Source organism: Gorilla gorilla, chromosome 20 (assembly GCF_029281585.2).
Source record: "Gorilla gorilla gorilla isolate KB3781 chromosome 20, NHGRI_mGorGor1-v2.1_pri, whole genome shotgun sequence".
Classification (NCBI taxonomy): domain Eukaryota; kingdom Metazoa; phylum Chordata; class Mammalia; order Primates; family Hominidae; genus Gorilla; species Gorilla gorilla.
This window is the reverse complement of record NC_073244.2, coordinates 55,059,072-55,160,824: the sequence shown is the minus strand read 5'-3', so window position 1 is coordinate 55,160,824 and position 101,753 is coordinate 55,059,072. Positions and strand designations below refer to the sequence as shown.

General features: G+C 51.6%; 7 protein-coding genes and 1 long non-coding RNA gene across 18 annotated transcripts; 4 read left to right on the top strand and 4 right to left on the bottom strand.

Moving 5' to 3' along the window:
• Window positions 1–3,978: 3,978 nt before the first annotated feature.
• CADM4 (cell adhesion molecule 4) lies at window positions 3,979–21,564 on the top strand. Of its 2 annotated transcripts, XM_031004608.3 has the most exons (9): window positions 3,985–4,133; window positions 16,077–16,223; window positions 16,549–16,701; window positions 16,949–17,083; window positions 17,579–17,743; window positions 17,866–17,956; window positions 18,666–18,838; window positions 19,688–19,816; window positions 20,489–21,564. In XM_031004608.3, the coding sequence occupies exons 1-9, from the start codon at window positions 4,070–4,072 to the stop codon at window positions 20,596–20,598; spliced, it is 1,167 nt and encodes a 388-aa protein (XP_030860468.1). In that variant the 5' UTR covers window positions 3,985–4,069; the 3' UTR covers window positions 20,599–21,564. The 2 variants fall into 2 exon arrangements, with proteins under 2 accessions (XP_055225581.1, XP_030860468.1); XM_055369606.2 differs by lacking the exons at window positions 19,688–19,816; window positions 20,489–21,564 and adding an exon at window positions 19,024–19,121 and having other exon boundaries at window positions 3,979–4,133.
• LOC129528555 (uncharacterized) lies at window positions 9,315–15,217 on the bottom strand. Its single transcript, XR_008673826.2, has 4 exons — window positions 14,879–15,217; window positions 12,298–12,379; window positions 11,469–11,580; window positions 9,315–9,823 (listed from the first exon to the last, which is right to left on the bottom strand). It is a non-coding gene; the product is annotated as an uncharacterized lncRNA (long non-coding RNA).
• Window positions 21,565–29,566: 8,002 nt separating the features above from the next.
• ZNF428 (zinc finger protein 428) lies at window positions 29,567–36,402 on the top strand. Its single transcript, XM_004060877.5, has 2 exons — window positions 29,567–29,699; window positions 35,743–36,402. Exons 1-2 carry the CDS (start codon window positions 29,624–29,626, stop codon window positions 36,240–36,242), a joined length of 576 nt encoding a protein of 191 aa, XP_004060925.1. The 5' UTR covers window positions 29,567–29,623; the 3' UTR covers window positions 36,243–36,402.
• Window positions 29,659–31,887, bottom strand: SRRM5 (serine/arginine repetitive matrix 5). Its single transcript, XM_019016180.3, has one exon. The coding sequence runs from the start codon at window positions 31,669–31,671 to the stop codon at window positions 29,659–29,661; it is 2,013 nt and encodes a 670-aa protein (XP_018871725.1). The 5' UTR covers window positions 31,672–31,887.
• Window positions 36,403–42,660: 6,258 nt separating the features above from the next.
• ZNF576 (zinc finger protein 576) lies at window positions 42,661–47,531 on the bottom strand. 5 transcript variants are annotated; one of them, XM_004060879.4, is made up of 3 exons: window positions 47,265–47,531; window positions 46,656–46,755; window positions 42,661–45,018 (listed from the first exon to the last, which is right to left on the bottom strand). In XM_004060879.4, the coding sequence occupies exons 2-3, from the start codon at window positions 46,738–46,740 to the stop codon at window positions 44,591–44,593; spliced, it is 513 nt and encodes a 170-aa protein (XP_004060927.1). In that variant the 5' UTR covers window positions 46,741–46,755; window positions 47,265–47,531; the 3' UTR covers window positions 42,661–44,590. The 5 variants fall into 5 exon arrangements, with proteins under 5 accessions (XP_004060927.1, XP_018871723.1, XP_018871724.1 ...); XM_019016178.4 differs by having other exon boundaries at window positions 46,656–46,752; window positions 47,107–47,494; XM_019016179.3 differs by having other exon boundaries at window positions 46,656–46,752; window positions 47,265–47,494.
• A 40-nt stretch (window positions 47,532–47,571) lies between these two features.
• IRGQ (immunity related GTPase Q) lies at window positions 47,572–58,039 on the top strand. Of its 2 annotated transcripts, none has more exons than XM_031004152.3 (3): window positions 47,572–47,848; window positions 48,510–49,041; window positions 50,492–58,039. In XM_031004152.3, exons 2-3 carry the CDS (start codon window positions 48,512–48,514, stop codon window positions 51,831–51,833), a joined length of 1,872 nt encoding a protein of 623 aa, XP_030860012.1. In that variant the 5' UTR covers window positions 47,572–47,848; window positions 48,510–48,511; the 3' UTR covers window positions 51,834–58,039. The 2 variants fall into 2 exon arrangements, with proteins under 2 accessions (XP_030860012.1, XP_030860010.1); XM_031004150.3 differs by having other exon boundaries at window positions 47,573–47,868.
• Window positions 58,040–61,885: 3,846 nt separating this feature from the next.
• PINLYP (phospholipase A2 inhibitor and LY6/PLAUR domain containing) lies at window positions 61,886–68,277 on the bottom strand. 3 transcript variants are annotated; one of them, XM_004060875.4, is made up of 6 exons: window positions 67,049–68,277; window positions 66,707–66,853; window positions 65,274–65,390; window positions 62,621–62,773; window positions 62,282–62,422; window positions 61,886–62,117 (listed from the first exon to the last, which is right to left on the bottom strand). In XM_004060875.4, the coding sequence occupies exons 2-6, from the start codon at window positions 66,846–66,848 to the stop codon at window positions 61,984–61,986; spliced, it is 687 nt and encodes a 228-aa protein (XP_004060923.1). In that variant the 5' UTR covers window positions 66,849–66,853; window positions 67,049–68,277; the 3' UTR covers window positions 61,886–61,983. The 3 variants fall into 3 exon arrangements, with proteins under 3 accessions (XP_004060923.1, XP_055225582.1, XP_004060924.1); XM_055369607.2 differs by lacking the exon at window positions 67,049–68,277 and having other exon boundaries at window positions 66,707–67,010; XM_004060876.4 differs by lacking the exons at window positions 65,274–65,390; window positions 66,707–66,853; window positions 67,049–68,277 and adding an exon at window positions 63,399–63,447.
• XRCC1 (X-ray repair cross complementing 1) lies at window positions 63,530–99,752 on the top strand. Of its 3 annotated transcripts, XM_004060873.4 has the most exons (17): window positions 68,415–68,555; window positions 68,962–69,054; window positions 82,961–83,071; window positions 89,156–89,314; window positions 90,266–90,340; window positions 90,437–90,548; window positions 90,858–90,967; window positions 91,041–91,152; window positions 91,563–91,821; window positions 92,155–92,271; window positions 96,087–96,180; window positions 96,340–96,472; window positions 96,961–97,015; window positions 97,110–97,249; window positions 98,830–98,920; window positions 99,378–99,453; window positions 99,564–99,752. In XM_004060873.4, the coding sequence occupies exons 1-17, from the start codon at window positions 68,505–68,507 to the stop codon at window positions 99,675–99,677; spliced, it is 1,902 nt and encodes a 633-aa protein (XP_004060921.1). In that variant the 5' UTR covers window positions 68,415–68,504; the 3' UTR covers window positions 99,678–99,752. The 3 variants fall into 3 exon arrangements, with proteins under 3 accessions (XP_055225579.1, XP_004060921.1, XP_063557481.1); XM_055369604.2 differs by lacking the exons at window positions 68,415–68,555; window positions 68,962–69,054 and adding an exon at window positions 63,530–63,621; XM_063701411.1 differs by lacking the exon at window positions 82,961–83,071 and having other exon boundaries at window positions 68,423–68,555.
• Window positions 99,753–101,753: the final 2,001 nt, after the last annotated feature.

The window sequence follows — 101,753 nt, the reverse complement described above, 5'->3', positions numbered from 1 at the left end:
TACAGTGAGCTGAGATCATGCCACTGCACTCCAGCCTGGGTGACAGAGCGAGACTCAGTCTCGAGCAAACAAACAAACAAACAAAAAAGTGAATTACATTTGCAAAGATTTTATTTCCAAATAAGGTCACATGTACAGATACCAGGGGCTAGAACTTCAACATATATTTTAGTTGGAGGACACTATTCAAAACCCACCAACACCAACCACCAGCCTTAGATATATGGCCCTTGATGCCCCTCCCCTCCATCTCCAGCTGTTCCAGCTAGTTCATTTTTGGCTCCAGTTCATCATGAAGCAGATACACACCAATCCTGCTCCAATTCCTGACTCACAGAATCACAAAATTAAAAGGTTGTTGTTTCACACCACTACGTTCTGGGGTATTTTGTTATTCAGCGATGGTTAAATGGAACAGTAATTTTTGTTTGTTTTTAGCTAACTTTCCCCATTATAATTGCCAGGGAGGGTAAGGCCGTTTATTTACTTGATAATTTATTCCTAGTGCCTGGAATATGGCAGGTGATGAAGAAAGAAAGGAGAGAAGCGACTGGGTGCAATGGCTCTTGCCTGTAATCCCAGCACTTTGGGAGGCCAAGGCAGGAGAACTGCTTGAGCCCAGGAGTTCAGGACCAGCCTGTGCAACATAGTGAGAGACCCTGTCTCTACATTAAAAAAAAAAAAAAAAAAAAAAAGAAAGAAAGAAAAGAAAAAAGGGAAGGAAGGAAAGACTGCATCTTCTATGGCAACTTACAACAAAAATTGGGCCAGAAGTATATCTCCTGTGATGCCCTACAGCAGAGATGAGGCTAAAACGACATTTTCTGAGATGCTCTGTATTATAATTGAGGATAATTTCACCTTTCCCATAATTCCCTACAACATATTGAGGCTAGGACTGCATTGCCTATGAAACTCTATGGCAGAGATTGAAGGTTAGGATTATATATCCCATGATGCCCTACAGTGGGGATCAGAGGATAGAAATACTTATTCCATGATGCCCTCCAGCAGATATTGAGGCTAGGGACAAATTTCTCACGTCCTATACCATAGCTTGTGATCAGGACCTCATTGTTAACGGCTCTGAAGTTTTTGTTCAGGAATCTTTGCTTGCAAGAAATAAAATCTGTTTGTGCTGACTTAAGCAAAAATGGTGTTATTGAAAGTTTAGAAACCAGGCAAGAGCTAGGTCTCCGAGTCTCACCAGGGACAGGCAACAATTGAAAAGCTGTGTGAAATAAAGGTTGTCTCTCTCTTGCAGAATCTTAATCACCCCAAATATGAATCTGGCCCCAGGGGTATCTGCCAGCCATCTTGCTACAGGAGGGGAGCCATGCATCCTTAGGACAGAGATTGACAGACCTCGCCAAAGCCAGCCATAGAAGGACTTTTTGTTATGTGTGAACCAGTTCTCTTTCTCTCAAACCAGTTGGGTTGCACTTGCTGTCACTTGCACTAAATCCCTAATGGACAGGGTACCCTGAAGTAGGATGGGGACAGGACCACTATTCTATTTATTATTATTATTATTATTATTTAGACTGAGTCTCTCTCTGTCACCCAGGCTGGAGTGCAGTGGCATGATCTTAGCTCACTGCAACCTCTGCCTCCCAAGTTCAGGGGATTCTCATGCCTCAGCCTTCCGACTAGCTGGGATTACAGGCACATGCCACCACGCCTTGCTAATTTTTTTTTTTTTTTTTTTGGTAAAGATGGGGTTTCACCATGTTGGCCAGTTGGCCAGGCTGGTCTCAAACTCCTGACCTCAAGTGATCAGCCCACCTTGGCATCCCAAAGTGCTGGGATTACAAGTGTGAGCCAACGCGCCCGTCAGGACCACTACTCTCATGATGTCTTCACATGGAATGGTGGGACTTAAGGATGACAGGTGAGAACCAAACCAACATCTCCCAAGGTTCCCCTTCAGCTGGAGCAGGAGACATCTGTCAGAGCACAGAGTGAGCGGGCCTATTGGCTCCTGCGGGAAAAGGCAACTACTAGTTACCCCTTGGACCAGTATTCCAAAGGCAAATCAAACATTCCTCTCCCATCTAGCAAAAGTCACAGAATGTGAGCCCTGGAAAGAGGATTAGAGACTATCTCTTCCCAAGTCTACAGAAGCTGGGAAGCTGAGGACTGAAAAAGAAGGAAGTTGCTCAGGGCTATGGATCTGGGGACACAGGGGCAGTTAGAAGCTTGGGCTCTCAGGACAGAGAGGATTGCTGGAGCCATCGTCCTGGGGACACAGAAGTTGATAGGAGCTTGGACCCTGAGGACAGAGAGGATGCTGGGAGCCATGGTCCTGCTTCACAGGGGTTGATGGGAGCTTGGACCTGAAGGACAGAGAGGATGCTGGGAGCCGTGGTCCTAAGGACACAGGAGTTGATGGGAGCTTGGACCCTGAGGACAGAGAAGACACTGGGAGCCATGGTCCTGGGACACAAGGGTTGATGGTAGCTTTGGTTTTGAGGTCAGAAAGGATACTGGGAGCTGGGTACTGAGGACAGAAAGGGTGTGTGAAGCTGAAGTCCCTTGTGGGACTGGATGTAAAATTTTTTAGTAGGAATAAAAAGTAAGGATTTTCAGCCAGGCATGGTGGCTCACGCCTGTAATCCAGCACTTTGGGAGGCCAGACAGATGGATCACCTGAGGTAAGGAGTTCAAGACCAGCCTGGCCAGCATGGCAAAACTCCGTCTCTACTAAAAATATAAAAATTAGCCAGGCATGGTGGCGGGCGCCTGTAATCTCAGCTACTCGGGAGGCTGAGGCAGGAGAATCGCTGGAACCTGGGAGGCAGAGGTTGCAGTGAGTCGAGATCGTGCCACTGCACTCCAGCCTGGGCAACAGAGCGAGACTCCGTCTGGGCGGGGGGGACGGGGGGAAGGAAAGATGTTCATAATTGGCACTTCTGGACCTCAGTTTGCCTGACAAATGGGCATGAGAGAGGTCGAGGCCTTCTTTCCATGGTTTCTCACTCTTTCTGGGTCCCATAGGTAATGATCCCGCATCAGGTCTACAGGGTGTCACAGAAGTGGGCTCAGGGAAACCCACTCCCAGGAGGGAGAAAGGACCTAAGTCTGGAGGGGTGAGTCAGCCTCAAAGATGGGGAGAGAGGAAGGGCAGAGGCAAATACATGCAGAGAGAGGGAGAGAGGCTGGGGCAGGGAGACAGCAGGGAGGAGAGGGGACGCCAGGGCTTGGAAGGTGTTCACAGGAGTCTCTCCCTCCTGGGACCCAGGATTCAGGCTTCCTTCCAGTTAGTTCACTTTCAGGGGGCCCCTCCCGGAGAATGACGCGGAAACACGGGGTTTTCAGGTCAGGACAGGAGAGAGGGAGGGAGGGAACTGACCCCACCCCACTCCTGAGCCCCAGCCTCGCCCTGCCCTGGGAGATCCTTGACCTGCCTCGACCTCCGGACCCTCCGGACCTCCAGCTGCAGCCTCCCCTGTCCCGGTGGCTCAGCTCACAGCCTCTCGCTAGACTCCAGACACCCACCTGCCCGCAGCACGCCTCTCACACTCACCTTTCCCACGTCGCACTCCCTCCCTTACGCTCCCCCGTCACGCTGGCCACGCTCTCCCTTCGCACACACCGCACCCCACGACGCCCACGCCCCCACCCTCGCACAGCCTCCAGCAACACCCTGCCACCCTCCCCTCCGCGCAGCGCAAGCACCCTGCATGCCAGCAACTCCGCACCCTCGCGCGCAGCACCTGGGCCCGCACGCAGCACCCTCACCCAACACCCTCCATTTCCCGCGCTCACCGAGATCCCCCACCTGCTCCCACGACGCTGTCGCCCTCCCGCGCACCCCTTCCCGCCCTCCTCACCCCTCTCCTCTCCGGCTTTCGCACCCCGCACCGTTCCCCCACCGTGCCGTCCCCCCCATTGTCTCCGGGCCTCTCCTCCGTCTCCCCCTCCCCTCCCCGGCCCCGGCCCCGCCCCAGCCTCGGCGCCCCGCCCCCGGGCGGGCAGGGGGCGGGGCGCGGGGGGCGGGGCGGGCGGCGCGGGCGGTGCAGGTGCCGGGCCGGGAGCGAGCGGCGGCGGCGGCGGCGGCGGCACCACCATGGGCCGGGCCCGGCGCTTCCAGTGGCCGCTGCTGCTGCTGTGGGCGGCCGCGGCGGGGCCAGGTAGGGTCGGGGGCCGGGGTCGGCCGGCCGGGCTGGGGCGGGGGGCGCGCTGTGGTGACAGCCCGGCAGCCTCGGGGCCGCAGAGGCCGAACAATGCGCGCGGGGCCGGGCCGGGCCCCCTCCCCGGGACAAAGCGCAGCGCGGGCCGGGAGCCGGGAGCGACGAGCGGGGGAGGGGGCGCGGGCCCCGGCCGCCGTGCCGCAGCCCCCCCACCCGCGCAGGCTGGATCCCGGCGGGGACAAAGGGTCCGAGACCCCCCTACACACACAAGTCCGCCCTCCCCAGGCCGGTCCCGCTGTCCTTCTGTCCAGTCTCTGCGTCCCTCTGTCCGCCCGTCTCTGAACCCCCCCGTCTGGATCCTCGTCCCCCTACCCTTGTCCTCTATCCCTCAGTCTCGAAGTCCTGTCCCTCCTTCTGTCTGTCTCCCTCTCTCCTTGCCTCGGTGTTCCTCATCTATTCTGTCTTTGTCCCCTACCTCTGTCCCCTGGTCTCTGTCCCCTTTTCCTGGGTCACTCTGTCCCCTCCATCATCCTGTCTATTCTCTTTCCCCCGGATTTCTGCCCTCCCTCTCTGCCCTTTCTGCCCCTATTCTTGGTCCCTGTCTCTGTCTCGCTGTCACCCTTGTTTTTCTGTCCCTTTTTCTCTGTCCCCTATCTGCCCCATCCCCTTGTCTCTGTCCCCTGTCTTTCTGTCACTCGTTTCTCTAACCCTTTCTGTCACCTGTCTCTTTCCCCCTTCTCTGTCCCACTGTCTCCATCCCTGTCTTTCTGCTGTGCCTCCTCTCTCTACCCTTACAGCCTCCATCCCGGGATCTCCCATTCCCATCCTACCTTCCTCCCTCTCTCTATCCCTCTGTGCCCCTGGAGAGGAATTCAGTCAGGCAGGGCATTCTAAAGAGCCCTGGAGGGGAACATCTGTGTGCATGTGTGTGGGGAAGTGAGAATGGGGGACCTTGGCGTGTAGGCACACACGTGGATTCAGCGAATGCCTCTCCAAACCCTCCTCACCCATTCACACACCCAGGCTTGACTCACAGAGAAGCCCCTGTCCAGGACATCCAGGGAGCCATCCACATACCCTCATCACACACTGTGAGAAGCTGGAGACCCCCAAGGTCGGGTGACCCTGAGACTGGGGACAAGGTCAGGAAATGTCACCCACACACACTCTCACACTGTGTAAGTCTTGAACCTGCCACAGGTCACCCCTCCCTGGTGGATAAGGCCACTTTTGGAAGGAACAGAGGATTGGAAGGTGGCTAGGCAGAAGCAGGAGGGCTGGGTGTTCTGCAGAGATTGGTGAGAGGAGTTGTAACCAGGTGGCATGGGGCTGGCGGCCTGGGCTTAAATCTTGGCTCTTGCCATTTGCCATCACAGCCAATGGTAAACACCTCCCTCTCTCCAGGCTTCTGTTTCTCTTTCTGTAAAGTGAGGATGTTGAACTCAGTGACATGAAAGGGAACGCCAGCTCAGACCGTGAAGGGGTTTCTGGCAAGTTGAGTGCGGTTACATGTTCCCCACTCCAGGGTTTGAGGCAGAGCCATCCTCACCTCAGCCAGGGTGAGGGACAAAGCTGTCCTCTCACTGTCTTTCTTTCTTTCTTCTCTAGTCTTCTGTGACTGCTTTAGAATTTGCATCATTACCTCCTTTCTTTACAACAGACACGCCACAATTTCCCAGATGAGAACTTTGGTACCTCAGTGACATTTCTATCAATTTTAATTTATCTTTATTTTTTAGGCTAAACACCAGGCTCATAGAATCCTGGAACTAATGAATCCAGTAAATAAAGAACCTGATGGTACTTTAGAATGCTGACATCTACAGGATTCTAGAATCCAGAAGGCTTTAGAATCTTGACACCTTTAAAGTTCTAGAACCGTGATGGTGTTAGCATGCTAGCATCTTGACGTCTTAAAAATCGTGAAATCTTGATGTCTTGGAGTTCCTGAATCTTGACATCTATGACATTTAGAATCCTGACAGCTTAGAATCATCAGACTTTGAATTCTCAGGATCAGAATATAGCTTAAGGTGACCACCTGCCCCGTGCAAAAGCCTTTCTCTGGTGCTTCTGGGAGTTAGGTCTACAGCCCTGTCCCTCGTTTGATTTCCAAGTCACTGCTTCCTGGCACCCTAATCCTCTCTGTAAACTTTCTCTAAAGTAAATAGTATGTGGCTTTTACAAGTAGAAACTGAGCTTGGTGTCATGGGAAGAGCTCTCAGCTGGGAGCTAAGGAACTTGGGTCCAAGCCTTACCCAGGACCCTTTAGTATAATTTTGCATCAGTCCTTGTCCCTCTCTGGGCCTTACTTTCCCCTTCTGTAAAGCATGGGGTAGGAGGCTGTAGCATGTGGTCTTGGAGGGTCCTTCCTGCTCTCCTTTCCATTAGATATTTCTCAGTGGCCTTGACTACCACATTTTACGGGGTATCTGTTGTTCCCACATTTCTCTCTTAGTCACTCCTTCCTCTCTCACCTTGCCCAGCCAGCAGGAATCGGGGGAGATGGGGTGCATTTGCGCCATTTTAAAAACATGTTCTCTCTCTCTTGGTTCATTCATCTTCTGAGCATAGCAGAAGAAGATGATGAGATTTATGCCCAAAGAAGAAGGATCCAGGGTGGGCAGAGGAGAAGAAGCGAGAGGGAGGGATGGGTTGCCTGCCCAGGGATGCACCCAGGCAGAAATGGGGACCCGCAGCCAGAAACTGGGTAGAACAGAAAGGAGGAGAGGAAACAGATATCCAATACAAAGAAAGAATAGAGAGGCTGTTAGGAGTTGAGGGGTCTTGTGGAGGGGGCAGTTGTTGGTCCCTAAATAATGTTTCCTTCCCAGGGTGACTCACTTTTTCCTGCTAAAATTCTGACCAGCCACTCTTGAGAATAGGGGGACCCTCCCTCCATTGTGAGTCACCCCAAGGAACAGGTTTTGGAAGTTTCTATCACTGACCCCCCACCCACCCACCCACCCATGAGCCAGGCGCCTGTGTCCCCAGAGCCTGGGGGTGGGGGTCAGGTTCTGCAGTGGATTCCAAGACCTTAGACACAGCAGGGCTGGGGCCTAAGGCTGGGTTAATGTCGTGTGAGCCTGGCCTGTCCCCATCTTGGAGAACACAAAGGCAGCTTTCTCTCTCTGGGAGGGGTGGGGGGTGGCCTGGAGACAGTCAGACCCGCCAGCATCCAGTGGCCTGTGGCATCAGAACGGAAGCACCCACTGGTTTCCGCCTGTGCAGACCCCAGGCCCATAGGGAGCAGGCACACAGGCTCCTCGGTGGGCACCCAGTGGGGCAAGGGGCAGGTGCTGAGCCTGGGCTCTTCTGGGAAGAGGGGGTGAATAGAGGGCACTGGGGGTGGAGGTTCGGACAGAGGGAGCTCAGTGCAGGCCTGCACCCTTCCCGGAGCAGGAATTCCTCTCGTACCCCACACCCAGGGAGGACCTCTGGGGGACTCCCCACTCCCTGGCTGGGCCTGAGGCCTGGAATCCAGGGAGTCCCGAATATCCCAGGAATGTGGGGGCCACAGCGGGGACTTTGTGTGTGAGGTTGCTGACTCACCCCTACGCCCCCACCTGATGCCTAGGTCCCCAGATGGGAGGGGACAGAGGATTGAGGAAAGGCAGGACTGTGCTTCTAGGGGTTGAGGACTGGGGAGTTAGAGTCAAAAGTTTTCAGGAGAGGAGGGGCTGGATCTGATGGAGGAGGGGCTGGGGGCCTGGACTCCTGGGTCTGATGGAGGAGGGTCTGGGGGCCTGGACTAATGGGTCTGAAGGAGGAGGGAGCTAGGGTCTTAGACTCCTGGGTCTCAAGGAGGAGGAGGCTGAGGTCTTAGGCTCCTGGGTCCAGGGAGGAGGGGGCTGGGGTCTTAGACTCCTGAGTCTGAGGGAGGAGGGGGCCGGGGTCTTAGACTCCTGAGTCTGAGGGAGGAGGGGGCCGGGGTCTTAGACTCCTGAGTCTGAGGGAGGAGGGGGCTGGGGTCTTAGACTCCTGAGTCTGAGGGAGGAGGGGCCTGGGGTCTTAGACTCCTGAGTTTGAGGGAGGAGGAGGCTGGGGTCTTAGACTCCTGAGTTTGAGGGAGGAGGAGGCTGGGGTCTTAGACTCCTGTTTCTCAGGGAGGAGGGGGCTGGGGTCTTAGACTCCTGGGTTTAAGAGAGGAGAGGGCCAAGGGCTGCAACTCCTGTGTCCGGAAGGAAAACGGGGCTGGGAGTCCACACTCCTAGGTCTTGAGGGAGGAAGGGATGAGGATACAGACTCCTGGGTCCTGAGAGAGGAAGGGGCTGGAGGCGGGGATTCCACTCCAGGTTTCTGAGGGAGGAGGGGCTGAGACCCTGATGCCTAGGTCCTGCGAATACAGGCGCCTTCACAAGGCTGAGCTGGGGAAGAATTGACGCTTTGTGCGAGGATGTTCGGACTCCGCCATTGATGGGGGGCTGAGGGGGGTTCAGTCAGGACGCAGGGATGTACCACCTCCCTAAGGGAGGAAGGGGGAAGGAGGCAGGATGCCAGGAGCCCCCTGGGGAGCGGATACAGAGTGGGTGGTGGTGACCTTCCCGGAACTATGACCTTGAGACTCCCTTGGGTATTCGCTGACTCAGGACCCAGGAAGCGCTCCCCCCACCCTGCTTAGTCTCCCTGGAAACATCCACCAGCTGTGTACTCTGGACCCCTGGCTCCTGGGTCCTGAAGGAGGAGGGGGCTGGAGGCCCAGACTCCTGTGTCTGAGCTAGGAGAGGGCTGGGGGCTCTGACTCCTAGGTTTGAAGGAAGGGGCTGCTGACAGCCCAGACTCCTGGGTCCTGATCGAGAAGGGGGCTAGGGGTCTGGATTTCGGGAACCTGAGAGAGGAGGTGGTTGGGGGCTGAATTCCTGGGTCTAAGGGGGAAAGAAGCCGGGGTTCCAGACTCCTGGAACCTGATGGAGGAGGGGCTGGGAGCCTAGACTCCTGGGTCCTGGGAGAGGAGGTAGTTGGGGGCTGGATTCCTGGGTCTTACGCATTACCTGCTCCGCCACTCTTTCCCAAACCCTCCCTGTCCCTTTTTCCAAGCACCATCCCCATGACGACTCCTGGCTGTCAACGCAGTTTAAAGGGCCAGTGCCTCAGTCCCCAAAGCTCAGCCCCTCTCTGACCAGAAAGTCCCGCCCCCACCACCGCAACCCCCCAAACAAAAGCTGCTGAGACATTAATATTCCAGGCACAGACACTGTTGGTTACTGACTCCTCAGGAGGGGGAGGGAGTAAAACAAAAGACCCCCACCCTCACCCCATGTGCACCCTCAAGCAGAGAGCAGGGGATAAATTTGGTGGGGGCAGATCCAGAGGAACCTGATGGCTCCCAGGAGATGGTGAGTTTTGCCACTGACTTGCCTGGGACACGCTAAGCCTCATTCTCCACATCTGTAAAATGGGGGGCTAGCACTGAACCAGTCTTGAGGTCCAGGATCTGTGGATAGGCTTCGAGATGTTTTTAAAAGCACCAGAATGTGTATGCCAGTTTTCACATGCATGGGCATGTTTCCGGAGGTTGCACTAAAACAGCCTTGCAGAGAGGGCTCCCTGAGCTTCAGGCGCGGGGCTCATCCTTATGAGGCAGGCACTGGCATCATTCCCATTTTATAGATGGGGCAACTGAAGCTCCGAAAGGTAAGGTCACTTGCCCACAGGTCACACAGATGGCAAGTGGTTGAGCTGGGATCAACCTAGGTGTTTAAGATGAAAATAATGATGTCACAAAGTTGTCGGCCTGAAATGAGATTCTGTCTGGGCCAGCTGCAATGGCTCATGCCTATAATCCCAGCACTTTGGGAGGCCAAGGCAGGGGGATTGCTTGAGCCTAGGAGTTCAAGACCAACCTGGGCAAGATATTGAGACCCCCATCTCTAAAAAAAAAAAAAATTTTTTTTTTTTTAATTAGCTGGGCATGGCTACGCACCTCTGTAGTCTTAGCTATTTGGTAGCCTGAGGTGGGAGGATCGCTTGAGCCCACATGTTCAGGGTTGCAGTGAGCCATGATTGCACCACTGCACTCTAGCCTGGGTGACAGAGCGAGACCTTATCTCAAAAAAAGAAGAAAGAAAGAAAGAGAAAGAAAGAAAGAGAAAGAAAGAGAGAGAGAAAGAAAAAGAAAGAAAAAAGAGAGAAGAAAGATGAACAGATATCCCATCTGACACACGTAATTCATGTAGCAAGTTCCCCAGACACTTATGAGGTGCCAAGCACTCTTCTGGGTACTAGGGGTGCAGCAGTAAACCCATTGGATTATATCCCTGCCTTCCTAGAGTATACATTCCAGTCATGGGTGACAAACAGACAGTAAACAAATAAGCAAATTAATCTGATAATTCCAGTGAAATCTTCATAGAAGAAATAAAGCAATGGTGAGGAAATAGCAAGTGTTCTGGGCCAGGCACAGTGGCTCACGCCTGTAATCCCAGCACTTTGGGAAGCCGAGGCAGGAGGATCCTTTGACCCCAGGAGTTGGAGACCAGCCTGGGCAACATGGAGAATCTGTGTCTCCACAAAAAGCACAAAAATTAGCCAGGTGTGGTGGGAGGAGCCTATAATCTCAGCTACTTAGGAGGCTGAGTTGGGAGGATGGCTTGAGCCCAGGAGTTCGAGGCTGCAGTGAGCCATGATTGCACCACTGCACTCCAGCCTGGGTGACAGAGCAATACCCTGTCTCTTTTTTTTTTTTTTTTTGAGACAGAGTCTCTCTCTGTCACCCAGGTTGGAGTGCAGTGGCTCGATCTCGGCTCACTGCAACCTCTGCCTCCCGGGTTCAGGCAATTCTGCCTCAGCCTCCTGAGTAGCCAGGGCTACCACTGCCTAGCTAATTTTTGTATTTTTTTAGTAGAGGCGGGGTTTCGCCATGTTGGCCAGGCTGGTCTTGAACTCCTGACCTGAGGTGATCTCCGCCTTGGCCTCTCAAAAGTGCTGTTATTACAGGCGTGAGCCACCGCACTGGGCTGACTTTGTCTCTTAAAAGAAAAGAAAGTGTTCTAAAGGTGAAAGGATGAGCGGTGAGGAAAGGCCTCTCTGAGAAGGTACTGATATGATTTGAGACCCAAATGGGAACAGGAGTCAGCCCTGGGAAGATGGGGGTTGGGAGGTGGGGAGAAGAACATTCCAGGCAGAAGGAAGAAAAGGGAAAAGGCCCTGTGGTGGGAGCGAGCTCAGCAAGTTTGAGGGACAGCAAGGCTAGCGAGCCCAGAGTGAAGTAAGGTCAGCAAGGGGCCAGGCCATATAGCACCTTGAAGTCCCCAGGAAGGGGTCTCTATTTTATTCTACATGTTACGGGCAGCCCTCGGAGAGTTTTAAGCAGAAAGGTGAATTGATCTGATTTACCTCTTTGAAAAATCGATCCGGCCACTGGGTGGAGAATGGCCCTGGAGGAGGCAGACAGGGATACAGACAGACCCACGAGTAGGCTTTTGCAGAGTCCAGGTGAGGGATGATGCTGGATGAGAGTGAGGGTAGGAGAGGCAGACAAAGGTGATGAGATCTGGAATATGTCTTGGAGGTAGAATGGACAGATATTGCTGATGGAATGGATATTGGGGATGAGGGAAAGGGAGAGAACTTGAATGATTTCTAGGTTTTTGACCTGAGCAACCAGGTGGATGGTGGTGACATTTATTGAGATTGAGAAAATTTGGGGAGGAAAATATCTGGGGCAAGGATTGGACATGTTAAGCTTGATATTCCAGGAAGTGCTAGATAAACCTCAAATAGTGGCTGAAATACCCAAAGTGCTATAGTTTCAGCTACTCATGAAGCTGAGGCTGGAGGACTGCTTGAGCCTAAGAGTTTGAGTCCAGCCTAGGCAACATAGTGAGACCTCATCTCTAAAATAAATTAAAAAAATAAAAAAGCGTTACACTCAAACATAAAAGAAGTCCAGAAGTAGGAGTTCAGGGCTGTTAATAGCAGCTCCACATCTTCACCAGAGACTCAGGCACCTTCCAGCTCTTGGTTCCGCCATCCCCACTGCTCTTGTCCTCATGGTTCAATATGGCTGCCTAAATTCCACGCATCACACTGCTAGTTCCAGGTGGCACAAAGGTGACTCAGTAGAAAAAGGGTTTGTCCACCTGTTTCAGGAAGTCCTCCCAAAATTGTCACGCAACATTTTGGCTTATATCCAACTGGACAAAATTTTATCAGATGGCTTTACCTTGCTGCAAGGAGACTGAGGAATGCCTTTTTCTGCTGGACATAGTGCAACCATAAAATACAACCAGTGTTCTTTTCTTTTACTGAGGAGAAAGGGAAAAATGGATGTCAGAATAGGAAGCCAGAAGTCTCTGTCTCCATCCCCCAGAAGTAATCTTTCCTACCCCTCAACTTCCAAATTAGGTTACCTACCCTCTTACAGAAAACATAACACTTTCTTTTCTTTCCTTTTTTTTTTTTTTTCTTTTTTGAAACGGAGTCTTGCTCTGTCACCCAGGCTGGACTGCAGTGGCGCGATCTCGGCTCACTGCAACCTCCGCCTCCCAGGTTCAAGCGATTCTTATGCCTCAGCCTCCTGAGTAGCTGGAATTACAAGCACCCACCACCACGCCTGGCTAATTTTTGTATTTTTAGTACAGACGGGGTTTCACCATGTTGGTCAGGCTGGTCTTGAACTCCTGACCTTGTGATCCGCCCACCTCGGCCTCCCAAAGTGCTGGGATTACAGGTGTGAGCCACCGTGCCCAGCCACATAACACTTTTGATTACAGTGATTGGTTTCTACCTTCCCATAAATCTTAAAGGGCAGGGACCCCATCTAACTCATCTCTGACTACTCAGCCCCTGAAAACCTACGTGATGCTCAGGAAATACTCCTGAATGAATGCAACCCAGCCCTGAATGTAAAAGACATGGATAGTTATCCAGCACTTAAAGACAAATAGCCAGATCTAATCATGGCATATTCCTGCTTCAAAACCTTCACTGGCCCTTAGGATGAAAGCCAATCTCCTAGGTTGGCATTCGACGCCCATCACAAGCGGATCTCACAACCCCCTGCCAATGATGGACACTTAATCCAGACAGCCAGGAGTGGATATACAGATTCAGGATACAGAATCAGAGATTTGGACGAAGATTTTGGCGCTGCCACTCTTGGCTGTGAACTTGGGCAAGTCATTTCATCTCTGTGGGCCAATTTTCTCACCTATAAAATGGGAATGGGAGCAGGACACGATAGCTCAAGCCTGTAATCCCAGCACTTTGGGAGGCCGAGGCGGGTGGATCACGAGGTCAGGAGTTCCAGACCAGCCTGGCCAAGATGGTGAGACCCCATCTTTACTAAAAACACAAAAATTAGCCAAGTGCAGTGGCAGGTGCCTATAATCCCAGCTACTTGGGAGGCTGAGGCAGGAGAATTGCTTGAACCCAGGAGGTGGAGGTTGCAGTGAGCCGAGATCGTACCACTGCACTCTAGCCTGGGCGACAGAGCAAGACAATGTCTCAAAAAAAAAAAGAAAAGAAAAATGGAAATGGGGGAAAATGGGGATAATAATAGCGCAAGCCGGGCAAAATGGGGATAATAATAGCACAGGCCGGGCACAGTGGCTCATGCCTGTAATCCCAGCACTTTGGGAGGCCGAAGCAGGCAGTTCACTTGAGCTCACAAGTTCAAGACCAGCCTGGGCAACACGGCGAAACTCCGTCTCTAAAAAAATACAAAAGTTAGCCAGGTGTGATGTTGTGCACCTGTAGTTCCAGCAACTGGGGAGGCTGAGGTGGGATCACTCGAGCCTGGGAGGCAGACATTGCAGTGAGCTGAGATCGTGCCACTGCACTCCAGCCTGACCTTGTCTCAAATTAAAAATAATAATAATAATTGGCCGGGCGCGGTGGCTCGCACCTGTAATCCCTGGACTTTGGGAGGCTGAGGCAGGCGGATCACTTGAGGCCAGGAGTTCGAGACCAGCCAGGCCAATATGGCTAAACTCTGTCTCTACTAAAAATAAAAATTAGCCCGGCATGGTGGTGCATGCCTGTAATTCCAGCTACTTGGGAGGCTGAGGCTGAAGAATCGCTTGAACTTGGGAGGTGGAGGTTTCAATGAGCTGAGATCACACCACTGCACTCCAGCCTGGGCAACAGAGCAAGACTCTGTCTCAAAATAATAATAATAATGATAATAATCATGTCTACCTTACACAGGGATTGTGAGGATTAAAGGTAAGTTATATGGGTAATGCCCTTAGCACAGGGACTAACACTGCAAGTACCTAATAATTGGTAGCTATGGGGGTTATTGTTATTTTGAAGACAACAGATGATGATATTGATGCTGATGATTAGTCTTGGCTTTCAGCTTTCCTAAATGCTTTTCTCTGATGGTGCTAGATTCCCCACCTTGTTTTTCTGATGGATTAATCCGGGTAGGTTAAAGGCTGTAACAGACACCCCTGAAATCTCAATGGCTTAACAAAAAGGTGTATTTCTTGCTCATATCACATTCCTATACAGGCGGGTCATGGGGGACAGTCAGTTAGAGACCCAGGTTCCTTCTGGCTTGTGATTCTGCCCTCCTCTAGGCTCCTTGGAGTCCTCTCTGTGTGAAGGATTATGAGGGAGATGGGTCAGGCTGCAAGAGGTGTTTCTCTTCCACCTACATCCCATTGGCCAGAATTGGTCACATGGCCCCACCTAACTATAAAGGATGCTGGGAAGTATAGCCTAATTATGTATTGTATCAGTTAACTTTAGCAGTAGAACAGATCACTCACAACTTAGGAGCTTAAAACAACCACCACCTTATTTGTTCATGATTCTGGGGTTCAGCAGTTTGGGCTGTATCAGATGGGCAGATCTTTTATTGGTCTCAGCTGGGGTCACTTGTGTGGCTGCTGTCATCTGGTGGGGCAGCTGGGGCTGGATGATCCAGGATGGCCTCACTCACACAGCTGGCGGTTGGTGCTGGCTGCCGGCTGGGCTTGTCTTTCACCATGATTGTTCATCTGCAAAGACACTAGTCTGGGTATCTTCATGCAACAGTCTTAGGGCAGGAGTGGAAGCTATAAGGCCTCTTCAGGCCTAGGCTCAATATCACTTCTAGCAAATTCTATTGGTCAAAGCAACTCTCAAGGCTTACCCAGACTAGTAGGGGACAAAGTGCCTTCTCAATGGGAGGAATGGCAAAAATCAACTTGCAAAGGGCATGTCCAGGGACAGGAGAATATTACGGCTATCTTTGCAAATGGGCTACAACATGTGCCCAGGTGTGAAAGATGAGGCTTGGTGAACACACAGCAGTCTCCCACACCTTGTGAACTCCTGCTTACTCTTTTTTTTCTTTCTTTTTTTTTTGAGACAGAGTCTCGCTCTGTCGCCCAGGCTGGAGTGCAGTGGCTCCATCTCGGCTCACTGCAACTTCCAACTCCCGGGTTCAAGCGATGCCCCTGCCTCAGCCTCCTGAGTAGCTGGGACTACAGGTGCGCACCACCACACCCAGCTAATTTTTTTTTTTTTTTTTGTATTTTTAGTAGTGACAGGGTTTCACCATGTTGGCCAGGATGGTCTCTATCTCTTGACCTTGCGATCCGCCCACCTCGGCCTCTCAAAGTGCTGGGATTACAGGCATGAGCCACCGCGCTCAGCCTCCTGCTTACTCTTTAAGATCCAGATCCAATGGAGCTTTCTTGCAGAGCCCTCTCTGGCTACCCATTTCTCTAGGCAGTTCTATAATAGTCTCCCCTTGCTCTGGGCTCCTAGTTTGCCCTGTGCTGCCCTCATTAGAGCATATTCTACTAAATCTTGACTGCAGCTCTTTTAGAGTAGGGAGCAGATTTCCTCCCTGTCCTGGACTCTAGCCTGCAGGAAATGTTCAGTGCAATGGAATGAATGAGGGGAAAGAGAGGGATTGGAGGTTTGGATGGGGAAGAGGGAGAAAGAAAAAATTGAATTGCAGCTCTCAGTAAGTCTTCTATCCTGTCTCTTTGTCTAATCGTCCAGGGGCAGGACAGGAAGTACAGACAGAGAACGTGACAGTGGCTGAGGGTGGGGTGGCTGAGATCACCTGCCGTCTGCACCAGTATGATGGGTCCATAGTTGTCATCCAGAACCCAGCCCGGCAGACCCTCTTCTTCAATGGCACCCGTGGTGAGTGCTGGGGACCAGACTCCTGAGTCTTAAAGGAAGAGAGGGCTGGGGCCCAGAATCCCATGTCCTGAAAGAGGACACACCTAAGAGTTTGGTCTCCTGGGTCTCGGAGAAGAAAGGGCTGGGGTCCTGGACTGCTGGTCCTGCAGGCAGGAGGACTTGAATAATGCTGGGTCCTCAAGGGAGTAAATAGTTGGACACCTCAGACTCATAGATATGGCTGGAGAAAAGAGGCAGAGGGCTGGACTCTAAGCTCCTGTCGGATGGGTGGGACTTGTGAGGCCAGGACTCCCGAAATTCACACCTTCCCCCTCACTCTCTCTAGCCTTGAAGGATGAGCGTTTCCAGCTTGAGGAGTTCTCCCCACGCCGGGTGCGGATCCGGCTCTCAGATGCCCGCCTGGAGGACGAGGGGGGCTATTTCTGCCAGCTCTACACAGAAGACACCCACCACCAGATTGCCACGCTCACGGTACTAGGTAACGCCCTCCCCCTTGTCGGACGCATCCTCTCCTCCTTTCTTCTCTGCTTCTCTCTTCTCCTGAGACTTTCAGACCATGGCTATTTTTAACATCCTGGATGGGCATCTGGCTCCTGACCTCTCCCCTTTGACCCCTGCCACCTGGGACCCTGGTTCCCTGTGGTCGCTGGGAACCGGCAGCTTGATCGCTTTGAGCCCACGTTCGTGCCTTCTTTAACTCCTTACTTCCCTTCTCCCTGCGGCAGTGGCTCCAGAGAATCCTGTGGTGGAGGTCCGGGAGCAGGCGGTAGAGGGCGGCGAGGTGGAGCTCAGCTGCCTCGTTCCGCGGTCCCGTCCGGCTGCCACCCTGCGCTGGTACCGGGACCGCAAGGAGCTGAAAGGTACCCTGGGCCGAGTGCTGACAAGGGATGGGGAGGAGGTGGGACTTAGGAGAGGTTGTTTATATGTGGAGAGGAGCCATAGGTTTTCACAGACACTGGACATTCAATATGTAGTGGTTGATGTCGAGCGCGGTGGCTCACGCCTGTAGTCCTAGCACTTTGGGAGGCTGAGATGGGAGGATTGCTTGAGGTCAGGAGTTCAACCTGCCCAACATTGTGAGACCCTGTCTCTAAGTATATATATAAATGTATGTTTTTATATATATAGCAATTAAATGGATTGATAGACGAGAAAGCATGAGCGTGAAAGAGGGAAGAGCTTTGGGAGGAGGCACGTGGGCTTGGTTAGGGGAGGGGCGTAGCTTGGAGGACAAGAGGCGGGGCCTGTGGGTAAGGGGTGGAGCTTGGCAAATAGCCTGCTTTGGCGTTGGCTCGGGTGGGTGGGTGGATGGAGCCGGAATTGTGGCCTGACAGTGTCTGACCGGGGTGTGGCAGGAGTGAGCAGCAGCCAGGAAAATGGCAAGGTCTGGAGCGTGGCAAGCACAGTACGGTTTCGTGTGGACCGTAAGGACGACGGTGGTATCATCATCTGCGAGGCGCAGAACCAGGCGCTGCCCTCCGGACACAGCAAGCAGACGCAGTACGTGCTGGATGTGCAGTGTAAGTGACCGGCGGGCCAGGACCCAAGGGATCCCAACGCCAGCCACCCGCACCCGCGAGGGTCCCCCTTGTCCCGCGTGATGGCTTGGAAACTACTCTCTCTTCTTACTTTTGCCTAACAGACTCCCCCACAGCCCGGATTCATGCCTCCCAAGCTGTGGTGAGGGAGGGAGACACGCTGGTGTTGACGTGTGCTGTCACGGGGAACCCCAGGTGAGCTCTGGGGGCCTCCTGCGTCCTCAGGAGGAGAAAGCTGGGGACCTGGGAGAACAGGGACCAGGGACTTGGACTCCTGGGTCCTACGGAGGAGAGAGCTGAGGACCTGGACAAACAGGGAGCTAGGACCTGGATTCCTGGGTCCTGAGGAGGAGAGAGCTGAGGACCTGGACAACCAGGGAGCTAGGACCTGGATTCCTGGGTCCTGAGGAGGAGAGAGCTGGGGACCTGGACGAATAGGGATCTGGGACCTGGACTCCTGGATCCTGAGGGAGGAGGAATCTGGAGGCTCAGACTCCCCAATACTGAAGCAGTGTAGCCTCAGACTCCTGGTTGCTGAGGATGGAATGGCGTGGGAGGGCTAGAATTATTATTATTTTTTAATTGTAGTGACGGGGTCTCCCTGTGTTGCCCAGGCTGGTCTGGAACTGCTGGCCTTAAGCAATCCTCCCGTCTCAGCCTCCTAAAGTGCTGGGATTGCAGGCATAAGCCACCATGTTCAGCCTGGGCTAGAATTCCTGAGACCTTGGTGATGGGTGGAAGTAGGCCCAGGACTGTTGGTTTTCCAGAAAGGAAAGAGATAGCAGGAAGCCTCTTATTTGGAGGTCCCTGCGGGATGAGAGTTGCATGTCTAGATTCTTGACAAGTCAGAATTGGGTGCTGGCACCTGGGTTCCTAACTCTCACTATACTTTATCCCCACCCAGGCCAAACCAGATCCGCTGGAACCGCGGGAATGAGTCTTTGCCGGAGAGGGCGGAGGCCGTGGGAGAGACGCTCACGCTGCCGGGCCTGGTATCCGCGGATAACGGCACCTACACTTGCGAGGCGTCCAATAAGCACGGCCATGCGAGGGCGCTCTACGTACTTGTGGTCTACGGTGAGAGCAGGCTGCGGCCGACTGAGGACAGGGCTCAGGGCGGGGGCGGGGCGCCAGGTGGCGGGGGCGGGCTTGAGCAAAGAGGCCACATAACTCAGGGATTCGGCAGCCAACAGAGTTCTTGTTGTTTTGGGACCAGACTGGCCCGCGGGGCTCAAATTCGGGTTGGCTGCATTCTATTGCAGGTAACCGAACCTGTCTGCGCCTCAGTTTACCCATCAGTAAAGTGGAAATAAACAATAGCACCTATATAACAAGGCTGTTGTGAAGATTATGTGAACTAAATATGTAAGGTGGTTGGAATGGGCTCTAGCACACAGCTGTTCTGTGTTTAGCTCTATGACGGTGGGGCAGAAATTTTGGAAGTAGTTGGGCCCAGCACTTTAAATACTTGGAGCGTTTTAGACAAGGTGGGAAGGGACTTGGACCTGTTTCTTGGACTCTGTTTCTTAGTGGAGGAAAAAACTTGAGTCAAAAGAAAAGGGATGGCGGGGTGCGGTCGCTCACGCCTCTAATCCCAGTACTTTGGGAGGCCTAGGCCGGAGGATCGCTTGAGCCCAGGAGCTTAAGATCAGCCTGGGCCACATAGCGAGACCCCCGTCTCTGCAAAAGAAAACAAGAAAAAGAAAAGGAAAATGTAACATGACTCAGGGGAGGGGTCGGGCAGTGTACAAACCAACAAGCATCTGGAAAGAGAAGAGACTACAAGGTGGCAGTAATTTTTGAGGGGTGTGGCACATAAAAGGGCACGGTTAGACGTGTGCAGAATGGCTTAAAAGCTTGGCAGCGATGGGGCCAGACTGGGACCGTCCTCTGATGACCTGGTCCTGTGCCCTGTCCCTCTGGCAGACCCTGGTGCGGTGGTAGAGGCTCAGACGTCGGTTCCCTATGCCATTGTGGGCGGCATCCTGGCGCTGCTGGTGTTTCTGATCATATGTGTGCTAGTAGGCATGGTCTGGTGCTCGGTACGGCAGAAGGGTGAGTGGGACGGGGCCTGGACTCTACGGTTGGTTGGTTGCAGGGCTCGGAAGAGGCGGGGCCTAGAGCCAGGGTAACGAGAGGGCGGAGCCTAGGCTCTGGATTCCAAATCCCGCCGCACCGGGGGCGGAGATGACAAAGGGGGCGGGGCTTTCGGCACAATACTCGAAAAGGGGTAGAATTTAGAAGCTGAATTAAAAGCATAGATTTGCGGGTGGGCGCGGTGGCTCACGCCTGTAATCCCAGCACGTTGGGAGGCCAAGGCGGATAAAGCACTTGAGAAGCCAGGAGTTCGAGACCAGCCTGGGCACCATGGCGAAGCCCCTTTTCTACTAAAAATACAAAAAAATAGGGAAAAAAAGAGCATGGATTTGAATAAAACAATTTATTTTCCTAATTGCTGAATTCGCTGGGAGCAGGGCAAGGAAATACCTCCAAGAGAAAGGATAAGGGTGGCACTTTCGGTGAGCTTTTGGAGTCTTCCTAATTCTGCTTTTACCTCTTTCTCTGCCACTGTTTACCTCTTTCTCTGCCTCTCCCTGTGTGTTCCGTTTCTCCCTCTTCCTTCGCCTGGCATGTGTCTTGTCTCTCTCCCTCTTCCCCTATACTTCTGTCCAACTCCTGGATCCACAAATATGTCCCCCCTGCCCCGGGGGTCTGTCACCCCCTCAGGTTCCTATCTGACCCACGAAGCCAGTGGCTTGGATGAACAGGGAGAAGCAAGAGAAGCCTTCCTCAATGGCAGCGACGGACACAAGAGGAAAGAGGAATTCTTCATCTGACCCTATCCCCACCCCAGGCCTAGGCCTGGGCCTGGGCTGGGGTCCCCCCCACTGCCAGCTGCAAGGAACCAGCAAAGACATTTACCAGAGTCTGGGATGGTGGGCTTCTCCCCCCACCACTAACACCTCAGACGCTTGGGCAGGGATGGGGGTGTTGGATGCCTGGATCTCTGTAAGGGCCAGAAGTGAGGGCCCAGAGGTCTGGGTCCCCCAGGGGGCAGGGGCCAAAGGTCCAGACCCCCCAAGTCCAGTGAGGGCAGTAGGGATTGGGTTGGGGGAAGATAACTGGGGGAAGGCCAGGGCCCCTAGGCTACAAAACCAGGTCTTGTGGGGAGGGGGTCAGTTTCTGGGAAGGGTGGGGGGGGGGGGCAGGGAAGGGGAACACAGATTTCTTTGGGGGTCCTAGACCCCATGCCAGCCATTGTAAGAGTTCCACAGAGCTCTGGGCACTTCTTTGCAAAGCCATGTTTGCACGGTGGGGGGATGGGTGGGGGGAGGGCGTGGAAATAGGGATTCTGTGTCTTTGTGTCATAACTTTGATGGGGGCAGTGAGGGAGACAGCCCCAACCCTTTTCTCCAATCCCCCTTCCCCAGGTTCCTGGGCTCCCCTTCTCTCTACCTTCTCCCCCAACGTCTGTCCCATCCATATTTGTCTCTCTGTCCACCCACTCCTGGGGGGGCCTTCCCCATCTCTCCTCCAGGCCCCCCGGGGAGGGGGAAAGGAGTTTGGGGAGGATTCGTGGTCTTTATGGTTTTATATATAATATATTAAAAAATCAAAAGTCTGTATGAAAATATCAGATTGCACCCCCCTCTCCCCATTCCTGGCTTTTGCCCCCTTTTTCTTGTTAAAAAACAAAAAACAAAAAACAAAAAACCACACACACATTTTGTACGGGGCAGGGAGGGGAATGGGGAGGGGGTTTGGCAATCTCACTAACCACCATTAAACTGAGGAGAGAACAAGTGTTTGGGGTGGCTGTGTGTCTGTCCTGCTGTCAAGGGCTGTACCATTGGGAGGGGAACTAAGGGAGAGGGGAGGGAGGAGTGTGATGGTTGCTGGTGGACAGTATAGGCCAGGAGAAGGTCCTGACCTCACTGAGGGTACCTCGACCTCCCCAGAAACCTGGGTTTGGCCACTTCTTCAGCCAAATAGTCACAGTCTTGTCTTTTTGATAGCGACTGAGCTACCCCATTCCATGGCCCGGACCCTTAACCTGGCTTCCCCCTACCCCAGACATTAGTCTCCAAGGGAACTTTGAATTAAAGTTAAACTCTCAAAACCTTTGCCTAGCTCCCCATCACCTTTAGACCAAGTCAAAGCTCTTTAGTCTGGCATCCCAGGCCTCTCATTCATTCATGTACATTTTAGATGTATTATTCTAACTTTGAAAAATAACCTCTTACGATGTGCCAGGTGCTGCTCAAAGTTCTAGAATCCATGGTGAATAAAACAGGCAAATGTTAGGTGTTAAAGACAGCGCTACACTAATCTGAAATCTGATCCTGCTCTAAGCATTGAGAACCCAAAGTGAAAAAGGGCGACTCCATTCTTACCCTCATGAAGCTTTCATGAGGAAAACACTCAAAACAAGGAAGCAAAGAAAGTTCAGATTGTGATAAGAACTATTAATATAAATGCAGAGTATGGTGATGTGGTATGCCATTGTCATTATGGAAAACTTCAAACCCACAGGAGTAGACAGGACAATAACGTCCCATGTACTCTTTTTTTTTTTTTGAGACGAAGTCTCGCTCTGTCGCCCAGGCTGGAGTGCAGTAGCGCGATCTCGGATCACTGCAAGCTCCGCCTCCCGTGTTCACGCCATTCTCCTGCCTCAGCCTCCCGAGTAGCTGGGACTACAGGCGCCTGCCACCACGCCCGGCTAATTTTTTTTTTTTGTATTTTTAGTAGAAATGGTCTAGGATGGCCAGGATGGTCTCGATCTCCTGACGTGATCCGCCCGCCTCGGCCTCCCAAAGTGCTGGGATTACAGGCGAGACCCAGAGTCTCGCTGGGTGGCCCAGGCTGGAGTGCAGTGGCTCAATCTCGACTCAGTGCAACCTCTGCCTCCAGGGTTCAAGTGATCTTCGTGCCTCAGCCTCCCAAGTAGCAAGGATTACAGGCACCCCCCATAACCCCTGGCTAATTTTTGTACTTTTAATAGAGGCAGGGTTTCACCATGTTGCCCAGGCTGGTCTCAAGCTCCTGACCTCAGGTGATACACCAGCCTCGGCCTCCCAAAGTGCTGGGATTACGGGCGTGAGCCACCGCGCCCAGCCCCATGTACTCTTCATGCCAGTTACAACCACCACCAACTCATGGCCAATCCCGATTTATCCATAACTCCAGTCAAATGTGTAAGTGCTATTATGGAGAGATCAGGAAAGGCCTCTCAGATTGACATCTGTACCAAGATATGAATGGTGAGCACAAGAGTAGGTATTCAAAGGTCAGAGGGAAAAGCATTTTCAGGCGGAGGGAACGGCAAGAGCAAAGGCCCGAGCTGGTAAAGAGTTTGGGGTAAGGTGGAGCTGGACAGAAGTGGAGGGAGGAGGAAGTAGGTGGGGTCAGAAAGATAAGCACGGCCAGACCAGGTGTATAGCCCTGAGGCCATGATAAAGATTTTTGGATTTTTTTTTTTCCTAATGGGATCCCTTTGGGGGAGTTTTAAGCCAGAATGTGACAAAGTCACTTACAGGAAGACTGGAATGTAGTCATAGTTAAACTCTACCATCGTCTATAGGACCATTTCCCGTCTCCAGTTCGGTTCTAGGCATACTAAGCTGCTCTTGCTTCCTCAATCAAAACATGCGCTTCTATTTTTTTTTTTTTTTTGGCTTCTGGGCCTTGGCGCTTGCAGTTCATTCTGCCAGACCCATTCATTCCCATTCTAGTTGGCTCCTATTCGTACTTGGCTTAAGGATCACCACCTCCTGGAAGTCTTTCTAGAACCATAGGCCGGGGCAAGCGCCTCTTAGGCTCCCACAGCCCCCTGTGTTCCTCACTCCAGGTCTGACCTTCTGGGTAGTAGTTGTCTAATTAGGTGCGTATCTCCTTCGACTGGGGTGCCGTGAGTACAGGAGTATGGTTCACTGCAGAAACCACAGAATCCGCCAGCATGGGGCCTGACACCTAAGAGATCAATAAACCTTTATCCTGGTTGGGAGGGGTCCTGGCCCTCGTGCCCTCTCTCAGGATGCAAACTGATCCCCTACGAAGACAAGGCTACCCACTTCGCGTTAGTCTGCAGTCCCTGCGCGCATGCGCTTTGCTCAGGTTGCCCCCGCCATATGCTAATCACTGCGCTCAGGAGTAAGGCCCCTCCGGGGAATATGCAAATCACTCCTTCCAGTGCGGGAGGCCTTTCATTGTCCCGCGCTAGGATTATGCAAATAAGCAGGCCTCGGGCCCAGGATCCAGTCCGAACTAGCGCCCTCCACCCCCAGCGCATCCCAGTTTTGTGAGGCGCGTTCCTGCCCCGCACACGCACGCGCGAACCCTTCAGCTTCTTGTTCCTTTGGGCCGCGGGCTGTACCAAGTAAACCCAGGCAGCGAGGGGCAAAGCACGGCGCCCCCCGCGCGGGTCTCGTCGACGGCCCGACGCGCATAGCCCCTCTTCCCACAACGCTACAGGACTAGTCCGTCTCGCCGCGCAAGCGCCCTAGGCTCTTCACGCCCCCTGCGCGCTGTCCTACCCTACTTGCGACGCAGGCGCAGAGGCTGGGCGTGCAGCCGCCGCCGCAGAGCCGGAGCGGGGGCCGCCGGCGCCGGTGAGTGTCCCGGGCAGGGGTGCGCGGGGCATGCCGGGAAGCGGGCGCTACGGCCCCGCTGCATGATGGGAGGGACGACTCCCGTCACCGGGGAGCCGGCGGTCTGGGGCCGTGGTGACCCGAGGGCTTCTTTTTCTCCCCCTACGCGTCTGTGCCGCCCTGGGGCATCCTGGGAGAACCGAGCGCTCCGCCTTGAAGCGCTGTGGGAGTCGGTCCGCTAGTCGTAGGCCTGGTGCATCCTGGGAAAGAGTGTCCCAGATCCTTGTCGAGACCGGTTCCTTTTATCCCACACCTGCCGCTGACCGTCCTGGAGGCTTGGAGCTCTTCCACACGGGGAGTCTGGGAAGGTGGTCGCTATAGGCCTAAGGCATCCTGGGAAGAACTGCCACAAGGAATTGTGGGAACTGGCCCTTATTGTCCCGTAGTGGAAGGTTTTACCCTGGTCTCTTTGCTCGAGCATTGGAACGGGTGCCTATTGTGTTCACGCGGGGCATCTTGGGAATTGACTGCTATAGGCCCAGGGCATTGTGGGGTCTCCAGCACTGTGTTTGCCTTTCAGTTTGGCTGCCATAGGCGTGGTAGGAGTGGGACTTGTGAACCAAGGGATGGCCCTACCTGACGTCTGGAATACTCTGGAAGGGGCCTTGTGTGACGTGGGCTTGGAAAAGTGTAGGCTGATGGGCATTGTCTCCTGGTAACTTCAGGGAACGTCTTGATTGTCCCAGGTGTATGGTTGCCGTATAAAATATACAATGTCTAGTTAAATTTGAATTTCAGATAAACAATTATATCCAAAAGATACAACCTTTTAGAAAAGTATGTCCCAAATATCACATGGAACATAGCTATATTAATTCTTTGGGCTAGTTGCAGTGGCTTATGCCTGTGATACCAATACTTTGGGAGGCTAAGGCAGGAGCATCGCTTGAGACCCGGAGTTCAAGACCAGCCTGGGCAACATAGTGAGACCCCCGTCTCTACAAAAAAAGAAAAAAAAGTAAAAATTAAGCCTGGCGTGGTGGCGCATACCTGTAGTCCCAGCTACTCTCCTAGGGGCGAGTAGGGTACCTTGAGCACAGGAGTTTGAGGTTACAGTGAGCTAACCTCCCAACCTGGTTATGGGGAGTACATGAGTTAAGGCCTGGAAGCCCCTTTCCTACAGATCACCCTACTGCACTCCAGCCTGGGCAACTGAGCGAGACCCTGTCTCTTAAAAAATATAAATAAGTAGGCTGGGCGCGGTGGCTCATGCCTGTAATCCCAGCACTTTGGGAGGCCGAGGCGGGTGGATCACGAGGTCAGGAGATCGAGATCATCCTGGCTAACACGGTGAAACCCTATCTCTACTAAAAATACAAAAAATAGTCGGGCGTGGTGGCAGGCGCCTGTAGTCCCAGCTACTCGGAAGGCTGAGGCAGGAGAATGGCGTGAACCCAGGAGGCAGAGCTTGCAGTGAGCCGAGATCGTGCCACTGCACTCCAGCCTGGGCTACAGAGCAAGACTCCGTCTCAAAAAAAAAAAAAAGCCGGGCATGGTGGCACGCGCCTGTAGTCCCAGCTACTTGGGAGGCTGGGGCAGGATAATCGCTTGAACCCAGGAGGCAGAGGTTGCAGTGAGCCGAGATCGCGCCACTGCGCTCCAACCTGGGCGACAGAGTGAGACTCCGTCCCAAAAAAGAAAATTAAATAAATAAATAAATAAGGGCCAGGTGTGGTAGCTCATGCCTGTAATCCCAGCACTTTGGGAGGTGGGAGGCCAAGGCAGGAGTATTGTTTGAGCCAGGAATTTGACAGCAGCCTTGGCAACATAGTGAGACACCATCTCCGCAAAAAAAAAAAAAAAAAAAAAAAAAAATTAATTGGATGTCTTCTGTTTTTATTTGCTAAATCTGGCAATCTTATCTTGGTATAAAGTAGAATTCCCAAATTAGATGGGGCCCTGTAGGCAATAGGGTATCTTTAGAATTTTCCTCTGCCAATTATGAAATCTGTCTTTAAAAGCCAAGATTTAGGTGCTTTCTTTAGGAAGTTGCCCTGCCAATGATGCCAATGGTCCTTTGCCCCAGCCACCTCCAGGTTTCAATCTGAAGCTTTTCTCTTTAGTCCCCAGCATTAAACTTGACATCCAGGCTTTGAAGGGACCATGTATTTTCCACCATTGTATCCCCAGTGCATCGGCCTTGGCCTGTAAGAGATATAGCTGAGGCTGCACCAACTGGCCCTGCTTGGTTCTCTACTGTCAGGGAGTACAGTGGAAGACAGTAGTGGTGTGTGTGTGTGGTGGGGTTGGTGGGAGGCGGGGGGGGTCCGTTGGTGAAGAGGGAGAGAGAGAAGTCACAGAAGGCTTCCTGGCAGAGGCAGTATTTCAGCGGGCAAGAAGTATAGAGGTTCTTATGTTTGTGGTGGGCTTTGAAGGGTGAAAAGGAGTTCTCCAGGCCAAAAAGGGGGAAGGAGGACTGGGCGTGGTGGCTCTTGCCTGTAATCCCAGCACTCTGGGAGGCCACCGTGAATGGATCACCTGAGGTCAGGAGTTTGAGACCAGCCTGGCCGACATAATGAAACCCTGTCTCTACTAAAAATACCAAAAAATTAGCCGGGTATGGTGGTGGTGGCTGCCTGTAATCCCAGCTACTAGGGAGGCTGATGCAGGGTGGAGGTTGCAGTGAGCTGAGATCGCGCTACTGTACTCCAGCCTGGGCAACAAAGTGAGACTCCGTCTCAAAAAAAAAAAAAAAAAAAAAAGAGGAGGAGGACATTCTTGACAGCGACAGCGGGTGTACTAAGACCCACAGACGTGAAAAGGCCTTGTGTGCGCAGGGAGAGGTGAGAGGTCTGGAACATCTGGAGTTTATAGAGGGGCAGGGATGGGAGTAGTAATGGCCACTCTTGATGGAATACCAGCCACACACCAGGAATTTCTATCAGTGAGCCTACTGAATCTTCAGAAAAACCTTTTGAGCTGAGAAATCATTTTATGAAAGGTCTGGCTTCCAATCCTAGTTCATCCACTTACCAGATGGTGACCTTGGGCTACTCACTTATCACCTCTGTGTCTGTTTCCTCATCTGTACAAAGGAGATAATTCCCAGTCTAGTTATGGGGAGTATGTGAGTTAAGGCCTGGAAGCCCCTTTCTTACAGAGAAGGAAACAGGCTAGAGAAGTTAAGTTCTTTGCTTGGTGCTACATAGCTAGAGTGTGGCAAACCTAGACACTATCTTGCCAATTGATACAGAACTAAGGCTGATAATCACAAACTAGTATAGCCATACCAATTGTTTAAATATTAAAATACTTCCAGATGGGTTGGTGTGTCACTGCTACACAAGTACTCCCTGTCCCTAACTGCCACTTTGGACCCCCCTTGTGGTATTATATATATAAATATATTGGTTTTCATCCACAGTTCCTGGCTGGTAACTCCTATAGCCTTTGTTACAGTCTCTTGTTATAATGTTGTGTACCTTAGGCCTGGGGCAGGTCTGAAGAAACAGAATCTCTCTGACCTCCTCCTGCCCTCCATTTCCTGCCCCAGGGCAAGACTCTAATCTTCCCCACCTTCTTGATTGTTGGTCTTAAGACACTTTTCAGAGAAGTCCATGCCCAATGCTGCTGTCTTAAAGCCTCCAAGAGGACTGGGTTTGGAGAGCTTCCGCATAGCTAACCACATGAGGGTTCCTGTAGGGTGGCACCCCAGGGAGGGCGTGAAGCTCCCTGCCCCTTCCCTTATACCTTGCCCTACACATCTCTTCATCTTTGTTCTTTGCAATATCCTCTATAATAAACCAGTAAATCTAAGTAAGCATTTCCTTGAGTTCTGTGAGCAGCTCCAGCAAAAATTTTTTTTTGTAAGATGGGTCATCCAGGCTTGAGTGCAGTGGCAAGGTCACGGCTCACTGCAGCCTTGACCTTCCAGGCTCAATTTATCCTCCCACCTCAGCCTCTCAGGTAACTGGGACTATAAGCACATGCCACCACACCGGCTAACGTTTGTAATTTTTTTTTTTTTTTTTTTTTTTGTAGAGACAAGTTTGCCATGTTGCCTAGGCTGGTCTCAAACTCCTGAGCTCAGGTGATCTGCCCACTTCGGCCTCCCAAAGTGCTGGGATTACAAGCATGGGACACTGCGCCCGGCCTTATTTTTATTTTTTTTTAAAAAGTCGGGTGTGGTGGCTCATGCCTGTAATCCCAGCACTTTGGAGGGCTGAAGTGGGCGGATTGCTTGAGCTCTGGGCAACATGGTGAAACCCTGTCTCTTCCAAAAATACAAAAATTAGCTGGGTGTGGGGACAGCGTTGGAATGGAATCGGAGGGGACATCTAGCTGTTGTCTGCTGTGTAGTGTGTGGGGAAAAAGCCCCACACATTTGGTCACAGAATTCTGTGTTGATGATTGTTGTGATAGTGTGAGAGTAGAGGAAAAACACAGTTTGAGGGTTTTTTTCCCCATAACACTTCCCCAACCCGAGACCTCCCCATGGTCCAGCAACTAAAGGGTTAAGGCCTGGCATCCGTCCTGCTCCACTCTCAGTTCTGATTGGTGCCCACACCAGTCCCCACTGTTGAATATTTGGAGTGTCACCTCTCCCTACCCCAGTGAATAAGAACCAGAAGGCAGCCTTGTTGCCCACATGCAGAAATTAAGACCTAGAGAGGGGGACGGGTGCGGTGGCTCATGCCTATAATCCCAGCACTTTGCGAGGTTGAGGCATGTGGATCACCTGAGGTCAGGAGTTCGAGCCCAGCCTGGCCAACATGGTGAAGCCCCATCTCTACTAAAAATACAAAATTAGCCGGGCGTGAGGATGCACACTTGTAGTTCCAGCTACTCGGGAAGCTGAGGTAGGAGAATTGCTTGAGCCTGGGAGGTGGAGGTTGCAGTGAGCTGAGATCGCACCACTGCACTCCAGCCTGGGCAACAAGAGTGAGACTCTGTCTCAAAAAAAAAAAAAAGACCTAGAGAGGGGCAGGGCTTGCAGTCAAGACCCTGTAGACAGTCAGGGACAGAGCTGGGGTCCTCTGTGCCCCACGCCAGCAGTGAGCACACAGTTGGGCTTGGGGTGGGGATGGGTGCTATGTAAAAATTTATTGAATCATCACAGGTCTTTCCTTTCCCCCTATCCAGCATCCCTCTCTACCTGCCAACATCCTGTATTAGAGAACTTGTGGCCGGAGGTGTGGCTGTGGAGAGCTGGCCGGGGAGGGACGCTGCTCAGCTGCTGCTCTGCTCCTGTCTCCTGTCCCCTCCCCCGGCCATGACGGAGACCCGTGAGCCAGCTGAGACTGGGGGCTACGCCAGCTTGGAAGAAGACGATGAAGACCTTTCCCCAGGTAAGGTGGCCTTAGAGGTGGTGGCGTTGGCTTGACTGTCATCCTGGCTTAGGGTTTGGCCTCCACTGGGAAATGTTGATGGGGAGTGGCTGCTTGTCTTGCTAGGGGTTCTATTCTGACTGAGACTGCTTGTCCTGGTAGGGGATCTCTTCCAGTCGGGACTTCTGGGGACTGTAGATTGACTGGGGTCGCTCTCCTTGCTAGAGGTTCTAGATTGGCTATGATTTCCTTCCTTGCTGGGGGTTCTAGATCGGCTGTGAGCTTTCTCCTTGCTGGAGGCTCTAGGTCGACTGTAACCACTCTGCTTATTGGGGCTTCTCGATCGGCTGTGATCTCTCTCCTCGCTGGAGCTTCTAGATTGTCTGCGCTCTCTCTCCTTGCTGGGGCTTCTCCATCGTCTGCGATCTCTCTCTTTGCTGGGGCTTCTGGATTGTCTGTGCTCTCTCTCCTCGCTGGGGCTTCTAGATTGGCTGCGATCTCTCTCCTTGTTGGGGCTTCCAAGTCGGCTGTGATCTTTCTCCTTGCTGGGGCTTGTAGATCGTCTGTGATCTCTCTCTTTGCTGGAGCTTCTAGATTGTCTGCGCTGTCTCTCCTTGCTGGGGCCTCTCGATTGTCTGTGATCTCTCTCTTTACTGGGGCTTCCAAGTTGGCTGTGATCTCTTTCCTTGCTGGGGCTTCTAGATCGGCTGCGATCTCTCGCCTTGTTGGGACTTCTAGATCGGCTGCGATCTCTCTGCTTGTTGGGGCTTCCTGATTGACTGCGACCACTCTCCTTCCTGGGGCTGCTAGATCCTCTGCGATCTCTCTCTTTGCTGGAGCTTCTAGAATGGCTATGACTTCTTTCGTTGCTGGGGTTTCTAGACCAGTTGTGACTTCTTCCTCTTCTGGGGGTTCTAGATTGGTTTTGACTTTTCCCCTTGCTGTGGCTTCTAGACTGGCTGTGTCTTCCCATCTGGCACAGAATTCCCTTCCGGGTGCGACTTCTTGCCCTGCTATGGTTTCTCTTCCAACTGTGACTTCTCACCCTGCTGTGCGTCCTCTTCTGACTGCCACTTCTTGACCTTCTGGGGCTTCTAGATTGGCTGTGACTTTGCGGCCTGCTGCGGGTGCTGGCCTGGTTATAACTCTTGACCCTGCTGGACATTTCAGTGGGGCTGTAACTCTTTTCCCTACTGGGGATGATCATCTGACCATAGCTCTTCACCTTCCTTGATGACGATGGAGATGGGTTGTCACTCTTCTCCTTGGAGGGAATTCCAGTCGGGGTTTGACACTTGGCTTTACTGGGAGTTACAGCCAGCTCGGAACTCCTCCCTATACCTGAGCCTCCTGGTGGGCGGTAACTCTTCTTGCTCAGATTTCTAGGCTGGCTGTCACTCCTTTCCCTGTTGCTGGTTCTAGGCCGGCCGTAACTCTTTCCCCGACTCCCTTTTTGCTGTGAAGTGGGAGTTCTCACCCTGCTGGCCATGCCTGGTCTGGTACCATGAGTTCTTATCCTGCCAGGAGTGCTGGCCCTGCTGGGTGACCTCTTGGAGCTGCGGCTTCCCCTTCTGCCAGGTGTCCTACCCCGGCTGTGTGTGCCCCTCCGCTGGTGGCATCTCACGTCGCTGGCCTTGCTGGCTTTGCTGGTCCTGGTGTCGGTGCTCACCCTGCTGGGTGTTCTTGCTTTGCTGCGGACTCGGGACCTGCTGCTGGGCCGGTTAGAAGGGGCTCTTTTTGTACTGGTCGATTTGGTGGACTTGGAACTGCTTGGGCTCATGACTGAGTTGCGGGATGTCGCTGGTTTGGTGGGCACTAAGGATCTGTTGGGCGTTGCTGATTTGATGGACTTCAAGGAGGCAGGAGGCTTGGGATCCGCAGTGGGCATGGAGGATCCACTGGGTGCCAGGGACATACTGGGCTTTGAAGATCTCTTAGGTGAAGACATGGTGGGCGCAAAAGGGCTTGTGGTCCTGGAAGTCACAGTAGACATGAAACACCTGGTAGCCGTGGACGATGACCTGATTGCCTGTCACAGGCCAACTGTGTGAAGTCATAGTGGGCATTGAAGACTCTGGAGGGTGAGTGGTATGAAGTCAGAGGTGGGAGGAGAGAGGGAAGGGGTCCCAGCCTGAGGCTGGAGATATTTCCTCTGGTTTGCAGCCATTCAGCAGATGTCTTCTGAGGCTGACTCATGCCCAGCATTGCTGGGGACACAGAGATGGGGCAGACCCAGGCCCTGCCTTCAAGGAGCCCATAGTCAATGGGTGGGGAGGGGGGGTCACTGCCCAGAGTGGTCAGGGTGTGATGGAGAGCAGTGCAGGGGCCGGGGAGCCCATACGAGAGAGACACTGACCGCCTGGGGAGTCAGCGAGGACTTCACAGAGGAGGTGACATGAGCTTGGCTTTAAAAAGGAGCAGGAGTTTTGCGAGTAGAGAAAGAAAGGGTCAGGCTGGGCGCGGTGGCTCACACCTGTAATCCCAGCACTTTGGGAGGCTGAGGCAGGCAGATCACCTGAGGTCAGGAGTTTAAGACCAGCCTAACCAACATGGTGAAACCCCATCTCTACCAAAAATATAAAAATTAGCCAGGTGTGGTGGCACACGCTTGTAATCCCAGCTACTTGGGAGGCTGAGGTGGGAGGATCACTTGAACCTTGGAGGCGGAGGTTGCAGTGAGCCAAGATCACGCCATTGCACGTCAGCCTGGGTGACAGCGAGACTCTCTCTCGAAAAAAAAAAAAAATGAACGGGTCCACCAGGTGGGCGAGGAGCAGAGGCTAAGGCTTTAGGGAGGGAGATCAGGGTCTTGGGGCCACTATCATCCACTCACCCACACGTCCTCTGCTGCGGACCCCAAGATCATACCTGCCCTTGAGGAGTTCCCAGTCAGATAAGGGAGATACCCTGGGGGGCAGCTGACTGCAGTCAGCTTCTAGGACAGTAACAGGAGGAGGTGCTGGGGCAGGGGAAGCTGGAGAGAGACCTGGCTGGGAGCCTGGGCCTTCAGGGTGGTGGCTTCACAGAAGACAGAGTTTGTGCTGGGTCTTGAAGGATGAGTAGGGGGTCACCAGGTGGATAGAGTGGGGAACAGCCCATACCAAGGCCTCAGGAAACGATTGTTAAATGGCAGGAACTAGTAGGAGAGAGCTGCAGGGACGGATGTTCAGAAGGAAAGAGTTATAACCCGTTCTGGGCTGGTGATGCTGGGGACCCAGCAGGAGGGTGGTAAAAAAAGTGACTGGCTGCCTGGGATGAGGAGGTCTGGGACGGCCTCACCAAAGAGGAAGGCCTCCCACTGGGTCTTAAAGGATGGTGGGAAAAACTAGGGCAGGACATTCCCACCAGAGGGAGGAACAGTGTGTGTGAAGCCTCAGAAAAGGTTTGTCAAATTCCATGCAGAGATATCCATGCCATAAATATGTCCTAAGTACTTTCTTTGCACAAAAGGAGGTGTTTTAGATGCTGGGGCCACAGCAGTGAACCAGACAAAGTCCCAGCTCTCAGGGACAGGCAGTAAACAAACACACAAGTAAATGTTGAATGCAGTGAGTCAGAAGATGGAGAAAAATGAGCTGGGTGCGGTGGCTCATACCTATAATCCCAGCACTTTGGGAGGCTGAGATGGGTGGATCACTTGAGGTCAGGAGTTTGAGACCAGCCTGGCCAACAAGGTGAAACCCCGTCTCTACTAAAAATACAAAAATTACCTGGGCATGCTGGTGCGCCCCTGTAATCCCAGTTACTTGAGAGGCTGAGGCAGAAGAATTGCCTGAACCCAGGAGGCGGAGTTTCCAGTGAGCTGAGATCACGCCACTGCACTCCAGCCTGGATGACAGAGCGAGACTCTATCTCAAAAGAAGATGGAGAAAAATCAAGCAGAGTAAGGGGTGTAGGGAGTGCTGGGGAGTGGCCAGGGCGTCACTGAGAAGGTGACACTTGAGAAGAGACATGGAATGGAGAGTGACATCGGCAGAAAGGGTGGCAAAGACCCTGAGGCAGGTATGGGCCTGGGCTGTTGGAAGGTGAGGAGCCTGGTATGAAGAGCCTGTGGCCACTGTGATGACAGGAGCAAGGGCGGAGCACAGGGTGCAGTAGCAGGATCCTCTGGGTTCTGGGAGAAACTGAGGAATGGGGCTGGGATGGATACAAGGTGAGGCTTTTGGCAGGCTCCTACCACCGAGGCCGAAGAAGCTGGTACTTCCCACACTGTGGTCACAGGGACCCCATCCCCAACCATTACTTTGTGTATGCGCCCCCATAATGGCAGCTGATGTCGCCCTTTTCCATATATCAACTATAAATTTTTCCCCTTTTCTTTTTTTTTTTGGAAACGGAGTCTTGCTCTGTCACCCAGGCTGGAGTGCAGTGGCTCGATATTGGCTCATCGCAACCTCCGCCTCCCGGGTTCGAGCAATTCTCCTGCCTCAGAGTCCTGAATAGCTGGGACTATAGGCACCCACCACCCCACGCTTGGCTAATTTTTGTATTTTTAGTAGAGACGGGGTTTCACCATGTTGCCCAGGGTGGGTCATGAACTCCTGAGTTCAGGCAATCCGCCCACCTCAGCCTCCCAAAGTGCTAGATTACAGGCCTTTTTCTTTAAACCTAAACTTGTCCTAGGCCTGTCCTTGATAACTGTGAAATCACAGTAATATATCTTACCTATAAATAAATATTTTAATTCACCTAAATCTCTCTCTCTCCCTCTCTCCTCTCTCCCTCTCTCCTCTCTCCCTCTCTCCTCTCTCCCTCTCTCCTCTCTCTCTCTCTCCTCTCTCTCTCTCTCCTCTCTCTTCTCTCTCTCTCTCTCTCTCGCCACAGATATAAAAGTACATCTGTGTGTATGCATGTGTTTTAATTTGCACAAATACCTTTTCAAATGGTTGTCTCCCTAAAATGATCCAGTGTCAGCCATGGCCCAGGTTCAGCTTTTCCTGCCAGAGCTGTGTAACCACAGGGGAGTGAGTCGTCTAGCCTCCCTGTGCCTCAGTTTCCACATCCATCAACTGGGGATAGTAATAGTACCACCCTCAAAGGGTTGTTGAGGATTTAGTGAGTTAATGTATAAGAACAGGGCTCCTACAATAGCAAGGATGCTGTTGTTACTGGTGGGTTTTTACTACTCCTGCTTTGTCCTTCCTAAATGCCTCCCACCCCACCTCCCCATGGAGTTTTTGTTTTCTTTTGCAATCAATCGAAAGAATCAAATAATTTTTTTTTTTTTTTTTGCTTTTTTCTAAGACAGCAGAGTCTTGCTCTGTCACCCAGGCTGGAGTGCAGTGGTGCGATCTCGGCTCACTGCAACCTCCGCCTCCTGGGTTGAAGCAGTTCTCCTGCCTCAGCCTCCCGAGTAGCTGGGATTACAGGCGCCCGCCACCACACCCAGCTAATTTTTGTATTTTTAGTAGAGACGAGGTTTCACCATGTTGGCCAGGCTTGTCTTGAACTCCTGACCTCATGATCTGCCCACCTTGGCCTCCCAAAGTGCTGGGATTACAGGAGTAATCCACCGCGCCCGGCCAAAAAAATTCTTTTTAAGTGGTGAGGTCTCACTCTGTCACCCAGGCTGGAAGGGAGTGGCGCAATCATGGCTCAAATGCAGCCTGGAACTCCTCGGCTCAAGTGATCCTCCCGCCTCAGCCTCCCGAGAAGCTGGTACTACAGGTAATGCATCACCAGGCCTGGCTAATTTTTTAATTTTTTGTAGAGACGGAGTCTTGCTATATTGCCCAGGCTGGTCTCAAACTTCTAGGCTCAAGTGATCTTCCCACCTTGGCCACCCAAAAGTGCTGGGATTACAGGCATAAGCCACTGTGCCCAGTCCTGTCCCATGCAGTTCTTGGAAGACATTCATTTGCTTGACACAAAGATACAGGGAATCTACTGGGTGCCAGCCTTGTTCTGTGCCATGGGGACTCATCTGTGGGGAAGGGAAGGGTAGTGTCTAGGCTACCCTCATCATACTATGGCAAGTCTGAATGTGGGGATTCAGGGAGGGGACAGCTGGGCCTAGCCCTCTTTCCTGTGATACCACTGTCTCCCCCTATCTGTCCCCCTCCAGGCCCCGAGCATTCCTCTGATTCAGAATACACTCTCTCAGAGCCGGACTCCGAAGAGGAAGAAGATGAGGAGGAGGAGGAAGAGGAGACCACTGACGATCCCGAATATGATCCTGGCTACAAGGTGAAGCAGCGCCTTGGCGGGGGCCGTGGTGGCCCATCCCGCCGGGCCCCCCGTGCAGCCCAGCCCCCGGGCCCCCCGGCCCAGCCTTGCCAGCTCTGTGGCCGCTCACCCCTTGGGGAGGCCCCACCGGGAACCCCACCCTGCCGGCTCTGCTGCCCTGCTACAGCCCCCCAGGAAGCACCAGCCCCTGAAGGCAGGGCCCTCGGGGAGGAAGAGGAGGAACCACCTCGGGCTGGGGAGGGCCGACCAGCTGGGCGGGAGGAGGAGGAGGAAGAGGAGGAGGAGGGAACCTACCACTGTACGGAATGTGAGGATTCCTTCGATAACCTGGGGGAGCTGCACGGGCACTTCATGCTGCATGCCCGGGGTGAGGTGTAGGCAGAGCCCCCACATGGGGAGCTTGGCAGAAGGGGTGGGGTGGGAGGAGGGGGCTGAGGAAATTGGGGTTGTGACAGTGGTCATGGGGGATGGGGTACTGCCGGTCTGTGTTGTCTTAGAAGTAGATGTGTGATGGCCAGAATAAAAGCCAAAATCTGTATCTGTGTGTGTTGGTTCAGAGTGTGTGTGTGTGTGTGTGTATTCCCGCCCGTGTGTGTGTTTGTGTGTGTGTGTGTGTGTGTGTGTATTCCCTCTGGGCTCCTTCTTGGGGAACCTTGGGGTCTTTTGGGAAAGATAACATTTACTGCGTGCTTATATTCGATGAGGTTTCCATGTATTTACTTACAGACCCCATAATGTAAAGGCTCTAATAATAGAATTTTGTTTCTCACTCACAAAATAGTGCTGGGTGAGTCATTTGGGGACCCAGGCCATCCCTTAAGCCTGTTGTCTCCCCCATGGTCCAGACTAGGTGGCCATAGCCTGGGTCCTGCTGGCAGAAGAGGACAGGATGCCTGGTGAGGTGCACGTGTTGTCTTACAAGCCCTGGCCTGCCAGGGGCACACACTGCTTCCATTGACACGCCTTTGCTGAGAAATTAGATATGTGGCCGCAGCTAACTGCAAAAACAACCTGGGAGAAGCAGTCTAGCCAAGCGCCCAGAAAGCAGAAAACAGTTCATGGAGGACAGCTAGGGCTTTCTGCCACATCGCCTAGGAACTTCCACAAAGAGGACTTTAATTATAATCACAGCTACGCTTTCTCAGCGCTTCCTGGGTATCTGGTGCCAGTCCAAGGGCTTTATATATATTGACTCATAGAAATGGTGCATCTAGGAACTTACAAAAATAGAACCTTAATGATAATTGCAGCTGCCATTTTCCCAGCACTTACAGAGTGCTGTACTTAATTTGCATGAGATTATCAGCTTCTTAGAATAACCCTGTGAGATAGGGATTGTGATCCATTAATTCATTTAACAAATATTTTTGAGTACCTGCTGTGTGCTAAGCATTGGGAACACAGCCGTGAATAAAATAAAATCGTTGTCCTCATGGAGCTTACATGGGAGTGGGTAGAGGCTGCTGGTGAAGACAGACATAAACAAGTAAGATACAGCATATGCCGGGTGCTGATAAATGCTGTGAGAACAATAAAGCACTGAAAGGAGGCCCGGCATGGTGGCTCACTCCTGAAATCCCAGCACTGAGGTGGGTGGATCGCTTGAGCCCAGGAGTTTGAGACCAGCCTGGGCAGCATGCCAAAACCCCATCTCTACAAAATACAAAAAATTAGCTGGGCTAACGATGGTACACGGCTATAGTCCTAGTACTAGGGAGGCTTAGGTGGGAGGATTGCTGGAGCCTAAGAAGTGTCGCTGCACTCCAGCCTGGGCAACAGTGAGACCCTGTCTCAAAAACACACACACACACACACACAAACTGAAGGAAGGCCAGGTGCAGTGGCTCACACCCATAATTCCAGCACTTTGGGAGGCCGAGGTGGGAAGATTTCTTGAGCCCAGAAGTTGAAGGCCAGCCTGGGCAACACAGTGAGACCCCATCTACAAAAAATTAAATTAGCTGGGCTTGGTGGTGCAAGCCTATGGTCCCAGCTATTCAGGATCACTTGAGGCTTGGAGGTTGAGGCTGGAGTGGCCTGTAATTGTGCCACTGTGCTCACTGCACTCTAGCCTGGATGATGGCAGGAATTTGTTGCAAGAAAAAAATTTAAAAAAGGACTGAAGGGAGAACTGTTCTGGAAGGAGGTTGCAATTTTAAAGAGTATAGTCCACCCTGAGAAGGTGACAGATCTGAAGCTGGGGGGAGCCATGTACATCAACGGGGAAGAGCACTCCAGGCCGGAGGAGGCAGGAGCCTGCCTGGTGTGCCAAGGAGGCCAGAGCTGTAGGGATGAGGTCAAAGGGTAGCAAAGGACCAGCTCTTTACAGCCTTGCCAGAACTTGGGCTCTGAGATGGGAAGTACTAATTCGTAATTCACAGAAGCTTGGCGCCGAAGCTACTTTGAAAATAGAAGCCTAATTATAATAATAGCTATCATTTACTGAGACTTTACTGGGCAACCAGCCCTGTTCTAAGGCGCTTTACATGTGTTAACTCGTAGAAGGTTGGAGACTAAGAACCTTCAAGAATAGAACCTGAATTACTGTAATGGCCATCATTAAGTCAGTGCTCACGGTGGACCAGGCCCTGGGCTCAGTGCTTTATGTGGACAGTCACATCAGATCCTTAAAAGTTAGGGACTGTTACTTGTTTACTCATTCACCCAACAATGATTTATTGAGCACCTGTGAGATGGCAGGCACTGCTCTGGGAGTTGGAAATATAGCAGTGAACACAATGAACAAAAACCCCCTCCCTTTGTGGAGGTTATAATGGGGAAGACAGTAATCAAGTATTTAAGTAAAATATACAAATTGTGGCTGGGCACGGTGGCTCATGCTTGTAATCCCAGCACTTTGGGAGGCCGAGGCGGGCGGATCAAGAGATCAGGAGATTGAGACCACGGTGAAACCCCGTCTCTGCTAAAAATATAAAAAATTAGCTGGGCATGGTGGCGGGCACCTGTAGTCCCAGCTACTCGGAGAGGCTGAGGCAAGAGAATGGCGTGAACCCGGGAGGCAGAGCTTGCAGTGAGCTGGGATCGCGCCACTGCACTCCAGCCTGGGCGACAGAGCGAGACTCTGTCTCAAAAAAAAAAAAAAAATACAAATTTTATGGAATGTTAGTCATAAGTGCTATGGAGAAAAAGGAACAGGGTGGGGAAGCTTGTGTGTGTGAAGGTTGCAGTTTTAAGTAGGGTGGTCAAGGAAGGCTTCACTGAGATGACATCAGAGCAGAGACCTAGAGAAGGGGCAGGAGTGAGCCTTGTGGCTGTCTGTGGGGACAGTAAATGCAATGGCCCGAGGTGGGAGCCCACTTGGGGTGCTTGGGAAGAGAACACAGGGCCACGAGGCTGGAACTGAGGAAGACAGGTAGGAGGTGAGGTCAGAAAGTAGCGGAGAACCAGGCCGTAGGAGCCATATACTGACTTTGGCATTGTCTCCAAGGCTGGGTCCTCATAGTAATCTGAGTGCTCATAATAATCCTTAGAGGCTACTTTTATGACCATTTTATAACTGCTACAACAGGCCAGGCATGGTTGCTCATGCCTGTAATCTCAGCAGCTTGGGAGGCCAAGGCAGGTGGATTGCCTGAGGTCGGGAGTTTGAGACCAGCCTGGCCAACATGGTGAAACCCCATCTCTACTAAAAATACAAAAACTTAGCTGAGTGTGGTGGCGCGTGCCTGTTGTCCCAGCTACTTGGGAGGCTGAGGCAGGAGAATCGCTCGTACCTGGGAGGCAGAGGTTGCAGTGAGCCCAGATTGCACCACTGCACTCCAGCCTGGGCAATAGAGCAAGACTCCGTCTCAAAAAAAAAAAAAATCTGCTACAACAGAGGCACAGGGAGGTTGAGTTACCTGCCAGAGGTCACAAAGCCAGTAAGCAGCAGAACCCTGGTTTGTACCCAGACAACTGGATGCAGGTGCATCCACTCTTAACCACTAAGCCACACACCAGAAATGGCAGTCTAGTGCCCACAGCCACCATCTGACTTAGAGGAGTGTATCTGGTCTCCACAGAGCTATTGAGTTTTTTTAAGTTACGTTGGTTACCAATGTTGAAAAATGGGTAATTTCACATTTGAAAAAATTGAAGTTTCTGGACTGTCTTGAAAATTGTGAGATCTATATTGCTGAACCCCCAATTCCCATGGGGATAGTGGTTTGTTGGTGCTGAGAAGGAGTCACTTTCTGTAGGGGAGGCATTCACTCTTATGTGCCCAGTCACCACTGCCTCACATCTGGACACCCCAACCCTGCCCACTTGGCCCTGAAGAGCATCTGCTTTTTTCTTAAATGGGTTTTTTTTGTTGTTTTTTTTTTGTGATGGAGTCTCACTCTGTCGCCCAGGCTGGAGTGTAGTGGGCATGATCTCAGCTCACTGCAGCCTCCGCATTCTGGGTTCAAGCAATTCTCATGCCTCAGCCTTCTGAGTAGCTGGGACCACAGGCGCGGTACTACCACCCCCGGTTAATTTTTGTATTTTTAGTAGAGATGCAGTTTCACCATGTTGGCCAGGCTGGTCTCGAACTCCTGACCTCAAATGATCTGCCCGCCTTGGCCTCCCAAAGTGCTGGGATTACAGGCGTGAGCCACCGTGCCTGGCCAGCATTTACATTTTTCACACCTATTGCAGGATTTCAGACCAAAGCATTTTTCAAAACCCATGTTTCTCATCCCAGAATCTCCAAACCTGACATTGATACACTCTGAACTGAGACTTTCCTAGCCACTATAGCTTAGCATCATGGAACCTCAGAATCATCAGCAGAAATTCCAGGCTCATTAAAACAACAGAGTCTTAGTCCGTTTGTGCGGCTGTAACAAAATACCTGAGACTGCATAATTCATAAAGAACAAAGGTTAATTCCTCATAGTTCTGGTGAGTGGGAAGTCCCAGGTCAGGGAACCAGCAGATTTGGTGTCTAATTAAGGATTGCTCTCTGCTTCCAAGTTGGTGCCTTCTTGCTGCATCCTTACATAGTGGAAGGTGGCAGAAAGGGATGAATGCTGTGTCCTCAGATGGTAGGAGAGATGGAAGGGGAGAAGGCCTAGCTACTTCCCTTGGGTCCTTTTCTAAGGGCACCTATCTTGTTCATGAGGGCAGAGCCCCTGTGACTTAACCATCTCCTAAAGGCCCCATGTCTGAATGCTATCACATGGCGTCTTAGGTTCCCAACATATGAATATTAGGGGGACACATACATTCAACCATAGCACATGGATAAGTGTGCTCATAGGTTTTGTTTCCTGGAGCAGCACCCCATCCTGTCTTCTGCCATAAGACAGGACTTCTAAAGACAAATATAGAGAATTTCCATCCATTGGCAAATATTCCTAAGGATCACAAGAGGCACTATAAATCAGGAGTTGGGTCATTCAGCCAGCACCCATTCAGGATATGGAGTCAGGCCAGGCATTCCCCAAAGAGGATTCAATACAGGGAATAGTTACACAGGTGTTAGAAGGCTGAAAGTCAGCCAGGCACGGTGGCTCACGCCTGTAATCCTAGCACTTTGGGAGATCGAGGTGGGCAGATTGTTTGAGCCCAGGAGTTCAAGACCAGCCTGAACAACATGGTGAAACTCCATCTCTACAAAAAATTAGCTGTTCATAGTAGTGCACACCCGTAGTGCCAGCTACAGGGAGGGAGGTGGAGGTGGGAGGATCATCTGAGCCTGAGGAGATCAAGGCTGCAGTGAGCCAAGATCTTGCCACTGCACTCTATCCTGGGCTACACAGCGAGACCCTGTCTCAAGGGGGAAAAAAAAAAAAATGAAGGCCAGGTGCAGTGGCTCACACCTATAATCCCAGCACTTTGGGAGGCCCAGGCGGGCAGATCACTGAAGGCCAGGAGTTTTGAGATCAGCCTGAGCAACATAATGAAACCCCGTATCTACTAAAAACACAAAAAATTAGCCAGTTATAGTGGTGCACACCTGTAATCCCAGCTACTCGGGAGGCTGGGGCTGGAAAATTGCCTGAACCCAGGAGGCGGAGGCTTCAGTGAGCTGAGATCACACCACTGCACTCCAGCCTGGGAGACAAAGTGAGACTCAAAAAAGAAAAAAGAATTTAAGAGTGCAGAGTTTATTAACATGATGGCAATGGTGGTGCAGGTTGGGCCGCAGGAGTCATGTTGACCCATTTTAAGTTTGAGATCTCCATTTGTTTATTCAAGTGGTTATATCTTATGTCTGGGGTTTGGGCTGCAGATAAAGATGTGGAAGTCATCAGTGATGCTATTTAGAGAATCTGTGATGTCTGGAGAGAACAGGAAGCCCAGGGTGTACTTGGGCAGGCTGCTATCTTGGGAGAGCATGTGGGATTAGATACTTAGGTTTGGTTTAGGGGAGCCACTGTGGGGGTAGTGTGACAATATCTGGGTTGGAAACTTCGGAGCGTTCACCAGGAGCCAGAGGAAATATTTGGCTCTTCATGAAGTTGTTATCTTGAAAAAAACTGATGGTCTACTAACTCCAACCAGTCTCCCCATAAGTCACCCCAGCAAAGAGATCCAGGGTAGCCCTGCCCCAAAACACACACACACACATACCCTACCTACCTACCTACCTACCTGGTAAAGATGGTGGTTCCCAGGATGGAAATTTCTGCTTCCAGACTCAGAGTAGGTTGAATGTCTTATTAGACCAGGGGTTGGCAAACTTCTCCTGTAAAGGGCTAGATGGTAACTATTTTAAGTTCTGTAGGCCTTAAAATCTCTGTTGCAACTATGCAGATCTGCTGTTCTAGGCAAAAGCAGCCATCAACCATACATAAGTGAATGAGTATAAAACTGTTCAAATAAAATTTTATTTGCAAAACCAGGCAGCAGGCTAGAGTTGGCCATAGTTTGCAGACCCCTGTCTTAGGCTGTAAATTCTGTTGCATGTGACAGAGACCCAAAATAATGGTGGCTTAAATAAGATAGAAGTTTCTTTCTTAGATAGCAATATGGAAGTGGGCTGGTATGATGGCTGTGCTCCCTGAAATTGATGAGAGACCCAGGCTCCTATCTTGTTGCTCTGCCATCCCACGTGTCGCTCTTGTCCTTATGGTCTGAGATGGCTGGATACCGTTTCCGTATTACAGTTAGGAAGGTGGAAAAAAGGTATGTCCCTTTCTTTTCTTTTTTTTTAAACAGAGTCTCACTCTGTCACCCAGGCTGAAGTGCAATGGCACGATCTTGGCTCACTGCAACCTGTCTCCCAGGTTCAAGCAATTCTCCTGCCTCAGCCTCCCAAGTAGCTGGGATTACAGGTGTATGCCACCACACCCGGCTAATTTTTGTATTTTTGGTAGAGACAGGGTTTCACCATGTTGGCCAGGCTGGTCTCAAACTCCTGACCTCAGGTGATCCACCGGCCTCAGCCTCACAAAGTGCTGGGATTACAGGCGTGAGCCACTGTGCCCAGCCGTCCCTTTCTTAAGCTTGACTATTCTACCCAGGAATTTAGCCAGAAATCAGTCACAAGGCCACATCTAGCTGCAAAGGAATCTGGGAAATGCAGTCTTTTCAGCTACTGTGTGCCTAGCTAAAAACAGAGACAGTGATCAGTCTACCACATCCACATCACCTGTGGGCTTTAAAAACATCCCTCAACATAAAGAGTCTATAAGTATTATATGCAAGGCATCGACCATTGTCTGCAGGTGCAGGGCAGGTAACTAAGGGGGTAAAACTGGCCTGGTGGGACTCATCTCCAGTTGAGGGTGACACCCAGTGCTCCCTCCAGCCTGTTGTAGCTTCTGTCCTGCCCCTGCTGACAATGTCAGCCTAGGTTGGGCCTTTCAAGAGAGCTGAAAATAGGATCTTAATGGGAAATCTCCCAGTGTTGGCCAAATAAAACCCGAAACAGAAGGTATCTCTGTTTGATTCCAAACCAGTTTCCCCACAAAGCGAGGCCAACTCTGGCCTGAGTTCCCCCACCTGCCCACACCCTTATGTTCTCTGGAAATTCCCACTCAAAAGCCAGAGCTCCCTGTTTAGACATTTTAATATGGATGTTTTCTGTTTTTAGATACTATTCCTGTTAGCTTATTCATACCATTTCACCTACACATATGAAAAAAATATTTCATGACTAGAATGATATACAAAATTATTTAAACGAGACATAAATTATCGGGGGACTAGTGCCATCTAGTGCCATGGCCCCTCTAAGTGAGGATGGCAAGGGGTGGGAAAGAGACACAAGGACTCCAATTGCCACCCCCACTCAATTGGGGTCCAGCTCCCAACTTTGCTGCCCCATCCCCAAAAGCCCAAGTTGCTCTACATCTGGAACTCATCTGGTGGCATTACAGGCCAGCAACACCTCACCTTCCCTGCCCCCATTCAGGCAAAGGTCCAGGGCAATTTGCTCCCATAGCCCATGGCATCCATCTGGGAAGAATGAAGGGTGATGGCACAATCTGCAGCTAGGTATTTAACTGGGAATAAGGGAGACACAAACCATTTCTCTCCCGCACTCCCTTCCCATTTTTTTTTTAAACAAAAGATCTCATTATTGTCTGATTTCACTGTCTCACGAAGGCCCTGTGTCCTCCAAAGACTGAAGCTCTAAATAAGAATCTTCTGGGTCCTCTTTATTAAGAGCCCTCTGCCTTCCCAGGGGAGGGAAGCAAATCCTTAAGGGCCCCCAGAGTTCCTGCACCCCATATCATGGGTGAGTCCTACCAGCCACAGAGCCACCCGTCACCGTGGAGAGGCTTAAGCTGCACTCAGAGCTCCCCCCGGGCATGCCGAATGTAGTGTTGATGCAGCCCTGCTTCCTGAGCAAAGTCCTGACCGCACTCTGTGCAGGCGAAGGTGCCAGGAGGGGCACGGACCTCATGCATCTGGCGGTGCCGCCTCAGAGAAACAGCCTGCCCAAAGGTCTTGCCACAGTCAGGACAAGGGAAGGTGGGCTGGGCAGTAGTGGTTGCAACCGGCGGGGTGGGCTTGGCGGCTGGACCGTGGCTGCGCTGGTGGGTGATTAGGGCTTTGGAGGAGGGGAAGGAGCGGGCGCAGGTGAAGCAGATGAAGAGGACTCCCTGCAGCTTCTGGGCCACGAAGTCCGCTGGGTGCTCCCGCTTCATGTGACGCTCCTGGAACTTGGAATCTGCGAAGGTGATGAGGCAGCGGGTGCACTTCGGGGCCCCCAGGTGGCCTGAGGGATGTGGGGGAGAGGTCAGGGGAGGCCAGCAGGAGTCTCCAAGACCTCTTCCTGAACCCCAGAATCACACCAACAATTAACATTGAATGTGTTATGTGCTAGGTTCTATGCTAATGCTGGACAACCAAACAGGAGAACTGTTCTTGGACCTATTTTATGGATGAGCAAACTGAGATTCAAAGAGGTTAGGCAAGTTGCCCATAGTCATGAGGCTAGGAAAGGAAATGGTGGAGCCAGGGTTGGAACCCAGAGAGTCAGCCTGCCCAACAGAGGGGTATGGTGATTACAGCACAGCGTTTGGAGCCAGACTGCTTGGGATTGAATCTCACCTCCACCACTTCCTAGGCAATTACACCAGTTTCCTTATCTGGAAAATGGGCTAATAACAGTATCTATTCCATAGGACCGTTGGAAGGAATAAATGAATTGCTGTACAGTCATTTGCAATTATGACTAATGATACAGAGAAATCCAGCCCGACATCCAGGATCTGGCCTGGTACTCACAGCTAGACCTTGGTGTTCTGTTGAACATAAATTTTCACAGAATATCAAGGACAGACAAGGCCACGCTGTGACTAAAATGAATCAAGACAAGACTACATCATCATAATGTCTGAGCACAGACAAAATATGAATGCTGTCCAAGCAGAAAAATGACCAAACATCCTCCTATCCTGGCTAATGTGAATGTCTGCTGCTGCTTTATCAGTCAGAGCTTGAGCCTCGCCTCCTTCCTTCCTCCTTCTGGGTAAGACTTATTACGATAGCCAATCATAGAATTGCCCCTGCTTCCTGGTAGCATCCAATCCAGAGCAAAACAATTTTGCTCGAACCTTCCCCAAAATCACCACCCACAAGCCCAAATCCTATGTCGTTTTTACCATTCTTAGTGAGACACCCCACAGTTCCCCCATGGTGTGTGTGCTTCATTGCAGTGAGAAACCCAATGTGTTCAACTGCAGGTGTGTTCCTGGTAGTCTCTGGCTCAAGGGCATTGAGACTACAGCTCTTGTTACAAATACCTCTCTCTGCCTCAGTTCCCAGTTTAAAGGGCGTATTATTAGAAGGACTCAATGAGATAATGAATGTGAAAATCGTTCATAATATGAGAATAAATACACCTAGCTCATAATAAAACACTGAGCAGGAGGTGTTGCTATTACATGTCAAACTGGCTACCATCATTAACCCCTAGCTTTCCCCTTTGCTGCAGTTAATCCCATACCCACCCTGTGAGGTGGGAAGTACCACCCTCTTTTGACAGTCAAGGAAACCAAGGCCCAAGTTACACTGAAAGTCTAGGGCAGAGCTGGGACCAGAATCTTGGGGTTTCTCTCCCAATAGAACCATTCCCAGCCACATCTCCAACCCAAGCCTCTCCTGGAAGCCACCCTATCCCTCTGAATGCATAAGCATTGCAATCCTGCTTATGTGGCCAGAGGAGGGTGAGTACTCTGGCCACATAAGCTGGTATGAGGAGATGCACTTCCTGCTAGAGCAGCTCAGCGACCATTACAGCCCCTTCTCAACAGGCAAAACTCTGTGGCGCCTTGGACACCGAAGTGCCACAGAGATCTTCTTAGCATCAGCTCCTGCACCTCCTCTAGCCCGCCAGCCATGTGTACTCACAGATGTTGCCTCCTGGGCTCTGGGGACTTCTCTCCTTGGGTGAATCCTGCTGCTTCATGTTCTCTTCAGGGTTCGGGTCCTCCATGGTGCTGGGACCCTTCTAGTCAGGAGAGGAGCGTGCATAAGTGAAGCTGTTCATCTGTTACCAGTCTTAGAGGGCACCCTAAGTCTATGACCTTTGACATCGCCAGAGGCTCTCCTTGCCTGCCTTTGACCCCTACGACATACTATCTCCTTGAACTCTAATTGATGGAGTTCTTGCTAAAAAGAAGCTTCAAACCTCCCAAAGGACTGGACTTCCTGGGTTTGGGACTCCCCTAGAGTCTTCTCACTGGTGTGACCTATGACTTGCTGCATCAAACTAAGTCCCTGAACTCAGCGTGGAAGCCTTGATCTTTGACACCACCGTCATCCCAATCTCAAGTGTCTTGGGGCAGGTAGTGATACCCACCCTTTATCCCAGTTCTTCCCGGGAAACATCCTCTGACATCCTGTGATTTTTGTTCCGCCCAGAGCCCCCGCCTCCCACGCGCGCTTGCAGCTGCTATCCCGCTACCCTCAAGCGCTGCCTACAGGTTCCTGCTCCCAGGCCTCAGTTTTCCTCCTTACAGCAGAGGGCTGCCTTTCGCTGCGCCTGTCAGTCGGTGGCTACAGCGCCGCCCCAGAGAGAAGTGGGATAGGGACCACTCAGTCTCAGGGCCCCCGTGGTTTCCGCGCCCTTTTGCCAGATGAGCCTCTCGGAGCCGAGATCCCGGATTTGCCATCCGGCAGTAGTATAGTCGCACCAGCCCGGTCCTCAAAATAACGGGAGGGGTCCTTCTCTGCCCTATGGCGCGTTTGATGACGTTCAGCCTCCCGCGGCGTAGCTACCTAAGCCTTTTGCGCATGCGTGGGTAGGCTCTGGTGGCGCGCAGGCGCGTTGACTCATTCATTGTTCTAGGCCCTGAGGCCGCGGAAGAGGGGCGTGCACACTTCGGCCGTTCTGCGCAGACGCTGCGAAGGGCTGGGTCTCTGCGGTCGGCCTTCCAAGACACACCCCCTTGGCAGAGGGAGTGACGTCAGGTTAAAGCTACCGGGACGGGTCCCGGCATCTCTAAATCACGGCTCCCTGGCCTCTTCGGCCTCCGTCCGCCGCGGCCCAGGGGCCGGGCTTCTCAGCTGCTGACCTACTGCCACCGACTGCGCTCTCTCCCGTGGGTCGGCTTTTTGCTCGGTTGGTGATTTGGAAGGGGGAAGGGGAAAGATAAAAATAACAATGTGTCCGAGGGAGGAGGGACTGGAAGCCAGATTTCTGAGGTTTCATTTTTATATATTTTTCAGAGAGGGTCTTGCTCTGTCGCCTGGGCTGGAGTGCGGTGGTGTGATCATGGCCCACTGCACCCTCCAAGTCCTGGGCTCAAGCGATCCTCCCGCCGCAGCCTTCCGAGTAGCTGGGGCTACGGGCGCACGCCACCATGCCCGGCTAAATTTTATTTTTTATCGAGACGGAGACTCTACCAGAGAGTCCCCCCACATGTTGGCCAGGCTGGTCTCGAATTCCTGACCTCAAGCGATCCTCCGGCCTCGGCCTCCCAAAGCACTGGGATTACAGGCATGAGCCACCGCGCCTGATTTCAGAGTTTTTGAAGCAGAAAGGGAAACGTTTCCATCTAGAGGGAGGGCGGACAGACAGGACGCCTGGGATTCTGGGGGAATAGGGTCTGGGCTCTGGATTTTTTAGGTTCTGGAGAGTGACACTCAAGAACCGAAGGGGACAGGGTGAAGGACTGAGGCCTGGGTTCCGAGTGGGGCGGCTAGGAAAGGAAAAGGCTAGGTGCTCCCTGACCCAGGTCTTCTCTACCCGTTGCTTTCCAGCCATGCCTCCGCCGCAGGGTGACGTGACCGCCTTGTTCCTGGGGCCTCCGGGCTTGGGGAAGTCCGCGCTGATCGCCGCGCTGTGCGACAAGGATGTGGAGACGCTCGAGGCCCCCGAGGGACGGCCGGACTCCGGGGTCCCCAGCCTAAGAGCTGCGGGCCCAGGCCTTTTTCTGGGCGAGCTGAGCTGCCCACCCGCAGCGCCGGGGCCCTGGGCGGCGGAAGCCAACGTGCTGGTACTGGTGCTGCCCGGACCCGAGGGGAACGGGGAACCGTTGGCTCCAGCCCTGGGAGAGGCAGCGCTGGCCGCCCTGGCCCGAGGGACCCCGCTACTGGCTGTGCGGAACCTCCGTCCTGGGGATTCACAGACTGCCTCCCAGGCCCGTGATCAGACAGCAGCTCTGCTGAACAGCGCGGGGTTAGGAGCCGCGGATCTGTTTGTGCTACCGGCGAACTGCGGCAGCAGCGACGGCTGCGAGGAGCTAGAGCGCCTCCGGGCGGCGCTGCAGAGCCAGGCAGAAGCGCTGCGGAGGTGAGTGCCGGCTTTCTGGCTGGGTCCGTTAGTCGAGACCCTAGGCACCTAGGTGCGTCCATGGAGGTCCATGAGATCCCTCCCCCTGTGAGTCTGGGGCAAGGCTTAGCTCTATTATTATTATTATTTTTTTTTTTTTTCCTGAGAGACAGGGTCTCGCTATGTTGGCTAGGTTGAATTTGAACTCCTGGCCTTAAGCAATACTCCTGCCTCAGCCTCCCAAAGTGCTAGGATTACAGGCGTGAACCACCACACCCGGCCTTTTTTTTTGAGACAGGGTCTCACTCTGTCGCCCAGGCTGGAGTGCAGTGCCGCGATCCTAGCTCACTGAGGGCCTCCACCTCCTGGGCTCAAATGATCCTCCTGCCTCAGCCTCCAGAGTAGCTAATACTACAGGCTGCAAAACAGCATCTCACTGTTTCCCCAGGCTGGTCTTGAACTCTTGGCCTCAAGCCATGCCCCCACCCAGGCTTCCCAAAGCCCTAGAATTAAAAGGGAAAGGCTTAACACTTTATCTGCTGGGGCCCTGAGGCTCCTTTTTCCAGGCCCTGCCCCGACCAAGGTGATCCACCCTCCTTGGCCTCCCAAAGTGCTGGGATTACAGTCGTGAGACTCTCTGCCCAGCCCCCTGGAAGATTTTACCTGAAAACTCTAATCTTTGAGCCCTCCCGACCATCAGTTTTGTTTTCAATCGACCTAAAGCCACACCCTCAATGAGCTTTATTATGTCGGGGCATCCTCATCTACCTCCTTTCTCCATCTCCCTCTCGTTTCTGTGCCCACTTGCTGGCTACCTCCTGAATTTGCTCTACCACCTGCCAGCCTCCTCATTTTACAGACTTTAAAACGAGGCTCAGAGAGGGACAGTCCGTTGTCCCAGTACACTGTCATCTTTTTTCCTTAGCCTCACCTGCCCGGGAGTCACCTTAGCCACTCCCCCGTGGTAAGAACTAGTAGATGAGATTTCTCCCCTCACTGACCCTCCTTAGGCCCAGCCCCTGAAAAGAGTGCCCTTGGGGACCTTGTCTGTCTCAAATAGTGCTAGACTTGTGTTTAGGCCACAATACAGTTGCGATTCTTTGTTCTAGGCCCCACCCTCTGTGAGCTTTGTCCCACCCAGCACAGCCGACCCTTGGAAAAACCCCGCCCCCAAATACTGTATTCCATGGAAGTTTTAGCCCAATCCCCATTTTAGGCTAGGGTGGGAAACCTGACCTTATGTCCACCCGTCCAATAATCAAGACTCCATTATTGCTTGAAGCCCCACCCATATCATCACTGCCCCTCTCCATCTGGTTTCTATTTGCTGTGCCATCAGTCTGGCCCTTCCCTTTCCTACCCCTGCCCCATTCTGGGATCATTAGGAAAGCTCTGCCCTTGTCATCATAGCCCAGTCCATGTCACCCAGCCCCTCTTCTACCTTTGACCCTGTCCCTTCTTGTCCCCACAGGCTCCTGCCACCGGCGCAGGATGGCTTCGAGGTGTTGGGTGCAGCAGAGCTAGAGGCTGTGCGTGAGGCCTTTGAGACCGGCGGCCTGGAGGCTGCGCTGTCGTGGGTGCGCTCAGGCCTGGAGCGCCTGGGCAGCGCACGGCTAGACCTGGCGGTGGCCGGCAAGGCTGACGTGGGCCTTGTGGTGGACATGCTGTTTGGATTGGATCCTGGCGACCCAGGTGCTGCGCCTGCTTCGGTCCCCACGGCACCCACTCCCTTCCCAGCCCCAGAGCGCCCGAATGTGGTGCTCTGGACCGTGCCTCTGGGCCACACGGGCATTGCCACCACCGCGGCCGCCTCCTCTCACCCAACGCACTACGACGCCCTCATCCTCGTCACCCCTGGGGCCCCCACTGAGAAGGACTGGGCCCAGGTCCAGGCCTTGGTGCTACCAGATGCGCCTCTTGTCTGCGTGCGCACAGACGGCGAGGGCGAGGATCCGGAGTGTCTGGGAGAAGGCAAGATGGAGAAACCCAAGGGCGAGAGCTTAAAGAACGCAGGTGGAGGGGGATTGGAGAATGCACTCAGTAAGGGAAGGGAGAAATGTAGCGCTGGATCGCAGAAAGCAGGCAGCGGGGAAGGTCCTGGGAAAGCTGGCAGCGAGGGTTTGCAGCAGGTTGTCGGCATGAAGAAATCAGGTGGTGGCGACTCAGAGCGGGCCGCTGCGTTAAGCCCGGAGGACGAGACGTGGGAGGTGCTGGAGGAGGCGCCGCCGCCAGTGTTCCCCCTACGGCCTGGCGGACTCCCAGGGCTATGCGAATGGCTGCGGCGAGCGCTCCCCCCAGCCCAGGCAGGGGCACTGCTGCTGGCGTTGCCACCAGCATCTCCTAGCGCTGCCCGAACCAAGGCTGCGGCGTTGCGAGCCGGGGCGTGGAGGCCAGCTCTGCTGGCTAGTCTGGCGGCGGCGGCGGCACCACTCCCAGGGCTGGGCTGGGCATGCGACGTGGCACTTCTGCGGGGTCAGCTGGCGGAGTGGCGACGGGGCCTGGGGCTGGAACCGGCGGCACTGGCTCGACGTGAGCGCGCCCTGGGCCTGGCTTCTGGAGAGCTGGCAGCGCGCGCTTATTTCCCAGGCCCGGTGACGCGCGCCGAGGTGGAAGCAAGACTGGGCGCCTGGGCAGGCGAGGGCACTGCTGGGGGCGCAGCACTGGGCGCTCTCTCCTTCCTGTGGCCTGCGGGTGGTGCAGCGGCGACAGGTGGCCTGGGCTACCGAGCGGCTCACGGCGTCCTGCTGCAGGCTCTCGATGAGATGCGGGCTGATGCTGAGGCTGTGCTGGCACCCCCTGAGCCTGCCCAGTGAGGAGTGGGAGGGGGCTTGGGAGTCCAGACGCTGACAGGGGATGCCTGGGCTTAATCCTGGGTGCTTGAAGGGGATGTGGACTCTTGACTTCTAGCTGGGATGTGTGACTTCTTATCACCTGGATTCAGAGAGTCTGGGGGACAGGAATCCTGATTTCTTTTTTTTTTTTTTCTTTTTTTTTTTTTGTGAGACGAAGTCTCTTGTTGCCCAGGCTGGAGTGCAATGGCGCGACCTCGGCTCACTGCAACCTCCGCCTCCCGGGTTCAAGCGATTCTCCTGCCTCAGCGTCCGGAGTAGCTGGGATTACAGGTGCCTGCCACCACACCTGGCTAATTTTTGTATTTTTAGTAGAGACGGGGTTTCACCATGTTGGCCAGGCTGGCCTCGAACTCCTGACCTCAGGCGATCCACCCGCTCCGGCCTCCCAAAGTGCTAGGATTACAGGCGTGAGCCACCACGCCTGGCCAGGAATCCTGATACCTTTGGGAACCATGGTGCAATGACATCCAGACCCTTCTGTCCTGAAGGGAGTTGGTGGCCCAGACTCTAGCAGGGACTATGTCTTTGTCTCCTAGGGAGTAGAAACTGGAGTTACTGGATGTTTAGTCCTCCAGGGAGGGGGGTAGAAGTCCTGTTTCCTAATTGGTGGGGAGGTGTCCATGACTGGGACCTGAACTCCAGTATAGGGGAGGGAGACCTGAGCGCCCCAGGGAGCTGGAACTCTTGGGCTTCAGAGCCTCAGAGGGAAACAGGGTCTACATTTCTCTGGGAGAAAAAGCCTGCACACAGGTCCCCAAGGAGCAGTGGGCTTTGAATCTTGATGGGGTGGCGGAGGCCCCTGGGGTCTGAGACTTCCGCGGTTCTAAGATGGCTGTGGACCTTGGTTCCTAAATATTGGGTAAGGGGAGGTCTGCATCTGGAGGAGGGATCGGGGGCTTGTGGGAGAAAGCTGGAGACTTCTTGATCTCTCCTGGGGAGTGGATGGGTTTCTATAATTGCCCTCCAAAAGTATGTAGGGAGGGTGGTCCCACAAAAATGAGGTGAGGTGGGTAAGAGGTCTGGGCATGGTGGGCTCTGGAAGTAGCCAGGGACCAGGAATGCGGTCTTCTGGGTGTGGAAGGGCAGTAAAGCATACCTCAGAGACAGCTCCTCCAAACCTTGTATTGGGATCCCGGCAACTGCCTCTGTGAGTGTGACTGGGAAGGGATATGACTGCCTTCATCTTCTAGGTGCTGAGCAATTCAGGTGATCTCTGGGGAGTCTGTTTCTCTGTCTCTTTTCTTTAGGAGTTTCTATCTTTTTTTTGGCCTTTTTCTCCTGGTATTTAACCATAACCCTTTATGGCCTTGGTGTTTTGTGCACCTTCCTTTTTGGAAGAGCAGCTGTATTGCTGCACTGGTCCAAACACTTTTGTATGGACACCTTGGGTATCCCCAAGAGGCTCTGCTTTCTGATGTACATAGAGGGTGCTGCATTGAGCCAGGGGCCCACCAAATGGGTGGTCAGGCACTTGAGACCATGGGAATATGCCAGGAGTGAATGAAGCAAAGGCAGAAACCACAGTGCCTGGAATGTTCTAGGCTGCTAGCCACATGTGGGGGGAAAGTTGCAGGTTACAGAATTCTTCAGTGTCAAAAACAGAAAAGGAGGATCTGAGAATCCAAGCGATAGAATCCCTTTTGTCGTAGACAGAAAGAGCAAAGTCCAGAGAGGGCAGGCTTGAGGCCCAACAGCACACAGTAAGGCCCTGTGGGTCTGGCCCTTGCCTATTCTCATTCACTGCCCCTTCCCACTCCTGTCCAGCCTGATAGACTTTCCTTCTTTTTTTTTTTTTTTTTTTTTGAGATGGAGTCTCACCTTGTCACCCAGTCTGGAGTACAGGGATGTGATGACTGTAGCTGAGATGACAGGCATGTGCCACCACACCTGGCTAATTTTTGTAGTTTAGTAGAGAAGGGATTTCACCCTGTTGGTCAGGCTGGTCTCGAACTCCTGACCTCAGGTGATCCACCCGACTCAGACTCCCAAAGTGCTGGGATTACAGGTGTGAGCCATCATGGCCGCCTGACTCTTTCTGATGCCTGAGTGGCTACCTTGAGTCCTGCCTGGGGACCCTTGCACCTGCTGTTCTCTTTCCTTCAAGGCTCTACTCACAACTTCCTGTTCTACTCTCAAACCTTCCTGTGACGGGCTCAGTCAGATCTCAGCTCACGTATCCCCTCAGAGAGGACTTCCCCTCCCTGACCACCCTATCTGAAGTAACTCACATCCCCCCATTATTCATTTCGGCCAGTTGAGTTTCCTTGTAGCAATTATTACTGTCAAAAATGATCTTATTTATTTACCTGTTTATTGGCTTTTGACCCGTTGCCTATCCTGTTCTCTGTTGTTTCCCCAGCATCTAGAACAATAGGTGCCTGACACAATAGGTGCTTCGTAAATATTTATTATTATTATTATTTTAGAGACAGGGTCTTGCTCTGTTGCCCCGGCTGGAATACAGTGGGATGATCATGGCTCACTGCCATCTCCAACTCCTGGGCTCAAATGATCCTCCCACCTCCGCCTACAGAGTAGCTGGGACTATAGGTACACAGCGCCAAATTTTCTGTAGAGACGGGGGTCTTGCTTTGTAGCCCACACTAGTGTTGAACTCCTGGCCTCAAGTGATCCTCCTGCCTTGATGGGATTACAGGTGTGAGCCACCACACCCAGCCTAAATGTTTATTTCATTGGTCAGTGTCAGAACTAGGACTGGAATTTAGATTGTTGATCTCTTGCCACAAGATAGGAAAATGGAGCAAGATGGGGAGAAAAAAGCATTTAATGGGAGAGAACACCCTTGTCTGAGGTCAGGGACCTGGGAAGCAAGCACGACTTTGCCACTGTCACTGTGTGTTACTTGGACAGTGCCTTATTTTCCCATCTGTGAAATAAAAGAGGTGGATAAGAACCTTAGTTTTGAGATCCTGTCTCCCTTAAAAGCTGACGACAAAGGTAACTGATCCAAGGGCAGACAAGGGATGGTACCATCATCTCCAACTTGGACTCCCACTGATGACACAATTTGTCCCTTCAAAGTTGAGATAGCTACCATGGGGAAGAGCACTTAGTTCTATACTGAATGGCTCCAGGCATTTTCATGAAAGCTCTTTCAGCTTTGGGGAAGAATATTCATCCATATCTTTACCCCATCATATTAGTGTCTAAGCCCTGCAATCAGGCATGTCAGCCACGTGATGGAATGGGAGGGCTGCAGGGCAGCACTGTCTAGTAGAAACAAAATGCAAGCCACATACGTCATTTTAAGTTTTCTTTTTTTGAGATGGAGTTTCACTCTGTCACCCAGGCTGGAGTGCAGTGGCACGATCTTGCCTCACTGCAACCTCTGCCTCCCAGGTTCATGTGATTCTCCTGCCTCAGCCTCCTGAGTAGCTGGGATTACAGGCATATGCCACCATGCCTGGCTAATTTTTTTATTTTTAGTAGAGATGGGGTTTCACCATGTTGGTCAGGCTGGTCTGGAACTACTGACCTCAGGCCACACGCCCAGCCTCCCAAAGTGCTGGGATTACAGGCATGAGCCACCGCGCCCAGCTAATTTTTTTATTTTTATTTTATTTATTTATTTATTTTTTGGGAGACGGAGTCTCGCTCTGTCACCCAGGTTGGAGTGCAGTTGTGTGATCTTGGCTCACTGCAACCTCAGCCTCCCAAGTAGCTGGGATTACAGGCATGCACCATCATGCCCAGCTAATTTTTGTATTTTTAGTAGAGATGGGGTTTCATTGTGTTGGCTAGGCTGGTCTTGAACTCCTGACCTCAGGTGATCCACCGGCCTCAGCCTCCCAAAGTGCTGGGATTATAGGCGTGAGCCACTGCACCCGTCCTAATTTTTGTATTTTTAGTAGAGATGGGGTTTCACCATGTTGGCTAAGCTGGTCTGGAACTCATGGCCTCAAGTTATCTGCCCACCTCAGCCTCCCAAAGTGCTGAGATTACAGCCAAGTTTTCTAGTAGCCACATTAGACAAGTAAAAGGAAACAGGTTAAATTCGTTTTAACATGTTTTACTTAACCCAATGTATCCAAAATAGCATTTCAACATGTCATCGGTTTTTTAGTTTTTTTTTTTTTTTTGAGATAGTGCTTCGCTTTGTTGCCCAGGCTGGAGTGCAGTGGCACAATCTCGGCTCACTGCAACCTCCACCTTCCAGGTTCAAGTGATTCTCCTGCCTCAGCCTCCCGAGTAGCTGGGATTACAGGCACCCGCCACCATGCCCACTAATTTTTGTATTTTTGGTTAGAGATGGGGTTTCGCCATGTTGGCCAGGCTAGTCTCAAACTCCTGACCTCAGGTGGTCCACCCACCTCGGCCTCCCAAAGTGCTAGGATTACAGGCGTGAGGCACCGTGCCTGGCATCATCGGTATTATTTAAATGAATTATGTTACATTCTTTTATGCTGTCTTCAAAATCTGTTGTATATTTTACACTTACACCAAATCTCAATTACCATGGTACGTTTTTATCTGAAATGCTTGACCTTTATTTTGATTTCATAAAATTCATAGTTGGAGAAGTAGATTCACATATCCAAGTTGTTCCAATTATATAATAGTTTTTCAAAAACTGAGATGGGTGTCCATTTTTTTTTAAGTAAAGATGCAGGTCTGGTTATGTTGACCAAGTTGGTGGGTTGTTTTGTTTTGTTTTGAGACAGAGTCTCACTTTGTCACCCAGGCTGGAGTGCAGTGGCATGACCTCAGCTCACTGCAACCTCTGCCTTCCAGGTTCAACTGATTCTCTTGCATCAGCCTCCTGAGTAGCTGGGACTACAGGTGTGTGCCACCATGCCTGGCTAATTTTGGTATTTTTCTCAGAGACGGGGTTTCACCATGTTGGGCATGCTGGTCTTGAACTGCTGACCTCAGGTGATCTGCCCACCTCGGCCTCCCAAAGTGCTAGGATTACATAGTGAGCCACCAAGCTGGTTTTGAACCCCTGGCCTCAAGTGATCCTCCCACCTCAGCCTTCCAAAGTGCTGGTATTACAGGCATGGGCCACCACACCTGGCCTCAGCTGTTCAATTAAAAGTAAATAAAACTTAAAATTCTATGTTTCATTGGCAGTAGTGCAACATTAATACTGAATAGCCACATGTGATTAGTGGCTACGGTATTGGACAGGGCAGGTACAGAATACTTCCATCAACATAGAAAATTCTATCAGTCTAGCTCTAGGGGCAGATAGTCCTTCAACTGACTTGTGCAAGTCACTCTACAAATGGCATCTACCTCACATGGTTATGGTGAGAATTCAGCATATGTATGTACATGCAGGCACACAATATGCACACAGATACATAACATAGTGCACCCTTTCCTGAAAAGCCTGACACATGGAGCTCAAACATGAGTGCCACCCACCCCTGGGCAGCACTAGGATGGCTCTAGTCTGGGTGCCTTTGTCTCACCCCCATGCCTTTGCTTGGAGTGTGCTCCTCATTTTTCTGCCACTTTGACCCTGTCTCTGATTTGGTCCTGCCTGACATCACTGCTGTATGCTTTGCTCCTCTCAATTTCCTCTGCCCTCATGCCAGCAGGAGTCGTGCCAGAGGCAGGAGTCATGCCAGAGATCATATCTGAGAAAGCAAGACAATTTTGTGTGTGTGTCTGTGCCCATAGAGGAGTGCTGGTTGTGTTGATATAGTTGTAGATTGGTTGTGTTTACACAGTTGTATATATTGACGCCCTTGAGTGTTATGACTTCTTTTGGGGGTGGTCGCCTTTTAAATCATGACTTTCGATGGGATTCCATTTTAGTCTTTGTGAAGACATAAGGTTGTTGGCAGGCATCTGTCCCTGGGAGTATCCAAGCAGAAAAGACTAAGACTCCCTTGTAGACAGATCACTGGCCGCCACTGAAGTGTGTCTGCATGGCACCACAGGGCAGGAAGACCCTTGAAGGCAGGAATTCAAGGAAATGTATGATGAATTTTGGCATTGCCATCAGAAGCAGAACAGGCATGGAAAACTTGGGTGAGTGGGCGAGACAACCTCCTCACCACAGCAGAGTTCCATCCATGCCTGGATAATGATGGAGGGATTTGTGTCCACTGCAGTGGGGAACCATGAAGGACACATCAAGGGTGTGGTTGGCCTGTGGTGCTCTTTGGAGGAATGAATAAAAATGAATACAAATCCTATTGCGTGTCTGTTCTTTTGGAGTTTGAGGGAAAAGAAAGATCCTTGAGATTTTGACTGGGCTGGAAACCTAGACTCCAGCGTCTGGGGATAGGAGGGATGGTGGGGAATCCGCTGGGAAAAACTGGGCTGTGATCAAGAGAATTTATCAGTATCTGAGTTTTGCCACCCTAGAAGGAGTGCGGGCAGACTTACTGTTTAAACATTGGGAGCTTATGATGGTAAAGCGCCTTAGTTCTGGAGCCAGGTATACCCATTAATGACCCCAATTGGGCCAGCCTTTCTGTAGCCATGCCCTTGGATTGTTGCTCTCCTTCTAGGTTTGACTATGTGGTTTGCTTCAGCCACTAGAACAATAGCAAACATGATACAAGCAGAGGCTTGAAAAGTGCTTATGCGGCCGGGTGTGGTGGCTCACACCTATAATCCCAGCACTTTGGGAGGCCAAGGCAGGCAGATCACAAGGTCAGGAGATCGAGACCATCCTGGCTAACACAGTGAAACCCCGTCTCTCTACTAAAAATACAAAAAAATAGCTGGGTGTGGTGGTGCACAGCTGTAGTCCCAGCTACTTGGGAGGCTGAGGCAGGAGAATAGCTTGAACCCGGGAGGCGGAGGTTGTAGTGAGCTGAGACTGCGCCACTGCACTCCAGCCTGGGCAACAGAGCGAGACTTCGTCTCAAAAAAAAAACCAAAGTGCTTATGCACTGGGACTTCCTCTCTTGCTCCCCTTGGGACCCCTACCACCACTGCCACATCCAAACCCCGGGCTGGCTGAGCATGGTGGCATATGGGTATAAACCCATAATCCCGGCACTTAGGGAGGCAAAGGTGGAAGAATTTCATGAGCCCAGGAGATCGAGACTAGCCTGGGCAACATGGCAAGACCCCCATCTCTACAAAAAGGCAACAACAACAAAATTAGCCAGATGTGGTGGTGTGCACCTGTGGTCCCAACTACATGGGGGAGGCTGAGGCAAGTGGATTGTTTGAGCCCAGGAAGTCGAGGCTGAAGTGAGCTATGATGGCTCCACTGCACTCCAGCCTGGGTGACAGAGCAAGACAATGTCTAAAAAAATAAAAAGAAGGAAAGAAAAGGAAAAGATCTGGGCTAACCTGCTGGGTAATAAAGGGAAAAGAGACACATGGCTCCGTCATCCTTGATCCCTGCCACCCATAGCCAACCAACCTCTGAAACAGAGCTCCCTAGCTGATAGGCAGCTGAACCCAGCTGAGACCAGCAAAAGAACTGCCCAGCTGATCCCAGACCAAGTTGCAACCCAGAGAATCATTAACTAAATAGGTGATTGTTCTAAACCACTAAATTTTGGAGTGGTTTGTTAGGTAGCAAAAGCAACTAATACAGACTTGTTCTCTCTGTTTGTGATGTGGTCTCTTTCTCCCCAACAACATGACCCAATGATTAAAATCTTAAATTCTGCCACTTTTTAGCTGTGTGACTGCCAATGTGACAGCCTTCTGAGCCTCTGATGTCTCCTGAAAACAGGGATGTGAATAATAGTGCCTATGACATAGAGTTGTGAAAATAAAATGAAAAACAGCTTCTAAGGGGTCATGGTGGTCATTTGTGCTATTAATGAAACATGTCCAGTTCTCTGCATTCTGACCTTGGGGCAGGATCTCACTTCCTGGTGCCCATGTGGCTGGGTGGGCCATGTGACTAGCTCCATCCAGTGACTTGTATTAAGTCACTTCTGGGTCACAGCATGTGATTACCCATGGTAGACTTCCTGTGACACAGAAATTGGCCACGTTCAAGTTGGTGGATGCTTTATTTATTTATTTATTTAAGACAGGGTCTCACTCTGTCACCCATGCTGGAGTGCAGTGGCAAGATCTTGGCTCACTGTGGCCTCTGCCTCCCGGACTCAAGCAATCCTCCCGCCTCAGCCTCCCAGGTGGCTGGGACTACAGGCGTGCACCACTACGCCTGGCTAATTTTTTTTTTTTTTTGTATTTTTGTAGAGACAGGATTTTGCCATGTTGCCCAGACTGGTCTCAAATTCCTGGGCTCAAGTGGTCCTCCTGCCTCGGCTTCCCAAAGTGCTGGGATGACAGGCGTGAGCCATCGTGCCCTGCCGGTGGCTGATTTATGACTATGACGAGGAAAACACCCTCTGGATAGTGCTAGGGTGAAGGAAAAGTTAACCTTTTGTGAATGGGCAGTCATTCAGCAAATATCCACTCCTCTCCCTTCTACTGCAGGGGGAGTATATTTCCCTGCTCCACTGATGGGTTTCACCATATGATTTACTTAATGGAATTTTAGCAGACCTAACCTTAGCAAGGCCCTTAAGTGCACTTGGCTTTTGTGCTCCCGTGATGTGCCATGAGAACATTTGCCAGGGAGCTGCTGATCCCAGAAAATTGTGGAATCTCATGGAAGAGACCTGAATCCTCCCGAACTGGAGCCAAAGCAGCCATCCCACAAACCCTTAGAAGAGTGCTTGTTGGTATAAGTCTCAGTTTTCACGTTGGGAGGCTGAGGTGGGTGGATCACTTGAACCCAGGAGTTTGAGACCAGCCTGGGTAACATGGGGAAACCCTGTCTCTACAAAAAAAATTACAGGAAATAGCTGGGCGTGGTGGCGCATGCCTGTAGTCCCAGCTACCAGGGAGGCTGAGCGGGGAGGATCGATTCAGCCCATGAGGTTGAGGCTGCAGTGAACTGTGATGGTTTCACTGCACTCCAGCTTGGGAGACAGAGTAAGACTCTGTCTCAAAAAAAAAAAAAGAAGTCGCAGTTTTAGGATGATTTGTTACATAGCATTATTACAGTGTTAGTTAATACAACTTTGTTGTTTTAAACCACTGAGATCAGGGACTTGTTTTGTTACTGTAACATCATCTAGTCTGTCCCAATTGATGTCAGTGTTTAGCACCTGTCAACTAATGGCCACTCGGTAAGTGGCAGCTATTATGATGATTACTGTTTACTCAGGCATACATTGTCTTTAGAATCCACGTGGTCTTAAAGGCGCTAGGCATTGCACTAAGCGCTTTTTAAGTTGTCTTTCATTTGACTCTTACAACAACCTTATGAGGTTATAACTATTAATATCTACATTTTGCAGACATGAACACTGAGGCAAAAAGAGGAAGCAGTTAATTGAGAGAGATGATCATGGACTCTGAAGTATACCAGACTTGGGTTCAAATCAAGGTTCTGACCCTCCCTGGTTGTTTGACCCAAGGCAAATTTTGACACCCACAATCTATGCCTCAGTTTGTTCATCTGTAGAGTGGGGATAATAATATCAACCTCACAGTTGTTATGATCATGAAATGAGGTACAGCATGGAAAACACAGCACAGGGACCTGGCAAAGAGTAATCCCTTCATAAAAGGTGGGGCCACCAGGCATGGTAGCTCACACCTGTCATCCCAGCACTTTGGGAGGCCAAGGATCGCTTGAGCCCAGGAGTTCAAGACCAGCCTGGGCAATGTGGTGAAACCCTGTTGCTACAAAAAAATTAAAAAATTAGCCAGTCATGGTGGTGTACGCTTGTAGTCCCAGCTACTAGGGAGGCCGAGGTGGGAGAATCACTGAGCATGGTGGTGCATGCCTGTAGTCCCAGCTACTAGGGAGGGTGACGTGGGAGAATCACCTGAGCCCGGGAGGTCGAGGCTGCAGTGAGCCTTGAATGCACCACTGCACTTCAGCCTGGGTAGCAGAGTGAGACCCTGTCTGAAAAAGAAAGAAAGAAAGAAAGAAGGCAGGGCCTTCCCTCTCTTCCTCAAAAGGAAGGGACTCGAAATGAGGATTGAGACCCCCTATTTCCTGCATTCTATCTCATCAAGATACATCACACCACAAGGACTCAGGCTTGCTCTATTAACTTCTTTATAGGCACACGGGGAGTTACAGGCTGAGGACAAATGGGGACTTCACACTACATGTATCTTCCTCTGTTCAGATAGCTTTTCAGGGGGAGTGAGTGCACTCTATATGATGGAGGAAGAGGACATTGGTGCCTGTGGGTACTTCAGCACCAGGCTTGGTAAAGCACATAGTCTCTGTAGCACAGCCCCGCATAGCAAATCTGGGTTTGAAGATACCTGAAAGGGAGATTTCAGACTGGAATCAGGGACCTCAGCCCCTTCTTCCTCATAATCCCAGAACACATCCTCACCCACTTCTCTGGAACCCTCCCCTCCCATGGAACCTAGAAGTTTGGACCTCTAGTTCTGTTTCCTTTTCCAGAGATCCAGGCACCACTCACCAGCCTGCACGTGTCCAGATAAGGAGACGCAGTGGTTTTCCTTTCCAGTACAGTGGGTCATGGGCCCCATGCATTTGTCCCTGAAGCTCGCAGTGCAGGCGGGGCACATCAGGCCATTCTCAGTAAGATTGGTCAAGGGAACTGAGGATGAGGATGAAGTGTAAGGTGAATAGGGATGTTTAAGCCGTTCCCCCAACCTCCCAACAACCCCGGGAAACACCAGAGTTGCTAATAGACACTGCATTTTACAGGTAAGGAAACAGGCTCAGAGCCAGCAAGTGGCTACAGCAAGGGTCAGTGGAGAGCCAGAGCACACACCACACACCACGGGCTTCTTACCAGACAAAAAGGCACTGTTGCAGCCGTCGCTCTGGCAGCAGAAGGAGCTAGTTGCCATGTGGTCCTTGGGGCCCATGGTGGTGGATATAACGCCGGAGTAGCAGTCCTGGGACCTGATGCAGCCCTTGTAGGTGTGCACCAACTCCTTGCCCTCTGTGGGATGGGGACAGGCAGGGACAGTGCTGGCTGACCACTCCCTGGCTTCAACCCCTGCCTCAAGGTCTTGCCTAACCCTAGGCCTCCCCAACCCCACAACTTCCTGGGATGGTCTCTTTCTTTTTTTTCTTTCTTTTCTTATATTTTTGTAAACGGAGTTGCCCAGGCTGGAGTGCAATGGCGCGATCTCGGCTCCCTGCAACCTCCACCTCCCGAGTAGCTGCCATCACAGGCGACCGCCACCATGCCCGGCTATTTTTCTGTATTTTTAGTAGAGACGGGGTTTCACCATGTTGGCCAGGCTGGTCTCCAACTCCTGACCTCAGGTGATCCGCCCGCCTCGGCCTCCCAAAGTGCTGGGATTACAGGCGGGAGCCACTGCGCCCGCCCGGCCAGGGCGGTCTCTTTCAAGCCCCCTAGAGCCATGCCGCCTAATCTGTCTGGTGCATGGCCTGGAGTGCTTTCTTAGGTAGCCCTCCCTCCCGGGGCCATAGCCCCTAGTCGGCCTTTGGTGGTCTCTTCCAGCTCCCCATTGCCAACCTCAGCCTGCTGGATGTGGTCCCTTCCACCCCACCCCACCCCACCCACGGCCACCCCTCTCTCCCTGTCCTGCCAGGATTACTCTATTTCAAGCCGCCTATGGCCACCCCCATGCCTTCGTGAAATGGTCTCTTCCAGCCTCCTCAACTCCCCGCCAACGCCCGCCCACCCCGTAGTCTCTTCCAATGAACCCCGGTCCCAGCAACAGCCATCCTTCTCTCTCAGATCCTGCCATGGTCACTCCTCAGACCTCCCAACGAGGGTCTCTTGCTGCCCCTCTTGGCTATTTTCAGGTCTTGTTTAAGGTGGGTTCTTCCAGTCTCCCCGGCCTTCCCCCTCCCCACCATGTGGTGGTCTCTTCCTACCCAATTCACAGGTTCCCCCTTCACCCCATCGAGGGGTCCCCCAGCTCTCTCTCCTCCCTTCCCCAGGGTGCGTTTCCTCTTCTATGTCGGGATGGGGGTTCTCTTCAAGCCTTTCAGGTCCTTCCTTAACCCACCAACGCTGGCTGGGTGATCTTCTATCTCACTTTCCTTTCACAGCCTCTCCCGACCAGTGTTTTCTCCCTGCACCCAAAGTCGCCTTCATTCCCTCACCAGGCCTCATCATCTCTCCTCCTGTGACTGAAAGTCTCTTTCAGCTTTGTATAAACATCTCTGTCCCCCATTGGTCTCTTCCATTGCTCCCTTTCTCCTCCATCCTTTTTCAGGTCTGGGGTGGTCTCTTTCATTTGACTCATGCCCATCTTCTCTCTTCCATTTTATTTTCTGAGACAGGTTTCCCTCTGTTGCCCAGGCTGGAGTGCAGCGGTATGCACTTAGCTCGCTGCAGCCTCGATCTCCCAAGCTCAAGTGATCCTCCTGCCTTAGCCTCCCAAGTGGCTGGGACTACAGGCATGTGCCACCATGCGCAACTAATTTTTTTTTTTTTTTTCTGTAGAGATGGATCTCTTTTTGTTGTCCAGGCTGGTCTCAAACTCCTGGGCTCAAACGATCCTCCCACCTCAACCTCCCAAAGTGCTGGGATTACAGGCGTGAACCACCGTGCCCGGCCTCCCTTTCATTTTACTCATCCACATCTCCCCCTCCCTGTCTCTGCTTCTCCTCTTTAAGATGATTTGCTCAGCCAGGCACGGTAGCTCACGCCTGTAATCCCCGCACTTTGGGAGGCCGAGGCGGGAGGATCACTTGAGGTCAGGAGTTCGAGACCAGCCTGGCCAACATGGCGAAACCCCGTCTCTACTAAAAAATACAAAAATTAGCCAGGTGTGGTGGCACGCACCTGTAATTCCAGCTACTCGGGAGGCTGAGGCAGGAGAATCGCTTGAACCCGGGAAGTGGAGGTTGCAGTGAGCAGAGATCGCGCCATTGCACTCCATCCTGGGTGACAGAGTGAGACTCTGTCTCAAAAAAGAAAAAAAATGATTTGCTCCATACTTCAAGGTTATCATCCCTCTCCTGTTTGGGGTGGTCCCTTTTCTGTCTCTTCCACTACTCCAACATCATCTCTCCTCCCTCTGTCAGGAATGACCTCTTCCCTGATTACACTTACACTTTCCCACCCCAGCCCAGCCTCTTCCTTCTCTATCCATTCCCCACCATTTCCACCTCCTGCCGGTTAGATTCTTCCCCTCTCACTATTTCTCTGCCCCCCACAGTGTCTTTCCTTACCCCTCTTCTGCCTAAGAAAGTCGATTAACTCTCACCCCTCCCACATTTTTCTTCTCTTTAGGACAGTGTCATTTTCAGAATTCCGTGACAATAATGATTTCTATCACACCATTTATTTCTGTTCCCTCCATCTCATGATGGTCTTTCCCTCTTTCCTGCTCTCCACTGATTTCTTCCCACGCTCCCCCATCTTGAGAACCGTGATGATCCCCCCTCAGCATGGTAGTCTCTTCCACCCTGAAGGTACACCCCACCTCCCCACCAGGTCCCAGGCCACATCCTCTTACTTGAAGTAGCCTTTCCGACCAGGAGCACACATGTGTCCTTGTCACTGCTGCAGGTCTTCATTTGGCCATGGCACCTGCTCCCCGCCGCCGTACATATTTCGCAGTGTAGTGGGCACCCTGCAGTGTAGACAGAGGGCGAGGCTGTAGTCATGGGTGGTGTGGTCTTCGGACCACGACTTTGACTTAGGACTTTTGTGTCCTGAGAGAGGAGGGACCAGCAGCTCCTTGGTTTTTCATGGGCGGGATGTCGACCACTGCCCAAGGAACTGTCCAGAGTCGGACGAAGAAGCAGTGGTGATGCCAGCAAAGCTACTTCCAGGGGCGGAAAGCGACTCCACCATGAAGCCTGTTTGCCTAATTACATGGCTGGGGATTTTGGATGCCAGGGTCCGCTGAGAAAGCTCAGGGGCAGGGAGGGGTCATGATGGAGGTTTCCATGGACTTTTGTGAAACTTCAGGTCCAGCTGGTTCTTGAATGTGGGATTCTCCTCCTTGAAGGTGCCATGTAGGTCTTGTAGACAGCAGGAGCTCAGGCAGGGGGCCCTGAGGCTAGGGTCTGCATCCCAGGTCAAGGAGGGAGAGTGAAGACCAGGAGGGCAGAGGACTTGAACTTCTTGGTTCTGAGAGAGGGGACAACTAGGGGCCCAGATACCTGGGTCCTGGGGAAAGTGAGGCTTACCTGGACTCCTGTGTGCAGGGGAGGAGGGGGCTGGGGCCTGAACTTCTTAGTCTAAGGAGAAAGGAAATCTCTCTACCTCTTTTAAAAAAATATATCATATTATATTAATGTATTTTTTTTGAGATGGAGTTTTGCTCTGTCACCCAGGCTGGGGTGTGCAGTGGCACAATCTTGGCTCACTGCAGCCTTTGCCTCCCAGTTTCAAGCAATCCTCTCACCTCAGCTTCCCAAGTAGCTAGGATTACAGGCGCCCACCACCAAGCTCAGCTAACTTTTTTTGTATTTTTAGTAAAGACGGGATTTCACCATGTTGGCCAGGCTGGTCTTGAACTCCTGACCTCAAGTGATCCACCCGCCTCGGCCTCTTAAAGTGCTGGGGTTACAGGCATGAGCCACCGCACCTGGCCTTCTCCCTCTTTTTTTTTTTTAAATTATATTTTTAAAGATTTCCCTTTCCGGCCATGCTCTCATCTGATTTCCTAGAATTGAGATGTGTTTGGGATCCTTCCTGGAGGATGGAGGATTCAGAGCCCACCAAGCCCCTCTCTCAGGGATCCAATCACAGGAGCTTTTCTTCTCTGGGATTCCCAGGCTTTCTCTTCCTTTACCCTTGGCCTCTTCCATGAATCTGAATTTCCAGAATGCCTCCCCGTTCACCTTGAGGACTTGCTGAAGGCTCTCTCTCTCTCTCTCTCTCTCTGGGACCTCTCTCTTCCTGAGGTCCCAGAGACAGTCCAGGTCCCTTGTCACTTACCAAGACCCAGGAGGGTGCAGAGCAACACAAAGGCCAGCAGAAAGGTCCCTGGTCTCCTGGAGAGCCTCATGGTGTGTGTATCAGCAGTACCTGGTCCCCAGCTTTTATAGGAAGCTGAGGAGGGGCGGGTCTGGACCCACATTCACCCTACGGGGAGAAATAGCTGAGGTCAGAACCCAGGGCAGTCCTCTGTGGCCTCCGGGTTGGGAAGGCAGAACCAGAATCCAAAAGTGACCTGGGCATCTTGTGCCCAGCCCCCCACCTCCATGGAGACCCCAGGAGTCTGGGCTTCCATCCCCCTCTTCTATTAGAACCCAGAAAGTCACTACCCTGTTTTCTCACCTTCCCACGGCCCATTGTTGTTTGTTTGTTTGCTTGAAGACCAAGACGGAGTTGGGCCTCTTGATTCCCAGTGGCTGCAAGAACTGGGATTCCCTCTCCTTCTCTCTCTTCCCCTCTCCTCCCAAGGAAGCACCCAGTGTGGGTAGGGCCCCACCTTGGAGCACCCAGCATGTCCAGGCTGGTCCTGCGGGTGCGGGGTGCCTTGTCTCCCTTCCCCTCTCTTCATGTGCTCGGCTCACACTCGTGTGTTTGGGCTGTCTCCAGCTGCGACCCCACCCAGGGCTGCACCCTTGGGTCTCCAAGGCACCGAATGAACAGAGGGATGTCTGTCGGCAGTCGTAGGCGGGCGTAGTAAAAGACAGATGCCCACAGTCCACATATTGGGAAACTGAGGCTTTTGTGGGAGAACTCCAGGATAGGGGTGTGTGTGTGTGTGGTGGGGGTTGGGCACATGCTTTGTGTTATATTTAGGACGCTGAACCCTTCTCTTTTGGCCTCAGGCATAAGGCTGAAAGAGATCTGCTAATTTTTTTCGCGCTTGAGCGCGCGCGTATGTATGTACATGTGCGTGTGTGTGTGTGTGTGGCAAGGGGACAGAGAGAAGAGTGCAGCCGCCTGAGCCATTTGAGGAGATCCTGTTGCGTAGAATCCAGGTTCCCTACGAAACTACGAAAATTCACTCAGATTTGCTGTCCTAGCCCAGCGCGGTCGCTCACGCCTGTAGTTCCAGCACTTTGAGAGGCCGAGGCAGGTGGATCGCTTGAGCTCAGGAGTTCGAGACCAGTCTGGGCAACATGGCAAGACCCGCCGCCCCCTCACCCCATGTCCCCACAAAAAATACAAAAATTAGCCGAATGTGGTGGCGCGTGCGTGTAATCCCAGCTACTTAGGAGGCTGAAGTGGGAGGATCCCTTGGCCCCAGGAGACAGGGGTTGCAGAAAGCCGAGATCCTGCCACTGCACTCCATCCTGGGTGAGAGAGCAAGACCTTGTCTCAACAAAAAATTTTAAAAAAATAAAATAAATAATAATACAGCAAAAAGATTTGCTTTCTCGGCTTCAGTGTGGGCGGTAACTCCATCGTGCAATGAGAATGGCGAATTTCTTCCAGACACCAATCCCGGAGGTCGCTTCTGTTGCTAGGCTCCCAGAAAGCAGGGTTCGGACGTCATTGGGAGGCGAGGCTAGAGCGGGGTTGTGTGTGGCGGAGGGAGGCGGGGCTGGAGGAAACGCTCGTTGCTAAGGAACGCAGCGCTCTTCCCGCTCTGGAGAGGCGCGACTGGGCTTGCGCAGTGTCGACGCCGGCGCCGGCGCGCCGGGGTTTGAAAGGCCCGAGCCTCGCGCGCTTGCGCACTTTAGCCAGCGCAGGGCGCACCCCGCCCCCTCCCACCCTCCCTGCCCCTCGGACCCCATACTCTACCTCATCCTTCTGGCCAGGCGAAGCCCACGACGTTGACATGCCGGAGATCCGCCTCCGCCATGTCGTGTCCTGCAGCAGCCAGGACTCGGTGAGGGACCTGCATGGGGGAGGTTGGAAGACGTGAGGGAATTAATGAGGATAGCTCTTAAAAGAGCTTTTGGGGTTCTCTTGGAAGTCTAAGGAGAGTCATGGGGGAATTTCCAGGAGGCTAAAAGTGAATTGTGGAGAGATGTTGAATTAGGGACGTTCCGGCGTCTAGGGAACTTCCGGAGAGAAAAGGAGGAATAGGGAAGCTTTCTTGGAGAGCCCATAGGTGAACTTCCACGGGAAAGTGTTGTAGGGGAAACTCCAGGCAGAGTGTCGGGGGATTAACGGGAGAGCTTAAATCTGGGGGATCTTAGAGGCCTTGGGAGGACTCAAAGGAATCATCTGAGAGCTGGAGGCCTAGCTGTCATCTCTGTGCCCTAATTCTCCTCTCCCACTGTTGTTTCCAGACTCACTGTGCAGAAAATCTTCTCAAGGCAGACACTTACCGAAAATGGCGGGCAGCCAAGGCAGGCGAGAAGACCATCTCTGTGGTCCTACAGGTGATCCTGCCACCCCACCTCCTCCTCACTAGGAGTCTGGAGTCCGGGGTTCCAGATTCTGCTCCTGAGCCAACTGGCAGTGGCTTTAGTCACTTTCTTTGCTGGGCCTCAGCTTCCTTACTTGGAAAATGGGCAGCATAATCCCTGTGCCCCTCAGCAGAGAGGAAAGGAGACCCAAGGATTAAGTCCAGGATGACCACAGGAATCAGTGTGTGGTCCTGGGCAGGTGGCATCTACTTTCTGGGTTCCAGTTTCCTCAGCTGGAACAAAATGAATCATTGCCACGTACCCTGCCTCCTGCAGCCAGTGGGCTCAGGGCTGGAAGTTGTCCAGGAAGGTTGTCTAAGCCAATCAGCTCCACTTTAAAGAAGGGGAAACTGGCCGGATGCCGTGGCTCATGCCTGTAAACCCAGCACTTTCAGTGGCTGAGATGGGAGGATTGCTTGAGCTCAGGAGTTCCAGACCAGCCTGGGCAACATATCAAGACCCTGTCTCTATTTTTATTAAAATAAATAATTTTTTTTTTTTAAGAATAATAGCCAGGTATGGTGGTTCACACCTGTAATCCCATCACTTTGGGAGGCCGAAGCTGGAGGATTGCATGAGCCCAGGAGTTTGAGACCAGCCTGGGCAATATAGTGAGATGTCATCTCTACCAAAATTTTATAAATTAGCTGAGTATGGTGGTGTGCACCTGCAATCCCAGCTACTGGGGAGTCTGAGATGAGAGAATTGCTTGAGCCCAGGAGATGGAGGCTGCAGTGAGCTGAGATTGCGCCACTGCACTCCAGCCTGGGCACCAGAGTGAGACCCCCAAAATATAAAAAATACAATAATAATAATGAGAGCTAGCATTATTCAACGTTACCTGTCAGTCACTGCTCTACACACCTCATTCACATGGATTAGCTCATTGAGTCCTCATAAAAAACCCCAAGAGGCAGGCTCTGTTATCCCCACTTTTACAGATGAGGAAACTGAGGCCCAAAGAAGTTATACAATTTGCCTGACAGTCAATCTTTTATTTATCTGTTGAGACAGAGTCTCACTCTGTTCCCAGGCTGTAGTGCAGTGGCATGATCTTGGCTTGGCTCACTGCAGCCTCCACCTCCTGGGCTCAAGCGATCCTCCCACCTCAGCCTCCTGAGTAGCTGGGACTGCAGATGTGCACCACCATGCCTGGCTAGTTTTTTTTGTATTTTTTTAGAGATGGGGTTTCCACCATGTTGCCAGGCTGGTCTCAAACTCCTGGGCTCAAGCGGTCCTCCTGCTTCAGCCTCCCAAAGTGCTGGGATGACAGGCATGAACCATTGTTCCTGGCCTGGGGGCTGCTTTATGACTATAAGGAACAGAACACTCTGTGAATAGTGCTAGGGTGACGGAAAAATTAACCTTTTGTGAATGGGCAGTCATTTAGCAAATATCCATTCCTCTCCCTCCCACTGGAGGGGGAGTATATTTCCCTGCTCCATTGATGGGTTTGACCATATGATTTACTTAATGGAATTTCAGCACATCTAACTTCAGCAAGGGCCTTAAATGCACTTGGCTTTTGTGCTCCCATGATATGCCATGAGAACATTTGCCAGGTTACTGCTAATCCCAGAAAACTGTGGAATCTCATGGAAGAGACCTGAATCCTCCCAAACTGCAGCCAAAGCAGCCATCCCACAAACTCTTATAAGAATGCTTGTTGGTATAAGTCTCAGTTTTCATGTTGGGAGGTCGAGGTGGGTGGATCGCTTGAACCCAGGAGTTTGAGACCAGCCTGGGTAACATGGGGAAACCCTATCTCTACGAAAAAATAGCTGGGTGTGGTGGCGTATGCCTGTAGTCCCAGCTACCAGGGAGGCTGAGCGAGGAGGATTGATTGAGCCCATAAGGTTGAAGCTGCAGTGAACTGTGATGGTTTCACTGCACTACTCCAGCCTGGGAGACAGAGTGAGACTGTATCTCAAAAAAAAAAAAAAAAAAGAAAAGATCTCAGTTTTAGGATGATTTGTTACACAGCATTATTACGGTGTAAGTTAATACAACTTGGTTGTTTTAAACCACTGAGATTAGGGACTCCTTTGTTACTGTAACATCATCTGGTCTACCCCAATTGATGTCAATGTTTAGTGCCTGTCAACTAATGGCCTCCACTTCGCAGGTTCAAATGATTCTCATGCCTCAGCCTTCTGAGTAGTTGGAATTTACATGCCTGGCTGAGTTTTGTATTTATAATAGAGACCGAGTTTCGCCATGTTGGCTAGGCTGGTCTTGAACTCCTGACCTCAGGAGTTCAAGGTAAATGAGCAGCAAATGCTAATTTAAGTGATCCACCCACCTTGGCCTCCCAAAATGTTGGGATTACAGGCATGAGCCACCGCACCTGACCTCAGTCTTTTAAACTGTGATAGATACAGGTTGCTGACAGTTTTAGTCTTGAGATCTAGATTCAAGCCCCCAGCTCTTCCTCTTACTCGGTGACCTCAAGCAAATTGTTTCATTTCTCTAACCTGTTTTCTCATGTGTCCATTGGGAATAATGACATCCAAGCCCGGAGTTGTGAAAATTCGGTGACATAATGTCTGCACAAGTGCTCTGTCAACATGTAGGTGTTTGTGTAGAGGGAGGGATTCGTGTTTGTATTACTTAGTGGGTGATGATTCCACTGGGCTCTCTTATGATCAAGTGACTCCAGGGAAATCACATTTCATTCTGTTACCCCAGTTGCTGTGGAAACAGAGTGACTGGAGGCAGAAGAGACAGAACCTGTCTCTGGCCTGGGAGAGACTGAGGGAGTATTGCAGCTGTCACCAACATGGTAAACCCCAGAGGGAGCAGCTTGGGGAGGTGATGTGTTTCAATTGGGATGTCCAGGTTTGATGTGACTTTGGGACATTCAAGGGGTGGCATCCAGGAGGCAGTTGGGGATCACATGTGGGGCTGGAGATAGAATGTGTGGAAGTTGTCAGTGCAGGGAAAGAACCTATAGATGCGGGAGTAGATGATGGATTTATTTGTTCATTCACTCATTTATTTAGTCAAGTATTTATTAAGTGCCGTCTGTAGGCCAAGCACTGTTTTAATACAGCAGTACACAGCAGAAGACAAAAAAAATTCACTCTCAGTGGGGTGCAGTAGCTCACGCCTATAATCCCAGCACTTTGGGAGGCCAAGGCCTGGCAGTTCGAGACCAGCTTGGGCAACACAGGGAAACCTCATCTCTACTGAAAATACAAAAATCTGCCAAGCGTGGTGGCCCACGCCTGTGGTCCCAGCTACTCCAGAGGCTGAGGCGGGAGGATCACTTGAGCCTGGAAGATCAAGGCTGTAGTGAGCTATGATCGCACCATTGCGCTCCAGCCTGGGCAACAGAATGAGATGCTGTCTCTTAAAAACAAAAGAAATTCAGTCTTGTGGAGCTTTCACGTTAGTAGGGAAAGACTGACAAATGAGTCAGTGAAACATATGTTGGATGACGAGTGCTATGGAGGAACTTAATGTAGGGGAATGAGAGTGCCCCAGCCAGAGCTGGAGCAGTGGCAAGGATTTTTATTTAAATAGTAGGGTCCGGGAAGGCCTCCCTGAAAAGGGGACATTTGAGCAACATGAGCTATGTATGTATCTAGGGAAAAGACTCTGAAGCTGGCTTGTGACAGCAAGGAGGCCAGTATGGCTGGGGTGGAGTCAGCCAGGGGGAGAGAGGTAGGAGATGAGGTAACAGGGTGGGACTGGGAACCCCTAAAAAACCACTTAAGGCCTAGAAAGCCATTGAAAGGACTTGAGCTTTTACTCCAGGTGAGATAGGAGCCACCGGAGGGCTCCGAGCAGAGGAGGGACAGGATCTGCCTTAGGCCTTCACGGGATCCTGCTGGCTCCATGTTGACAATCAACTGCAGGGGCCACACACAGGAGTGGGAGACCAGCATTGCAGCAGTTGTTTTGTTAACTTACTCCACGTCAGAGACCCTTTGGAGTGACTGATTGCATCTGGCAATGACTAATTTGTGGGGTTACTCTGGATTCATCAAATGCTAATTTTGATTCTTTTGACGTAACTGATAAGGCAGACATTTCTGGCCACCAAGGCAGTAGGCTTATCTCTGGGTTGTTACGTTGTGTTTTGAGGCAGGGTCTCACTCTCTTGCCCAGGTTGGAGTGCAGTTGCAAAGTCGTGGCTCACTGTAGCCTCAACCTCCTGGGCTCAGGCAATCCTCCCACCTCAGCCTCCCAGATAGCTGGGACTACAGGCGTGTGCCGCCAGGCCCAGCTAATTTTAAAAATTTTTCATAGAGATGGGGTCTCACTATGTTGCCCAGCCTGGTCTCGGACTCCTGAGCTCAAGCAGTCCTCCTGTCTTGGCCTCCCAAAGTGCTGGCATTACAGGCATGAGCCACTGCACCTGGCCACATCTGTGGGTTCTTCTACTACCCTGTATTTTCTCCTCTAATCATTGTTATGCAACATCTCGATCTTACCACATGGGGCTTAGCCATCTGCTTATGACAGCCCCACACACCTGATTGTTTGCAGTAGCCACAGCAGGCTCTGTTGTCTGTTCATCACCTGCTCCCAGAGGGAAATGCCAACCTCTTTGCTAACTACTCCTGGGCTGGAGGGGTGGCTTGGACAAGACCCAGATAAAACTCTGGTGTGTCACTGGAGGTGTGTCATTTTTAGAAGAAATGTTCATCAGCAATAGGGCCTATGGTCATTTTTGATTGTTATTGGTTTTCTAATCACTCAGTTTGCCACTGTGGTGTCTTAAATTTGTTTTTACTGTTTTTTGATGTGTAACATACATAGAGTGAAGTGAAGGTGTAAGTAAGCGTACAGCTCAGTGACTCTTCGCAAACTGCAGCCCTGTGTACTCCACACCCAGATGCAGCACGGAACATGCCTAGCCCCCAGCAGTTCCCTCAGGTTCTTTCTGTCAGTACCCCTGCAAGGGTAACCACTGTCCTGATTGTTAACAGCATGGATTCATTTTGCCTGATTTTGAATTGCATATAAAATGGAATCGTGTGATATAAACTTTTCTTGTCTGGCTTCCCTTGTTATGTTTGTTCATTTCATCTATGTTGTTGAGTGTAGCTGTAGATGATTTATTGTGATTTTTTTTTTTTTTTTCTGAGACGGAGTTTCGCTCTTGTTGTCCTGGCTAGAGTGCAATGGCACAATCTCAGCTCACTGCAACTTCCGCCTCCCAGGTTCAAGTGGTTCTCTTGCCTCAGCCTTCCAAGTAGCTGGAATTACAGGCATGCACCACCACGCCTGGCTAATTTTTTGTATTTAGTAGAGACAGGTTTTCACCATGTTGGTCAGGCTGGTCTCGAACTCCTGACCTCTGGTGATCCACCTGCCTTGGCCTCCCAAAGTGCTGGGATTACAGGCATGAGCCACTGTGCTCGACTCCTATTGTCTTTTTTTTTTTTTTTTTGAGACAGGGTCTCACTATGTTGCCCAGGCTGGAGTGCAGTGGCACCATCTCAGCTCACTACAGTCTCGACCTCCTGGGCTCAAGCGATCCTCCCACCTCAGCCTCCTCAGTAGTTGGGACTACAGGCATGTGCCAGTTCACCAGTCTAATTTTTGTATTTTTTTTGCAGAGATGGGGTCTCACTGTGTTGTCTAGGCTGGTCTTGAACTCCTGGACTCAAGCATTCCTCCTGCCTCAGCTTCTTAAATCCTTGGGATTACAGACATGAGCCACTGCACCTGGCCTATTGTCATTTCTGTATAGTATTCTGTTGTATTGAGATAACTATTATGGTTTTATTTATTTATATATATATATTTTTTAAACGGAGTCTCACTATGTTGCCAAGGCTGGTCTTGAACTGTTGATCTCAAGTGATTCCCCAACTTGGCCTCCCTGAGTAGCTAGGACTATAGGTGCACACCACAACACCCAACTAATTTTTTTTTTTTTTTAAGCTTTTTGAGGCAGCTTCCTGAGTAGCTGGGATTACAGGGATTACAGACAGAGCCACAAAGACCTGGCCATTGGGGTTTTATTATATTTGCTTTCTGAATGGGTATTATATGCATATAGTGCAAAATTCAAAAGGTGCAAAAGGGTATACACTAAAAAGAAAATCTCCCCTCACCCTTTCCATCCCTCCCTGCTTCCTCCCCAACTCCTGCTCCCTCATTCTTCTCTCCTGATGCAACCACCATTAGCAGTTTTTTTGGGTGGTCTTCCTGGGTCATTCTGTACACATACAAGCATATATACCTACCGTCTCCATCCCTTTTAAAAAAATTCATAGTATATACACTGTTCCCTTGTGTGTTTTTTTTCAAGTAACTGTATTTTGGAGATGCACACTGCATGAAGTTCTACCTTATTTATTTATTTATTTATTTATTTATTTATATTTATTTATTTACTTACTTTGAGAAAGAATCTCGCTCTGTCACCCAGGCTGGAGTGCAGTAGTGCGATCGTGGCTCACTGCAATCTCCCCCTCCCAGCTTCAAGTGATTCTCCTGCCTCAATCTCCCTAGTAGCTGGGATTACGGGCACATGCCACCAGGCTTGGCAAATTTTTGTATTTTTGGTAGAGATGGGGTTTCCCCATGTTAGCCAGGCTGGTCTTGAATTCCTGACCTCAAGTGATCCTCCTGCCTTGGCCTCCCAAAGTGTTGGGATTACAGGCATCAGCCGTGTTGTGCGTGGCCTATCTTATTCTTTTAAATGATGCATACAATTGCATTTCATGGCCGGGCGCGGTGGCTCGCGCCTGTAATCCTAGCACTTTGGGAGGCCGAGGCAGGTGGATCACGAGGTCAGGTGTTCAAGACCAGCCTGGCCAAGATGGTGGAACCCTGTCTCTACTAAAAATATAAAAATTAGCCAGGTGCAGTGGCGGGCGCCTGTAATCCCAGCTACCTGGGAGGCTGAGGCAGGAGAATTGTTTGAATCCGGGAGGCGGAGGTTGCAGAGAGCCGAGATCATGCCACTGTACTCTAGCCTGGGTGACAGAGCAAGACTCTGTCTCGAAAAAAAAAAAAAAAGAAAAGATTGCATTTCATGGATGTGGAACAGTTTTTTAGCAATATATCTCTCAGGAACTTTGCCTTCCTGTGCCATGTTTGTTTCAGGAACAGTTCATATCATGAACTGTGTCTCCCTGAGAAAGCTGCATGCACACGAACCGAGGCCACCAGTGATAGTTATCTTGTGCCCTTATCCTCACAGCTGATACATACTGAGCACTCATCTCTTATTTTGAGAAAAATTCACATAAAATTTACTGTTTTAACCATTTAAAGTGCACATTTCAGCCAGATGCGGTAGCTCACACCTGTAATCCCAGCACTTTGGGAGGCCAAAGCTGGTGGATTGCTTGAGGTCAGGGATTCGAGACTAGGCTGGCCAACATGGTGAAACCCCATCTCTACTGAAAATACAAAAATTAGCCGGGGGTGGTGGTGCGTGCCTGTAGTCCCAGCTATTCAGGAGGCTGAGGCAAGAGAATCACTTGAACCGGAAGGCAGAGGTTGCAGTGAGCTGAGATCGCACCACTGCACTCCAGCCTGGGCAACAGAGTGAGACTCTGTCTCAACAAAAAACAAAAATAAATAAATAAATAAATAAATAAATAAAGTGCACATTTCAGGGTTTTTTTTTTTTTTAGCATATTGACAATGTTCTTCAACCATCTCCATTCTCTAATTCAGAATATTTTCATCAGTCCAAAAAGAAACCACATAACCACTAAGCAGTCACTTCTTATTCTCTCCCCAATGTTGCCCTTGGCAACCACTGATCTACTTTCTGCGTCTCTGGATTTGCTTATTCTGGACTTATAAATGTATATGTGGTCTTTTACACTTAACCTTGTTACACTTTGCATAATGTTTCTGAGGTTCATCCATGTTGTAGCATATATCACAACTTCAGTTTTTTAAATAACTGAATGATATTCCATAAATATACTGTACAATGTTTATCTATTCATCAACTGATGGACATTTATTGGGTTGTTACCATGTATATATAAACCTTTTTTTTTTTTTTTTTTTGAGATTGAGTCTTGCTCTGTTGCCCAGGCTGGAGTGCAGTGGTGCAACCTCGGCTCACTGCAACCTCTGCTTCCCAGGTTCAAGTGATTCTCGTGCCTCAGCCTCCCGAGTAGCTGGGACTACAGGTGCATGCCACCATGCCCAACTAATTTTTCTGTTTTTAGTAGAGACGGGGTTTCGCCGTGTTGCCCAGGTTGGTCTTGAACTCCTGGGCTCAAGAAATCCACCTGCCTTGGCCTCCCAAAGTGTTGGGATTACAGGCGTGAGCCACCACCCCAGCCTCCATGTATAAACATTTTTATCAGATTTTTAAAAAGTATTTATTTACTTTTTTTTTTTTTTTTTTTTGAAACAGAGTCTCGCTCTGTCACCCAGGCTGGAATGCAGTGGTGTGATCTTGGCTGACTGCAACCTCCGCCTCCTGGGTTCAAGCAATTCTCTGCCTCAGCCTCCCGAGTAGCTGGGATTACAGGCACCTGCCACCATGCCTGGCTAATTTTTGTCACCCTCTTGGCCAGGCTGGTCTTGAACTCTCCTGACCTTGTGATCTGCCAACCTCTGCCTCCCGAAGTGCTAGGATTACAGGCCTGAGCCACCGTGCCCAGCCACTTTTTTTTTTTTTTTAGATGGAGTCTCACTCTGTCACCCAGGCTGGAGTGCAGTGGCATGATCTTGGTTCGCTGCAACTTCTGCCTCCCAGGTTCAAGTGATTCTCTGGCCTCAGCCTCCTGTGTAGCTGGGATTACAGGTGCACGCCACCATGTCTGGCTAATTTTTATATTTTTAGTAGAGACAGGGTTTCACCATATTGGTCATGCTGGTCTCGAACTCCTGGCCTCAAGTGATCTGCCTGCCTTGGCCTCCCAAAGTGCTGAGATTACAGGTGTGAGCCACCGTGCCCAGCCTGTTGTTTTCTCTCTTGAGACAGAGTCTCACTTTATCACCCAGGCTGGTGTGTAGTGGCTCATCTCAACTCACTGCAACCTCCATCTCCCAGGTTCAAGTAATTCTTGTGCCTTAGCCTCCTGAGTAGCTGGGACTATTGAGGTGCGTGTCACCACACCCAGCTAATTTTTTGTATTTTTGGTAGAGACAGGGTTTTGCTATGTTGGCCAGGCTGGTCTCGAACTCCTGGCCTCAAGTGATTCTCCCGCCTCCACCTCCCACGGTGCTGGGATTACAGGCGTGAGCCAGTGCTCCTAGCCAGGACTTTTTTCATATACGAAGAAGAAATGTCAGGGAGTGCCTGTTTAAAGTAGAAATAGTTATATATGCAGTAGGAATCGTTCATTTAAAATACAGGCATCTCCATCCTACCACATTTAGGAGCCGTGCTGAATATTGTGGGAGAGGTAAAGATGTTGAGTTTGACTCAGGGATGGAAAGAAAGGAGTTGAGAACAGTGGTGGTATTGGACAGTGCTTTGCAGTCAGGCAGTTGCATCCGAAGTACTCTGCTAGTTATTAGCTTGTGTGCCATGTAAGCTATTGATTAAACCTGTCTGAGCCTCAGTTTCCCCATCTGTGAAACTGGAGTCATAACAGACCCTTCTATTTAAAGTGGTTTTGAGGCTTCAGTGATGCCCGTCCCACGCTTAGCCAAGTGTGGTGGACAGAACAGTGGTGCTCAAAAGATGTTCATGTCCTCGTCCCCAGAACCTGGAAATATTTTAATGGCCAAAGGAGCTTTGTGGGTTTGATTAAATTAAGGATCTTGAGATAGGGAGAGTGCCCTGGATTATCCGGTGGGCCTCACGTAACCCCCAGCGGTCTTATAAGGGAAAGAGGGAGGCAAGAGAGCTGGAACCAGAGCTGTGAAGATGCAAGCAGAGCCTGGAGTGATGCCAGCGCTTTCAGCAGCTTTGAAGACGAGGAAGGGACTGTGAGCCAAGGAAGGCAGGTGGCCTCGAGAAGCTGAAGATGCAAGGAGACACGTTCTCCTCTAGTGCTCCCGGAAGGAAGGAATGCGGCCCTGCCGCATCTAGATTTTAGCCCTGTAAGGCCCAGTTTCAGACTTTTGACCTCCAGATCTGTAAGATACTAAATTTGTGTGTGTGTGTGTGTTTTTTTTTTTTTTTGAGACGGAGTTTCGCTCTTCTTGCCCAGGCTGGAGTGCAGTGGTGTGATCTCGGCTCACTGCAACCTCCGCCCCCCAGGTTTAAGCAATTCTCCTGCCTCAGCCTCCTGAGTAGCTGGGATTACACGCATGCGCCACCACGCCTGGCTAATTTTGTATTTTTAGTAGAGACGGAGTTTCTGCATTTTGGTCAGGCTGGTCTCGAACTCCCGACCTCAGGTGATCCGCCTGCCTCGGTCTCCCAAAGTTCTGGGATTACAGGCGTGAGCCACTGCGCCTGGCCAAATTTGTGTTGTTTTTAGCCACAAAGTTTGTGCTAATTTGTACAACAGTAACAGGAAACTCAAACACCAAGCACCTGGCACATGGTGAGAATCCAAAAATGTTAGCCATGATGATCCTCTTGTGACAGATGGGACACCCAGGCAAGCAGCGGAGAAGGGGCTCAACAGGGCCACTTGGTAAGGGAGGACAGAGCCAGAGTTACTGCTTAGTAACTCTTGAGTAGTAACTTCTGCAAACGGTTGCTGGGCGCCTGTTCTGCGTCTGTCTGTACATCCATCGGGAATGCAGTAGAGGCCTGCTGTGTTAATGATATTCGCAGCTGACATTTATGTAGTGTTTGCTCTGTGCCAGGCAGTATTCCAGGCACTTGGTATGTTATTTCTCATTCTTGGTATGGATTTGAATGTTCTCAACAACTATGAGATAGACGTTGTTATTGTTCCCATTTCATAGGTTCGAAAACTGAGGCACAAGGGGTGAAATGAAACCATTTGCTCCAGGATCACACAGCAGGAAATCAGCAGAGCTGGGAAGGACCAGACACTGTTCTTGGCCTTGGGGACACAGTAGGGAACAACTCAGACGATACTGTCCTTGCTCTTGTGGAGCTTAAAAGTCTGGCGGGAGAGACAGATGCTAGACAAATACAAACAAAAAAGATGTAACTGTGTAACACCAGGCGGTAATCATGAAGAAAAGTAAAGTCGGGTAGGGAGATAGAGAGTGGCACCAGGTAGGGGACGAGGTAGGTTACTTATGGTCTGAAGTGACATCTGAGTGGGCACCTGAAGCACAGAAGGCAAACTTTTACCCAGCTATGGATATGTTTGAGGGAAGAGTGGTCTAGACAGGGGGATTGGCAGGTGCAGAGGCCCTGAGGTGGGAAGGAGCCAGACTGTTCTTGGCACAGAAGGGAGGCCGTTGTGGCTGGTGGAAAGTCACCAAGCCTGGCCTGGGGAGCAGTCAGACTGGGACTTGTTGTTGTTGTTGTTGTTGTTGTGTTTTTTGTTGTTGTTGTTGTTTTTGTGTTTTTTTGTTGTTGTTATTTTTTTGAGACAGAGTCTCACTCCATCGCCCAAGCTGGAGTGCAGTGGCACAATCTCGGCTCACTGCAACCTCTGCCTCCCGGGTTCAAGTGATTCTCCTGCCTCAGCCTCCCCAGTATCTGGGATTACAGGCGCTCACCACCATGCCCGGCTAATTTTAATTTTCATATTTTTAGTAGAGACAGGGTTTCACCATGTTGGCCAGGCTAGTCTCAAACTCCTGACCTCAAGCGATTCACCTGTCTCAGCCTCCCAAAGTGCTGGTATTACGGGTGTGAGCCACCGCACCTGGCCCAGACTGGGACATCTCATGAGCCCAGGCAGCACTGTACACTGCCCAGGGCCCAGGGCTGGGAATGGCGGTGGAGGCAGGGGAGTCAGCAGGAGGTCTGCCGGCCTCAGCCTTAGGCAGGCCCTTCCTCCAGCACCATCTTCCTCCTCTAGCACGTCAGTGGTGCGATGGAGGAGCACGCGTGGACTGTCGCCAGCCTGCCTGGGTTCCGGTCCGGCTTTGCCACCCACCAGCTGTGAAGTTACATAACCACTTCCTGCCTCCGTTTGCTCATGTGTAAGATGGAGATAATTATAGCAACTGCCTGGCAGAGCCATTGCAGGAGAGTAGATACATGTATTATTAGCAGGAGTCTGGCACACCAGGAGCGCTCAGCGCACTCGGATGTTGGCCGCCGTTGTGGTTATAGTTGTTAATTCTGTGTCATCTCAACTTCCTTCAGAGGGAGGGTAAGTTTTTTTCTGAAGACAAGGTCTCATCACTCTGTCGCCCAGAGTACAGTGATGCAAACATGACTCACTGCAGCCTTGACCTCCCCAGGCTCAAGCGATCCTCCTTCCTCAGCCTCCTGAGTAGCTGGGACCACAGGTATGTGCCACCATGCCTGGCTAATTTTAGTAATTTTTGTAGAGACAAGGTCTGGCTATGTTGCCCAGGCTGGTCTTGAACTCCCAGCCTCAAGTGATCCTCCCACCTCAGCCTCCCAAAGTGCTGGTTATAGAGATGTGAGCCACTGCGCCTGGCCAAGGAGGGAGGGTTGTTATGACCATCTTCCCTTTTTGCATGTGAGGAAACTGCCTCACAGAGACGTTGACTACGTCACCCAAGGTTGTGCAGGTTGGAAATGGCATTGCTGTATTTGAGCCCAGGCCTACCTCACCCCAAGTCCAGGCTCCCTCCTTCCATACAGTGGTGTTCCTGTTGATAGCAGTGTGCAGGTGATGTCTAGATGGTCTGACAGGGAGGCAACAGAGCAGATTGGAGCATCTGTCATCACCAGGGATGGGAGAGGGCAGTGTAGGGTGGACTAGGTACCTTGGTTTTTTTTTTTTTTTTTTTTTTTGTGACAGAGTCTCGCTCTGTCACCTAGGCTGGAGTGCAGTGGCATGATCTCCGCTTACTGCAACCTCTGCCTCCTAGGTTCAAGAGATTCTTGTGCCTCAGCCTCTTGAAGAGCTGGGACTACAGGCATGTGTCACCATGCCTGGCTATATTTTATATTTTTAGTAGAGAAGGGGTTTTGCCATGTTGGCCAGGCTGGCCTCAAGTGGTCCACTGCCTTGGCCTCACAGAGTGCTGGATTTACAGGCTTGAGCCACTGCACCTGGCCTAGGTACCTTTGAGAGTTGTAATAATGCGTCATTCTAGGATCCTAATAAAAGAGCCCCAAACTGGAAGGCAGGACACTTGCCTCAACCTAACTGCCTCCCGTGCCCGCACGGCCCGCACGGCTTTCTGCATCTTCATCTGTCAGACAGGAATGGCAGATCCTTTGAGATGAGCCCTCCTATAGGTAGCTCTTTTCTTCTTTCAACAAATAGTTGTCTAGCACTGACTAATAATACCTCCTGACTGACAGCAGTTAATTGCCTACTCTTCGCCATGCCCTGTGGCCATTATTTATGTGCATGATCCTAGATATGGTGGTCATTCCCATTTTACAGATGAGAAAACTGAGACTCCAAAAGGTTAACTGGTATGGTCATACAGCTAGTGTGCAGCACAGCTGGGATTCAAACCCAGGAACCAGCGGTGAGCAAGATCGGACAAAACCCCTGCCCTCAGGGAGGTTTCCTGGAGTCCTCTGCAATTGTGGGTGAGAGGTGATGTGTGCTGTTTGTCTGCATGATGATTTGAATAAAGTTATAACTCTGGCAAGTGCTTACCAAGGAGAGCTCCATGGCGGCGTGTGATAAGCTGACCTGGTGGAGTCTAGAGAGGTCAGGGAAGCAGGTATGTGTGAGGTGGGCACGTATGCATTCATTCAGTGACTATTTTGTGAGTTTCTGCTCCATGCCATACCCTGTGCTGCATGGAGGGGACACATGGCACCGCTCAACCCTGGTGTGCCCCCTCACAGAATTGACATTACAGGGACATGGTGATCCAAAGGAGATTCATCCTGAGGTCCCACAGTGAGCCCAGAGGCAGAGCAGGCACTGACAGTGGCCCCTCTCTCTGCCCACAGTTGGAGAAGGAGGAGCAGATACACAGTGTGGACATTGGGAATGATGGCTCAGCTTTCGTGGAGGTGCTGGTGGGCAGTTCAGCTGGAGGCGCTGGGGAGCAAGACTATGAGGTAAGCAGGGCTATGAGATGGATCCCATACTGACCTCTGCCCCTCATGCTCGCATCACCGTCTCCCCCAGGGGCTGGGGCTGGGAAGACATGGGGTAGATGTGAGTCACACCTGATTGCTGCCCTCTGGAGGATCACCCAGTGTACGGAGGAGATGGAAGGCAGACACAGGGCGGTAAACTGCACATCAGGGAAGAGAGCAAGTTTGGATCATGGCTTAAAATGACACAAATGTATTATTCGACTGTTCTGGAGGTCAGAAGTCTGAAATCACTCTCACTGGGCTAAAATCTAGGTGTAGGCAGAGCCGTGTTCCTTCTGGAGGCTCTAGGGGAGAATCCATTTCCTTGCCTATTTCAGCGTCTAGAGTCCATCTGCCCTCCTCAGCTTGTGACCCTTCCTTCATCAAAGCCAGCACTCCTGTCACTCTGACGCCTGCTTCCACTTCCATTGTTATTTCTCCAACTCTGACTCTCTTGCCTTCTTTTTTTCTTTTTCTTTTTCTTTTTTTTTTGAGATGGAGTCTCGCTCTGTCGCCCAGGCTGGATTGAGTGTGCTGGCGCGATCTCAGCTCCTTGCAACCTCTGCCTCCCGGGTTCAAGCTATTCTTCTGCCTCAGCCTCCCGAGTTGCTGGGACTACAGGTGCCCACCACCACGCCCGGCTAACTTTTTTTTTTGTATTTTTAGTAGAGACGGGGTTTTACCATATTGGCCAGGCTGGTCTCGAACTCCTGACCTCATGATCTGCCCTCCTCAGCCTCCCAAAGTGCTGGGATTACAGGCGTGAGCCACTGCGCCTGGCCTTCTTTTTCTTTTGTTCATTTTTTTTTTTGAGACAGGGTTTCATTTCCGTTGCCTAGGCTGGAGTACAGTGGCGTGTTCTCAGCTGACTGCAACTTCTGCCTCCGAGGTTCAAGCGATTCTCCCACCTCAGCCTCCCAAGTAGCCAGGGCTACAGGTGCACACCACCACTCCTGGCTAGCTTTTGTTATTTTTTGTAGAGAGAGGGTTTCACTGTGTTGCCCAGGCTGGTCTCAAACTCCTGGGCTCAAGCGATCCACCCACCCCAGCCTCCCAAAGTGCTAGGATTACAGGCACGAGCCACCACACCCAGCCCTCCTTTCTTATAAAGACCCTTATGATGACACTTGGCCTACCTGGATAATCCAGGGGCATCTCCCCCATTTCAGCATCTTCAAGTTCATCACATCTGCAAAGTGCCTTCTGCCACATTTCCAGGTTCAGGGATTAGGATGTAAACATCTTTGAGGAGCTGTTATTCTGCCTGTCTCCTATGTTTTCTTCTAGAAGCTTTCTATTTTTAGATTTTACATTTAGATCTCTGTTTCATCTCAAGTGAATTTTTGTGTATTGTGTGAAGCAGGGGATAAGGTTTATTTTTTCTGTATCTTTTTTTTTTTTTTGAGATGGAGTCTCACTCTGTCGCCCAGGCTGGAGTGCAGTGGCGCGATCTTGGCTCGCTGCAAGCTCTGCCTCCCGGGTTCATGCCATTCTGCCTCAGCCTCCCGAGTAGCTGGGACTACAGGCGCCCGCCACCACACCCGGCTAATTTTTTGTATTTTTAGTAGAGACAGGGTTTCACCGTGTTAGCCAGGATGGTCTTGATCTCCTGACCTTGTGATCCGCCCGCCTCAGCCTCCCAAAGTGCTGGGATTACAGGCGTGAGCCACCGCGCCCGGCCGTTTTCTGTATCTTTTTTATATGTTTGTTGACAATGCTTATTTATTTATTGTATTTATTTTAAGACAGAGTCTCACTCTGTTGGCCAGGCTGCAGTGCAGTGGCATGATCTTGGCTCACTGCAACCTCCGCTTCCCAGACTCAAGGGATTCTCCAGCCTCAGCCTCCTGAGTAGCTGGGACTATAGGTGTGAGCCGCCATACCTGGCTAATTTTTTAAAAAATTTTTTGTAGACATGGGGTTTCACTACATTGCCTGGCTGGTCTTGAACTCCTGAGCTTAAAGTGATCCTCCCACCTTGGCCTCCCAAAGTATTGGGATTACAGACCTGAGCCACTGCACCTGGCTGAAAATACTTTGAAAAAAAAAAAGACTTGCATTTTCTCATTGAATCAGTTTGACTCCTTGTTGAGAATTAATTAACCATATGTATGGGTTTATTTCTGTACTCTCTTCTCTGTTCCATTGATACGTGTATTTTTCTTTATGCCAATACCAAACTGTCTCTTTTTTTAACCATATTATGTATGTATGTATGTATGTATGTATGTATTTATTTATTTATTTATTTGAGATGGGGGTCTCACTCTGTTGCTCAGGTTGGAGTACAGTGGAATGATCTCAGCTCACTGCAACCACTGCCTCCTGGGCTCAAGTGATCCTCCCGCCTCAGCCCCCCAAGTAGCTAGTGGGAGCCACCATGCCTGGCTAATTTTAAAATATTTTTTGTAGAAATAGGGTTCCACTATGTTGCCCAGGCTGGTCTTGAACTCCTGAGGTCAGGTGATCCACCTGCTGCGGCCTCCCAAAGTGCTAGGATTACACATGTGAGCCACTGTGTGTACCTGGCCTACTCTTTTTTTTTTGAAACGAGGTCTCACTTTGTCACCCAGGCTGGAATGCAGTGGCACGATCTCAGCTCACTGCAGCCTTGTCCTCCCGGGTTCAAGTGATCCTCCTGCCACAGCCCCTCAAGTAGCTGGGACTACAGGCTTGCACCACCATGCCCAACTTTGCACTAGTCAGTGTGACAAGGTGAGAAAAAGAAAAAAGAAAACTATCTTTTTTCACAGATGGCGTGATTGTCTATGCAGAAAATCCCAAGAGATCTAGACAAACTACAAGGTTTAGTAAGTGAAGGTCACAAGATGAGAAGTCAATATACAAAATCAACTGTATATTACACATCACTTCTGTGGTATTCTGGCCAAAGTGTGCAACCTAAATTAATCACAAGGAAACATCAGATATTTTGTACAATAAGTGATATCTGACAAAAATCACTGACCTCTACTCTTCAAAAACATCAAAGGCACAAACCCAAAGTCACAGGAGCCTTCCTTCCTTCCGTTCTCCCTCCCCGCCCTCCCTCCCTCCTTCCTTTTTTTTTTTTTTTTTTTTTTTTTTTGAGATGGAATTTTGCTCTTGTTGCCCAGGCTGGAGTGCAGTGGTGCAATCTCGGCTCACTGCAACCTCCACCTTCCAGGTACAAACGATTCTCCATTTTAGCCTCCCAAATAGCTCGGATTACAGGCCTATGCCACCATGCCTGGCTATTTTTTTTTGTATTTAGTAGGACAGGGTTTTCCCATGTTAGTCACCAGATGATAAATGCAGCTTCCCTGTCAGCTCCAAATCAGGCCTTTTATAAACAAGTATAGTCAAGGTCAGGAAGAAAACTTCCCTTCTGTATAATTGTCTTTCTTGTTTCCTTTGCATAATCAGCTGTGCACAAAGAGAGCTATAGTTATATTCTGTTTTTCTCAGCAAAAGGCTTTATTGTCCAATTTTATAATTTCACAGCATGTCAGTTAGAAAAGAGACTAAGTCAGTAACAAAATATACCCAACCAAAAGTGGCTGCATTCATCTTTTTTTTTTTTTTTTGAGACGGAGTCTTGCTCTGTCGCCAGGCTGGAGTGCAGTGGCGCGATCTTGGCTCACTGCAACCTCCGCCTCCTGGGTTCAAGTGATTCTCCTGCCTCAGCCTCCCGAGTAGCTGGGACTACAGGCACGCGCCACCATGCCCAGCTAATTTTTTTGTATTTTTAGTAGAGATGGGGTTTCACTATGTTGGCCGTGATGGTCTGGATCTCCTGACCTCGTGATCCGCCTGCTTTGGCCTCCCAAAGTGCTGGGATTACAGGCGTAAGCCACTGTGCCCAGTCTTTTTGTTTCGTTTTTTGGCAGAGTCTTGCTCCGTCACCCAGGCTGGAATGCAGTGGCACAATCTTGGCTCACCATCACCTCCAACTCCTGGGTTCAAGTGATTCTTGTGCCTCAGCCTCTCGAGTACCTGGGATTATAGGTGCCTACCACCACGTCCAGCTAATTTTTGTATTTTTAGTAAAGACGGTGTTTCACCATGTTGGCCAGGCTGGTCTTGAACTCCTGGCCTCTTGTCCCCCAGGCTTAAGTGCAATGGTGCGATCTCAGCTCACTGCAACCTCTGCCTCCTGGGTTCAAGCAATTCTCGTGCCTCAGCCTCCCGAGTAGCTGGGACAACAGGCGTCTGCCACCATGCCCAGCTTAAGTTTTGTATTTTTAGTAGAGATGGGGTTTTACCATGTTGGCCAGGCTGGTCTTGAACTCCTAACCTCAAGTGATCCGCCTGCCTTGGCCTCCCAAAGTGCTGGGATTACAGGCGTGAGCCACCGCGCCTGGCCTCAGCTTGAGTTTTTCAATGCAGATTGCTAACGTGAATTTCTACTCTAAATTCCTTGAGAGAACAGACTTGTGAGGAGTTCTCCAGGGAAGAATTTTCACCTCTTCTTTGGTGTCCCCCCAAGCTAAGGCCAAGACAGACAGGCCTCCCAGGGACTCTTTCCACAGGCTTATTTCCCCTTCATGTAACTAGTGTGGGCGTTGCCTTTGGGGAGTCCTCAGTTCTATGCAGTGTGGTGAGGATCTCTGAGATGCCACTCTCCCTTGCTTGGAGCCTAGGTTTTCTCTCTTGTTCTCTTTCACCACCACGTGCATAACCCTTAAAGATCAAGTTCTAGCTGGGTGTGGTGGCTTACACTTGTACTTCTATAGCTTTGGGAGGCTGAGGTGAGAGGATCATTTGAGGCCAGGAGTTCAGGACCAGCCTGGGCAACATAGCAAGACCATGCCTCTACAAAAAATAAAAAATTAGCCAGGTGTGGTGTCGTGCATCTCTAGACCCAGCTACTCAGAGGCCAAGGTGGGAGAATCACTTGAGCCCCAGAGGTCGAGGCTGCAGTGAGCTATGATCGCACCACTGCACTCCAGCCTGGGTGACAGAGAAAGACCCTGTCTCTTAAAAAAATAGTAATAATAAATAAAATCAAGTTATTTGCTACCTGGGATCAGCACCACGACAAACTACCAACATGAGTGCTGCCGGGTCAGTCAGGGTCCTTGCTCGGAGACTAAAACCACACCAGTTATTTTAACAGATAATTTGATAGACAGAACCAGTAACTAGGTGTTACTAGAAGACTAAGATATGAGGGAGAAGCAACCGCAGGGAATAGCTACCACTCCCAGGGTTGGGGGAACAAAAGAAAGGAGCAGGAATTATTGAAACGTAGATGTTTGGAAACTGGGAGGTGGGGCCCCAGGAGCTGAAATTCAGATCGTTTGAGGAGGGCTTCCTCCCCCACCGGCTGCTGAGAGGGGCTGAATGAGGCTGTTTCTGGAGGTATTGGGACACTGCAAACTGGATTCATCTGCTGCTGCAGGCAGGAACCACTGCAGCAGCAGAAGCTTAACTGGGGGTGATGCTCACAGGATCTGCAAATGCACGAGAAGCAGGTGCTTCCTCCCTCCTGCAGCCTTGCAACCTCTCTCTCTTGCCCCCCCTATTGGCAGAGCCTGGTCACGATCAGCTAGGGAAGCAGAAATGTGGTTTGCCAAGTGCAGGCCCAGATCACAGAGATGAGTTGTAGAGGGTAGGTTTGAGCTGAGAAACAATCACTTAATACTTAGTGCAGCTCGCCTGACTCTCTGGATTCTGTTCTCTCATTTCCAGCCTCTAGTAATTCCCCTTGCCTTTCCGCTGACTCACCTGTGCATTTCCAAAAGGTGTTTGAATATTGTGCCAGTTTACTGAATATTCTCTGCCGGGAAAGTTCCTTAGGACATGTAGCCCTCTGTATTGCCAGATATGGAAGACTCCATGGGAGAATTTAGATAAGGGTCGCTCACATCTGGAGGATAAAGAGATCCCTCTGGGGCCTGTGTCAGGGCAGGACTGACTCAAGGCCTAGAAACAAAGGGTCTGGAGACATCTAGGCCCAAGCTACATTCTAGTGACTCCCAGTCCCCTATGTAGGCCCTGTGCCCTCTTCCCCAGCCCCTAAAAGCTCTCATCTAAGCCAACCTGCCCTGGTTCTCATGCACTGTGGCTTCTCCCACCCAGGTCCTTCTGGTCACCTCATCTTTCATGTCCCCTTCCGAGAGCCGCAGTGGCTCAAACCCCAACCGCGTTCGCATGTTTGGGCCTGACAAGCTGGTCCGGGCAGCTGCCGAGAAGCGCTGGGACCGGGTCAAAATTGTTTGCAGCCAGCCCTACAGCAAGGTACCTAGGGTGGGAACCAGGGTGCAGAGTCCTTGGTCCTGGGCAAGGAGGGAAATAAGGGCCAATATTGAGTCCCATAGGGCTGGGAGGAGTAGACAGCTGGTGTCCCATGGGATTATGGGGAGGCTGGGTCCCTGCGTTCCCTGAAATGGGTTTAGGATCTTTCCTGTAGTGAGAAGTTTCATCTCCCGGAAGGGTGAACTGCAGCATCTCAGAGGAGAATCGGAGGAAGGGAACTGACTTGTTAGAGAGGTGGCCTAGTAGAGTGGGCCTAGTAGTTAACATCAGGAGATCTGGCGTCTGATTACTGAGTTCACGTCCTGGCTATACCGCTTTTTAGCTGTGTGATCTTGGGCAAGTGACTTACGCTCTCTGGGCCTCCATTGCCTGATCCTTACAGGGTTGCTGTAGGTTAAGGGATGCTAAAAGCTGTGGTAACAGTGAGACTGGAGTATGTGATGATGCCACACACTAAAGGTGTGCTTCTTGCCCAGGTAACTGTCCTGGGGAGTGTTTAGCCTGTCAGCTGGCTTCTCCTTATGAGGTCGTGCAGGGACCCAGACTTCTCCTATTTTCTGGCTCTGCATCCAGCTGGCAGAGGAGAGAACCTGGAACACTTCTGTGTTCTGGAAGTGGCACGCAGCACTCCCTCCCATTCCACAGGCAGGAGTTTGTGCATAGGGCAGTGGATTCGCTGGGACACCTTGTAGACTCTGCCAATTGCTCAAAGAGCTAATGCGTGAAAAGGGCTTGGAGCCAGACTCGGAGTTAGGGCTCAGTCATAACAGCTTAATCCTATAATTGTCATCACCATCGCCAGGGCCCCTCCTTCAACATGGGTGTTCATGAGAGGGAAAGAGCCAGGAAGAGGTTTCCCTGAGTGAAAAGGGTCTTGGGCCCTGGCCTCTGTCCTTGGGCCAGACTCCCTGACTCCCACCCCTCCTTTCCCAGGACTCCCCCTTTGGCTTGAGTTTTGTACGGTTTCATAGCCCCCCAGACAAAGATGAGGCAGAGGCCCCGTCCCAGGTAAGCTGTACCTGTCACTCCCCATGGCCTTCTCCCTGCCTCTCCACCCCCACCCGCCAGCAGCCCACCTATAATACTGACCTTGCGGGACCTTAGAAGGTGACAGTGACCAAGCTTGGCCAGTTCCGTGTGAAGGAGGAGGATGAGAGCACCAACTCTCTGAGGCCGGGGGCTCTCTTCTTCAGCCGGATCAACAAGACATCCCCAGGTGAGCTCGGACAACGTGGGTCCTGAGTGAGTAGGGTTGAGACCTAGACTCGTGGGTCTGAGGGTAGAGGGGGCTGGGGCTCAGATTCCTGGGTCTGAGGGAGGAGGGTAGTGGAGTCCTGGACTCCTGGGTCTCAGGGTGGAGGAAGGTGGGCCTGGCCTCTTGTGTCCTGAGGGATGAGAGGTCTGGAGGCTGGGACTCCTGGATCATGGGTGGGTTTTGGCAACAATACTCTGTGTCCCATAGATAGGAGTGAAAGGGTCTTGGGGCTCAGCCCTCTCATCCTGGATCCACTTTCTCCCTTCATAGTCACAGCCAGCGACCCAGCAGGACCTAGCTATGCAGCTGCTACCCTCCAGGCTTCTAGTGCTGCCTCCTCAGCCTCTCCAGTCTCCAGGGCCATAGGCAGCATCTCCAAGGTGAAATCATCAGACTTTGGTGGGATGGAGGAGGAGAGAAGCTGGAGGCCTCAATCCATCCCCATCCCCTCAGCCCCAGGAGTCTCCCAAAGGGAAGAGGAAGTTGGATTTGAACCAAGAAGAAAAGAAGACCCCCAGCAAACCACCAGCCCAGCTGTCGCCATCTGTTCCCAAGAGACCTAAATGTGAGCTAACTAGATCCCTTGTTTCCACAGGGGCCTGTGCTCCTGTGTCCTAGGGGAAGAGGGGCTGGAGCCTGCTGTCCTGAATCTGAGGGAGGAAGGGCTGGGGGCCTGGACCCCTGGGTCTGAGAGAGGAGGGGTTGGGGGCCTGGACTCCTGGGTCTGAGGGAGGAGGGGCTGGGGGCCTGGACTCCTGGGTCTGAGGGAGGAGGGGCTGGGGGCCTGGACTCCTGGGTCTGAGGGAGGAGGGGCTGGGGGCCTGGACCCCTGGGTCTGAGGGAGGAGGGGCTGGGGCCTGGATTGCTGGGTCTGAGGGAGGAGGGTCTGGGGTCTGGACTGCTGGGTCTGAGGGAGGAGGGGCTGGGGGTTGACCCCCAGTGGTGCTAACTGAATCTACTCTTTGTCTTCTCCAGTGCCAGCTCCAACTCGTACCCCAGCCACAGCCCCAGTCCCTGCCCGAGCACAGGGGGCAGTGACAGGCAAACCCCGAGGAGAAGGCACCGAGCCCAGACGACCCCGAGCTGGCCCAGAGGATCTGGGGAAGATCCTTCAGGGTGTGGTAGTGGTGCTGAGTGGCTTCCAGAACCCCTTCCGCTCCGAGCTGCGAGATAAGGCCCTAGAGCTTGGGGCCAAGTATCGGCCAGACTGGACCCGGGACAGCACGCACCTCATGTAGGCTTGCGCCCCCCTCCCTGCGCCGCTGCAGTTTCTCCCCCGGCTCCCTGTGTCTCCTCCACCTTGTGCTTTCTCTGTGTCCACTATGCTGCATGCTTTCTCTCTCTCTCACTCGCCTTCTTTCTCACTGCACTCTGTAGCCTTTGTCTTCTCTCTGATTTTTGCATCTCTCCCTTGGTCTCCAACCTCTTTTTGTTTCTCCCACCTCAATCTCACGATCTGTCTGTCTGTCTGTCTCTCTCTCTCTCTCTCTGTCTGTCTCCCCTGTCTCATTCCCCTTTGCCCCTCAGATCACACCTAACTGGCATCTTCACTTCTGACCCCCACCAGCTGTGCCTTTGCCAACACCCCCAAGTACAGCCAGGTCCTAGGCCTGGGAGGCCGCATCGTGCGTAAGGAGTGGGTGCTGGACTGTCACCGCATGCGTCGGCGGCTGCCCTCCCGGAGGTGAGGCCTCACACACCAACCCTGCTCCTTATCCTGTGCTGGGCAATGCCAGGGATCTGGAGGGGAGTCAGACTGGGGCCTGCCAGCGGAGAGCACAGGTGGTCCCAGCCCAGAGTCAGCAGACTACTGAGAGGAGCGGGGCAGGGGCTGGGGTACTCCAGACGAGGGAAGGAGGACCTGCCTGGGAGGTCACAGAGGGCTCTGTGAAGCCTGCTTATCAGAAAAGGCTGGAGGAGTAGTTTGTGCAAAAACTCAGGGGTGGGAGAACAAGTGTTAGGGTCCGTATTCATTCATTCAAAGTGAGTCCCGGTGCAGTGGCTCACACCTGTAATCCCAGCACTCTGGGAGGCTGAGGCAGGCGGATCACTTGAGGTCAGAAGTTCGAGACCAGCCTGGCCAACATGGTGAAACGCCATCTCTACTAAAAACACAAAAATTAGCTGGGCTTGGTGGTACACGCCTGTAATCCCAGCTACTCAGAAGGCTGAGGCAGGAGAATCGCTTGAACCTGGAAGCCAAAATCGTGCCACTGCACTCTGGCCTGGGTGACAGAGCGAGACTCCATCTCAACAACAAAAAAAAACCCAAAAACCAAAATGAGTCCCAGAAGCCCCTGCTTGGTGCCAGGCTGGAATGTGCAAGGCTGAGGATCCAGTCATCGAACCCTGCCCTTGAAGGCTTCTCACTTTGATGAGGGATCAGAATTGTTGTAACAGTGCAGTGGAAGCCCCACAGGGTGGCCCGCAGAGAGCAAGGGGTCTTCAAGGTCCAAGAGAGGTTTTTCAGGCTGAACAGAGGCAGAGAACATGCTGCGCAGAGGAGACAAGGTCAGGGCAGCCTGTTGTCTGCCTGGAGTTGTAGGTGAGGCTGAGCTTACACAGGGGCAAGAAGTGGCAAGAAAAATGGGACTGGGGCATTAGGAACCACAGAAGGCTTTGGACTGAGCAAAGGCTAGCTCAGATCTGAGGTCCATGAATTGGAGGGGAGACTGGATTGTACTCCATGGCCTGAGTGTTCAGAAGTTAGTTGTACCTGGTGTATTTGAGAAATTATTTGCCTTGGGGGATAGCGAGGCTGTGAGGTGGGTGGGCTCAGGTCAGAAGGGACTTCCAGAGCCCAGCCTACACACTGGGCTCCATGCAGCTTCACAGAACCCTCATCTGTTATTCAGGAATCCAAACATCTCTAGAAGCTGAAAGTTCTTTTCTAGGTTCAGCACAAACTCATTTCGCTGCAGTCATCCTGAACTAATGTGAGGCTATTTGCGGACTTTTTTTTTTATCCCCTTAAGTGTGTCATGGTCTTAACTGCAGAAATATTAGTGGGTTTGATCATGGGGTGCTCCCCCAGGCCCTCCTGGGAGTTTATGTAACAATCTGTACGCCAGCCATTTGCCTCTCTAAAATCTGAAAGATTCAAAATTCTGAAGCCCATCCAGCTCCAGAGGCCTCCTCTTGTGAGCAGAGGGGAGTCACAGAAGGTTTGATGGGGGCAGGGGCAGGCTCTGTTGGGAGGGATGAAGTGTCAAGGAGAGGCTGCAGGTGGGGACTCCTGAGTAGGCTGGGGCCTCAGGAACAGAAGAGGGGATGGGCTGGTGCTATATCTGGGGCAGAAGGAACCAGATTTGGGTTATTATCTGCCTGGGAGAGCTTAAGGAGGGCATGAAAGAAAGGGAAAAAGACAAACAGTGTTGGATTTGCAACTGGTCTTAACAAAAAGAATTCACAAAGCATTTTATATTTTTAAAAATTCTGGCTTGTACTCATTTATAAACTAAAAAAAAATAACTATATGATGCGGGCAACGTGGTGAGACCCCATCCCTACAAAACATGAAAAAAGTTATCCAGGTGTGGTGGCACATACCTGTAGTCCTAGATACTTGGGAGGCTGAGGTGGTAGGATCACTTGAGCCCAGGAGGTTGAGGCTGCAATGAGCCATGATTGCACCGCTGCACTCCAGTCTAGGTGGCAAATCAAGACCTTATCTCAAAAATAAAAATTTGGCTGAGTGCAGTGGCTCACGCCTGTAATCCCAGCACTTTGGGAGGCCAAGGTGGGCAGATCATGTGACATCAGGAGTTTGAGACCAGCCTGGCCAACATGGTAAAACCCCATCTGTACCAAAAAATACAAAAATTAGCTGGGCGTGGTGGCGCACACCTGTAGCCCCAGCTACTCTAGAGGCTGAGGCAGGAGAATCCCTTGAACCTGGGAGGAAGAGGTTGAAGTGAGTCGAGATCATGCCACTGCACTCCAGCCTGGGGACAGAGCGAGACTCTGTCTCAAAAAACAAAAATAAAATAAAAATTCAACTATAGAAGGAAGACCCCAAGAGGACGACTCTCCATACCTAATAAGCACAAATTTAGTTTTTTTTTTAATCTTTGAATAGAGCACTTTGAAGAAAAAGTTAAGTAAACCTGCTATTGACTGTTAATGAACTACTACATTTTAAATCCTCTGAATCTCCTGTAGCCACCGTTTTATGAGTGTGACTTACCTAAACAGCATTTCACCAGCTTGAAAACAACCAAATTAAATGCAGAAGGGTCTTAACATGTATGTCTCAGAAAAATGGAACTAATACATTCGTGTCTGCATACCTTCCCTGTGGCTTAGGGCAGATTAAATAATCTCTCTGTGCCTTAGTCTCCTCACCTGTAAAATGGGGCCAAAAATAGGACCTACCGCAGGATTCAGTGACTCAGTATTTGTCACGTGCTACCTGGCATGTAGGAAGTCCCATGTAAGTGTCAACCTGCTACTGTTGTTAGAGCTAGGAAAATCCTTTTCCTGGAATGTTAGTGGCTTAAGGAACCATGATTATAGTGTTGTAGTCTTTAAAATGTGTTTGCTTTGAGATTTTCCCCTTAAATGGTGGGTATTTTCCTAATGAGAAACTGACTTTGATTCTTAAAGGGGAAAGTTCTGATTTTTCATTCCTTTTGAATTGAGACATTTCTTCCCCAAGAGGGAGGGGAATGCTGGGTACTGTGGTTCATGCCTGTAATCCCAGCACTTTGGGAGGCTGAGGTGGGTGGATCACTCGAGGTCAGGAGTTCGAGACCATCCTGGCCAACGTGGTGAAACCTCGTATGTACTTAAAAAACAAAACAAAACAAAAGACACAAAATTAGCCAGGCGTGGTGGCACATGCCTGTAATCGCAGTTACTGGGGAGGCTGAGGCAGGAGAATCGTTCGAACCCTGGCAGTTGGAGGTTGCAGTGAGCCAAGATCACGCCACTGCACTCTATCCTGGGTGACAGAGTGAGATCTTGTCTCAAAAAAAAAAAAAAAAAAAAAAAAGCGGCCAGGAGTGGTGGCTAACGCCTGTAATTCCAGCACTTTCAGAGGCCGACGGGGGCAGAGCATGAGGTCAGGAGATCGAGACCATCCTGGCCAACATGGTGAACCTGTGTCTCTATAAAATACAAAAAGTTGGCGGGGCATGGTGGTGTGCACCTGTAATCCCAGCTACTACGGAGGCTGAGGCAGGGGAGTCGCTCAAACCTGGAGGCAGAGATTGCAGTGAGCCGAGATCAGGCCACTGCACTCCGGCCTGGCGACGGAATGGACTCTGTCTCAAAAAAAAAAGAGGGAGGGGAAGAAAGGGGGTACCCAGGTCTGCAGGGCAGGTGGCCAGGCTGACTGGGTTCACTGGGGCCTTCCTGAGCTGGGAGAGAATGGGCTGGGAACAAGACCATGAGGCCCACTAGAGTGAGTATTTTAGTAAATGCCAATGGCTGTTGCCTCCTGAACGCCCTCCCCACTTCCCTCGGGCCTGTTTGTCTGAGGCCCGATTTGTCCCCTAGGTACCTCATGGCAGGACCAGGTTCCAGCAGTGAGGAGGATGAGGCCTCTCACAGTGGTGGCAGCGGAGATGAAGCCCCCAAGCTTCCTCAAAAGGTCTGATGCCCCCTGTCCAGTGGGGGAGGGTGTAGTGGGAGGATGACATGAGTCTGCTGTGGCACCCCAAACTTCCCACTCCTGCCTCTTGCAGGTACCCCCCCCCCAACACACCCACGCTGTTCCTGCCCTCCTCACCCACCCACTCTCCCTCCTTAGCGCCCCCAGACCAAAACCAAGCCCATTCAGGCAGCTGGACCCAGCTCACCCCAGAAGCCCCCAACCCCTGAAGAGACCAAAGCAGCCTCACCAGTGCTCCAGGAAGATATAGACATTGAGGGGGTACAGTCAGGTCAGACTCTGAGGGAGGAGGGGCTGGGGCCTGGGCTCCTGGGTCTGAGGGAGGAGGGGCTGGGGGCTGGACTCCTGTGTCTGAGGGAGGAGGGGCTGGGGCCTGGACTCCTGAGTCTGAGGGAAGAGAGCCTGGGGACCTGGACTCCTGGGTCTGAGGGATGAGGGGCTGGGGGCCTGGGCTCCTGGGTCTGAGGGATGAGGGGCTGGGGGCCTGGGCTCCTGGGTCTGAGGGAGGAGGGGCTGGGGGCTGGACTCCTGTGTCTGAGGGAGGAAGGGCTGAGTCCTGGACTCCTGGGTCTGAGGGAGGAGGGGCTGGGGCCTGGACTTCTGGATCAGAGGGAGGAGGGGCTGGGGGCCCAGACGACTGGATCTGGAGGGCAGTTGAGGCCGGGGGCATGAGACGCCTGGGTCTGTGCCATACTGGGAGAGCTGCCAGTCTTCCCAGGAGACAAGGCAGCCTTGCATTGACTGAGCTTCTACTTGCAGAAGGACAGGACAATGGGGCGGAAGATTCTGGGGACACAGAGGATGAGCTGAGGAGGTAGGGCTGGGGCTGGGGGTTGGGGTGTCCCTGGCCTTGGGTGTAGGGGAGGCTGCTCTGCATGCTCACTCTCTACTCCTCTTGGCACCCCCAGGGTGGCAGAGCAGAAGGAACACAGACTGCCCCCTGGCCAGGAGGAGAATGGGGAAGACCCGTATGCAGGCTCCACGGATGAGAACACGGACAGTGAGGAACACCAGGAGCCTCCCGATCTGCCAGTCCCTGAGCTCCCGGGTGGGAAATCCCCCCATCCCTCCTGAAGTGGCATTTTCTCTTCTCAGTTCTCAGCTGGGACTTACCCTGGCCAGCCCTGGGGTCACTGCTGCCCCTGTGTCTTGCCTCCCCTCTCCTTCCTCAACCCACTCCCTGCCTCAGCACCTTCAGGTTCTGCCAGGCTTGTTCCTTTCCTTTCAGCATCCTCTCTGTGACTTGCCTTTTTCTCCCCTCCAGATTTCTTGTTCTGACCACTCCCCTCGCAGCCATGTGCCAGGTGTGACCTCCTTTTTTTCACGTCAGGGGTGAGGGCCCCACCCTCATGCTAGTGCTTCACTTGCCCAGGTGCCGTTCTGTTGGTCTGGGGTGAAGCCGGGCACACCAGGTGACAGGGGCACTGCTCTCTGTCAGGCCCTGGGTGGGCGCACACCAGTGTCTGCTTTAACATCAGCCATCACTCTGGACGTGGATGCTGTCTGCACACATTGTGTGTTTGCATTTCCAGTGTAAAAGAATAAGAACAAAAGGAAATGGGGAAACTCTGCAGGGAGTTGTGGGATGAGGGGCAGGGAGGCAGAGCTTCTTCGAGAATGAAGGGAGCGGAGGAAAAACAGTCACGGGCTGTGCAGAGGTGTGGTTCTGGGGCTTCCAGAAGAGCCGTTTCCACCCAGTTCCTCGTGGGTGATGGGCAGGAAGATGCTTTGATTCTCCCAAGCCCCTAAAGTGGCATCAGCAAATTGATGGCCTAGAGAGTCACCTTAAAATGGAAAGAAGGAGCCACCCCAAAGGTCAGAACAAGAAAGGCACTGGTTGGAAAGGAGAGCAAAGGTGAAGAAGTGGCAGATACTGACGTTTTCAGCCTGGATGAAGCTCATTAAGTGGCTCCAGGCAGGCCAGGCGCAGTGGCTCACCCCCTACTTTGAGAGGCCGAGGTGGGAGGACTGCCTGAGTCCAAGAGTTCAAGACCAGCCTGGGCAACATAGTGAGACCCCCCCCGCCCCCGCCTTTACAAAAAAATTTAAAAATTAGCCGAGCGTGGTGGTGTGCTACTCAGTAGTCCTGGCTACTCAGGAGGCTGAGGTGGGAGGATTGCTTGAGCCCAAGGGTTTGAGACCAGCCTGAGCAACATGTCAATACCCCGTCTCTCTACAAAAAGTTTAAAAATTAGTCTGGCTTGGTGGCATGCGCCTGTAGTCCCAGCTACTGGGGAGGCTGAGATGGGAGAATCACTTGAGCCCAGGAGGCAGAGGTTGCAGTGAGGCAAGATCACGCCACTGCACTCCAGCCTGGGCGACAGAGTGAGTCCTTATCTTAAAAAAAAAAGAGAGAGAGAGAGGTAAGTGGCTCCAGCCTGTCGGTCAGAAACAAATCACAATAATAGTCATTGTATCTTCTACCATTAAAGCCAACCAACCAACCAACCAACCTACCTCCCCAGGAGGCTCTGATGGGCCGCTGGGCAGGGTCCACTGCCTGCCATCAATCCCTGCCCACATGTGGACAGCCCTCTCCTCAGCTGCTGGGTCAGCCTCGTCACTCCTGTTTGGTGCCTGGGAACTCCTGGGGCCTCATGCTTACCTTAGCCCCCTTCTCTCCTGCAGATTTCTTCCAGGGCAAGCACTTCTTTCTTTACGGGGAGTTCCCTGGGGACGAGCGGCGGAAACTCATCCGATACGTCACAGCCTTCAATGGGTGAGTCTCCAGGGACTGGGGTGGGGAAGGGGTGATGGATCCAAGGGAGCGCTCAGGGACCTGCTGGGACGGGTGGGGGTGTGGGAAAGAAGACCATCAGGAGGATGGAGAAGGGCCATGCCCAGCAGGTGGGCACAGGTCATGGAATCCGAATGCTAGCTTGCCCACCACCGGCAGCCCAGGGTGCATGGCTTGCCTCAGTTTCCTCTTCTGTATGGCGAGGATCCTTACCCCTACCCCTGCTTCTGAAAGGGACAGCCTGAGGATTAGCCACTGTGGGAGCTCTGGTCATTGTGGCTGTGGCAAGATGGATACATGAAAGAATGGAGCCTAGAGGCAACCTAGAGGCGCATAGGTGGGGACAGTGTGGGGACAGCCATTGAGAGTGGCTGGGGAGTAGGACGTCAGTGCTGATTTCCCTGATGTGCCTTCTACCTCTTTTCTTCTCTCCCGCCAGGGAGCTCGAGGACTATATGAGCGACCGGGTTCAGTTTGTGATCACAGCACAGGAATGGGATCCCAGCTTTGAGGAGGTGAGTACCAAAGAGGCAGAGAATGGGAGACCTGGGCACACCTTTGCATCTCCTCCATCCTCCCCTCGATGACACATTCCCGTATGGGAATTCCCCACCCCACCCTGCAGGCCCTGATGGACAACCCCTCCCTGGCATTCGTTCGTCCCCGATGGATCTACAGTTGCAATGAGAAGCAGAAGTTACTTCCTCACCAGCTCTATGGGGTGGTGCCACAGGCCTGAAGTATGTGCTACACACACACACACACACACACACACACACACACGATGCATTTAATAAAGATGAGTTGGTTTGGAGCAGCTGCCTATTCTCATCCAAGAGTCTCCCAAAACTCTAAGAGGCTCCCTGGGACCTGGGGAAGAATGCTGGGCACCTCCGTCAGAGATCTGGTAGAGAAGGAACTCTTTGTCTCTTCTGCTTGGCCCCTTATCCCTGTGTTGGCAAGAGGCAGGGAACTGGGAATCTGACCCTCAGCACTGCCCCTCAACTTTTTCTGGCCCTCTGAGCCACACCTGTATCTTGGCTGTCCCTTTGTGGCTGGAGGCCTGGGTACCCATGAGGCTTGTCTCTCTCCTGAAGCCTCAGCGTCCCCAGGCCAGGGATAGTGCCTTTCCTCCAGGGTTTTCAGAAGTAGCTGTATAATGAATGTCACCACCGTGGTTTTACATCACCTAATTTAGGAGGTAGAATGGGAGGAAGGGACATTTTAAGCAACCTACCCAAACCCTGCACCCCCTTCAAGGCTCCACCACATTTAAGTGGGAATTGAGGTGATTGTGAGGGAATCGGGGCAGAGGATGGGATGGTGCTCTAGGCAGAGGCCATAGCATGGGCCAGGAGGTGGGAAGCAGCCTAAGGCAGGCAGAAGAGCATTGCTGCCTTTGGCAAAGAGGCTTTGGGGGCAGATTTAGAAAGCCAGGCACAGTCCTTGCAGCTCTGCTGTCCAGTGTGATCACCACTGGGTACAGGTGGCTATTTAAATTAATTAAAATGAAATGAAATGAAATGTAAACTTCACTTCCATAGTCACACTGGCCATGCATTTCAATTGCTCAGTGGCTACTGTATTAGGCAGTACAGAGAACATTTGCATCACTCTAGAAAGGTCTTTTGGACAGGCCTGGCCTGAAGGTCTGCGAACTCCAGGCTGAGAAGCCTGGACTTTAATCTGAGGGTGGGAAGGTTGGGAGGGGGTTTGAACAGGATGGAGGCCAGGGTCAGAGGTAGGTTTGAGATCTGACCTTTGGGTAACCTTTTATTGGACATTCCAAGCCCTTTCCCAACTTTTGCCTCATCAACCAAGGGCTACCAGTCTCCTGTCTCTTTCTGGACCTTTGTTTTTGCATCTTTAAGATGAGGGTGGTTTATTATTATTATTATTAGAGACAGGGTCTTGCTCTGTTGCCCAGGCTGAAGTGCAGTGGTGCAATCATTGTTCACTCCAGCCTCGACCTCCTGGGCCCAAGCGATCCTCCTGCTTCAGCCTCCTGAGCAGCTGGGACTATAGGCATGTACCACCACACCTGATAAATTTTCTATTTTTTGTAGAGATGGGCTCTCACTATGTTGCCCAGGCTGGCCTCGAACTTCTGGCCTCAAGCAGTCTTCCCGCCTTGGCCTCCTAAAGTGCTGGGATTACAGGTGTTGAGCCACACTGCCCAGCTAAGGGTGGCTTTAGACTTCATGTTCACTCATTCATTTGCTCATTCACACTACCACCGATAACTCACCATGTTAGTTTTGTACTACTGCTATAACAAATTATCACAAACTCAGTGGCTTAAAATAATAGAAATTTATGATCTTACAGGTTTGGAGGTCTGAAGTCCAAAATGGGTATCCTTGGGCTAAAAATCAAGGTAGGCAGGGCTGCGTTCCTTCTGGAGGCTTGAGGGGAGAATCTGTTTTCTTGTCTTTTCCAGCTTCTAGAAGCCACCCACATTCCATTCACCTTCTATATTCCAGGCCTGCAATGGCCTGTTGAGTCCTTCTCACGTCCCATCACCCTGACCTTGACTCTTCTGTTCCATACTTCCACATGTAAAGATCTTTGTTATTGTAGGCCAGGCGCAGTGGCTCACGCCTGTAATCCCAGCACTTTGGGAGGCCGAGGGGGGTGGATCACCTGAGGTTGGGAGTTTGAGACCAGCCTGACCAACATGGAGAAACTCCATCTCTACTAAAAATACAAAATGAGCCGGACGTGGTGGCATATGCCTGTAATCCCAGCTACGCGGGAGGCTGAGGCAGGAGAATCGCTTGAACCCGGGAGGCGGAGGTTGCAGTGAGCTGAGATC

Excerpts from the sequence above, each read along its gene's own strand:
- XRCC1 (XM_004060873.4), top strand. The coding sequence starts at position 68,505 with ATGCCGGAGATCCGCCTCCGCCATGTCGTGTCCTGCAGCAGCCAGGAC. Across the intron at positions 68,556-68,961 it reads CCTGCAGCAGCCAGGACTCG|ACTCACTGTGCAGAAAATCT; the intron begins GTGAGGGACCTG and ends TGTTGTTTCCAG. Across the intron at positions 89,315-90,265 it reads GCAGCCAGCCCTACAGCAAG|GACTCCCCCTTTGGCTTGAG; the intron begins GTACCTAGGGTG and ends CTCCTTTCCCAG.
- CADM4 (XM_031004608.3), top strand. The coding sequence starts at position 4,070 with ATGGGCCGGGCCCGGCGCTTCCAGTGGCCGCTGCTGCTGCTGTGGGCG. Across the intron at positions 16,702-16,948 it reads TGCCACGCTCACGGTACTAG|TGGCTCCAGAGAATCCTGTG; the intron begins GTAACGCCCTCC and ends TCCCTGCGGCAG. Across the intron at positions 17,084-17,578 it reads GGACCGCAAGGAGCTGAAAG|GAGTGAGCAGCAGCCAGGAA; the intron begins GTACCCTGGGCC and ends GGGGTGTGGCAG.
- ZNF576 (XM_004060879.4), bottom strand. The coding sequence starts at position 46,740 with ATGGAGGACCCGAACCCTGAAGAGAACATGAAGCAGCAGGATTCACCC. Across the intron at positions 45,019-46,655 it reads GAGCCCAGGAGGCAACATCT|GCCACCTGGGGGCCCCGAAG; the intron begins GTGAGTACACAT and ends CACATCCCTCAG.
- PINLYP (XM_004060875.4), bottom strand. The coding sequence starts at position 66,848 with ATGTGGGTCCAGACCCGCCCCTCCTCAGCTTCCTATAAAAGCTGGGGA. Across the intron at positions 65,391-66,706 it reads CTGCACCCTCCTGGGTCTTG|GGTGCCCACTACACTGCGAA; the intron begins GTAAGTGACAAG and ends TCTACACTGCAG. Across the intron at positions 62,118-62,281 it reads ATCTGGACACGTGCAGGCTG|GTATCTTCAAACCCAGATTT; the intron begins GTGAGTGGTGCC and ends TCTCCCTTTCAG.
- SRRM5 (XM_019016180.3), bottom strand. The coding sequence starts at position 31,671 with ATGTCTACTGTGACTTCCAGGACCACAAGCCCTTTTGCGCCCACCATG.
- IRGQ (XM_031004152.3), top strand. The coding sequence starts at position 48,512 with ATGCCTCCGCCGCAGGGTGACGTGACCGCCTTGTTCCTGGGGCCTCCG. Across the intron at positions 49,042-50,491 it reads CAGGCAGAAGCGCTGCGGAG|GCTCCTGCCACCGGCGCAGG; the intron begins GTGAGTGCCGGC and ends TTGTCCCCACAG.
- ZNF428 (XM_004060877.5), top strand. The coding sequence starts at position 29,624 with ATGACGGAGACCCGTGAGCCAGCTGAGACTGGGGGCTACGCCAGCTTG. Across the intron at positions 29,700-35,742 it reads CGATGAAGACCTTTCCCCAG|GCCCCGAGCATTCCTCTGAT; the intron begins GTAAGGTGGCCT and ends GTCCCCCTCCAG.